The following is a 144,179-nucleotide window of genomic DNA, read 5'->3' on the forward strand; positions in this document are numbered from 1 at the left end:
TTCACCATATTTTGGAGGAAACACAATTCAACCTGAAATACTGACCAAATTAAAAAAAAAATCGTTATTTTTCCCTGGTGTCTGGGGCACTAGCAACTTCTCTGTGTGGGGAAGGCCTCTTACTGGCGGCCTCGGAGGGCAGGCGGGGGGCGCAGGGACCGTGGTGGGGTCTGAATAGTGCGGTAATGCCTTATGGTGCCTTTTTCTGAGTCTTCATTCCTGCGCCCCACTTTGTGTCCTCTCCTGCCCACCTTGGCCCCCGGTCCTTCAACTCTTAGTCCCAGACATGCATGTTTAGTTTAACAAATCAATCAAATGCTTTTTAAAAAATGGACTTATTTTAATGAAAAATGAAAAGGTTTTTTTTAAAAGAATCAATCAGAACATGCATTGCTGGCCTCTTGCACTGGGCTTCATGGTCCCTTCTCCCCAGGTGCTGCCGCCACAGCCACAAAGGATGCCCCCTTTTGACTGTGGCACGAGGGCCACCTCCCTCTGGAGATCGTGCCTCGCACAGCTGAAGTCTCTTGGTGACATCAGATGTGGCACAAAATTAAATGCCCTCTCCTCTGAAATCTTATTTTAAAATTCCGGGTCGCCTAAATTTTCTTGCCTATGATTATCAGCAGGGGCGGGGAGGGAGGAGAGTAGGGGGGCGGGCAAAGGAAATTTTAGCGGGCAGAGCAAGCGCAGTGGGACATCTACCAGACCCACCTCTTACCTCTGGCCCGACCCTCCTGGTTCAAAATCTCATGCGGGTTCAGTCTTCCTGAACACGTATATATTGACCTGAGTATAGGGTCAATCTGGATGCCCGGAGTCAGCTACTTTTTAGTTCTGCTGCCAGAAAATGCATTTTTTTTTCTTCAGCACAAGTGACAACGGTGGCCTCTCATTTTGTGAGAACAATTCACTCTGGACAATGTTAATGAAACGACCTGAGTTTACCCTAGTGGATTGAAGGGCTGCGTTCATTCCTGTACGCTTTGGCTGCAGTGCCCCCTAGTGGATACTTCTATGTCATACAAGGTTCTAAGAATGTATTTTAAGGAAATCCTTGTTTTCTAAAGTGGGTCCATATTTTGTTTTTTGGGTTTTTTTCCCCAACTAAAGATCACTGTGATACATGACCAAATTGCGTATAGATATAGTCCTCTGATTTTCTACATGAAATTATCTATACATCCCCTCTTCCTCCTCTCAGGAAGGAGGGGAGAGGGAAGGAGGGAGAAGTAATAAAACAAGGGGAGGGGAGGGAAGGTATGGACACATCCCCTCCTTCTCCTCTCAGAAAGGAGAGGAGAGGGGAGGAGAGAGAGAGGTAATAAAATAGGCACAGAAAGAAATTACCCTGAGGGCTTTTGAACTGTGGTTGGTAACATGGTGTATGTATCTAGAAAATGAAAATGCTAAAAATGCAAATATTGTGAAGCTTTATTTTTTTTTTAAGATTTTACTTATTTATTTGACAGAGATAGAGACAGCCAGTGAGAGAGGGAACACAGCAAAGGGAGTGGGAGATGAAGAAGCAGGCTCCTAGCAGAGCCCGATGTGGGGCTCGATCCCAGGACTCTGGGATCACGCCCTGAGCCGAAGGCAGACGCTTAATGACTGAGCCACCGGCCCCTATAGTGAAGCTTTAAAACAGATTATTGTGACTAAACATTTTTAAAAGCTGGATAGGAGTATAGATTCCCTCAGTGTGAGTCTGACATCTATTTTCTGTGACAAGTGGTTGGGGAGGAAACAAGAGGTCCCCAGATAAAGGCCACTTTCTTACCGCTTTGCATAAAGATGTTGTGCCTGTGACTTTGTCCCCAGTTAATTCAGCCAAGACCAGGATGTCCACATGTTCTCTCTCATTCTGGTCCATAAGCAGGGTAGAGCTGAAGGCCCTGGCCTCACTTCCTTGCTCTGTGGCTTCCAGGAGACCGCAGGGTGGCCAAGTCAGGGGATGCCTGAGACACAGATCTGGAGAGTTCTCAAGGCTTCTCCGAAGTCATTGTAAAGCTCTTGCAGAGATTGCCCGATTTTTAGATCTCACAAACAAGCCACAAAGTGGGGAACATTTCTAATGGAGGATTAAGAAAAGATGGCTCATTGCAAAAGAAGTTTCCAGGTAATGGCATCAAAAATACAGTCATTAAAAATTAAATAACAATTTCCATCAGTTCCTAAAGAAAAAAAAAATTGAATACAAAAGACAAGACATTAGAAGCACATATCTTCTCAGGAAAAATGTGTTTTATATCTGTGTGTATATATGTGTATGAGCCCACGCACATACACACACACACACACACACACACACACACGCACAGTTCCTTCCCTTTCTTTCATTTTACCGAGGAACAAGGAACAGCTTGTCCTGACCTGGCAGTTACATGCGGACTAGCACTTGGGGACGGTGTGAGTACTGGGCCCCTGACAGCTGACACTCCTGGTGTATTTGCACCTCTGCCGTTACTTCTTTGGAATTAGGACTCAGGGTCCATTGTTGTGTAAGGAGAGACTAACTCTGAGGGAAAGCCTACCCTCTAGGGTTCCAGCACTTGCTTCCTGTTGGCCTCGGCTTGCTGTGGAGGGCACGTGAGAATGTCAGACCTCAGACAGTCTTGGGGACCACAGGACCTAAACACGCTGCCGAGTTAATCCTCTCAGTTCCGTGCAGAACCACGCGTGAGTCACCGCAGACAGATGGAAATGTGCAGGAAGGATTCCAGAACATCCCGGGACATTGCATTCCAATGCTCAGGAATGCTCACTCTCAGAAAGAAAAGTCACAGACCCTTAGAGTCAGCAATATAGAGCCAGAACAGGCCTAAAATCCTATAGTTGAATTTGCCCATATCACAAAGTCACTGATTCGCCTGAAAGAGGCCAAGGACATGGAGAGATTCACCCATTGTCTTTGGAGAGCTGACACTACCCCATCTGCTCCACACAGCCCAACACTGTAGCCTTGAACATAGACACGCCTCTCAAATGCGGGGTGGGCCGGGCTGGGGTCTCCTGACACATAATGTCACACCTGAGACATTGCCGACCCCCTGAGATACACCCTTAAGCTGCTAGAACCCCTGTGAGCTGAAGAAAAGCCAACATCAGAGACCTTTCTTGAGAGACTTCCTGCCTTCTGCTGGGCCAGGAGCTGTTTCTTTAGGTTTCAGGCTTTGTCTTGTCCACGTTCAAACTTTTTTTTTTTAAAGATTTTATTTATTTATGTGACAGAAAGACAGCCAGTGAGAGAGGGAACACAAGCAGGGGCAGTGGGAGAGGAAGAAGCAGGCTCCCAGCGGAGGAGCCTGATGTGGGACTCGATCCCGGAACGCCGGGATCAGGCCCTGAGCCGAAGGCAGACGCTTAACGACTGTGCTACCCAGGCGCCCCCATGTTCAAACTTTTTATCCCTTCTTTACTAAGGCCTTATTTTACAAATATTTAATTGTTTGATTTTTTTTTCCCAATTTAGTTCCTTTTTCACATGTGTTATTCCAAATGGGTTACAACATCCTAATGCCCAATGGACACTGAACATTTACACAATTTATGTGTTCTCCTATTTTGTGCATTTTTTAGAGTTTGCTGATTTGAGAGAGAGAGAGAGAGAACATTCGTGTACAAGTGCGGGGGGGAGGGGCAGAGGGAGAGGGAGAAGCAGACTCCCCGCTGAGCAGGGAACCCAACTCAGGGCTGGATCCCAGGACCCTGAGATCATGACCTGAGCTGAAGGCAGACATTTACCGACTGAGCCCCCCAGGCGCCCCGTTTTGTGTATTTTGAGAGCCTAGACACCACACTGCTCGTATTTTTACTTGCTGTTTGCCTCGTTTTGTCTTCCTAATCTTTGAATTCGTGCTATACTTCAACCATTTCATTCAATTTGTTGGGTTTTGATGGTGTCCCTGTAGTGAGCTGAATGATGGCCTCCCTAAAAGATGCGTCCATATCTGCATGTTCCCTTATTTGGAAAGGGAATGTTGTGGACATACATGAAGTGATGGATTTTGAGATGGGGAGCTCATCTTGAATTAGTCCAGTGAGTTCTAAATTCAATGACAAGGGTCCTTATAACAAACACACACGGGAGAGATGCCAGAAAAGAGGACAGCTACCAGAGACTGCAAGAGGCAAGAAATGGATTCTTTCCTAGAGTTTCCAGGGAGTGCAGCCATACTGACGCCTTGGTTTTGAACCTCTGGCCTCCAGAACTGGGAAAGAAGAAATATTTGTTGTTTTAAGCCATGAGATTTATGGTCATCTGTTAAGGGAGACACCAATATTCTAAGAATTTGCTTGACACATTTCCTATATGGTGCTAGGCAGCCATTACTCCCACATTTAATGTGTAATTTCCCAACTGTCAATGTCTTACTCCCCCTCTGAGGTCACAGATCCCAGCCATTTTGTGTATTCTACTCATTGCATTTTATTTGTCCATTTATGGCCTGTGTCTAGAATTGGAAGCTTCTATTTCTCTACTAGTCAACAGAAAATAAAGGAATTTATTTCTAATTCACACATTTTGAAGCAAAAGCTTGGAAAACTTACAGAATTGAACGGGTTTGACATCTCAAAAGAAAATATGAATCATGTGAAGGTGTTTTAGAGTAATTACACTACACTCTAGTAGCAGTAAGTGTGTGGTTTGGAGCTAGGCTCTGGGGTCGGACTCCAGCTTTAGCAATTAATTGTGGGCAAGTTATATATCTTCTCTGGGCCTCGATTTCCTCATCTGCAAAATGGGTCTAATAGTTGTACCAGTTTTTGATGAGCATGAAGTGAGGTAAAAGTTCTTAGAACAACACCAGGAACATTTTCAGCACCTTGGAAGTGTTAAATATTGTTCATGCGTTTATGCTTTAAACATCTAATTAGTCTGAAAGCACCTTAAAAATAGGAAGGGACCAAGTAGAGAGGTTATTAAGTTATTAATAACCTTAAATTATTCCCTTGGGGTAAGAGCATTAAGAAAGTGTTCGTAGGGGGGCACCTGGGTGGCTTAGTCGTTAAGCATCTGCCTTTGGCCTAGGGCGTGATCCCAGGACCCTGGGATTGAGCCCCGCATTGGGCTCCCTGCTCTGCTGCAAGCCTGCTTCTTCCTCTCCCACTCCCCCTGCTTGTGTTCCCTCTCTCACTGGCTGTCTATCTCTCTATCAAATACATAAATAAAATCTTAAAAAAAAAAGAAAGAAAGTGTTCGTAGGGACATAACAACCCTGTGTGACCCTGAAATAGGGTTTTGAGCAGAATTACATCTACTCCGCTAGGACCGAACAAGGAACAATATATTCGTAAAGCTAGCATCAGTTATTGTGTCGTATGCTTTTGATGGTGACATTCAGCAGGCAACGTAATGACAAATGCCCTCTCATATGAAACCAGCCAGTCTGTCTCTTGTCTTGATCCTTTGTAGTATCTCTCAAGTTTATTCCATCATTTCAGTTCAAGGGCTAGGAGATTAATCTCAGTTAGCTCACTATTGCGTTATGCCTACGCTATCATAAATATTCATGGCAGCCCTTCCCAGATGACTAAGTCTTTTCCCTCCAGCAGAATTTTGAGCACAATATCCTGAAGTCCTGAAACAACAGTGGGCTCGGAGCCCTTTTGAAACTGCACACAATCAGTGGGAAAAAATTAACGTGCCATATAAATAATATGCAAATACTATTACGCTACCCCTATGTGTGTGATAAAATACACAACCATAGAAAACTTAAGAAGATGAGTTTAGGGGCGCCTGGGTGACTCGGTCAGTTAGGTGCCCAACTCTTGATTTCAGCTCTGCTGCTCATTCTACAGTTCTTGAGTTGCCACTGTAGACATGATCTAGCGAATTTCTGCTCTGGGATACCGCAGGGTGTTCTGATAGTCTTCTCTTGTCTTTCCCTCCTCCTTCCCATCCTTGCATTTTCTAATATGTCACAGTTTGCTGTTTCATTATTAGTTAGCATTTACGATATTATGGCCATGTAAATATGGCTTACCACTGAGGCAGCTAGAGTAGATGCGTTCATTTCTTTTTACAAACTTGTTTTTCCTGAAGTTGCCACATTTTCTCATTTGTTTTGTTGCCTCTGAAACTATATTTTTTTTTTATTTTTTAAGATCTATTCATCCATTTGAGAGAGAGGGAGAGAGAGATCAATCTTGAGTAGGAGGGAGAGAGAATCTCAAGAAGATTCTGTGCTCAGCGTGGAGCCAGACATAGGGCTTGATTCCAGGACTCCAAGACCCAAGCCAAACCCAAGAGTTGGACACTCAACTGATTACACCAGCTGGGTGCCCCTGAAACTATATTTGTTTTATTTCCAAATGCTCTGAAAGTGCTACCAAGGGTCTGTCGCTATTATCTTCCAAATTCTCAAATGCATCATATAATGTTTCCATTCAGGTTTTGCTGGGAGACCTTCTTCCCATAGATTTTGTTCACTTGGTCTAATCTGGCTGGGTCAGCCGATGTCTGAATCCACAGCACCGTTGTTTTCCTGTGACTTCCCCTTGAGACTGTCCTGTGCTGGACACCCTTCTTTTTGGATTCCATGTCCCACTCTTCCTTAGTTTTAACCTTCATTCTGATGGGGTCCTTAAAAGTCTGAAGATGACTGTACTACCCTTATTTTTTGGTGGATAGATTGGCTGGGTATAAAATCATAGATGGAGAATAATTTTCCTTTAGTAATTTTAAAGTTTTATGTTCTCATTTCCAGTATTTTCATTCTGATTCCTGATTCCATTTGTTGGTTTCCTCTCTGGAAGTTTCTAGCATCTTCTCTTTATCTCCCGGGTTCTGATATTTCAAGGTTGTGTGTTTGTTGTGATCTTTTTATTCATTGTGGTAGGCATTCAGTGTGCCCTTTTAATTTGGAGATTTGTGATTCTCAGTTCTGGGGAACTGTCATTGATAATTTCTTCCTTTCTGATCTCTTTTTGGAATTTCAGAAAAGTTCGACCTCTTGTTTTGAACCTCTATCTTTCCTTTTCTTTCTTATTTTCTATAGCTTGATATTTTTGTTTTACTTTCTAGGATCTGTTCCATATTATATTCTAACCTTCTGTTGAAGGTATACGTTGGTTATCATATTTTTAATTCCCAAGAAATCTCTCTTGCTTTTGATGCTTGTTTCATGTCTACCTTCCTGTTCTTATTTTATGACTAAACTCTCTTCCCCGATAGCTCTGAGGGTATACACAGCAAACACATCCATTCCTGCATCACCTCTATGTCCTCTGGAGTCCTCCCTTCCAGTCTCCAAACCGTGTTGCAAGTTTTCTTAAATACCTAATGATCCTTGGTTGTCCTTTTATAATTAAGACCAAGATACTTGAGAGCAATTTGCAATCGGTATGTGTATGGACAAAACTGTGGACAAGTGGGCTTTAAAATAGATGCCAAACTAAATTTTTGGCTAGGGGGCCCACTGACCTTTTCATTAGGGATCCAGCTCCCCAGAGAAGGTTCTGATCTCTTGTTCGGGGCAGGATTTTCCTGGCTGTGACAGCCTTCTGGCCTCAGGTTCTTGGAGGTGTGCTGGGCAATCTACATCATTAAGCTGGCTTTCAGTGAATTCCCCTCTTTTCAGGTCTGTGCCTCACACTTTGTACTTATCAGTAACAATGAGACTGGCACCTCTTGAGATCAGTTTCTTTAGGGCACATTTCCAGTCAAGGGTGGGGGCCAGGGAACATGGAGGTGGTTGTCTCTATTGAGTGATTGGGAGGAAACCTGGGGGTGCATTCATCTACATAGAAATGTTCAACTAATCTCCTGCACTGCCCTCTACTTTGGGTGTCTCCCATCTCCAAGTGTTGGACCTTGGAAGGTTCTGTAGGGAAAACTGGCTTTCAAAACTTCCCGGGAAAGAATTAAAACAAAGCATTCTTTGTTATTAAAGGGGCCAATCACAGAAGTATTGCTGTGAATTGTCTGATGGGGTGGAATTTGTGATGCTTGATCTGGGTTGAAAGAATCAGTGGGAACCGCAGGGCGGGATCTGCATCACTCAGGAAGTTGGCTGCTAACTGGCAACTATCCAAAGCTGTTTTAAGAACATTAAGTTGTCGGGGTGCCTGGATGGTAGTTGGTTAAGCGTCTGCCTTCGGCTTGGCTCATGACCCTAAAGTCCCTGGGATCATGCCCTGCATTGGGCTCCCTGCTTGGTGGGGAGTCTGTTCCTCCCTCTCCCTCTGCTGCTCTCCCTGCTTGTGCTTTCTCTCTCTCTCTCAAATAAATACAATCTTAAAAAAAAAAAAAAGAACACTAAGTTTTCACTATTATGAAAGGAAATATGTATTCTTTGGAACATTAGAATGCATTCTTGCAGAAATATTAAGGGGATATAAAAAATAATTCTAATTTGGCACTAAATAAGCTTTGCTTTGTTACTCTGACCCAAGACGTGTAGGGGAGTGTGCCCTTTCCTTTTCTTGATGCCAGGAACTCACTATTATAAGTGAAGAGCACGAAGTTATTTAATGGAATTGAATTTAAAAATTAGAATACTTTAGCTTCAGTAACTTCTTTCATTGTTTGTATTTAGCAGTCAAAGAAATGTGTACCTTTGGAATAATAGAGGCTGCAAAGATAGAGCAGGGGTGTCAGGGAAATTACCACTAATTGTTCAATAAATATTCTTGAGTATGTGTGTCCCATGGATGGCAATTAATCATCTGTATATTTCGTTCCTCTCCATGTAGAAGATATCTTAGCTTCTTTATTGGACTCTAAATCTCATCTTAAGCTTCTCAATGATGCCAACATCTTATAATGCCAATTAGATGAAGCCTAAATGTGTTTTATCATGAATATGGCAGGTAAACTGAATGAATGAGTGAATGAATGAATAATGATCGATGATATTAATAACTTAATATTTTTCATTGCTTAATATGTACCATACATGGGACTAAGTATTTTATAGGTATTAGTTCACTTATTCTGTGACTGACACAGGTATTCTCAGTCAACTTAGACTACATAAGTTATGCCACAGTAAGAAAGAGTCCCCAGATCTCAGGGACCGATGACAATACACACTTATTTCCCACCCACACAGCATGTCCATCATGAGTCTGCGTAATAGGGATCCAGAAAGTGCAGCAGCATCTGGGAGAAAACAGGTGAAGGGGGAGGAGAGATGGTGAACGGTGAGCTAGTTCTTAAAACTGGTCAGAAGCGACACATGTCCTTTCTCCCTTTAATTCAAAGGCCAAAGCAAGTCGCATGGTCACTCCTGTGACTTAATGGGTCAGGTTGATTTTATTCTATTTCATGAAGGGGCATCTCAAATCTCGCAGCTAGTCTGATACCAGTGGGTGGGGAAGTACAGTCCTTTACCAGGGAGGGCAGCAAATAGTTTGAATAATACCATCTACCATAGACAAAACTAAACCAGCAAAACCAACCAAAAACACAGTATCAAGGCCCTAATTTATGCAGAAGTGTTAGAATCAAACCCCTCTGTATCCCACTTTTCCTTTTTTTTTCAATTTAATTAATGTATTTATTTGAGAAAGAGAGAGAAGATGAGCATGCAAGCATGAGCAGGGAAGTGGGGGTGCAGAGAGGCAGAGGGAGAAGGAGACTCCCTGCTGAGCAGGGAGCCCAACCCGGGGCTCAATCCCAGGACCCTGGGATCATGACCTGAGCTGAAGGCAGACACTTAACCGACTGACCCACCCAGGCGCCCCATCCCACTTTTCTTAAAGAAAAATAACTAATTTTCATTTGTATGATGGTATAGTTGGAAAAGAAATATAAAATGGTAAGATATCACTATGAGTAATATCACCAAGTGATTTCTTTACATTAGGGCCAATCTAATGTTAATTGTACAAATAAAACTCAGGGTCTAAAATTTAGATTTCAGACAGCTTCGGTGGTCTCAAAGAGGATCCCACTTCACTTAGGGGATTCTCTAGTGTTTTACATTCATTGTGCGACTCCAACTTGCCAAATGTGAGAAGTAACAGAGAGGCAGTAGGTGTTATTGTTTTAAGGGGAATAGGGGAAATAATTTCACATCGCCAGAAGCACATCTTAAAACCCTTGGGGACTTAGCCAGTCTTTGCATTTTATTTCCTTTCTCATAGTTGATCACGTCTTGTCTGTCACAAGAAAAGTAAGCACATACACATCCCAATGCTATCATTTGTTTTCTAGTTTATTAAAATATTCGTTAAAAAGTCACCACTTCTCTGGTTTTAGCATTTATTATGCACTAAAAATTTGCCCAGTAGGTGACACTGCGTTTTCTTGAACGAGTCTGCCACCTTGTGGTTATTTGGAAAATCCGACTTGGCCCAACGAGCTCTGTGCGGTACGTTCCCTTCAACCAGTAATTTTGAGCCCCTGACGTGAACCAAACACCGTTCTAGGTACTGACCTTACAACAGCGAATGAAATGGACAAGATCCTCGCCCCCCTGGAGCTTGCGTGTTATGGCAGAAGGACTTCGGAAATGTGGTCGACCTTTGTAACTTGTAAACCTAATATCCTACCTACACGTGTGCTCATCTTCCCCATCTGTTCTCTGTCAGCGATACATCCCGGCGGCTATAAGGCCAGCTCTCCCCTTTGCTGTTCTCTGGGTCCAAACACCTCTGTGTTCTCGAGGACTCGGGGACTTTGCATCCATTATAACCCCCTCGTTCTCCAACATTCTCAAAGGCTGCCTCCCCCTCGCTGTATGCGTCAATACGTACACATGCTCAGTGGCTTCCAATTTAAAAGGTCTTTCCTTCATCCCAAGTTCCCTCTGGCCAAAGCTATGTTTCTCTGCTTCCCATCACAACAAAGCGTCTCAAAAGTTGTGTTTTATCTCTCGGGCCCACAAGAACCTTGTCTGCCTTGTTCGTTGCTGAATTCCCAGTACTCGGGAACTGTTTATTTAGTAGGTGCTTGGTAAATATGTTTAATTTGTGTATGAATTCATATTGCAGTAATGGCGAGGCCCACCCTGCCCGCGTCTGTGGGTGATCTGACTTGTAAAACAGAAGCAGGACGGGCATTATGTTGCTGGGAATCCTGCTTAGCCCATGGGAAGGTTCTTCAACCCTAGGGCTTCCCAACTTGTAAAATAAGGATTGCACTATCTTGGAAGTGACAGTTACATGACAGCCTTGTGGTGAGATCTAACTGGTAGTGGTATTGAGTGTAATACTATAAATAATGTTCAGGCCGTGGGAAAAATTCCGTGAGTAATTGATATTGATTTATTAGTGATGTCCGCCCTGCCTTGGGGGGGAGGCACTGGCTGTACATTCTTGGGCAACTTGGTTCCTTCCAGCTCCAAATGTGAAGAGTGATTTACAAAGACAGAATCTTGGGGGTGCCTGGGTGGCTCAGTTAGTTGAGCATTGAACTCTTGATTTCGGCTTAGGTCATGATCTCGGGGTCCTGGGATCCAGCCCCGTGTCGGGCTTCGTGCTGGACGTGGAGCCTGCTTGAGAGTCTCTCTCCCTCTGCCCCATCCTCTCTCTCTCTTCCTCTAATAACAAAAAATTTAAAAAAATTATAAAAGAAGACAGAACCTCAGCACATTGCTGCATTTTAGATTTAAACTAGAGTAAAACCTTTGAACAGTTCTCAACATTTAATTATAGAGTAAGAATTAAACTCAGACTCAAAATTACAAACTGCAATCCCTAGGAGTGAATCTAAGATAAATGGACATGGATTTGCACCTATTTTATTTAAGCGGAGTTCATCTGCTATCCTGTATCATGAAGGAAACGTTTTTTTATTGTGTTATATTTAAAAACATTACTTTCGAAAAATGTTCTGCTCTAAGTCTGACATTTATTATGCTTAATATTTTATTTCCATTCGAATGTGTTATCTTTCCTTCTCTTCTGGATGGCTGACTTCATTTGCTTTCTTTTCTCCCATTTTGCTTCCCGGCAAGGAGGTAATTCCAGACTAGACTGGCAAATATGTCAAGCTATATTTCAATTACTGGGACAATAAATGTGCAGTTAATGAGATTAAAATACAATAAGCCTCAGAAGTGAGTGTAAGCCCCTTTTAATGGAAATCAGGATTAAATGCAAATTTTCATCACCTTACGTGTCAGTCATAAGTGTTTTGAGTCAATGAAAAAACATCTGAATGGATTTGAAGACTTTGAAGAATGTAGAATTTATCATAGTGAAAGAAGAAACTGATTTGAGAATAGAGACTAGTCACATGACATTCTGTATATAGCATGTTAATATCGCAGAGCTCCTTTCTGTTGCTTGTGTTTGTTGCTTCAGAATAGTTTTTAAGTCAAGTAAAAGAATGCATATGAAAATTTTGAATTTGTGAAAGGAAGCTTCAACTTACTTTATTATACTCTGGGGGTGAACTTTGCAGGGATGGGCAAATTGCAGCCCCTGTGTCAAAACTGACCTTCCACAGGTTTTGTAAATAAAGCTTTCTTGGAACAAAGCCATGTCCATTTGTTTTCAAATTGTCTTTGGCTGCTTTCCCACCAACGTGGCGGGGTTCGGCAGTGGCAGCAGAACTCTCGTGGCTTGCAAAACCCGAAAGAGTCACTGTTTGGCCCTTTCAGAAAGAAGTATGTGAACTCCTGCCCTAGACTGTAAGCGTCTCCATTATACTGCGTATTTCCAAAGGCAGGGACTCTGTGTGTAAACTTCGTTTTTAATTTCTCTAAAAAAAGATCCGTACCTTTGGGGTGATCAGTTAATAACAACTTGAAGAAATAAGGTATAAAATATAGATTTATGCAGGGCGTTGTACTTTAAAATTTTTATAGCATAGTGGCACATGCTTAGGGCAAGCCTATTTTTCTCTGCCCTTGGAGAAAGGTTGTGTTCTCGGCTCCTGTGCCCTCCCTTGGGATCTGCCGCACTCCTCACCCCGGGAGGGAGCCCTTCACAGCTGGACCGCAGGCCTGTCACCTTCCACCCTAGATCTCCTCCTAGTGTTTCCCTGGGGCCACTTAAGGCAGCTGAGTCCATCCAGCTGGCTGATGGGGAGCCACTGCTCCCAAAAATCTTCCAGGTTGCCCCCTTCCGTCCTCAGTGCTTCTGGCCTCTGGACCTTCCAGCTGGCAATGTGCAGGCCCTCGAGCAGATTTTAAGGAGCTGCCAACAAGATGTGGGGTGTGTCCACCACCAGACTCCCATGGGACCCCTTTCAGGCAGCAGTTGGAGAGCCCTTTGGTTGGGTCAAAATACAAGCTAAGTTTAAAAAAGCAAGGTGAAACCTTAGAATACAAATATTTCGTGTTACTTTCCCGTCACTATCATCCTGGAGACGTCCATTTAGCGCTGCCATGTTGGTTTAACGTTCATACCAAAATGCAGAAGCAGCGAAAGAGAGGGATGAAGAACTCCCTCGTGGCTATCCCCAAATCCCCTAGGACCTCTCGGCTCCCCAGGTTGGAAACCTAGGCATGAGACTCAAAGGGAGAGGCTGCAGCAGAGTGGGGGAGAGGGGTGGGTGTGTTTCCAGTAGGTCTTTCCCCCGCCCCCCAACCCCCCCAACACCCCCCCAACCCTCCCCCCAGCCGCTGTGGATAGTCTGCATGGACCAAGGACAGGCTTCCTGCTTCTTCCCTCCACCCTCCACCCACACGGACAATCTCACTACAGTCTCCGGCACAAAGTCGCCTGGCTGAACCACATTATTAATTAATTAATTATTTTTAGAGTGAGAGAAAGCATGGCGGCAAGGAGCAGAGGGAGAGGGAGAAAGAGAAGCCTAAGCAGACTCCCTGCTGTGTGTGGAGCCTCCAGGAGCTCTCAATTGTGAAGTATTTTTATGAGAAGGTAAAAATAATGGGGTTCAGGGGTGCCTTGTTAGCGCAGTCATTTAAACGTCTGACTTTTGATTTCGGCTCAGGTCCTGATCTCTGGGTCATGGGATTGAGCCGGATATCGGGCTCCACGTGAAGCGGGGAGTCTGCTTAGGATTCGCTCTTTCCCTCTCCCTCTGCCCCCCTACCCCCACATGCTCTCTCTCTCCCCCTAAAAATAAATTAATTAATAAAAAATACTTTATAATTATAATATTGCATTTACAGAATTATTTTTTGAGAGAGAGAGCACCCACGCATGGGGGGGGCAGTGGGAGAGAATCTCAAGCAGGCTCCACACCCAGGGCAGAGCCTAACGTGGGGCTCGATCCTACCCCAAGACCGTGACCTGAGCCGAAATCGAGAGTCGGACACTTAACTGACTGAGCCACTCAGGCACCCCCAGAATTCAGAATTATAATATGAATTATAAAATCCAGAGTTTTCATCTTCAGAATCGTGATATGACAGCTTGTGGAGCTTGCAGGTTGATGTCCTAGATGGCCACATGAGAAAATTTCTGTATCTCCAGTAAAAATCATTATTGAAAAATGGTCCTTTATGTAATTCACTCTTCTCTACATAAAGGGCTACGTCGATACATTCCTCTGAAAGTCGATTGCTTGGAAGATTTGTCCCTCTGGACACATTGCAAACATTTCCTTTATTAGACGACAGCTACTAGTCCGTACTATCTTGACTTTCTTTTCTTGGCTGCCAGGAAGCTTAGAGCGAAGTTTCTTGTGCAAACATGGAGGGATACTGTGTGCTACAGGTTTACGGGGCCTCCTGCTCTCCCTAACTGACTCCTCCTATTTTACTCCTTCCTTAATGGCTCTGCGGATGGTGCTATAACATCAGCTTCTTTAAGACACGTTTTTCTGGGTGTGTTTCATGAAGTGGCTGAGGGATGTAAATAAATTTTCTCGTATAATCCTCAGACCAACCCATTGAAGTTGGAAATATTTCCACTTTCCAGATGAAAAGACTGAGAAGAAAAGAGAAGAAGATCTGTGCTCAAACTCATAAAGCCAGAAGGCAGAGGCAGTTAGGACTTGGTACCGTTAGTATCTAAAAATCAAGCTGGTGTGCACAGCCCCTAAGATGTGCTGTCTCTCCTAGTCCTATTCCTGCCAAGTTCAATAGAGGTCAAAGAGAACTAGTCTGTAAGAATGAAATCAACTTTCCCATTGAAAAGTGATTAAAGCGATGTATAGAAGGCTTTTAACAACAGAATTGATAATAACCCTTTCAGAGGAGACAGACTGTTACATCAGATGAAACCCATACAGTGAATCAACATTGGAAAAAAAGTCTCATCCTGTCCCTAATTGAATATATGCAACTTAAAAACATTTTGCACCTGTGAAAGGTCGTAAACTGTACTGGGGTTGGATCTCTGGGGAAATAAATTCTCTTTGTTTCTTTTGGTTGCCTTGAGTTTGTTTCATCTTACTAGAGGACAAAAACCATAAAAATCAGCAGAACAGTGATTGATGGATCCCCTTTCTAGAAACTTAAAACCGAGAAAGTATTTCAAAAGATGAGAACTATGTGTTGAAAGTTGTCACAGCAGCATTATCAGGAGTAAAAAACAAAAAGGAAGATAATTGGCCTCCAATAGAAGATAAAATGCCTAAGTGATTTCCAATCAGCAGCAATGCTATATAATAGGAGATCATTCAGATACACAGAGGTACGGAAAGCAGAGTTTCGGGTGATTACGGGGCCATCAACGCCAAAAGTAAGTTCATATACGGATGGCACAGTAAGGGCTCACTCTAGGCTAACATCTTGTTCCTGCAATCAATTCAAAAGCTGGGGAGGGGCGTTCTTGCCTGAGAGGTAGACTGGGGTGGGGTCCCCCAGAGACCTGGTCCAGCCGCCGAAAAGGGGAGTGTCAGGGCTATAGCCAAATTCTTCATTAAATCAAACCACTAATTTAAAGGTGAAGAAGCAGAAAGATACAAGAAGTACAAGTATGGTGTTAAAAAAACAGAGCAGGAAAGCTGATGAGAAGGCAGTCTCCAAGTGGTGATTTCTTAGCCCAGCACAGGTCTCCTGAGCAACGTACAAAATTATATATTCCGAGTCCCAAAATAATGAAGGGTCACTGCCAAAATATTCACTTAACGTAGAACCATATAACATGATGTTAGAAAGCTGAGCAACCCTCCACCCACCTCTGAAAGGACACCAGCTCTCAGTGGGAGCCACTGGTAACAGTTTGGGCTAAAACCCCATAGAATTTCCCCACATATTTCTTGACAGGGTAATGGCGCAATACCACACGTACTGCTCAGCAACTTGCTTTAGTACTTTAGAAGTAGTTTTTGACATCTTTCCTTGTGTTTGATTTTGATCAAATGAATATTTTAATTACAATGAAACTGTTTTCTTTTTTGTTCCGAGTCCTTTTGTAACCCTGATGCTTTAAGACAGGGACCATGATGCTTTGTGTCAAGTAGCCTGGCTTGGAAATCATTCTTTCTGACATTGAGTTGACCTTGTCTGAGTAGGAGATTCCTGGGCTTGAGACACAAGAGGGTCGTGGCATCTATTTGGGGTTTTAGGGAGTCTATCCAAAAAGCAGAGTCGGGTAGATACATTGGACTTTGGACGGTATTTGCACTTGGACAAGTAGGCGAAGCAGCATCGTTTACTCAATTTAAAACCAAAAATGTGCGTCCTCTGCATTCTGTTTGGCAACTTGCTTTTGCACTTAGCAGTTTCTTTTGGAGTTAAAGTAAAAATATTTTAATTACCTGTAGGGGCTGATCTGGGAGTATAGGCAGGTAGTAACAAGGAACGAGCTAGACCTCAGGCTCGTGCTATTTAACACTAGAACCTCTTCCGTCTCAAAAGTAGAGCCATGTGGATAATTGTTCTACAACATTCTTTATGCCGTTTAAAAGTAACTTGTTCTTTGAAGGTTTTAACAGGCGATTATGGGGGGAAGGGCAGCCAAAGAATTAAGGACTGTTTTCCTAAGACTGAGGTCCCTCCCCTTTAATACCCTGCCCTCTGCCCCCTGTCTGTAGAAACAGTGAGCACCATCTAGAAAAAGCCCTTGTATGTGAGTGAGGCAAACATCCTTTGTCATTGGTTTGATGTACTGATGTATAGAAAATGCTGGTGAGTAGAAAAGTATTTGGGGACTGATGGGATGGAGGAGGGGCAGAAATTACAGTGTACAAAAGGGAGAAGGGAGTTGGGAATGGGAACTTTTCAGGTGGAGTATGAGATTTTTTTTTTTTCTTTTTTATCTGACTTTTATCCTGGGCAAAAATGTTCCTAACCTGGTCCAAGGCCAGCTTGCTCCTTCCAATTCAAGTCCCATGCTTTGTAGTAAATACATGTTTGCTCGGGTTTTCCAGCTAACGTTTTACAGGACATAAAGGGGAGGCTGAAACTGGGAAGCCAGGTTAAGTCGCGTTCTTCCAGTTCCTCAGCATGTAGTAACAGAGACTGGAATTCAAAATCCCCGATGTTCATCTTTGGCACTGTTCTCGAAGCGACTGCCCAGATTTGTGTTACAGTCAGTGAACGTGGTCAGTGACGGGCTCGGGTGCATGGTGGGCCCCAGCTCCAAGGAAAATCTCTGTTCAATTTCGTGCCTCCACACCCACGGCCTGCTAGACACCCTGACCCACAGCAAGGGCAGGCCCCCTTGCAGTCTGTGCTCTTAAAACAAATCTTTTCCAACTTCATGCTCTTTTAAACCAAGGTTTCTCCACCTTGTCATTTTAGATGGGGTAATTGCGGGTTGTGGGGCTGTTATGGGTGGACTACAGGATGTTAGCAGTAATGCTGATTCGTACCCATTAGATGCCAGGAGCACTTTCGCCCTTGCACCCTCTTCCCCCAGATGCCTCTAGACAGGTCAGCTGTGCTCTGGGAAGCAAAAGAGCGCCCGCTGGAGAACCACTGATTGAAACAAAGCAAGTCCTTGCATCGCTTGGATATGTGAATGGTGAGGTTGTGATCACGGGAGGGTGGGGGAGGGTAAGAAGGGAGAAAGATGAAATACGTGGACAGATTTGAATATTTTCCTTTGATTAAAAATCATAAATATATTTCAGGGGAACAGAAGCTGTACACTTTCGTATGTGATATTGGCTGTCTGGCCTTTATAAAGCCGCCAATTTGTAGGTCAGCTCTTTGAACGTTTACAGCGGTTCGGTTATCCGCCCAGTACTTACGTATAGAGCTGAACTGATCCAATTCTCTGTGTGGGTCTCCGAGTGTTTGCGTTACCGCAGTGGCCTTGAACGGGGGAGCAGGACGGAAAGATGTTGAGCAAAAGTGGCTGGCGTAACACAGGTGACACTATGTCACCATTCTTCTGATTCACTCATGTTGGTCTCTATCTTTTATTTGGGGTCTTAATCCTTTTTACTATTTAGGAGAAAAGGAAGGGGAAGTGAGGAAGATGTCAGGCCTGGGTGGCTGATATGGGAGGGACAGAGAGAGGAGTGGTGGGCAAGGTTTGGAGGTGAGATGAGGTCTACACCCTAATCTATCGTGGATGCTTCAATTGATGCATTCAGTAACAATTGGGAAAGCTGAACATACACTGAAGTTCTTGGAAACTGACTAGTAAATGTAGGTGACAATGTGTCCATTATATTGCAAGCAAGTCCTTGGCAAATCTGTGAGGAAAAATCGGTAGTCTCTGAATAATTTATCTTTTTGATGAGCATTTTCATAATGCACGTTATGCTTCACTGAAGCAAATATGCAGGCAATTGAAAATGACAACAGAATTCATTTTAAACCCAGGCAGAGCAGCTTTGTTTATTAAAAATATATTCATTCCATTTGGAGAGTACAGCAGTTTTTATTTTCATGAATGTAATGTTGACAGGTAATTAAATTTGTCGTAAATTGCACCTTAAACGTATGCATCCAAGTCCATTAGTTTATAATCTAAGCAGCTAGTGATGACCACAATAGTTAATGTTAACAATTTTTTAAACTCCAGAGCTTCAAACGCTTATTCATAAATTCCCTAAGTGTGTGTCCTTAAAAATTTTTCAAGAGCATGCACCTTATAAATGTAAGATGTCAGAAGAACGATTAAAAATCAGACTAAACACATCACCATCTTGGACTTTATGTAATAATGGATTGAGATGTAACATTTGGGTCACCATTTGATACATGTCTACAAATTCTGGGATTAAAAGCACTATCAGCCAGTTACATCATTGCTTCGTTAAGGAAGAATTCCTAAAAAAATCCTTTAAAAGGACAACTAAATCTGTTGGGAGACAAAACTGATAAGACACAGTGTCATTGGCGTAAGCTCTGGCCTCCCATTTCTATGGTAACCTGTGCTCTGTTTTCCAATCACACCTTTGAAAGCCTTGCTTTCTCCATCGTGAACATTTGCCCAGAAACACTGAAGGTAACAAACATTTCTTTCTGTATTGTCTTTTTCTTGGAAAAATTGGACAAGGGAAAATAGAAAGAAGTTAACATCAGGGGCTTCTCACGCAAACACAATAGGAACATATATTTACTCATTTTCAGATGACTGACATGTCTGAAGGATCACAGAGCTAAAAACTGACTTTTAATGAAATAACTACTCAGATGTCCTAACAAATACATTCAGTAACTGTCTTGAGCTTTAATAAAATTGCAAATGCTCATTTGATTTGATAAAGTAAAAACGTAGAGGCTTGCTCAAGATGACTTAAAATTTTATAGCTCAGCAGTTTTCAACCTGGAGTGATTTTTGCCTCCCAGGGGACATTCGGCAATGTCTGGAGACATTTTTGGTTGTTCCAACTGGTGTTATGTTAGTGGTGGTAGAGTGTGTGTGTGTGTGTGTGTGTGTGTGTGTATGTGTATGAGTGCACCCGTGTGTATACTCACTACTGGTAACTAGTGGGTGAGGCTAAGCATCCAACGAAGCGCAGGACCGTACCCCTTCCTCCCCTCTCCCACCCAAAATAAAAAATTACCAGGCCCAAATAGGAGGTTGAGAAACCTGGCATATAGCCTCACAGATGCTGTTCTGGAATGAGGGACATATACTGAACATATGAAATTATTGAGCATAAATGGTCAAATATATAAAATGCTTTGGAGGCAACCCTCGTTGTAATTTTCTTCCCTGTTCTTGTACTATATTTATTTCTTTGCTATTTCATTTAAATGGCAAACAAAAGAAAAGAAACAAAAAAATGAAAAAAAAAAACTACATAGAAACAAAATCACCATTTTTTTTCTTATCCCCTTTTGGTTAAAATGTAAACATTGCCAGCTTGCAAATGTTTAATTTGTTGTTGTCAGGTATGAACTGTAAATACCCGTTCAGTCCGGCAGGCTGGTGTTTCCCCTGCATAACTTCTAGCAAAGTATAGCATTGGGTTGACATTGTCACCCTGCTTAATTTAAATGTAGTTAAGTTCTGGTAAGTTTTTTTCTGTTGATTGAAAATGGACTTACCTTTCCTCAGTTGAATGCGGACGCACTTGCCTTTGGATACCTCCCTTTTAAATACGGTGGCATTTCGTCACCTCGATTTTGGAGGACAACCGTACCCCCAAATCCACGCACAGGTCAGAAGGGCAGATCCACCTTGATGCCACTCCATCATTTGCTGGGATGTTGGCAAACAGGACAGCAGTTCCAGCACCGCCAGAGGGCGCCAAAATGCCGCAAATAAAAGTTCCAAAGGTTCCGCTGCTTGCGGGAAGGTGAAACGGGCTTTTGTCTAATGAAAGAGCTGCCGTTGTAAGCGTTGTCATGCTGTTATTTTTTGCGTTTGCTTCTTGCCAACAGATAAGCAAGGTGGGCATACGACCCCACCCTGGCGGTTATTTTATGTCCCGGTGTTAAACTGGCAGTGCCTCAAGCCACCGGACACGTCGTAGTTGGCCACGGCTTTGACCTGTGCGCTCCTAGGCACAACTGGAAGGGTTGCCTTGGCTAAGCCAGTCTTCCTGGGAACGGGTTACCTCTTTTAAAGCACGGACATAAAACACCGACGGTTCCTTTCCTCGGGCTCTTGTCTTTCTCCTTCCTCTCCCAAATCCCGAGAGCATTCTTGCAGGGTCCGGGACGGCGCCCACCCCACTAAGGTGGACCTCGGCGGTCGCGCTAATCCCAAGCCTCAGACCTCGGGGCTCAGCGCAGCGTGCGAAGGAGCCGCCTGCCCACCTCGTCTGGTCCGCTGGGCGCCGCCCAGACTTGCCTGCAGTTAGCAGCCACCCTCAACCCCGAGGACATCTGTCTTGATGGGCTGAGGGGAACCACCAGGTCACCCTCGACCTCACCGCGCGTCCAGGTATCGGAATCTCAGGCGGACGTCGCGCGCGAGCGGGTTTGGGGTGCTGAGAAGGGTAGCAGGGGCGTCATTCATCACCTCGAGGCAGCCCCTTAAGACTGAGCAAGACCGAGCACTTCCTATCCAACCATTCCAAAGGGGGGGGGGGTTGAGAAAGAGAGAGAGGGAGAGAGAAGACAGAAGTGTCCACAGACAGCCCTGGAGCGGCGGGGGAGGGGAGGCGGTGCGGGGCTGGGGGGGGGGCGCGGGAAAGGACGGGGGGGGAGGGGAGGGGAGGGGAGGTGGGGAGGGATTGCAAAGCCCGCGTGGTGGGCAGATGAGGACAGGCAGGAGGGACGGGGGGAAGGAGGGGAGGGGAAGGGGAACGGGGGGACCACCGGGACGCAGGGAGGGGATCGGGATGGAGGGGAGTTGAAGGGAGGCGGGCGGGGCCCTGGATGGAGGGAAAGGGAGGGGAGGGAGGCGGGCGGGGTACGCGGGAGGAGGGAGGCTGGGCGGGCGGACGCGCCGGGGGAGGGCGCTGGGCAGGAAGGGGAGGGGGAGCGCGAGCGCGAGAAATGCAGAGGCTGCAGCGGCGGCGGCGGCGGCAGTAGCGGCAGCGGCGACGGCGGCGGCGGCAGCGCTCCAACTCGCTCCTCGCTCCGGGCTCCGCCGTCGAGCCGGGGAGAGAGCCTCCGCCTGCGGCCAGGCACCGGCCGGACGACGCCCGCGACCCGGGCCCCTCGGCGGCACCGCGCTCACCCAGGGGCGGCACAGGCACCCAGAGCCGGTAAGGAGGCGCGCCCCGGCGGCCCCGCCGCCCCCGCGGACCCGGGGCGCCGGCAGCCCGGGGGCCTCCGTGCGCCCCCCGCCCCACCTCGAGGCCCTTTGTTCTCTCCTCGCCGCGGCCGGGGGCGTGGGGCGCTGCGGGCCTGATTAGACGGCGCCCAACTGGGGACCCTCCGCGAGGTTCCCGTCGCACTTCGGGGATTCGGGGTGATGGGGGGGCCCGAGGTGGGTGTCTTCAGCCTCTCACAGGGTGGGAAGGATGTGGGGGTGGCGAGTCTGAAAAACGGAGTTGGGCGGTGGGTAGCGGGAGGGAAGCTTCTCGTTAAGGAGGAAATTGTCGAATGCGAAACCCTTTAAAACGCACTGAGTCCCGAAGAGACGGTTTTGTGGGGCTGAGGGAGCGTATCTGTCATCGGAACCATTCGCAGCCCGGAAGAAAGCGCTTGGGGCGCGGGGCGCAGCAGCAGAAGATGGAGGGTGGGGGTGGGGTGGGGCGGGGAGTAAGGGGGAGAAAGAATACGGGGATGTGGTGTGATCAGAAGGAAGGAGGTGCCTTTTTGGCTTCACAAATGGGGTTCCTTGACCCGGGGGACTCCTGAATCTTGGCCTGCGGGGGCCAAGGAATGCGAGGTTCACATGATGCCTCCTGAAGCACATCTGAGCGGATCAAAGCCACAGCCTCGGACGTAGCTGCATGGCCTTCCCACTAACCTGTGGGCTATCTCTGAGCATTTTATTTTTTCGAGGCTTGGGTTCGGAGACGCGCTGGGCGCCTCCACCCTCGCGGCCGCCGGGAGAGTGTGAGCTTGAACCTGACAGCGCGCCGTCCCCAACGGCCCAGCCCCGCTGTGAGCGAAGGTTTGGGGTTTAGCAGGTTTTGCCGAAAGCGCTAACGGTGAAACCCGACGCCTGGTTCCTGTCTCCCTCCCCACGCCCTCCCCCCGCCCCCGAAAAATAAAAATTGCGGAATCCCTGGATCCGTTCGCACGCACAACGCGCGCGGCTACAAACCGCATTCTTTTCATGAATATTCATCGAACGCTCGGCTGGGCTCCTTATCTGCTTCCCCAGAGGCATTTCCGCCTCGAAACGAACTCCGTGGACAGCCTTTGCCTGTAATTTTCACCCTGCCGAAATCAGCACCGCGCTCACGGGTGCAGTTTTGAGTACCGTGAACAGGGTTGACACACCTCGGTCTCCCGCGAGGCCACTGGCACATGTATGGCGGGTTAAAACCAAACGGTAGCATCGAGGTGGTCGTTTTGCTGTAGGGGTGTGGATCAACCTCCCCGGGATTACCGCCAGGGCTAACAGATCCTCAGTACTGCGGGCAAAATGAATGAATCGGCACTGTAATTACCTATTCCTTTGTCTTGGCCTCGCGCATGCGCCGGAGAGCAGGGTGTGGAGGGTCCCGGCAGCCCCATCTGATCTCTCCATCACTCACCCACCCACTCCCTTCCGAAGCCGAGGAACAAAGGCGTGTGCCCTAAATGTTGCGTGAAATCCTTGGACACAAATGACAGTTTTTTCCCCCCTTCGTGTGTGTGTTTCTTCTTTTCCAGGTTATCTGTCTTTTGCTTTCTTAGTGATTTCAGTTGACGAAAAATAAGATTATCCTTGGTGTTGAGAGCAAACAGGATTAAATATTTTTCGTGACCGAACACTATTTTCCTTTCTAGTACTGTCCATTGTTCTTTTTTTCTGTAGCATATTGCACCGCAGTGATGGTGGCCCTCGATTTGCATCAATTAACCATTTGACAGATTTTCCCTTCTGGTCCTTTGATTAAGGGACGTTGGTTTCAAAAACTGACAGTGGCTATCTGCCCCTAGTGTCGCTACTTGGGAGAAATTAAGACATTTTGGCGTTTATAGGAACAAGATGGCCTACAAATCCCGGAGCAGAGAAAATGGTTACCTTGTCAGACTCCTAACCCTGTCTGTTTTTCTCTTGATTCCTGCCTCATTGTTTCACTAGGGATCCCAAAGGCCAGCCCCATGGAGATGGAAATCACTGATAGGGAAGGAAGGAGGAAGAAGGCATCCTGGGCTGCTGGGGTGAAGATGTGACTGGATTAATAATGCTTCCCTTCTTTTGGGGGGGGGGCACTAACAGAAGCCATGATACATAAACCTTTGATGGTCGATTTTCTTCAAAATGGTGTATTATCCAGGTTATGGCCATTTAGATTTCTCTTTGGCTTTTTGGGCTACTTCATTCTACCATCCAAAAGGTGACATGAATGTAAAATAGCTAAAAACCGTATTTTTGCAATGACCTGTTAAGAATTTATGTTTAAGTATTCTCGGTACACCCTGGTAGGGCAACATGTAGCAGGCAAGTGGAAGTTACCTCTTTTGTTCCTTGTAATAAAAGGATATTGATATTGATCAGATTTAATATATCAGGGCCTATACTTGAGTGGGTAGCTGGCTGATACCCTCTCTGTTCCTTAGTATTGAGCGGCTTATTATGGTTTTGAGGGCTATCTGCAGGTTTTTTTTTTTTTTTTTCATTTTTTTTCCCCTTTAGGTTATGTTTCTGAGGGAGGAACGAGTTGGAATGTAGATGGATTTTGATAGCAAATATATGCCATTATGCCCCAAATTCAGTGAGTCATAGGTTTTTAAGCGAGATAATTTTTAAACGGAATTTGAAAAAATCATCAGTTACCTTTTCTTTCACCCAGCTGGTTTTTTGGCAGTCCTTAGCAGGTGGGGAAGGGAGCTAATGGGCCTTTTGACAAAATGCGCCAACAATAAGCATATCGCCAGTGGCATTTTTGTCTTTAACTGGTGCTCATGCTTGCATTATGACGAGCAGAAGAGCATCTTCTCTCCTGACGGACCGCCCTAATCTGAATGGCCAATGGCAGAGCTCTAAGGGCTTTGGCTCTCTGTCCTTGGAGGCATTTGCGTCATCTTACTGGATTTACAGAACACATCATATTATGGTCATTTATAGATGAGATGTGTTCTGCCTCTTCAGTTTTTGTGGGGTTTTTTTGTTTTTAAACAAAGTCACCATAACAACTTAAAAACTGTTTTTCATTCCATGGTTAAGATAATTAAGGTATGGAAAACTCACGTTTGGGGGAGATTTGGTCACTGTAAAATGAATGTGTGTGTGTTACACACAATAACTTTGTAGCAAAATCCAAACATTTTTTAAGGTGCCATGTAAATACACATGGCTATATACATTACACACACACGCGTATATACACGTTATGTATACATACACAGGCAATACAATAAAAATCTTATTAATGATATGAAGCTAAACTCGTTGGTGGAGAGTTTTATATGGTTATTGATTATTTTATAGTGCTTCATATTGGTCTTTGGAAAATGATGAATTTTTGGTCCTTCTAAATACGTATGTGAATTGGGGGAGCCTGGCTAGTACCCTAAGCAGCTCATTTCCAATTTCTAGCAGGTGTAAAACAAACGGTTGCCTTGACATCTTAAATTAAGATGTTCATTTAGAGACTTAAAAACTACGTGAAGGGCCAGTGAACTTCAGAAGCTGTAATAAACAACGCTTAAAAAATAAAGGACTTACCAAATCGTTCTGTCTTATTTTTCTGATCTCTTCTAAAATTTTGTTTTGAAAAAAATCCAAAAAAGGCCTGTCACCTATCGTGTGTCAGAAGCAGTTGCTCTTGGTGTCTGATTCTGTGGAAAGAAGCGCTCCGATTTGTGTGGGCCTGTAGCTTACACGGAGTTATACCTACTCATTTTACACCTTCTTTATCAAAGGTCGACGTCTTAATGCCCGTTTTAGCTGGTGAACTGGAAGCCAGGTAACTGCTGAGGAGAAACGGAGGCTGTAGACAAGTTGTTCTTGGGGAAATGGTGCAGCAGCTAGCATTTCATGAGGTTTTCTCAGCCCACCCAATCCTTTCCATTTATTCCAGTTTCTTAAGACTTCAGATAACCCAATACAACATGAGCTTTACTCTTTGGCATAATTATGGTGGATGCATAATCAGGAAATAGCTTTGAGGTTGTGAATAGCACAGAATTTTTTTTCTTTCTTTCTTTTTTTTTTAAGAGGAAATACTCCGTGTGTTCTGGGGAGTCTCCCTAAGGCACAGTGGAAAGTAACTGGGTTTGAAAAATCTCTAGACACTGTCTAATTACACTGTGGGCAAATTACTTCAAGCCTCTCTGAATTTCACTTTCTTCCATTGTAAAGTTGGGGTAATAATTCTTACTTTCTCGTGATAATAAGGACCACACATATGGCTAAAATGTGCATAAGTACAATGGCTAGTTCTCGGAGGCTTCTTGACCTCTCAGTTTGCATTTTCAACACAGTCGTGTGATTGACATCCCTAACTAATTTCCGTACGTTGAGCTGTATTTTGGTCCCATGCTGATTAATCAGGACCTGTGGGTTTCAGTGTATTCAGTTAGAAATTGGATATTTCAATTTCAGAGATGCTCAAATATCATAATTGCTAACTACTGTCCTCATACACATACATGTTTGAAATTTAATGAGACACTGTATGGGAATTTGCCCCAAAGTGGATTGAAGGAAGCCAGGGTAGTCACCCTCATTGAATTTCCCATGGCTGTTTACATAACCCAAGAGATGGCATTTACATTCTTTTGAGAAAATATAGGGGTAGTCCTAAAGCCACAGATGCTCCCAGCCTGCCCAAGGAAGGTTTCTGTTAAATGCTGTTCCTCCCATTGCTATTAAGACAGATATCTAGGTAAGTGCCCAGGGAACCACATGGAGGGTAAAAGATGACTGTATAGAATCCAGTTCTTACCAGGATATAGTTCAATTGTAATTTCCAGAAGACACAAGCCTTAGCAACACGGATTAAACAGCATTCTCTTTTTCCCTCTGGAAGTCAGAAATGGGGTGACATGGATACAGAGAGTCCTATAGTGGATTTTCCACAAAAACAGGGAGAGCAGAGAGTTTTTTGACTAGCTGAGGCCATTGGTGAGGGGAGGTTGGAAGTGAGCAGGTTTCAAAGTCTAGGAATAAATTCCTGAAAGCTTTGGAGATTTAGAAATAGAAACCATCTGCATGCACACCAGGGGCCCAGGGCATAAGAAAACATTTCAAGATAATATAGAAAAACGGCGTTTAGTGGGGAAGGCAAAGCATTTGCACAATATTTCCTCATCCCTTAAACATTTTATGAACTTGTTTTTGAATTGATTATTTTTTCTTCATTTTAGAAAGGACTGGGTTTCGTTGGTTTGTTGCTTAAACTTCTCTTTGAAATATATACTTCAGCCATTCTTTGTACACGGTGTAGGGAGTATAATTTTTAGAAAAGCATGATTTGGAGGGCTAGGTGTGGTAGAGTTGGACTTTGGAGCCAGCTCCACTGGGTTGTTCAGTAGCTGTGTGGCCTTTGGCAAATTGCTTACCTTCTCTGTGCCTCAATACTCATCTATAAAATGGGGGTTACGTTATAATAGAGTTTTTGTAAGGGTCCAGGGAAATCGTCAAACACTTAGGACACTCACATATTCTGCATGTTTGTAAGGCACATTCACCATAAAGTGGTGAGAGAACCAGCTTTCCTCTATGTGTATAGCTATTCACATGCTTGTTTTAAAGAGGTTGTCATCGAAAAATAGGTCTGTGGTTGGTACCTTGGACAGAAGTTGGTAGAACGTAGAAGTATTACATGGTTTAGGAAAACCCACCATGTGTAGCCATGATACCTTGAATATGTTGCCAGGGCACTTGTCCTAGTTTCAGAAGTCCAGAGTGTGTCGATTAATACAGCCCCAGCCTCCATATTGAACTGATATTAAAGTGGAAGAAAAAAAAAAAGTGAAAGTCCTGGCAACTTCAGAGACCTTCAGAAAAAGGCTTACTGTTTTGATAAGGTTGAGATCTGGGCAAAACTGTATGACCTGGGCAATAGACATAATTCATTCAGATTCCTGAAAGTAGGAAGTTTTTGTGTATCCTGAATCAAGATGCATTCGTTTGCATTTGATTAGTACTAAGATTGATATAAACCAGTCTTGATATTTAAAATTCCAAGGACACATGGTATACACTTGCCCACATCCCCACCATCCCATGCCAAGAGTAAAACCTGTATTATTCAGGAATCTAAAGGTATTGTCACCTGTTCACAAAATTTTTGGAATTATACCCACGGAGACCTTAGTCACCCTGGCTTCTTAAAAGTGGAAAGGAAGTCCTTGGAGTTTCAGATATTTAGGTTTGAGGGATCCTGGAATCAATTTGAACCTTTCAGGCATTTAATTCCGGAATCTGCCCAAGTGATTTTCATCTGACCTTCTGGACAGTGAGTTTTGCTGTTAGGTGAAGGTAAAGTCATTTTCATTTTGGTTAAATCATTTTGTTTCCCTTTGTTTAAAAGATTTTATTTATGAGAAAGTGAGGGGGATAATGGGGGGGACAGAGGGAGAGGGAGAAGCAGGCTCCCTGCTGAACGGAGAACCCAGTGTGGGGCTCCATCCCAGGACCCCGGGATCATGACCTGAGCCAGAGGCAGGCGCTTAACCGACTGAGCCACCCAGGTGTCCTAGTTAAGTCATTTTCTAAATAGTTTTTTTAAACAACTTTTTGAATCTTAGGGATTTAGGAGGGAAATTATATTTTACTGTATCTGTCAGGTATTCACCGTAGGAAAGGTTTTAGATATGGATGTTGTATCTTTTAAAAATTTTCCTCTATGAAAACTTGTTTCTTTGTTGTTGTTTAATCTGGAGACGTTAAAGGGTGAGATTGGACTGTTGATTCTGGTATGTCATGTGCTCTAATTGAATTTTATCCCCTCAAACAAATTCTAAAATGCATTTTACCCAGGAATAAATGAAAAATGGAGGTTTTGATAATGTACATAAGATTGTGGAGCTGATAGAAAGTCCTAGAATTCAAATCCACGTCTGATGGCCCTGTTCTGCTCTCCAGTGCTACACTGTACTTTTCCATAAGCCTTGGCCATTTTATGTCAGATGGACGTGGGATAAAGTGGGTGATCTTCTAACATTAGCATCTTCACTCTTCATTTAGAGAGAGTTGTCCTAAGTTCTTCAATGAAAGATTACTTACAAATTACCTATCTCGAAGAGATACAATGCAGAAGAAATATTTAGTCAGTAAATACTTTAAGTCATCTATAGATTAGAAGTGCTTCTTGTGGTGGTGAACATGAGCAAGTATCCTTAAGTCATCCTTTTCTTGGATGATGGTGACGACGACGACGACGATGGCTGCACCGAGTAAGACGGATGTGGCTTTGGTTGGCCCCTTCGCTTTGCTCGTTACACTTCACAAGTGGAAATAAGCACTCAGATGCCTTACCTGTGATTCTGCCTCTGAGATTCTACTTGACCCCCTTCCTGCTATGTACCTAGGGTGCCCGATGAGAGAAACAAGCTGAGTCCTAACTTTGTGAACCTGTTTTCATTCTGCCTCCGTGCAGGATTCATTTACAGAAAATGGGTGGCTTTTGTTAAATACCATCCTAACTACAGCCTCAGCCTTTTGTAAATCCTTGTGTCATCCTCACAGAACGATTGAAAGCTCATGACCTAAACACTTACTTTGGAGCTCAGAAGGACCTTAGAAAAGTTAGTGGCTTACTCAAAGTCTCATGAGCTGGTTGGTGGCCGAGTGGAAAGCCAGGTTATTTCCCAATAAAGCCTCACTCCTCCTGCCCCTCCCGTCTGTGGAATTGAGTCAAACTCTTACTCAATGTCTGCAACTGAAATTCCTGCCATTCTTTTACCCTGGTACCATTTTTTGAAAATCCAGCGCTGATCCTCTGTGTCTCTCCCTGCCGCCCTCTCTCACCACCTCTGCAGCAACAATGTCTTCTGTCTTTGATGGACCCACTGGTGCACCCTGTCTGCAGATAGAACTAAATTTTGGCGTCAGTATCTTTGTTTTCCTCCTAAAATGAACCGTGGTGCAGGCTTGGGGGGCTGCAGAGGGAGGGTACACAGTTGGGAAGAAAGGCAGTTGGCTTTAGACTAATTTGGGGTGCTGTAAAGTGAGTGCGACAGTCCAGCATTGTGCCCTAGGAAAGCTCAAGGAGTCTCTTGGAAGGTCCAGGGAGCAGTGTTGTGGAAAAAGGGGGGACACCAGCTTTTATGCCGATTGCTAGCGTTAACTGGCTTATTGGTTTGACAGCTGCCTAAAACACGAGGTTTAATCGTTTTTCTTCAGAATTGCCATTTATAGTATTTGGGCCGACTTAGAGGATTTAAATCCTTGGGCTGCAAGTTTCTAAAGTAGCCGTGAAAATATGGCACTGATGTACTTACGTTGTTAAAACACTTTGTAAAGCTTAGTAGCCAGGTATTTGAAACTTACTTTAGCAAGGTAAATTGTGTGCATTCCCACTTGGAGAAACTGATAAGTTTACTTCAAGTTTACTTCTGATCAGAGACAATGTTAATTTTAAGTTTAAAATGATCTATTTAGACATTTCAGTAAGCGGAGAATTAACTTTGATGCATTTGTGGTCTTTCCAGGGAAACCTGTAATACATAAGTGACTTCACAGGTTTTATAATGGTTTTAATTACTACAGTTTTGTAGGTCGGAAATATATTCCTAAAATAAATCTAAGTGAAGACTTCTTTTTCAAGTTTATGAAGAAACAGACGTTAGAGAGCAGCCTCTGGTGGTTGAGCTTTCTAAATTTCAAGTGTCCTGGATTGCCTGGCAAACCGATTTTGAACAGACCCACCTCGTTTACCTGTTGACAGCTGTTCAGAACACCATTACCACATAGACTAATACAATAGCAAGTTATAACACCATCTAACTGGGGAAACACTGTATCGAAAGAGAAAACAACGCAACGGTCTAGTAACCGTAAGAACATCCCTGTTACTTCAGGATATAGAGAAGAGAGGTCTTCTTGGGTCTTTGTAGAGAACTGTCTTAGCTTCTCTGAGCTTGTCTCGAAAACAGTAGGGGCTGGAGGAATATTTGCCGTCTTTGACCTTTACAGATGTTCTCAGCTGTTTCAATACAGAAGAGCGGCATCCGTATTTGCCTTGGGCATATTTGAGATGATTGTGGAAAAGGCAAATCTAGAGAAATCAGTGATCTATAGGTGGGAAGATGGGAGATGCCTTTCTGCCCTCCTTTATCCTGCATTTCATCAAGAAGATAGGGTGAGGTTACGTGACCACTTGGGCGTTTACTAAAGACATTCATATGGTTAAATAAGGTGGTCTGGAATCTTCTCTGAATGACTCATTTTCCTAAGGAAAAAAGAATCACAACAGTTGGTGAGGACAATAGCTCCTGGGGCTTTTCATGATCACCCAACCTCAGCGACAAGGAGGTTTGTTACAGCACTCAGATTTCCGTAGTAGCCCTGGTGATCTTTTGTCAAGACCTCAAGCCTTGAATTCCCAGGGCTCACCCAACTGGACTTTGGAAACCTGGTTCTAGAATTTCCAGTGCTTGGCTTTCAGACAAATAGTAACAGGTGTTTGTAACAATGTTCTCCACAAGGTTGTTAATAGAAGATTAATAATGGTTTCCCAGGTATGTGTTTCTTCATGTGACAACTATCCAAATGTTACTCTTCTCCCTCCTCCAATCCAATGGTTGACTAATGATTGAAAAGCCTCATTGACGGTTTCATTGGCGCAAGAGACAGAAACATTAATAGCTCACTCCATTCCCCTCTACCCTTTCTGTTCGAACTGGTTTTGTTTCCACCATCCAGAGAGTTTAGCTTTTTTTTTTTTTAAAGATTTTATTTATTTATTTGACAGAGATAGAGGCAGCCAGTGAGAGAGGGAACACAAGCAGGGGGAGTGGGAAAGGAAGAAGTAGGCTCCCAGCAGAGGAGCCTGATGTGGGGCTCGATCCCACAACGCCGGGATCACGCCCTGAGCCGAAGGCAGACGCTTAAGCGCCGTGCCACCCAGGCGCCCCCAGAGAGTTTAGCTTTATTTCATCTGCACTAAAGTCTCTTGGGTGGGTGGCCATCCTAGGAGACCCCAGCTGACCACAATGCAGAGACGTAACTGCACAAGGGAATTAAAATACATGATTTCACTAAGGTGAGAGTGGTAGTTTTAAATGGAATAAACTCAGTGGGAAGGAGTTCTCGTAGTATTTCTAAGATCTCACCTTTAACTTTCTGTGAACTCTGAGTGCAGGGAATGTAACAAAAAGTGAATTTTTGTAAGACTGAATCGAAATGTCCATGGCTTCACATTGCTCCCGCTCCCCCAGAGAACCCTGTTCATGAGCCCTTCCTACTTATAAAATACCACTTCGCTGTACTTGGAACTTGAGTGCTGTCGATACTAACACAGTCTTTGTATCGTTGCCTCCAGCAACAAGTACTACTACACTAAGGAGAACAGGTAGTGGTTAGAAGGAGCCGTTGGCAAATTAGGACAGATGAACTCCTGTTCCCCTTTAACTTGCCTTCTCTAAGCCAAGAGTTCCTACTTGCAGGTCTCCTTCCTGTATCGATCCCCATGGGCTAGGCATTCTACCAAAGGAGAATCTTTTGTTACTACTTTCTATAGTGAGGTAGCCAAGAATCTCAGATAAAGGGCAGAGAAGTCCAGAATGATGTAATACTGCAAAAAATGTGACTGCTGTCTCTAAGGGGAGTGAGAAAAAAACCCAAAAAACAAAAAACTGAAGCCAGTTTTGAGTTGGGCCTGATTCCTGTTGCAAGAGGGTGTAACATGGGGGGAGATAGATCTGAAAACCCCACCCCACCCAACCCAAACCCTTAGGGCATTTAGGCAGTTGTTAGTGGTAGCACGTCATGTGGCTGACCCAGCAGGCCCTGGCATGTTAGCAATAGTTTGGACGGTTTACCTGGTAGAGAAATCATCTAACTGCTTAGACAAATGTGTCGGAATGCTAAAACGCACTGTGGTGAGTGTGAGGTCTCATTGGCATTTCCATTTAAATCTGATTCTGAAAATATATTGAACGAGCTCCCTACCTGATTAAGCGGTCCAATCTTGGGTGGGGGGCGGCATTTGTGCAATGGTATTACTTGTTAAATATTGAGGTTTGTAAAATGCTTCTGAAAAGGAGGAACGGGCTGTACCTGGAAGTTTTTGTTTGGTAATTTTGCAGCCATGTTTCTGGACGGAGAGAGGGGAAACACCATTCCTTTCTGTTTCTAGGAGTGTCTGGACTCCCCCTTGTGTGGGCAGGATTTCTGGTAAGTACAGAAAGTAAGCAAAACTACACTGTTCTAGGTTCACGTCAGTGACCTCTTGTCAGTGAGCCCCACTGCTCCCTCCTCCTAGTGTTTGTGTGACAGGAGGAAGGGAAGAGGCAGGAGAGGTGGGGAAACAAACATGTAGTAATGGAAACTGTAGAAGACACCAATGCTTTGTTCCTGTCTTGGTCTTCTCGGGCTGCCATTACACAATACCACAGACTGTGGCTTAAACAACAGAAATTGCTTTTCTCATAGTTGATGGAGGCTAGAAGTACATGATCAAGGAGTTGGCATATTTGGTTTCTTCCGAAGTCTTTCTCCTTGGCTTGCAGGTGGCCGCCATCTTGCTGGGTCCTCCTGCACTTGTGTGCCCACATCCATCCCTCTTGTCTCTTCCTACTCTCTCTAAGCACACCAGTCCTACTGGGTGAAGGGCCACCCTGATGGCCTCATTTTAGCTTAATCACCCCTTTAGAAGCCCAGTCTCTAAATACATTCACATTTTGAGGTAGTGGGGCTTCCACGAATGAATTCTGTAGGAACACAGCTCAACATGTAACAACTCATGCTTGATATTAAGAAAGGTGGTTTATAGTGAGGAACATTCGAAAGTCCTGTGCAGAAGGCTGCTTCACTCATCCTTGCCCTCGATAGGAGAGTGAAGAGAATCAGCAGTACTTGAGCCCCTGGCTTGGTTCTCACCAACCCATGTGGGGCACACATAAGGGTCTCCATTTGACATGAGATGCAGAGAAGTTAATTTCCCCAGGATTCATGTCACTAGAAAATGTCAAGCCTGGTGTAAGATTCAAAGTCGTGCTTCTGTGGCTTCATTGTACTGAGGATGGCAAAGGGTATAGGCAGGTACGGTCCCCTGTTGTTGTGCGCATGGTGGACGCGGTTACATGCCAGAGGCCTTGGAATCCTCAACACGGTGCCCTAAGCAGTTGCCACTGGTAAGCATTAACGTGTGGTGAGACCTGCTTTCCGCTCTAGCCTTAGATGGTGGTTCTTTGCGTCTGCCTGAAGGCTATCCCATTTGGATATCCACACACTCAAATATGACAAGAGAGCGAACAAAGGAAGTGAGAAAGATTGATTTAGTGAGGGCAGTGTAAAGAGCTAGCCCTAGTCTTGAGTAAAGGAAGATGGAGTTATTGGGGGAAGGCCCTCTGGAAAAAGCTCCTACCAATGGTGACGATGGCAGAGAGACCTTATTGTAGACGAAAGAGTTGAACAGATGCATGGCCTAATTTAAAATCATCCGTAGGATCCAGGCTTATTTGTAGGGATTCACTACCCAACGCCCTTACCATGGAGCGGGTTGTAGTGGATGGAGAGGGTGGAAGACAGGCCTTATACAAAGGCAGGTGTGGGAGGAGTGGGTAGAACTGTGAGGAAAGGTTTACCCTACAGTGGGACACCAGGGGGTGGAAAGTAAGAAGTGTCAGGAATCATATGAAGTCCTGATGACTGCTAAAATCAAGGCTAATAAATTTTGGGTCTTTCCAAACAATAAAACAAGTAGTGATACTTACGGGATTTTTTGAGGGGCATTCTTAACAAATGTGGATGTGGGTATATCTTAGCATAAAACTTTGGAGAGACTCTCTAAAAAAGCAGTTTGCAATGTTTGAGGGTGCCCTCTGGAGTGATTCAACCATTGCTGTTTCAAGTTTCAGGTCACGTCATGTTGTGTTAACTACAGCAATAAAAATATTACCTCATTAATCCACCACGAAATCAAATATAACAATTCAATTTTACTAAACCAGATAAACCACAGGCCCTAAAATAATTGAAAGTTGGTACTATTTAGTATCTTTTATAAAAGCTTGTAAGTGGTAGATTACTTTCTGCATAAAATGTGCTGTAAGTAATAGAATTTTTAATTTTAACTCTTTAATTTATGCAACGTCTATTTTCAAGCTGATATCCGTGGTCCTCAGTTAGCACTCGCTCTTGGTCAATTCTTTTTCCTCTCATTCCTGAAAACTGGGCTCTTCCTGGTGACAAAGCTGGATAAGTCTACCTTGTCATTGTCTCTGTATGTTCAGTGACCTCTACTCTAAGCCATGAACCTCGTGGAAGCTTCTGTCCCTCTCCTTGATTACTGCTGTCATACTCTTCTATATCTGAGCATGGCATCCCTCTGCCTAAGACTTTATATCATGACTTTCTGGTCCACTTAGAATAAAATACAAAAATCCTTGCTGATCTGCAAGTCCCTGCACATTCATCTTCCAGTTTCCTCTTCAAACTCCGTCATCTTTCTCTCTCATCCACCCTGCGTTCTCCAGCCATGCCTGGGTTCTCTCCATGCTGCATGAAGTCTCTTGCCTACTATTCCTTCTGCCTGGAATATTCTTTCTCCCACTGTCCAAGTACTCTTCACTTACATGCTGCTTTTTCAGAGATGCCTTTCCTGCCTCTCCCCACACCTCTTGTAGCACTTGGCATTTTTATTCTTGCGTTGATTAATACTGATGTGATTATTTAATGTCTCCATTCCTCTGGATGAAAGGACCAGAAGGCAGAACTGTCTTGGTTTTGTTGACCCCTAACAGTGCTCTATGACAGTTCTGATGCGTGCCAAGCACTCCATGTTTGTGCAGTGTACAAGGTTGCCTACCGTACATTCTAGTTCTTCTGAAAATCACCTTTGGCAGCTGAAAGGGCTCCCCTTTATGGACACTAAATTTCACCCCATCTGTTGTGCTTACTAGGAAGATGACTATCTGATGAACTCCAATTAGTGTAATTATTCTGTTTCCAGGCAGTAACTTTAGTAGTAATTGTTCTAAAGCCCTGAGACATTACAAATAATTAGTACTAATGGCTTATGCATCTAAGCTCCCTCCCTAGGTAGGGTCTCCAAGGGAGAACGAAACTGTGTATTATTTGTAGGAAACAAACACTGTTACACTATGGAATCTTTTCAGAAGTAAACCACAGCGAGTGAAAGCTGGGGCTGATTATAGGTACGTTCCTCCTCTTTTCCTCCAAGTTACTGGATATCATGGGTTTGCGCTGGGTCACTGAGCAACTTAACCAGTGCATGACCTAACACCGTCGTGAAGTTGGGCATGTTAGGCCCGCAGATGGCGTATGGTGTTAAATCTTTACACATTAGTTAGTTATAACAAAGTAAAGATGACTTTAGCCCTGGTTCTGTGCTGTAACTGCTTACTCTTAACTTGTGCATTCCTCCAAGCCGGAAGCCGGCTTCATTCATCATTGGATGTCAGTTTCTAGCTCAGAACCTGTGGTCACGGAAAGGGCTGAAGGCACAGAAGAGCATGTAAGGCCTATGTCAGAACATTGTTACTTGTTTTGCCTTCCAGGAACCAGCTGGTAATGAACCTTTAGCAAACACCATAGTGTTTCCTTTAGGGGGTGGGGGGCACACAATTAAGAAAGCATTTTGATTCCCCCCTTCCTTCCTCGTTTTCATACACCTCTCGATGGCCAGCATTCAACTGTCATTGTCTCCTCCCTGAGTGTCAGTGCCTTAGTTTGAACTAAGGTGATATGCGGTAAACACTCTCCTGTCAACTCTGAGATCTCTCACAGATCTGTGTCTCGTCTCCTAAAGTCGAGTCTTATTGATGGAATTCTTATTAAAAATGTTTGTAGGTTTTTACCTTGATATAGGGTGGATTTCCAAATCAGACTGTGTTTAAGAAATAAAAATGCAGGGTTTCAGTAAACCTGCCTCTGACAATGACAATTTATTCATTCTAAAAGGTTTCTAGATATTTCATTTGCAAAATTTTTATTGTAATAGGTTTCTTTTTTACATCTTAAAAGTATGGTTATAGTAGAGATGATCACAGTCTTCATTGCCTGTATTGGTGAGCTGAGTTGGGGTGTGAGACCATCTACATGATTTATACCCTAAACACTTACTACTTATACTGTTAAATCAGTACTTCATCTTTAAGTGGGCTCATTGGAAATGAATTCAGTTTATGGATTAGCTAGCTGCACCTGTGACCTCCTTCCCCTGATGCCCCTCAGCTCAGCACACAGAAGGGCACTTCTGTGTCCATCGAAAGGAGCTAGCCGTCAGGAAAAGGGAGAGTGCCACTATAGGTGGTCTAATCCATAAGGTCAAGCCAGTTTGATTTAAATTGGGTAGTAGAATAGAAAGGACAGTGATAACTCTGTGCAGTTCCTTTTTTATCTTAGGCACTGTTTAGTCTCCCTAACTTCATGCTCTGTTTGGAAGCCTTGGCCCCGTTGTAGGTCAGGTACTCAGAAGATGTAATTAGCTGGAATGCGGTGGAATCGATGTTTGAGCAGGAATTTACAACACAAACTGGCTGACGGATACGCCTTTTGATGTGTATTTCCAAGCAGTTTACTACATGATATTTTCCCTCCTTTATTTTTCCTTAAACCCTCTGATGTGATGCATCGAGGAAGCCCGAGCTCTGTTGCTGTAGGTGTCTCGATTTGGTCATCTCTGAACTGCGGGGAGTTCACGTGGGCCTCCATCTTTGTGAGCACACACTTCCCCTCCCCTCTGCAGTTTTGAAGATTATTCTGTTTCTGCTTAATAAACATGGTACGGTGTGGATGCACATGATACACTCACACATTTGCAGCCCTGAGTTAAAAACAAAAAAACAAAAAAACATACAGTTAAAAGATACAAATATTACTTTTGTGATGAATGTATCCTTTTTAAAGATCAGAGTGGAGACCAAGCTTTTTAAAAGCAGTTCCAATGAGCAACCAATGTGGGATTTTTCTACTCTGTTAAATGCAACGTGGGAAAATACAAACCACATTAAGCTATTGCAGAATTAATGTTTGTTTATTGAATGAGCTGGGAGATGCAAAGACCGGTTTCCTTCCTTTAAGGAGCTTAGAGTTGGGGAAAGCAAACAAGCACACCAGTAATTACAATGAGACAAGTGTTGTTCTCTAGATATGTGGGATAGAGACACCGGCCAGAAGATAGCCACTACATTAGCTGCTTGGATCAATGATTGCTTCTGTCTTTTCTCTGTTCTACTGTATGTGGTTGACCCCCTTCTTTCACTTGACTAAGCCATGTGAGATATTCCAAGTTCAGTTGGCAATTATGGAAAGAGTTTTATGTGAATATCACTTTTGAGAATATGGAATTCAGGATTGATTTTGTTTCGTATAAAGGCCTGAATTACCAGATAGAAAAGACATTTATGTATCTTACATTTCCATCAAAAACAAAGTGTTTAAGGATTGGAAATGGAAGGAAGAGCCTTCCAAAAATAGTAATTAAAACACAGTAAGGAATATACTTTGTATCTCTACCCTATGGTGCGTGAAGGACCTCTTGGGGAAATGTCCCCCGCAGGTGCCCGTCCTGCCAGCATAACCGCACTGATGGTACTCAGGGTACTCGGCTGGGGGGATTGAGGGAGGAATTGCTATTGCTCCCATCTTCAGGATGCCAAGAAAAGCTCACGGTGGTTTGCAGGATCCTTCAAATCTTTATTCTAGGGAAGCTGACTTCTTGAATCAGAGGTGTAAGTGGTGTTTGTCCTTGATTCCAGAGAGAGATGTAATCCCTAAGAACACAAATTGGGGGTGCAAGGAAGCGACTCTGAAATTACACATGACATACAATGACAAGGGGTATCTCTGTTCAAAGAAAACATTTTATTGAGATAAAGTCTGCTTTGGAAAATGTTAATGCTGAAACTTCTTCGTGAATTGGGTAAGTTTGCAGGGCTAAGGTGGACCAGAGATCATTTTTCCCTTAATATTTTGTTACAGGGTTCTATTTCCCTCCAGACGTAGTCCCTTTTGCCCTAAAGTGCTGGTTTCTCTGGACTCCTAAATTGCAAATAGTTTACTGAAGTAACCGAGACTCTCGAACATGATTTTTTTTTTTTTTTTTAATCTCAACAAAGTTAGGGCAAGGTTGGTAGCCAGTCTCTTATCATGCCTCTAGCCTTCAGCTTCCAGTCTGATTTGTTCTGCCTGCCATCTGTAATGGCTGATTGACAGATGATTATTTCTCACCGGAACCCTGTCTGCCTAACTGTGGTTTTCCTAGAACTTAAGGCAGTAGGTGGCCCAGAGTAATTCCTCAACGTGAATCAGTGTATTAATCCTTGAGATTATTCTGCCTTTCAGGGAGAAAAGCAAAAATGACTTCTTTTTTTTTTTTTTTAAAGATTTTATTTATTTATTTGGCAGAGAGAGACAGCCAGTGAGAGAGGGAACACAAGCAGGGGGAGTGGGAGAGGAAGAAGCAGGCTCATAGCGGAGGATCCTGATGTGGGCCTCGATCCCAGAACTCCGGCATCACGCCCTGAGCCGAAGGCAGACGCTTAACGACTGTGCTGTCCAGGCACCCCGCAAAAATGACTTCTTAACTATAGGTGTTAAACCCGTGTGTACATTGGTGATGATCTTGGGCACATCATTCAGAGGGCTAGTTGCCCGGCTGGTAAATAGGACATCAAGTGTTCCCCTTGTGTTGACGTTCTGTCCTAAATAATTAAATGGCTGCTGAATATATTCTGAAAGTATGTCTTATGGGTTTAGTTTTCATGTCATTGTTTTTTTTTTTAAACCCAAATATTTTTATAATAGGAATTAAAGATTTATATGAAATCCTCAGAGATTCTGGTATCTAGAGGCTGAGTAGTTCAAATATGATTAATGCACACTTTTAATTAGGTCCATATTTTAAGAAAAATTGTTAACAAGCAGTCTTGATATAAATAGATCACAATTCTGTGTATCAAAAAAGCTGGCGTGTTGCTGTGTAATTCCCCTGAAATTTTCAAAAGCTGGAATTTTTCTGTAGAACTTGAAAGCTTATTAGTGGAATCTCCCAGCTCATACTGCAGTAAAACACCCAAGGATTCTTCATGAAAGTGTGGAAACAAAGATGGAAAGACTGATAGGGTTATCTGATTAGGGACGGGAAGAACCTTCCTTTGAGCTCATCTGGAATGCTTTTCTGAATTAAAACACAGACTATAGTCCTTAACCTTAGTGACTTGGATCCTTTTCATTTTGGAGAAGGAAAACTGTCAAAGTCTGTGGTTGAACTTGCAGGCATTACAGGTATGGACCCATGGGAATGAGGTATTTCAACGAGGATTCTGTCACCTGACTCTTGCTGGGTGTTCCCTGATGTTACTTTCTAATATCAGAGTACTCCTGTCCCCAAACCCAGTGCAACACAATGTGTGTGTGTGTGTGTGTGTGTGTGAAGAGGCTGTATAGTTATGTAAATGATCTTTGGGGGGATCATTGTCTTTTCAGCTTGGCACTTCAGTTAACACTTTGTTTGGTTTTTGACTTGAAATATTTTGTGAATTACACTCATTCTATTGTCTAGGTGCCTTTCTGTTTTCTCTTTATTGAAATTGCCTTTTTTTTTTTTTTAAGAGCAGCATTGGAGTTTTCCTTTTCCTTAAAATCTCAACAGATTCATTTGGTTCTCACCATTTCAGAAAAAATGGTCCCTGTTTTCAACCAACTCAATTTACATAGCTGGCTTTCCGAGTTTTTATTGAAACCAAAATAAAACTTCAAAGAAACCATGGAAGCTTGAGCCTCCCGTCTCTCCCTTTCAACTAACACCTACCAGTGTTTATCTTGGGAATAATTTGATGTTTATTTGCTGAACCGTGTAGTTAAGTGTTAATGGAGATGAATGCGAAGCTTCAGAATGGTGTGAAGAAACCTTTAATACTCTGTGTTACGCATTTGATGCTCTGTGGTCAGGGGTTTCTGTGGAACCCATGAAAGCGAGGAGGAAAAAATGCTTGCTTGGCCCCTACATGGTCTTGACCGAATGTGCTGGAGGGCAGCCACATCCCTTTCTCATTGGACCGTGGCTCACCTTTTCCTCTTCATCCCTTGCCATCTCTCTCACTGCCTCCCGCCATCTCCAGTTCGTCATCCTATTTTCTAGCACCGGGAACTGTTCGTAATTTCTGGTAAATATCTGAAGTGTGACATAAGCGATATTGCTATTTAAACATGACTCATCATGATTGCATTTAAATATTGTTGTGACAGTGACTTTTCAAAGAATACGTGGAAATTTCTGTTTGAGTGTAAACTGTTAATCACCTGCTTTCTGTTCAACTTTGGTAATCTCCGGTAGACTTTTAAGTATCTTTCCACTCAAATGAGGGGTGTCCAGTTCTGATAAATGCCTAGGAAAGGAGGACTGGTTTAGTGGTTGCTCATTTACCCAAACAGGAAGCCAGTGGAGGTGGCTTCATCCAATGGGATATGTAAACCGGCTGTCAGATAAAACCACATGGCACCTTCTTACCTGGATAATCCGTCAACACGCGACTAAATATTGCACATGGCCTTTAGCTCTTTCTGGAAGAAGATAAGGCATATATGAAAAGTCCTCTCATTCCCTTTGTTTTTTCTTGATAAACCATTTTTTGAAGCCACCCAATTCAGGGTCTGAAAACATAGGCCAGTGCTGGTACTTGTAACAGAAGGCCGTGTATTTGGTGATAATTGTTGCCCTCACACTCATCCTGGGATGGAAGCCTCAGTGTCCTGAGGATGTGTTGAGATAGCCCAGGTTATCGATCCAGATTACAGTTTTATTTATCTCCCTTCCAAGGCCTGGCAAAGCAAGGCTGATTCTCATTAGGGCCCAGCTAGGATTTCACGTATGTGTGGCATGTTTGCATCTCATAATGCCCTCTTATGGTTGAAAATCCAGGCTTCAGTTAGTGAGGCAAAACTCTTCTAGTCTGGATTCCCCCCAAATCTGTGAATATGTTCTTATTCGGAATCCTGTTTACTGCCGACGACTGTGGTGGTGGCGGAGTCTTTGGAAATGTCACTCCATGGTGTGGTGGCGTTCGCCTTTCCTCTTTCCGCCTGTGCCCCTGTAGTTGAACTCTTAATGGAGATGTAACTGCAAAGACTACTAAATAAAAAGCCTGGATTGTCGTGATTTCCACTCTAAGCTGACAGCGTAAAACCATCCTTACCACGGAAGACAAAGCTCTGCAGAGATTCATTTTTTTTTAAATGATTATTTTACAACATTTTATAACCTTTTAATTGCAATATAACAAAATAAAACCTTTTGGTCTGCTGAACACGGGCTTACCATGCGCCGTGTGGGCAGTGTTCCAGGCTTTACAGAGACTGACGTTCTAAGGGAGAGCATCGTGACGAGGTGGGTACTGTTGTTAGCCCATTGTACAGATGAAGCGAGTTGGACACAGAGAAATGAGCGATTACATAGCCAGTGGGACTTAGCCCTTTTCGGTCCATGTTCTATGCTACTAGCACTCCCAGTCAATAGAAAAACTTACTTTGTTGCTTCTAATTTGGGTGATTTTTATTCTACTTCTTTAAATAAGTCCCGTGCGTGAGCTGCCTCTGTTGGAAATGAACTGGATTCCAAAGCTCGCATAGATCTGTCCCCAGACTGGAGCAGAGCCAATGCCCGTGGCCATCCTCGTGTTTGTGAGCCCCTGAGGGCCCCTGGTGTCCCAGACACCCCTTCCCCTCGTCCCTTGGCCTGGGTGATGAAGGATTGTGATAGATCCACCTGGACTTAATCCTCGGTTCACACCTTACTAACATCTACGTTGGCTTCGGCCAACGCCTCCAACCTGAGCTTCAGTTACTTTTGTGTCTGATTTGGCATGAAAGAGGTCTAATTGCAGTTGTTGCAGGGATTAGCCAGGCCGGGAGCACCCCCAGAAGAAGGGGTCATTCCTTTCCCTGCTCCAGTCTAGATCTTTGTTTCCTTAGAGCATTTGTGACAAATCGTCATTATTCTGCTTGTGAATTTGTCTTCCGTATTCATGGACTGTGTCTTACTGTGTGATTGTATTGTGGGTGAACTTGTTTGATTTGGGTGTGACTCTTAACTATCTCCCTTATTAGCCTGTAGTGTTCCACACTTGCGCTCTGCCACCAGCCCCCCGTGTTCTGTGCACGGTTCAATTTCCAGCATCCTGTACCTTGTATGTCTTCAATGAATATTTGGCTACTGCCAACAGAAAACAAAGCAAGAGAGCTCTTGCCAGAATGTTCATCAGGCACAATTTCTCCAGGGCGGGATGTGCTGGGTACTATGTGAAATCAGGTGAAGTTAATTCTTTGCAAACAGATGCTTACACTGTAAACTGTAAAACAGGGTCCAAGATTTCTAATATTTTAGGTTCTCAAATAGTAGAAGGTAAGTTTCTATTCTATGGGAATCTACATATTAAATATTCCCAGTATATATCTTCCTGATAAGAATGTGTGTATTACACATTCCCAGAGGAGAGTTTGGTCCAGCATTGTGTGTGTATGTGTAACGAGTAATTTAATTCATGCCGGTGAAATCGGATGTAGGCTTGTGAGTGATCTGCTTTAACTTCAGACGTAGTTGTCACTTGTTTGCTTTGTGTATACAGGTAAAAATTGTACTGAACCTTAAACATGAATAAAATGTAAGAGTGGTATCCAGTATCGGGAAAACACATTCTGGCTTAGGAGTACGTTATCTGTGAATATCTGGGGACCTGTGTTGTAGTTAGTGACACCTGCGAAGCTGGGGTCTGACACTGAGTTCTGGGGGTCGCCTCTTCAACCCCCATTTTAGGGAAGAGGGAGCTCATGATAGAGGGCTCTGAGTTACCCACACATACACTACTGTTGTCTGTACTGTCAGATCCTAAAGTGATACTTTAGCCTAAGTAGGACTTGATAGAAGTATATCATTGAATATATATTTGCATCGATGTGCATTGAAGATACTATAATCACAGTTTTTACAAAGACAGTTAAATGTCAGTGTTGAAATAAGACATTTTCCCAAGTAGTGGCTTTCAAATAAATTACACATTGTTTTCATATTTAATATTTTAATTAAAATTATTTTCAAATTAAATTAGAATTTTTTAAAAAATTATTTTTTGCTCTATCATTTTGAAGATGGAGGGGATTTTATCATTGTTGATGCTATTTTTGTCTCCGTGGAGCTATTCCATTAACACTGTTTGGTTTCACTGTTACATTCTAATTGTTAATAGACATTGTATTAGTGCTAAATCTAAATACCTAATATATGATATTTTGTGTATAAATCTGTACAAATCTATAAATACCACTGTGCCTCTAATTAATTCTATTTCTTTTGTAAACATTCTCACCTCAGCGATTTAATATATGAAATTCTGAGATTAATGATAAATAAGTTGTATAATTTTTAGGCTTTTAGAAATTACTGGTCTCTGCATAGAAAGTTACATAATTTTTTTTTCCCCTCTAGGCAGAGTATCTCCATAACTATTAGAAAAATAGAAAACTTGCTGGGGTGAGAAAAGACAAAAATAGAGAAAGGGGTAAGGGAGGGAAGAAAAAAAAAGGAGAGAAGGACGGAATTGATCATAGGGAATAAATTCACTGTGTGGAATAGTTCCCCTGGCATCGGGATGGATTCTTTGGAAGCATCGGGATTCAGAATGATGTGCGTGTGATGTTTCTGCTTGTGTTTGCTTTCGTAGGGTCAAAACATAAAACTGGGGAATGTAGTGAATTATTGATAAGTTGAATAGTATCAGTGAAACGTGTGGACAGAGGGGAAAAGACTCAAGACGACTCTAGAAAGGGATAGATGTTTTCTAGCTAGAATTCTTGGAGACAGCTTCAAATTAGAGCCCCATCACACTCAAAAGTGGAGGATGGGACACCTGGGTGGCTCAGTCGGTTAAGCATCCGACTCTTGATTTCCGCTCAGGTCATGACCTCAGGGTCCTGGGATCCAGCCTGTGTTGGGCTCCACACTCCGTGGGGAGTCTGCTTGAAATTCTCTCGCTTCCTCTCCCTCTGCCCCTTCTCCTGTTCTCTCTTTCTTTCTCTCTCAACTAAACACGTAAATCTTAAAAAAAAAAAAAAAAAGTATTTGGAAGAGGTATTTCAGCCAGAAATAATTACCACAACTTGCCCCAGCTTTGAGGATGGGCTTTGCCTCTTCAGAGGACAGTCTCAACTGTATTTGACAAGAACAGAACCCTTCCCGTAAAAGACCTTTGGGAATGTAGAAAGTCTCAATCACAGTGGCCACGACAACCCTGAAAACTAGGTCGAAAACTGAGCCCCCATAATGGCCAGTGGGGAGACAGTGGGACTGGTATTTCATCCAAGTGTGGATACTAACAGAGCAGCACCAAGGTCCCGAGTCTGTAGCTCTCCGGTGCAGAGCGTTGTTACACGGGCAGGGGAGAAAAACCCGAGCCAAGGGCTGACCTACATGCAAGTTGGTGAGCTTGAAGGGATTTTTAGATTTAGAATGGGGTTCTGGTTCTTATTTCAACCATTGTTATTTAATTTGAATTCCTTAAAGCACAACTTATTATTGGAGAAATGGTACTATGCTTTGGGTCAACTCACATTTCTGTAACTAGACAGTCGTGTGAGGGTTTTTGTAACTTAGAGGAATCTGAAAGAGGGGCCTCCTTCCCTAATTGCCCATTTCCACAATTTGCTTTACAAGCCCTTCCATAAGAGACCTTTCTCAAAATTGCATTTTTGCTCCCCCCGAGTCTCTGGGGCTCTGAACTCTGGCTGTAACCGTTGCAGAGAAGCACCCCAGCTTCTGTCAGTCATCTTGCCTCACATGATAAAAGCCATTTCAATTTCTAAGTGTTGGGTTCTTACTTGGATTGACGGTCGTAACATGGATCTGAGAGGCTTCTGATCCGGGGCCCCACAGACTGAGGAGGGCTCCCCAGGTCCTCTAAAGGATGTGGATTCTGACTTCATACATTACAACTAAGTTAGAGTGATGTTTTCACGTAGTACAGGGGACTGAAAAGCAGAAACGTTCCTGTGTCTCGCTCAAATGTGGAAGAAATAGTTGAATACCAGACTGCCCAATGGATGGGTGTGCATATACTCTGACCTGCAAGTTGTGACTCTTACCTGGAATACTCCTTCAAAAGGTGTGCATGCCTGGGAGTCAACTTTGATGTGGCCTGTAAAGTTCCTGGCCCGGCACTGAAGCTGGCCTTTGATGGAAGAACTCCTCATTTAATTTTAAGAAATTGTACCTCTTTCAGTAAAAGACAGTGGCTAGAATTACGTGCGTGAGAATGGCTGTCTAAATCCTCTGGCACTTCCTATGTCCCAGATTTTTAACTTAAAGGAATTGGTAGACTTTGTGTTATGAGAATCAGGGGATAAATGTAGTGCAGAGGATTTGACAAATATTTAGCATTTTTGTGGTCTCTTTAACAGTGCCCCACTGTTTCCTGGGGGAACAGGCATTAGGGATCAGAGAAACTGTGAATCCCAGCATCTGGGCCACCATGGGGCTGTCTTGGCCACAGGCTGGCTGGTACCCCCAGGGTCATGAGTCTTCCTTTATCTTGTTCTCAGTTACTTAGGATTGTTTCGGTTCAGACAGGTCTGAGATATTCCAGACCTGGGATAGTGAACAGATGGTTTTGTGCTATTCAATATTCTGGTAAATATGGGGCGCCTGGCTGGCTCAGTCGGCAGAGCATGTGACTCTTGATCTTGGGGTCATGTGTTCAAGCCCCAATTGGGTGTTGAGCTCACTAAACAAAATACGTATATGTATAAAAATAAAAAATATTCTGGTAAACAGATTTTAGATGGTTGCCTGTAGTCCTGTTGCTGGAATTCTCCCTCAGCTGTAAAGGCAGCAGTCTCTCTGGCCTATACTACATTTAGCCACGGTTCTTAAACTGATGTGACGGAAAGACCACGTTCCTACCTAATGTTTGTTACCTGGAGAAAGTGACCAATAGCTGTGCCTATCAGAGCAGCCTCTTTTGGGACCTTCCTCTGCCGATTTGAAGCCAAAACAATTAGCCATGCTTTTTAAAATAAAAGGTTATTTTTTCTCACGTGCTATTGCTGTGCGTGGTGGATAAGGCTACAAAATTTTGAACTTCCGTGCCTGTGTGGCATTAATTCTGTGGGGGGGACTGTGCTCTGTGCAGTGGCGGGGGGCGGGGGGGTCGTTTCAGCAGAATCATGTAAAAATAATTGTAGCTCGAGTTGGGCATGACTCTGGGGAATGGTGGTGTTTTGTAATCATTACCATAAGGACAATGCAGTGTGTCTTCTGTGACGGAACACTCTCATTGCATACATTTGAGGATTCGTAAAACCAAGTTCAGACACTGACCAAGTTCAGTCACCGAGGTGTTCTTGCAAGCTCAGAAGCGAGGAGACAGTGTGTTCCCCTGCAGGATGCGAGTTGCTTTCGGCCCAGAGGGTAGCACGGTGTCCTAAAGCAAGCATGTTTTTGGTTGCCCCCATTAAACAAGGGCGCCCTGGATGGCGCCCTACCATCTGGATTGCAGTGGTGTTTTCTTACAGCTTTTAAAGTGCTTTTCCATATTGTTGCTGCTCGATTACCTTTATTCGAGTCCCATACCCCATTCCACAGGCTCTAGTGTCTTGTAATTATGGAGGTCTTATACCACATATTAAACTTTAAAAGGCTGACATATCAAATTAAACGTATTTTGCATTAATGATAAATCTATATGTGTTGATTTGTAGAAGCTTGATGGCATCACTCTTACTGTAAACATTTGTCTCAGCCCTTCAGGCAGCTGAGTGGCTTAAACAGTAAACACTCTAAGTTCACTCAGCTTTGAGGCGGGGAAGGCCAGGATCGAGGCACCGATGGATTTCGGGGTCTGGTAGGAGCGCTCTTCCTGGTTGATTGAGGACTGGGTTCTTGCCCTCTGCTCTCGTGGTGGAGGGGCCGGGTGGTCTCTGGGGCCTGCCTGTCTGAGAAGAGCACTGATCCCATTCATCAGGGCTTCCCCCCAAGTGACCTAACACCCACCTCCCAGAGGCGCTCCCTCCAAATACCATCACATCGGGGATTAGGTTTCAACATGAGTTTGGGGGGCGGGGGAGGCAGAAGCATTCAATCTGTAGCCACACTTAAGGACGTATTCATTAAAGTCTGGAGGTCTTCTTTTTATATTTTGGAGGCTCTGTTTAGGCTCTGTTTTATTTCTTCGAGATCTCAAAACTTTCAGACTTTACAGGACCCTTGAGTGCTGACACCCTTGCCCCATACCTGCAGGGCCCCATGATGCGGGAAAGTTCCCTGTTGCTGGGCTGGCTTTGCCTCACCTCTCAGTGGGTGGGTCTGACCTGTGCGAGCCGCGGTGTCAGGTGTCAGAGTCGCAAAGCCTTGTTTTTCAGCCAGAAGAAAATTCAAAAGTAAGAAGGCATCTGCTCCTCTCTTGCTGGGTGCGTGCGTGCCGCACGTCAGAGTTTTATGACTCCTTGGGTTGCAAAGTTCAGGGTCTTCTCTTCCCTCCTGAGCTGTGGGGCTAGCAAAAGTCTAGACAGACGTGATTCACTGACATGGGGTTTGAAAGCCAAATTCAGTTACCACTTCCAGAGACCGTTTCAAGCCTGTTCAACCAGTGGTAAGGCAGTTCCCAACATCTTTTTTTTTTTTTCTTTTTTTTTTTAAACCCTACTTAAAATCACTGGTGACACGTGGCTTCTTTACCTTTTCAAGCCTTCGGTGTAGACTCTTCATGTTTTCTATAAATGGCTCTTTTTTTCACATACTAACATTTCCGTATCTTTGCCTGCTTTGTCCTTTCCTAGTTCATTAATTTTTCTTAAACCCACAATCTGATCTCTCTCTCTCTCTTTTTTTGACCATTCGTAAGGCTTCTCATTTGACTGTGTTTTGAGGCTTCCATTTTGCTTTGACTTACTGTTAAGATTCTAGTTAGTGCTCTTTGGTGCATCCGTACGAAAATACGCCACCGTCAATTTGATGTTTGTTCCACTTGACTGAAACGTCACTTATTCTTCATAAAAACTGCATTTTATAGAAAAGGGATTCTTTGATGAATGTGTCTGTTTTGTGACCTTAGCTGCATTGACTTTACAGTAAGTATTAAAAATCAACCTAATTTTTGTTACTGTTTATTTTTCACAGCATCAGTAATATTTTATGTGGTGAATTCATTGAGCAGATTTGGTATTTTCAGGTGATACCGTATTTTGACCACTAATTGTTGAGAAATGTATGTGTTTGAGAGATGGTCATGGTGGGCAGGGAGTCCTATGAATGCTTTTATTGCCAAATGTGTTGAGATATTTTAACCTGAATTTCTGGTGTTTAAAGAGTGGCTTTGAGAAATTTAACTCTGGTAGAATTAGATTTTTTTTTGCATAGATAGAGCAGAAAATTTAAAATTATAATGGCTTAAATGACAGAGAAGTTTAATTCTCTCTTTTACATAAAATTCCAAAATGGGTATCAGGGCTGAGGTAGCAGTTCAGTGGTGTTTTCAAGATACCAGGCTCCTGTCTCTTAGCTTTCATTCTCCATGTTGATTTCTGCCCTCATGGTTCAAAATGGCTGCTGGAATGCTGAGCTCTCTTTTTTTCAGACGTACCTATAGCACTTTAGGTCATATTTTGTGTGCCAGCACTTGAGAGTGGAGTTACGAACTTATTTTAAGTAGAAGGAGGACACAAGCAATTGGATACCTCGGTGGTGGAGATTGGTTCCCAAAACCCCCATTGTCTGCTTGGGCAGTGGGGCAGATGGTGGTTCTACTCTCCTGGATGGGGAACACAGGAAAAGGAGTAGGTTCAGGTAGGTGGGAAAGGTGGTGATGGGGAAACCTTGAGTTTGAGGTACCCAAGGGATGTCCATGTTGGGTCAGTGGTATACCACAGCATGGCCGAGTCTGCAGCTCAGGAAAGTACAGTGGGTAAGTATCGACGCAAGAAAAAGGAACCCCCAGCATCCCAGAAGGCTCTTGAAACTGCAAGTGGGTGAATCTCAGGAAAAGCGAGACAACTGAATTGATGAGAACCAAGGGTGATGCCTCCGTCAACCTTTGAAGGAAGTCATGGACGGAAGAGAGACGCTTAGGTTGAGGCTTGAAGATGAGAAAGGTCTGTGGAAAATTAGAGGGAAGCAATAGCTGTGTTTTCTCTTTTTCTTTCTTTCTTTTTTTTTTTTTAGAGGGGCAGGGAGGGACGGAGGGAGAGAGGGAATCTTAAGCAGGTTCCATACCCAGCTTGGAGCCCAACTTGGTCTCAATCTCACAACCCTGAGATCACGACCCTGGGCCGAAATCAGACGCTTAACCGAATGAGCCACCCAAGGGCCCCAATGGCTGTGGGCTTTTTTGGGTTTTTTTTGGTTTTTTAGCTTCACTTTCACCATTGGACTGTTTGATATTACGGAAGCATCACAAAGACAAGCATTTTAACTTCAAAGAAGGCTAGGTGTGAAGGGCACCACAAGACCACACTGTCTGCTGAAGAAGAGCACTGAAGTCTTTGTTGTCTCATTTAATTATTAATAGATCCTCTCTCAGTAAATCTTCTCTCATGTAAAGGTATTATTATCCCCATTTTATGCATATGAAAAACAGGCTTACGAGGTTAGAGGTTAGGCAGCTGTCTCTTTGCCATGCAGAGGAAAGGGATGGAACAGGGGTTTGGAATCCAAGCGCATTTATGGGTTCTGGTCGGGATTTTTGTCTTCGGTACCATGCATGCCTCCTGAGAGGTTCAGTGACCTGTCGGGAGTTTTTGACCTGGTAAGTGCTGTATTGATACTACAACCTAAGTTTATTTGCTCTCAAGTGGTCAGAGTAAGTGATGAGAATTCAAAAAAAAAAAAAAAGAAAGAGAAGAAAAAGATGACCACTGTCTTGTTTCCCAAACCGAAAACATTCCCACGTGATCATCTTCTTTAAAGATAATGTTATTGCAAACCAGAAAGAGCCTGATTGATCTTCGCAGCATCTTTCAGACCTGAATCACACCCTCATCCGATAATAGGAACTGAGTCACTGGTCAAGTGTGTTCTTCTAAGACTAGACCCAGATCTGCAAACTTCCTCAAGGGACCAGATAGTAAATGTTTTAGGCTTTGCCAGCCATGCAGTGGCTGTCATGACTACTGGACCCGGCTTGCGTGGGATGAAAGCAGCTGCAGTGTGCAAATGAACGGGCATGGCTGTGTTCTAATTCAGCTTTATTTCCAACAACAAGCAGGTGACCCAGTTTGCCGACCCCTGCCCTAGAAAAATGCTAAATTCTACCATTTCTGCTTTGAATCCTGCAAGTAAAATCATTTTTTTTTAATTGAAATGTAGTAATTTTTTTTTAAAGATTTTATTTATTTAGTTGACAGAGACAGCCAGCGAGAGAGGGAACACAAGCAGGGGGAGTGGGAGAGGAAGAAGCAGGCTCATAGCAGAGGAGCCTGATGTGGGGCTCGATCCCATAACACCGGGATCACGCCCTGAGCTGAAGGCAGACGCTTAACGACTGCGCCACCCAGGCACCCCTGAATCCTGCAAGTAAAATCATTTGACAAAATTGTGGAAATAGCGAATTATTCTTTCTTATTTCCAGAGCTCAAAAAATATTTAAGCTAGTTTTGTTTTTAAAATTGACTTTATCTCTGTAATGATCTTTTATACGAGTCCCTATCTTACTTGCTATTTTATTTTCTCCTGGGTAGTCTTTATAGAATTCTGAGTTACCAAGGTCCTTCCAAATCGCTCAAAATAATCTGTGTCTTTCAAGTCAACCCCTAAGTCATGGAGAGCCTTCATCACCCAGCTGAGACTTTTGAGTTGCTCTGATCGCCATCAGTCTGCACCGTGACACCTGTTGTGTTAAACACTGGAAAGAGGAGGCTGGGAAGCTCACAGTATTGGCAGATTTTCATGCCTTTTATTCTCCAACGATAAGCAAACCACTAGTGCATTCAGGAAGCTTCCAGGAACAGAAAAATCCTTCAACAGTAGTTTATCTGGTGTTTTGGTTTGTGTTATGCTATCTTAGAAGAGCATCGTAAAGTGCGATTTGCATGTTGGCAGTTTTTACAGTATGTTCCAGTTGCAAATCTTTAATTTGTACCATAGTTGAGAGTTTTTAGTAATTTGAACTAGACTAGAGTTTTAAGGGAAATATCTTTTTCTCATAAAAGAACAAACTGTGAGGACATTAGCATTTTGTATGCAGATCAGTGCAGACTATGACAAAGGAGCATAATTAATTTGTAAAGAATCATAAGCTGATGATAAGCTATTCTTTTTAGCTGTTAGTTCTCATTTATTTGAAATAGAGAAAGCAAATTTTTGCTAAAATAATTGTAGTTCACCTTTTGTGTTCTTTGAAAGTGCCCTGTCCCTCCCTGGCAGGCTGCATGCGTTGCAGTAATACAGGATGGTATCTTTTGTCTTTTCTTTAAGATTTTATTTATTTATTTTGAGAGAGAGAGGACACAAGTGAGCTGGGGGAGGGGCAGAGGGAGAGAGTCTTAAACAGACTCCACAGTGAGCGCGGAGCCATACGTGGGGCTCGATCCCAGGGCCCTGAGATCATGGCCTGAGCTGAAAGCAAGAGTTGGACACTTAACCGACTGAGCCGCCCAGGCGCCCCCATAACAGGATGGCACCTTTAGCGCGTGGACCCTCCAGTGGCCTTGAGTGCTAGTATCTGTGTGACCTTTGGCTCTCTTCATGACTTACAGGGAATATAATATTTTCTCCTTGTGCAAAAGGTCTCTTGAAGTTTGAGTGACTGAAGGAGCTGGAAGACTGGGTGTGGGGAATCCTAAGAGTCTATGATAATCATGCATGACAGTCAAGTTTTGCTAATTTTAAATTAGAAGACTCCACTATGCCTGGCTTAGAGGATGGTTCGGATTTTAGCGTAGTCTGCTTTCAGAGCTACATTACGAGTGGAATAAATCTGTGTGATTAAGTAAAATGGAGTAATTCCCATAAAAACTGTTCAATTTCCAATGAACCTATACTCAGTCAAGATAGTCAAGAACTCAGTGGGGCGCCTGGGTAGCGCAGTTGTTGGGCGTCTGCCTTCGGCTCAGGGCGTGATCCCAGCATTCTGGGATCGAGCCCCGCATCAGGCTCCTCCGCTGGGAGCCTGCTTCTTCCTCTCCCACTCCCCCGCTTGTGTTCCCTCTCTGGCTGGCTGTCTCTGTCAAATAAATAAATAAAAAATCTTTAAAAAAAAAGAAAAAAGATAGTCAAGAACTCAGTGACGGTTTTGAAGAACTACATTTATTTCTCGGATTTTAATTTGATGAAGAATTGCAAATCCCACATTTCAGTTGTCACAAATTATGAGTCGTGTGATCTAGAATAATGAATTTTTACTATACATCATGCTTGGCACTGATTCCTAAGACATTTTAGGCTTACATTAGGTAAGAGGTCCAGTGTAAAGGTGGAGAGAATAAATCTTAAAGCACCATTTCTGCGGGATATCTTTATTTGGTATATGCCAGCTTGGCCAGCCTGTTTTAGTTAACACTAAAAAGAGTAACAATGTTCTGACAACTGATCTTTATTGTAACGGGTGCTCCCTCTTTTATGGATAGTCTCAGTTCATTTTAATTCACGCTTTGTGTCTTTTCAGCCTTTGAACTGAATGAAGGTATAGCTTTCATTTTTCTTTATTTTCCATGATAATTTATTCTCACCATTTATGTATGTATGTATGTATGTATGTATGTATGTATTTGGACCCATTGTTCCAAACATGCAAATAGTTTTGGACCTGTGCATTTTTTTCTCTGTTGGTATTTGATGTCTCAAATGTCTCAAATTTTGGAGATGACGTAGCTCAGTCCCTCTGTTTTATGGAAGAATGTTATAGGTCCGGAGATGCTTGGGACAAAGTGTCTAGTCACCAGGGGTAGGGAATCACTGTCCTAAGGAAGATTCTCTTTCCCTTTGATTCAACTTAATCTATTTTAGGTCTCATGTTCATGACATAGTAAAATAATCTGCCCACTTAATACTATAATAAGTTTGCTAGGATTTTCTCCATTGAAACAGACTCATGAGTCATAGTTGAGTATTATCTTCCAAGCTTTTCTTCTATATTCTCTTATATCTAAGAGTCCTGTGGAGTCCATGGTACTGTGCCAGTCTAAGGCTGCTTTGTGTTTGGAAATCTCTTACCCCACACTGATGTCTAGTGTCAATCAGGAAATGTTGCAATTTGGAACCCACTACTCTGGAAGGTGTTACGGGGTAGGAAGTTGTGGGAATGCAAGGCAGGGATGAATAGTGGACGTCTCAGAACTTCTGAGGCTGCGTTTTGCCAGCTTGCACGTCAGATTTTGTCACCTTAAATACATCTTCTCTGTCACTTCTGCCTTCTGTTTTAAATGGACAACATGTTTGTCTTTGACTTTCTTCCTAAGACAGTGCACCTCTCCTCAAACACATCTGTCAACACTCAGGATTGCTTAAGACTCACCCTGTCACCGGCGTATTCCATTTAGCAATGTCCTCCAGACCGGAGTGGGTTTATAGACCGGGAACTCCAGACACCTCACATAGGAGACATGGGTTGAGGGCATAGGATGGGATCCTTCTCTGTTCATCAGAAGGGGTGTGTACCTGATTGAGTGAATCCTCAGGTGTCTGGTATTACTGACTGCCCCCCCTTGGCTTTGGCACCCCACCTTGGCCGCTCCCACCTCGTTCCACATCTCAGACAGTGCACAAAACATCTGGAAGGCATCCCTAGGAGAGCCCAGACAGCCTCTTCAGGAAAGCTTTAGGCCACTGCCTGTGCATTTTCTGCTCTAACTCTCGCCAAATAATTGACTTTTTATTTTAGCGTACTTGTTAAAATTGTTGAAGCCCACTGTCAGAATCCGGCCCCCAGGCTAGCATTTATTTGCCTCTAACCACTTGAAGAGGCTTAGTTTCCTGCCGTGTAGACCAGCAAGACGTCTGGGAGCTCAGAGTCAGCCTAGGCCTGTGCCCGATGTTTGTCGCGGTTCTGAAAGAAATGTGTAAGTGGATTTGAGTGCTCAGTACAGTCTCATTCAATACACAGTTATTGCACATTTGTACAAAGGTCTAAAAATGATAGACCTAAGGGATACGATGATGGTCACTTACATCAGAAATGAAATAATGAAGCCTTGGGGAATTGACAAATGGTTTAATGTAAGCATCTAGGAGTGGCTATCAATAGGAAATGGAGTCTGGGAGCGAACTGTGAAGAGAGAATTCTTGAGAGATCTTCGGTCCTAAAAAGGTGATTTTATTAAAGCTTGGGGACAGGCCCCGTGGGCAGAAAGAGCTGCACTGGTGTTGTAAGGAGTGACTGATTGTATACTTGCAAGTCGGAGGGGTTCAGGAATAGCACAAGTCTCTAAGGAACAGGTTTCCAGGACCTTGAGGGGTCACGTACTACTGTCTAGTAAAACCTTAGTCACGAGACCTTCAGATGTGTGGAAGATGTGAGCCATGTGTGTGGACGATGGTTGCGAACATGGATCTTGTGCACGTGGCGGGGGAGATGAAGTTTCCGCAGGGATTTTCATACGCTGAAGGAGACTTACAGGATCCTGAAGGTCGAGCTCACGTCAAGCTGAGGTTGCCTTTTGTGGAGGTGCTTGAGTTCCTAGAGCAAGGTCACTCTGCCTGTCCCAAGCCCTTATCAAGGGGCTGTAAATTGTAAGGAACTTTCATTTTTTTCTATATTTCTTTTACCTTTTCTCCATGTCAGCCATAGTGAAAATCAAACCCAAGTTGAACACACGTTGTTTAAAGCTTCAAGTTCACAAAATCGTGCAATTGATGGTGTTAGTTCCTTTTTGAAGGAGAGTGATTGGGGTGAGTTTTTCGTGGCTTGAACACTCCAGAAGGGACTCTTCTGAGTCACTGAAGAGGCGCTTGGTTTTACATTCGCATGTTGGGATGGTATTTAGCATTTGGTCAGCAGGCGAGTCCCGACGTGCTCTTGGTGTGGCTTGGAATGCAATGCCTCGTTTCCTAGTGGCTCCCTAATTCCAAGAAAACTGCTCGTGGATTTGGACAATCTATTTTCTTGACTTGCTTTTTTCTAAGCCTGTGGGGGAAAAATAGAGAAATGGCTGACTTCTTGCTTGAATTTTATGCTATTCAGGAAGGATATCTGGTAATTCTTTTACTTTGTGTTTGAATGTATTATTTTATAGCTGTAGATGGAAAATAAAATATTCTTAGGAAAAAGGCTTATTGATATTTCCATTTTAAAACTATTACTGAACTCCAAACAGGTGAAATGGGCAAAATAGAGTATTGTACATGGCCCTTTTCCACAACCTCTCAATCTACCTAAAAGCAAGTAAGTTGGAAATATAGTTTGGAAAACAACTTTAAAGCACATTTTAAGACATTTTGATATTTTTTCTGGAACATTTTCCCATATATACTGGACTCACTTAGTCACTTGGTGTTCCTAGTTGGCATTCATCTTTTCTTAACATGAGGCATCTTTTCTTAACATGAGGCATCTGTTCTTATCATTGTAAGATTTTGCACTTTTAGTAACATTTACTTGCTCTTAAAATCTACAGATTATATAATGAGTATTGCAGGCTTTAATCTAGGATTTAAATGTTAAGGAAAATGATTATTTTGATCATAATTGAATCATCTCCATCCGTTTGCCTGTTTTGAATACAGTACTTGATCCACCTCTGTTTTACTTAATCTTGACATTCAAGGTTACCTGTTAACAGGGCCGAGAAATGGTTTTAGGCACAAAAATGTAACCCAGTAAATGTTAACGATCTAATTGGTTTTATCAGCCGATTCATGAATCAGGCAGCATCATCCCATCTGGCAAGTAGAGGGGAGTCCAAGGAATTGTACAAAATGAAGATTTTTTTTTTAAAGATTTTATTTATTTATTTGACAGAGAGAGACAGCCAGCGAGAGAGGGAACACAGCAGGGGAGTGGGAGAGGAAGAAGCAGGCTCCCAGCGGAGGAGCCTGATGTGGGGCTCGATCCCATAACGCCGGGATCACGCCCTGAGCCGAAGGCAGACGCTTAACCGCTGTGCCACCCAGGCGCCCCCAAAATGAAGATTTTTATAGGAAGGAGGTGGGCCAGAAAGTTATTAGCAAAAGAAAAGAAAGGATTGTTTCAGGCAAGGTCACCTTCCCTTAGTTGGGGGGAGAGCAGGGGCTCCTGTCACGTGGATTACTTCATCTTCTTTTGGGGCCTGGAGAGAGCCCATGTGACAGATTACCTCATTGGTGCTGATCAGAACATTCCAGGTTGCTAGGGGAGGTTGAAACTGCAGTTAGCTTAGGTGTTCAGCCTTGGTTTGGTGACTTGGCCTAGCATAAGTGACTCCACTTGGGACCTGTGGTTTTCTTTTTAACAAGGTAAAGGAAGATAAATGAAAATTTTCTGAACACCTACTGTGTGTTGTGAGCCAAACTGTATTCTGTCCTGCAAATACTCCCTTTAATGCTATGAACAACCTCCCCCCATCCCCTTTTTCATCTTTCATGGGGGAGACTGAGTTTGCAGAGGCTAACTTTCCTGCCCAAGTTCAAAGAACTGAACTTGGCCTGCTGACCCCATTGCCCATGGGCTTTCTCCCACAGAGTATATCGATCAGGGCTCGAGACTCATGGGCAAGCCATCAAAGTCCGTTTGAAGTAAAAGAGGAAAACCTGTTTTCTAATGACATAAAACGGATGCTTCTGAAAACAGTCTTGTCTCAGAAGGAGGGCTGCAAACCTTGAGCCACAGTTGAAGCCTGAGTTATGTAAGAAGGGAGTTTACGGAGCCCTCTGGCTACTGTAGTGTGTTCCCCCACCTGTGACGGAAGTTGCTGGAGTAACAGAGGTTCCCCTAAGGCGTGGTGTCGGCCTGGGGGCTTCCCTGCAGCTGGTAAAACCCACTCTTGGGTCAGGAGCCTCGCTCTTCCCTGCAGGCTGCTTGTGGGCTGCCCCTTCTGTGGCTAAAACAGTGGCACCGATTAGGGTAGCGGTGGGGGAGGGGGGATAGGGAGGGTGGCCGAGGAGGTGGGGGCAGTTGGCTGCTGGGGAAGTTTCTGGGTGGGAGATTAAGTCCTGATCTTTCTAGTGTATTCGTGATTCTGATAGCAAAGAGAACTCCGATAAAATAGCTCAGTAGTTGATGAGATTTCCTTGGGGCTGACACCACCCTGTTCTGTCCACCCTTACCTCTAGGTGAGACCCAGCTAGGTGTCCTTAATCACGAAGGTCTTCGGGATTTTCATGTTTCAGTTTCTACGGATCATGCAAGAGCCTTTGCTGACTCAGTGTCACTGCGACTCCACCTGTCTGTGCGGCTCCGCGAGTGGCCTCTGATCCATTGGCTTCAGCTTTACCAGGTCAACTTGTGAAAAAAATTGGTTCTGTGGAGATAAAAGACCTAGGGGACATAGACAGCTTGGGGTGGATTGAGAAATTTCGAGAGATACATTGCCATCTGTAAGGGGCGGGGAGGCTGCGTTACAAAGGACATGAAATGTTACACGGTGTTGTTTAAACTCAACATTGCAGTGGCCTCTTGAAAATAGACCCAGAGTCTACTGTTCACCTGTGAATTTAATACGTTCTTTCTTAATTCAGCAAAGGTTTACTATACCCTAATTCATTTTGTGCTAAGCCTAACACCAAGACAGAAAGCAAATTCTTTGTTTAAAAAATCAAGGACGTGTATAGAATATTTTAGAATGGTTTTCATTGAAAATGACTAAAATACGAAATAGCTTCAGGACTGGAAATACTACATTCACTGTTGGTGCCCGAACCAGAAGATCCATTACAATGTCAATATGTGGCACTTTTACGTGGTCATAAGAAGTGTGAACCAGCCCTTTATGATTGGAGATAGAATATACCAGAAATAAAACTGTGGTTATTCCCTGGGTTGGTGGACCTCCTCCCTTCTCCTTGGCTACCAGTCTTTGTCCCCTGCGCTACGTTGAGCGAGTCTGTTATGGCTCCAAGCCCAGGATGGTCTGTCTCGTTCACCAAGAAGCTGCAAAAATATCTCGACTTCTAGAAGGGTTGGTTTGTTTGTTTTTCCCCTGTGCTTTATTTAGTTCTGTCTTAAGAGTCTTAAATTAGTTGCAGTGATAGGACATATTAGTTTCCCGGGTCTGTGCATGGGAGGAGTGGTTCAGGAGTTGGTTCGCTTGCATTTCCTGAGTTGGTTGTGGTTCACTTACTAGGTTTATTGATTAAAAGAGCAGGTGATCCGATGAAGTCAAATGTTAGGATGCTGGAAATAGGGCTTTTGAAAGGACCACTCGGTAAGTGCACATGAATAATGATAGAAACCCACAGCGGACTCAGAAAGCATATTTAACCATTGACAAGAATGAATAATGCATGTTTTCTGATAGTGTTTGCTGCATGTGGCAGGATGTTTTAAACAGGAGGAAAAAAACCCCTCTGCCTAAGGTCTGCATTTGGTCAACCTTATATTCAAAGACAAGCTTAGCTGTCATCTGTTATATTTACAGCACCGTCATCAGTTGGGTTTTATGGTTAAACTTTGTAGAATCAGTAGGGGTTATACTTTGAAACACTGGTTTCTACAGTATGCATGTAGCAACCCAGAGATACCTGGTCAGTAGTCCTGCAGTTATTTGTGTCCTACTGCCGTAGCGTGTGCCGTCACGGATGATCTCTCGACCTTGGCCATGCCTCATTTAATGGGATGGACAGTCCAGTTATAATTTAGCATACTTATTGCTACGGCTGAGGGAAAGCTGAGTTTATAGAACTGAATTTACACTCATGGTTCTTTCATTTTATAAGTTTATAATTTGAAAATTGCATGTTTCAGTGTGTAGTAAGTCTGCAATATTTATGGAATACCCGTCGTGAAACAAAATCTTTGTTCTGGGGTTTTCAGATGCACGTGGAATACATTTGAAGAGAGGCTTTTAGGTCGGTGCTTAAGTAAGGCGAGGTCTGTTTTACTGCTGAAACTCCCTACACAACACAGCAGAATGTAAAAGAGCTAAGCAAGGTTGCTGCTGCTAGATCACCAGAGATGGATGGCTTATTGACGATCCAAGGCCAGACCGCAGGTTCCGGAAAGAATGAGCGTAGTAAAGTAGTTCTTAAGAATTGATGTCCTTTTATACTTACAGGGAGAATTAGCGGCTGGAGACCAACTGCGCGGTCCCTTATCTCAAGCCCTTTTATAATGCAGCAAGCCTATTTGCTTTAGTTCTGCGGCTCAAATCATTTCCCAGTAAGACCTTTCCAGGGTTAGTGGTCACGGTGTTCATCCCTTAGCATTTTAGTTGATGAAATGTCTGTCCTTTTCCTCCTCACGCTTGAGAAATCCTGGATGTTGTAATAGAAAGAAGCTAAGCGATAAGATAAATGACTAGACAAATAGAGACCTAAAATGCTAAAAGATAAACAAGTATTTCAGAAGTTTGCGCTTAAACATTTACTATAGAGAGTTCTTATTGAGATCTCAGCGGATCTTTGTTCCGGAATCAGTCAGAGTTGACCATATTCACTTGAAAGACGGTGATGTGGATGCCGAGTCTGGGTACGCTGTTGGACTTGGATCTGCCCTCACTCCTTTCTCTCCCCCCCCATCTGTATAGTAAGTTAGCTTTACCAAACTTGATTTTACTTTGAGTCTTCCAGAACCTTGAACTATCAGTGATTTCTCCTTCTTGTTTCTACTTTACCTTCTTTCCTTACTCTTTGTCTCTTCCCATCTCCCCATATGTATTTGCAGTCTTCCCGATCCTTGTAAACTCTGTCTTGGCAAAATTGCAAGCTCTGGTCTTGACTTTTGCCTTTACTTTAGCAACGCTCTTTCATGTTGACCATTGTGGATGGTCTCTGGCTCCTCTGACACTGACTGAGCCCTTCCTGAGAGACCTATGTCCTCACCCCTCCACCTGAGTCACTCCAGGGTCAGCAGCTGATAACTCGTCACCAGATCGAATTGCACAATTTCTGCCCTTATCTCTCTTAACCTTTTTACAGCAGCATAGAAAACCCAGGCGGCTTCTTAGAATCCTCTCTTCCTTTGCTTTCTGAGACATACGCTTTTCCTTCTTTTCTCACTCCTTTTAAGAGCTCGTTTTCCACTTTCTGCCATGTAAATACTAACATTCTATTAGACAACCTTTATAGATTTATATTCCATCGTCCCTCCCTCCAGGTAAATACATCCTCCCTTATCTGCTAAATCTTAGCAGGGTTTTCTTACGATCTCAGCTGGACCTTCCTGTTTTTCACACACGTACTTTCTACTTTCCCATCTTCATCTACAGACAGCGTAGCCGTCTTTCAAGGCGGTTGTCGTGGTGGCTGAGGCCTCAGGTAAGAGCCAGCCAGCGAGCTTGGGTTCAACCCTGTGCCCAAGGCCAGTAATCACATAATCATCCTAGGTGAGCTGTTTACCTGTAACCTGCCTTGTTTCCTCAGGGTAAAGTGGTGGTAGTAGTAATTGCTTCCTCCTCGGATTGATGAGACAGTGAATGAGTTCATATACGTAAAAATGAAATAGTAAGAGTCCTGGGCAGAGTAAGTACTGTGTGTATAAGTACTTAGGATATTTCTCCCATCTCAGACCCCATCTTCTCTATAAAACTTTCCTGATGCCCTGACTCCAACTAAAGATTAGCTCTTTGGGGAAAACTATTGTTTTTTGCTCTTCTTAGGACACTTCACTTCCTCTTCTTTTAATTGTGCCTGTCTGTCTTCTCTCTCCTGCCAGGCTAGAGAGGGCATTTTGTTCCCTGGTCCCTGTGCATGGCGTCTTATTCTGATACATACTTCAGAAAACTTCTTTCTCCATTAAAATCAAGTCTGCTTTTCTAGAATAATTTCTGAACATGTGAAGTTCTTGAGGCCACTCTGCATGTTGGATTTTTTTTTTTTAAGATTTTATTTTTAAGTGACCTCTGCACCCAGTGTGGGGCTAGAACTCACAACCCTGAGCTCGAGAGTTGCACGCTGCACCTGCTGAGCCAGCTAGGTGCCCCTACCTGTGGGATTTTTGATGAGAGATCTCCAAAGAGAACTTCAGGGTGCTTTTGTCGGGCTAGTCTGTACTTCGTAAAGGAGAATAATGGAGAGGTCACTTGTGGTTCATTTTCTTTCAGATCAGAGACCTTTCTGATTCTGTAGATCCCACTCTTAATCAACTCTTTGGGAAATTTGGGTTGTAGAAGTATGAGTGTGTCTGTACTTTTTTTCCAGGTATTTCTTTTTTTTATATACATTTTTATAGTACACTTTCACAATGCTTCTTATTATAACAAGGGAATAAATTGTCTTAAATGTCTTAGAAACTTGGCCATAGGTACGGTTCCCTCTCCCCAAATACATTCCCATCCTCTCCATGGTGGTGATGTGACAATTGCTGAATAGAAGCTTTGACTGAATCAGACACTCAGAACAATAATTCCAACAAGGGAAATGATCACCGCATTGATGAAACCTTGCAGCAAATCACCGTGACCAAGCACACTCTGGTAGGAATACCAAAAACACACGGAGGCTACAGGATCTTTATTTCATCAGTTCTCTTTCAGACTAAAAGTTGTGACTATTTAAAAAGAAAAGGAGCAGTCATTTGCTGATGTTAGAAATTGTTGGACATAACCAAATGCTTTCTTTCCTCCCTTCTTATTGAATATAGTTTTTGAATTTGTGTTTCTTAATTCTTTGTTTAAATTTTCTTAAAAGGTCATTCACCACCCCCACCCCCACCCCTTTTCTCTTACCCTAATGTTTGCTTCAGCAGGGTTCAGCCAATAGCTTGGATTTTTTTGTGGCCAGAGTCATTATAAACCCAGTTGGTCTGGTGAAGAGTTTGTCTGCAAATGCAATTCACAAGTCAGTTCTGACTTTGTAAGTTACTTTAAAAAAAAATCAATAATGGATTGCTTTATTTATAAACCCGTTGAAGCTTTGCAGCCCTGGATTCACAAGTGCTTGTTCAAGGATACAGTTCATATGCTCTGGCCATACATCTAACTTTGTTAGGAAACTTTGATTCATTCTCAGCATCCCTGTGAAGTAGATACATTTTCTTCTGATGATAACATGGAAACGAAATCAACAAGAGACTGTCTGGTATTGATCACCTCATGAAGCGGCAGACAGACCGGGAATAACACTCCAGGCTCTGACGCTACTGTGGCGTGTTCATGTTCTTTTGCTCTGTAGGTGGAGTCATCGTCTTCATTGTCATCTGTTTGCCGTCATCCTTAAAAACTCCTTTTCTCCTCGTTCTAGGTGAAATGGTTAGTTAATCCAGATTTGCATTTTCAAAATCAAAACTTGGCAATGGATAGGACCTTTGTATGATTCAAGCTGTCCTACATAGGAGGTGCCTAGATATTATTAGTGCAGAGAAAGAAGACATAAATAGGAATAGCGTGAGAAGTTGTAAATAGAGTAACTTTTGGATCATATGGGAGAAATTCTATATTAGTCATATTTTTTTTTGTTTGGTTTTATATACCAGTTAAGTATACCAGTGATTTTCATTGTCACAGAATTGTGTTGTTGTTCACTGACAGAGTAACAAAAATGTGAAAATATGCTAACAAGAAATGGAACTGGGTGGTATCATGGAGGATGTAGCAATTGTAGAAAGAATATAGTGCATGTAATCCCCCATGGTTTCGAGGTAGTTGATGCCTGGAAACTGTGTCAGTATGCAAGGTTGCATTTTCTGAAGAGGGGCAGTGCTGTAATTGGGGCTTGCATTTTTGTTCCAACGACTGGGCAACACTAATGGATATAACCAACACAGTGCTACTGAAATAAAGATTCAGCAATCACAAGTGGTGATTCTCTTCATATCAAAACATCTAAAATTCAGTACATTCAGTACATGGGCTAAGATAAATGTTAACATTTAACTACCAATAATTTTGCTTGCCACCAAGATGCAGACAGATTCTTGAAAGCTGTTGGGAGGGCGTGGGAAATGAGCAAAAATGGGTGAAGGGGAGTAGGGGGATACAGGCTTCCAGTTACGGGATGAGCAAGTCTCGGGGATGGAAGGTACAGCATCGGGAATACAGTCAGTGGTATCGTTGATTGCGTTGTGTGGTGACAAAAGGCAGCTGTACTTGGGGTGAGCCCAGTGTAACGTATGGACTTGTCGAATCACTATGTTGTACACCTGAAACTAATGTACCATTGTGTATCAACTACGATGAAAAAAAATCATCTGGGAACTGCGAGGCATAAAAAAAAATGTGTTTCAATTTAAAAATTTTTTAAAAATCCAGCAAAGTAGAAATGAAGTAACCCCCACTACATAGAGGAAGAAAGCGAAGCTTGGGAGAGAGGAATTCATCAGGTAACACACAGGTGGAGTAGAAGCACATTCCTCGGTGCTACCCTGAAGGCACGCAGATGCTACGACCTTCTCTCCGTTTCTTATCACTGAAGTCTGTTTTGACGGCAGTGGGACGATGGGGGTGAGAAGAGTGTTCTGGAAAAAGAAAAAAAAAAGACAAGCGAGTTATTAGGATGACCCAGGCCTCTGGAGGGACTCTGCTGGGGTGGCTGGTGGGCATGTTACTTACTTAGACTTGCCTCAAAGGACTGAAATCTTAAAGCTGGTCATGACAAGGCTATGGTTTCTTCTATTCAGAACTCCTTTTGATCCAGCATTTCTCCTTTACCTTTCACCTGCACCCAACCAGACTATTTAGTAAGTGTTTCATTTCAGGGACTAAAGACAGGAAAGCGTAAATGATAGCTCCCAGAAACCCCACATTTCACCGGGAAGCCATAGGAACAACTCCATCATGGCTAAAATAGTGATCGATGCTCTCCAGGGAAGTGGGGCTGTGCCTTCCCATGTTTTAAAATACTGGCAGTTTTCTTGGCTGAAATCGAAGGCATTTGGGGTGAAGCCATGTGTTTTCACTTGGTAGCAGCCGTGTCGGATTTGAGAACCTCAGTTCTGGAAGAGGGGGACCTGTCTTCTCTCTATGGGGGCTACTGAGCACTCGGACAGCTGGGTCAGTGTTAGTGTCCTATGAAACAGTATAATCTTGCTTTAGAAAGAAGGCAAGTCCTCACACTGAGCAGTGTTCCTGAAGGATTTGCAAACACTGTTGCTATCAACTAATTCCGGATGAGACAGTGGGGATGATGGCAAGGGGTCCACTCAGCACAGCAATCGGCATCTGCCGGACTGGGCTGCCTTCTGAGCCCAGAGAACAGAGAAACTATTTTAATGGGCTTCCTGATTCACTCTCATTCTTATGTGCCCTGAAGATACCCTGCTAGAGAAGCTTGCAGAAGAGAATATTTGGCTTTAGTTTTCATAAGTTAAAAATGCAGATAGAGATTGGATCTGGTGGAGGAGTAGATTTTCAGAAGCATTATACGGAAGGTGGAGAGAGACTTGATTCAAAATGAAAAATGTACTCTCCTGCCTGTGTCATTCGCTCTCACTCTTGCTCTCTCATTTATGTGAAGGTAATGAATCTTTGACCTCACTGTGTTTAAAGTCACCATGACCTCATGCTGATATTCCCAAAGCGAAGTTGGCATTTAATACCTATAACTGGCCTGAACTCTTTTCCAACTTACAGATTCCAAACAAAATCTTCTAAAATGTTGCTTTCTGATAGCTTTGTAAAAATGGTGATATGTCCTAGTTTTGTCTTATGTAGCTTTTCCGTGACAGTAAATGTAGAAATGAATTATCCCTTGATTAAAAAAAAAAGCTATTCGTGAGAGATATCTTAGATAAAATTGTTTAATAAATTTCTGAATATATAAGAGAATCTAGAGAAGTTACGGACCTTTATAAACAAATTCAATTTTTCCCCCTTGGAACGGATGTTCCTTATTTCTGTGCTCAATTAAAGACAAAACAAAAATGGTTCTACCCACAGTACGTGGTATAAATGATTGGTGACAGTAGTGCTTATGTGTTAAGTTCTTCAGATTTCTCAAAGGAAAAGGGAACGAGTCTTCCGTGAAAACCTTCAACTTTGACAAAATTTAGACTCTTTTTAATGGTGCTGGACAATCTTAATATTTATTCTGTCTCAGGAATTAAATCCACCTTTTCTTATAAAATTGAAGATACTTTCTTTTTTTTTTTTTTTCCCATGAGAAGATTGACTTAGGCATAAGCAAAATTGCCCTGTATATTTTAGATACCTCTTGCCAGCTCTTGGGTATGAAGGAGTTTGTGGTTAGGAGCTTGAGAATTTTAGCACTTACTGAAGGAGAAGTGAATCTAATCACTGCTTAGATGATTTGTCTCACCCGTAGCAAGTGGGTGAAAGCTGGTTTCTGGCAGACAAAATAGACTGTCAGGAGCCACACATGACTAAGCGCTTAGTGTTAGTGTCCTATGAAACAGTATAATCTTGCTTTAGAAGGAAGGCAAGTCCTCACACTGAGCAGTGTTCCTGAAGGATTTGCAAACACTGTTGCTATCAACTAATTCCAGATGAGACAGTGGGGATGATGGCGAGAAAATAATTTCCACATTGTGCAGTTTTATTTATGTTTTACACATGCTTTTTAAAAAATATTTATTTATTTATTTCAGAGAGAGAGCGGGGGGGAAGGGCAGAGAGTCTTCAGCAGACTCTTTACTGAGCGTGGAGCCCTACACGGGGCTCCATCTTACCACCCGGAGATCATGACCTGAGCCGAAATCAAGAGTGGGATTCTTAACTGCATGACCCAGGAGCCCGTACAAATGCGTCTTATATACAGGAAACAGATTGCTTATTTAGTCTTAGATTACTGAATTTATGTATATAATATAATTAAGTAAGCTCCACACCCATCGTGGGACTTGAACTCACAACCCTGAGATCAGGAGTCACGTGCTCTACTGACTGAGCCAGCCGGATGCCCCTGAATTTGCATGTTTAAATGGTTCTTATATGATACAGGATGGGACAAGGGAATGGTTTTAATTTGGTTTCTCAGGCTTGGTAATCGTTTTATGTCACTATCTTTCTATTTAAGTCACTGACTTTTTTTTTTTTTTTTTTTTTTTTTTTTTGAGTGTTAGGTGGATATTACTGTTCTAGCCAATTGGACCTAAGAATTCTTCCCGTATGGGTTTTCTCAATATTTCTACACAACACTGAACTGTATGTCATGTGACCTTGAGGGGCTTGTGATGGATCCTCTATAGATTGACTTAAATTCTATTGAAAAGATAGTTTTCAGATATCCTCAGCGTTGCATAAAAGGGAGGATGGCTAACATTTGATCGTTTTTAGAAAATGCTCCTTCTTAGAGTTGGCATAGGGCAAATCTTGGCAAGCAGGAGCTCCAGTGGTTGGTAGATGACCCATCAAACGTAGGTGAAGGGAAGCAACTGAGTATCTTCTGTAAACACAACACTACAAAATAGTTCTGCACGAGCAAAGCCAAAGAAACGTAGCTTTCCTGACCGTTAATGTCTTCATCTGACATGTTCTCAGTGTTAAGTTCCATTCCCACTCATTACTTACAGAGCCAATACATTCTGAAGACATTTCCTAACTGTAAGTGAAGGGGCGCCTGGGTGGCTCAGTCGGTTAAGCGTCCAACTCTTGATTTTGGGTCGGGTCATGACCTCAGTGTTGTGGGCTTTGAGCCCTGCATCGGGCTCCTTGCTCAGGGGGAAGTCTGCTGGAGAGTCTCTCTCCCTCCCTCCCCCTCCTCCCCCTGTTCTCTCTCTCTTTGTGAAATAAATAAATCTTTAAAAAAAATAAATGGAATTGAAAACATCAGAGAATATTTTTTGATAAATATTGAGATGTTTTATAAATTTTTACTTATAATTTTTAACAAGCTTCACATATGTTGACATTATTGTACATTTATCATACGTTATATGTACAAAGAAATCCAATTATAGCAGTAAACCAACTGATTGTCAGTTTAATCTGCAGGGTGCAAGATGGTGTAAGTTTTTATGGTAATTAGCAGGAATATAGAATTTTGTTGATTGTCTTCGTCTGTTCCAGCTGCTAAGAGAGTACCGTAGACCGGTGGCTTCTAAACAACAGAAATTTATTTCTCACCGTTCTGGAGGTGGGGAGTCAAAGATCGGGCAGTAGCATGGTCAGGCCCTTATCCGGGTTGCAAAGTGCCAACTTCTTGCTGTGTCCTTACCATTATGAAAGGGGCTAGGGAGATCTGCGGGGTCTCTTTTATGAGGGCACCAATCCCATTCATGAAGGCTCCACCCTCCTGACCGAGGCACTTCCCAAAGGTCCCACCTCCTAATACCATCACCTTGGGGATTAGTTTTGAACTTACAAATTTTGGGAGGACACATTCAGACCATAATATTGATCATAACACATTTTTCACACACATAGCATTTTGTTAGTGTCACAGGCATTCATAAAACACACAAACATACACACGCACACTCCCCCACCCCTCCCACCCCTGAGAATGAACTTTAAATATCTTCATTTTACTGAGTAGGAAATTCGAGACCCAGAGGGGAAGGTGATTTGCTCAGAGTCTTAAGCAAATTATTTACAGCTGGGACCAGCACTCAGCGTGCTTGCCATTTTTAGCAAACTCCATACTGAGTGCTAGGTGGTTTGTTTTTGACACGTCTTAAAGAATTCATAATGTATTTAACTTTTTTCTAAGTGACATTTTGTCCTCTGCTTTTATTTTCTCAAAATGAGAGACTAAATTTTAATTCAGGAGGCTATGCTGATGATGCATTGGTTTGTTTTAAGGTAAGAAAATTTCAAGAGCAGATGAGGAAAGTTTTGGATGAGCTGATCACATCAGAGTTTGCAAGAATTGTTGTTTAATGAAATTCCGGATTGGATTCAGCTTGTACAGAGGTGATTTCGACCCCCGTGTATCCTGGCAGTGTGTGTACAAAATAAATATGACTTAGATGATTTTCAGTGGCTAAGAAACATCTTCCATGTTCCTTGACAGGCTTCCTAGAGTGGAAGTAAAAAAGAATTGGAAGGACTCTGTATTAGAGTGTGTTGATTACAGCATAACCTTTCAAATGATTTCTTGCCTTTAATCCCCCAAAGAAATTCTTTATATAAAATTTCAGTGCTCAAGAGTCAGTCGTTTTTTTAGGTTTGCTATAGTGGTGATACACAGGATCACGTTGTTTTCCTTTATCGATACATACAGTATCCAACTTCGTAGCTGAACATTAGCTTGTAAATAGGATTTTGTTTCATAAGAAAAAAAGTATTTGGGGCGCCTGGGTGGCTCAGTCGGGTAAGCGTCTGCTTTCCATTCAGGTCATGATCCCAGGACCCTGGGATCGAGCCCTCTCTTTCTTGCTTCTCCTTCTCCCTCCCCCTCCTGCTTGTGTTCTCTCTTTCTCACTCTCTCTCTCTCTCTCTCTTTCTCTCTCAAATAAATAAAATAATAAAAAAAAAAGTACTTGTCAGCTTTAAGGCTCAACAAAATATTTGCTCTGGAGAAAGAATTAAAACCTAATTTTTGGGTCATTTACTATTTCATTCACGTACTTAACTTCTGAGGCCACAACCCGTACCTTGCTTACCTAGCTAGGGAGTTCTTTTATGTGCCTTCTGTGTCTGCAGATGTTAGAGAAGCACACCTTTGGAATTCTCATGAAAGTTCATGAATACACACTATCATTTATTAGGGAAAGTCATTAGCTGCCAGGAAACCAAGGAAGGTTGTGTCAGAAGTGAGTGTGCAGTGTGAGCTGTCAGCAAGGGCTGTGAGGTCAGTGTCGGAGGTGGTGGGTGTGGGTGAGGGCTCTGAGGTCCCTGACAGGTGAGGCCAAGGGAACCATTAGAGAATACACCACCGTCGGTCCTTCCCCTAACCTTTCAGGGCCTCCCTTTTGGCTTCCCACTTCCTATCCCGGGTTGCTTTGATCAGCAAACAGTGCTAGAGTGACCCTTTCTCTCCTCTCTTCACCAAAAAGCAGGACTTTAATTCTTCTGGAATATTTGTTTATAGCCCAGTGGGATTAATTAACTAGAGAGAGGTTTGGTTTGATAAGATTGGGGGAATAAGAACAGGACGTCTGTGGGAGATTCAAACACTAAGGACCTTCAAAGTAGTAAAAGTATTGGTATTTTATAAAAGAAAAAAATTCCTCTGCAGAAAGTTGAAGAAAAGGTGGGGGGGGGGGGTGGGAGGCATTTGACGGTGTTACCTTCCCTTCTAAATTGATGTTTAAAAGCTTACTGGCTGAGATAAGGCGTAGATCAAGTTTCTCTCCTTTCACGGATTTCATAGGCAGTAAGTTAGTTTTAACTGTAGAATTTGGGTTCTGTCTTCATCCTGATGACTGAAATGGGTTTTCCCTTGTTACCTTGGAACAAATGAAGAGGCGGCAGGAAGATGAACTATTTCTTCCATGGTTGCTCTAGTATTGGCTCAAAGTTGGAGGAAGTAGACTTGGTGACTAGTCTGAAGTAGACTCATGTACTTTTAGCAGCATGGTGACAGGACGGTGACAACGTGCAAATGCACCAACTTCTTTTCCACGTACACCCAGTCAGTAGGAGCAAGCTTGAAACATACATACCAAAAATCTTCTTGATGACTTTTAAAAATATTTTAAAATATTCTTTTAATTACAGCACTTCTCAGGCCTGATGATGGAGCTTCTGTGTTTCGAGCCCATGGTCTACCATTCTCTTGGGGTTTACAAGCACAGAACTAGCTAAGAGCTGCACGATTAAATGATGAGGAAAGGGATTAACATTTATTGCAGGCCCTGAAATGTCAAACTTTGTCCTGATGCCTCGCATTAAATTCTCTTAAGGTTGACACTTTTTACCATACGAGAAATGAAAGGACAATGAGGTTAAGTAACTTGCCCAAGGATTCAGGACAGGTGCACTGGGGAGATGGGATTCATAGCAACATCTTATGAGTCAGCCATGATGCAACATGCAAACACTACATGAAATAATTCTTGTCCAGAATTCTGCAGATTACACCAGTGAAGTTCTCTCTCTCTTGTTGTTGACTGTTACTTTCTATGCCAATATGAAGCCATAAGTCTATAGTTTGGCTCTTGTGACATCAAATTCTATTGTAATTTTAAAGGACAGCTCTGGAGTTTGCTTTTCTTTGACATGTTTTAACTAAGAGATCAACTTAAGTGTTTGGTTATTGTATCAACACGTGGAGCTTCCTTCAGTCCATCGGTGTGGGTCTGCGCTTGTAATGGCTAGTGCGTGTCCCAGATACGCAGAAATGCAAAGGTAGTCTTAGCCTTCCCTGTAGCTCAGATTTAGGGTTAAGTGACTTCCAAGGTGGATTATTTGTTGCTGGGTGGTTGGGTTTTTTTTTAACTGTTTTTTTTTTTTTTTTTAACCTAGATGTTTCAACTTAAAACTTTCTACACCAACTAATTTCTTTCAAAATTAGAAGTAGTAGATATGAGAGGAATGATTAAAATATATGCCCATCGCTGTCCTTATTTCTTAAGGATACTGATAAAAGCTCCACTGACAAATGGGGCCATGAAAAATTTAGGGGCAGAGAGTACCTGAAGCTGTGAATTTCATCATTATCTTGACAACATCTCGAGTTCTGAGTCACCCCACATCTGTCTGCACCAACCTTGTGACCCAGGCTGAGTAACATTCCTGTGATGAGCTCTGTCCATTTACCAGCTTGTTCATGATGTTCCCTTTGACCTCCTGGATGGTGCCTTCTGGCCTTACTAAATTTTGTTGGATTTGGCCTTTTGCTTATCGTATTGCCCCATGAACTCAGATAATTAGAAATTGCATATGGGTAAAGGGAGGATGCTAATGGTATATTTACTACCTTATGGTACTGTTGAGATAATTGAAAAAAATAATTTAGTAATGTGTTGAGGATTAGGAGTGTGCTTAACACTCAGGAAACCATTAATAGATGTTAAGTTGTAATTTTAATTTACCCCTGCATGTACGCAAGGTTTTCACTCATATTATCTTGGGAAAAACCACACTACCCTGCTTTTCCAGAATTCTAGTGGATTCTATAAGCCTTCCTCGGATACCGTACCATAATTTACACAAGAAAATTAGCAAAAAGCAGGGGGTGGTTATTAACTTTGTGTTTGAAAAACAAATAGAGATAGAGACTTTCTTACTTACAACTTGATGACGTATATTCATTTCCTACCCAGAAATGAATCGCAGCTGGGCTTAAAGAATAGAAAGTGGCCCTAACTGTGTTTCAGAAAACCAGTTTTAGTAACACAGATTTTAGGTTTGTAAACCAACATGACTTTAAGCCTCTGGGGATAGCTATATAGAATTTCATCCTGTGCATGTCAGAAAGGCACTCCTATGTTCAGAATGCACACTGCATTTACACTTTGTCTTCTGTTCTGTAATTTCTAAGTTGGTGTATGGGTTTCTATTATAGAATTGGAGAAATATACAAAGAGCAGAGCTGTCAGATTTTCTGTCTCTTAGCTCTAACCTGATGTACTGAAATATATCTCGAAATATCAGAGCTGAAATTATTTTGACATTCCTGCACACTGGCTAATTAAGAACTCAGTTATAAACTGTATTTAAAACACTGGTCCAATTTATTTCTTTATATTTTCATCTGTTGCTTTGTGATTGCTTACGAGATTAAAATGTATTTAATTGTATTTTGCCATATATTTGCCCCCACTTCTGAGGGAGAAATAACCAAAAATTAAGTCAGATAGAACCCATTGGGTGTCTGAGGTGGTTTATGACCAAAAACCATTCTTTTTTTTTAAAGGAGATATGTCAGATAAATTCTTTCAGAACATAATAAAGGCCTTCCTTCAGCCTAGGAACGTTATTTTAGTCATCTTTCAGCTTACTGCTTTTGTCCTCCTCCAGCATTAAAGGCATTCCAGACAGGAAATTCACATGCAGGGTGGAAATTAGCAGATAGAGACAAATTTTGACTGAAGAATAGCGCTCTCCTACCTAACACCCAGCTTTTCAATAAGATACATGTAGATTATTTCACTCTCAAGAATTATGGTTCCAAGAAGTGTAAGGAATAAAATTGTCTGTTGTAAATGGATGACCAAAAAAAAAAAAAAAAAAAAAAAAAGGTGACTGGTCAACAAGAACTTTATAACTCAACCCAAGAGTCATCCTTCACCAGTACTTCATAACCTCCACTGGGGCCCAGGGCAAGGTTCGCTTTCTACTGGACTTTTCTTAGTTGTGGGGACTGAAGAATATTGGCATTGGATCCCTTCCATGCTTTATCAGGGTAAAGCGACCGATTTTCCTCTAAAGAGCAATAGTGTCGATGGGTTCCCACTGATATATGATGGCATCAACATGCACTTGAAAATAAAAATACTATAGTTCTGGCAGTGGTTCTAGACTGAATTTATTATTTATAATTTTATACTTATTTATTTATTAGGATTCACTTTTTGTACCAGAGGAGAAAAATTAAAGATTCAAATACAACTGTAGTTTCTGATGATAGAATCAAAGGCCTCTAAGAAGTTGGGGACTTCACCTGGAGTAAAAAAAAGTCTGTTAATGACCTTGAATCAGTATGAATTCTAATCAGTAATCGATCATGAGGGACATTTTTATATTGCTATAGAGTATTGAAGCCAAAAACATCTCAAAAAGCAATAAATACAACTCTGACATAACAAGCTAAGTGTAACTAGAGATGTTATCTATGCTTTTCATTTCTTGGGTGATAGTTTTCCTTTAACTGGTCCTGCTTAATAGGGAGATGGGTCAGATACGGCTTGCCTTTGGTCTTTGAAGATATGTGAATAATGGAGTGTCAAAGGAGTTTGTAGTTTGAGATTATTTTCTAGAAATCTGTGATTTGTACTTATCAACAGCTGTGCCATTTCTCTGGAAAGTGTTTTAAGATAGCGAAGCCTTTTACTAGCTCTACTACAGATCTAAAATGGCTGCCTCTGCCATTTTGTACACGAGTGCTCACTACTTCGTGTCTGAGCTGTTCATCAGAAAGCACATAAGAAACAACTACTGCTCCACTTCTCTTTACCACTGACAAGCTTAGTATTTAATCATTGATTCTTTGATCTCAGTATTGTTTCTGCACCTTGCTGCAGCTAGACACTGTATAATTGAGCTCTTTATTTTTTATGAGGCACTTTTTAAGAATTTTTTTGATTATGGCAGAATACAGGTAACCCCAGCTTTAGCTTGGTAACCATTTTAAAGCGTCCCCTTCGGTAGCATGCTGAACTCCACTTTGTAAACGGGAGCCTCTTTTAGTTTTCATACTTAGAAGCGTGGCCGTCCATTCTGGCTGCGAAAAGAAGCTACCATAGACGGAGTGGCTTTATAAATAGAAGTTTCTTTCTCACAGTTCTGCAGGCTGGGAAGTCCCAGGTGTAGGTGCCGGCAGATGAGGTGTCTGGGGACAGGTGGTGGGCGGTCTTCTGCCTGCGCCTCACTTGGGGACGAGCGCCGGAACGACGCGGGGTCCCTTCTAGTACCATCCATGACGGCGCCACCTTCCTGGCCTCATCGCCTTCCAGAGGCCCCACCACCTTCCGGAGGCCCCACCCCCTAATGCCGTCACCTTGGGGGGGTAGGATTTCAGCTTGTGAATGGGGGGGGGGGCACAGACATTCCCTCCCGGAGCCACAAGTAACTCCTTTTTGTGTTGTGTCCCGTTGTGCTCTGTTACAGAACTCCAAGATGGGAGGCAAGCTGAGCAAGAAGAAGAAGGGGTACAATGTGAATGATGAGAAGGCCAAGGACAAAGACAAGAAGGCCGAAGGAGCCGGGACCGAAGAGGAAGGAACCCCGAAGGAGAACGAGACCCAGGCGGCCGCCGAGACCACCGAGGTGAAGGAGGGCAAGGAGGAGAAGCCCGACAAGGATGGCCCCGACGCGGCGGCCGGCAAGCCCGAAGACAAGGAAGGCGACAAAGACACGGCGGCGGCCAAGGAAGACGCCCCGAAGGCGGAGCCCGAGCAGACGGAGGGGGCGGCCGAGGGCAAGGCCGAGCCCCCGAAGGCCGAGCCCGAGCCGGCGGCCGGCGACGCCCCCCAGGCTGCGGAGCCCGAGGCGCCCGCGGAGGCCAAGGCGGATGACAAGGGCCCGGAGGCCGGGGAACCCACAAAGACTGAGGCTCCCGCAGCTCCTGCCGCGCAGGAGACGAAAAGCGACGGGGCCCCGGCTTCAGACTCAAAACCCAGCAGCACCGAGGCTGCCCCATCGTCCAAGGAGAGCCCGGCAGCCACGGAAGCACCCAGTTCCACGGCCAAGGCCCCGGCCCCCGCAGCCCCCGCAGACGACGCTGCCGAGGCGCCCGCGGCCAGCGCCGAGCAAACCGTAGCGGTCAAAGAGTAACACGGACAGCCTCTGGAACCCGAGTCCCGCTTACACCGCCTGTCTCTCTCTCTGTGTCTCTCTCTCTCTCTCTGTCTCTCTCTCTCCTCTACTAACTCGTTTCAAATTGGAAGTAATGATATGTATTGCCCAAGGAAAAAATAAAAAATAAAAAAATAAAAAAGGATGTTGTCCCATCGAGGGAGGGAGGGGGTGGGGAGAATCCAAATAGTATTTTTGTGGGGAAATATCTAATATACCTTCAGTCAACTTTACCAATCAGTCCTGGATTTTAAAGATCAATGTCTGAAAGTACAGTACATCTTTTGTACCTGAGCTGCCGTCAACATGCACTCCGCCGCTAAGATCCGAGTATCTTGTCTTCTGCAAGGGGGTTGGGAGTGATGCGTGTGATTCTGCCCGCGGGGCCTATGCCAAGGCAATCAGATCTTTATGAGAGCAGTATTTTCTGTGTTTTCTTTTTAATTTACAGCTTTTCTTATTTTGATATTTTTTTAATGTTGTGGATGAATGCCAACTTTCAGACAGCCCACTTAGCCTGTCCACGTGTATCTCGATGCCAATACTCCATTCTTCCTCCCCAGGTATTTTTGGGAGTAACAAACATTCTCTCATCCTACTTAGCCTCCCTAGATTTCTCATGACGAGTTAATGCATGTCCGTGGTTGGGTGCACCTGTAGTTCTGTTTATTGGTCAGTGGAAATGAAAAAAAAAAAAAAAAAGTCTGCGTTCATTGCAGTTCCGGTTTCTCTTCCATTCTGTGTCACAGACACCAACACACCACTCATTGGAAAATGGAAAAAATAAAAAAATAAAAAACAAAAAAAATGTACAATGGATGCATTGAAATTATATGTAATTGTATAAATGGTGCAACAGTAATAAAGTTAAACAATTAAAAAGAAGTCATGAAGACTCTTGGTTTTCTTTTACCACCCCTTCCTCCTTGGTAATTCCCTCGACAGAGAACAGAATGCTCTGTTGGACACGTTCCTGGTAATAATTGGATCGAAGTGTAAAGCAGTGTGCTCACATTTTTGCGAACATTATCTGTTTTAAACAATTAGCTGGTGGATCAGTGTCAGTCCATTATCTTGGAGAGGCCAAGCCGAAAACCGACTGTGGCTATGGATATGCACCCTCTAAAAATGGGTGTTACTAACTTACCTAGAACAAATATTTTGAATAAAACAAGAGGAAGTACGTGGAGTTGATCTTGAAGGCTGGGAAAGAGAATTAGAGGATCTTGTAGAAATGTCCTATGTATGTGCGTTGTGAGACCACTGATGATCATATTGTTTTATCCCTTTGTTCATCATACTCATGCAAAGCCTGGAAAGGGAACCCAAGGGCTATGAGGAGGCAGTGAGGACAGCACTGTGAGAACAAGCCCGAAACTGGACTTCATGGTGACTGGATTCCTGTCCTGGTTTTGCCACTAATGACTCGTATGGCTTTTAAGTCACTTAACCTCCCAGCCTCCCTGCTGAAGACTTTATGATCTCTAAGGAAAGACCTCTTTCACTTTGGAAATATTCAGTAGTTTGTGTATATGCCTGGTGATAATTTTATAGGACGGATAGATACTCACCAACAGATGTGACTTCACCTCCATTCCTTGGTTTCTCCCCCAGAGCGCTCTCAAATTCCGTGTATTCTGTAGCTGGGGAAGAGCTGGGAGAACCCGTATAAGCAGTGGCTTTTACTGAGTGTGCACATCGATCTGTAACATAAAAGAAATTGTCTCTTGGATCTCTTAGTTATTTGGATCTTTTCCAATTGCATTTCTAGAAACTAAATCTCAAATGTAAAGCCCTTAACAAGGAACTCAACCCTAGACACAAAACGTTTTCTCATGATCGAATCAGCTAAATGACAAGATTTTGCAGGAGAGTGGGATTAGGGGGTAATTAATCAGTAACAAATACAGTTTCACACTCTAACATGGAAAATTTTCTGTAGAACTGTGAGGGGTCGGTACTCTGGAATTAATTCCCAAAGAGAGATTAGGGATACAGTGGATGCAAATGAACCTGGTCATGTTCCTATGGGTTGAAGAACTTGTCTCCGGTTACCCTCTGGGTGGTGGTCAGTGTAGTGTCTACCACACCTAAGATGTTGCCAGTGGGTAATGCTGGAAGAAGAAACGGTGAAACTGAGTATTGGGCAGATATTACACCTGTTGGGCTTCATTCCATCGCCTTTTAGCGCTTTTGGTTCTTGCTTCTATAGTGAAATGAATTTGAATTCTTAATGCTTGAAAGCACAGCATACAAGAAATATGTAAACACCTTAACCACCAAGCACCTGTTTTAGGTAAGGAAAATGGTGGAGGAATGTCCAGGTTGTTCACAATGTGTCCTGGCAGATAATAAAACAACCTGGGGGCAGGCTGCGGGTGGTGGTGGGGAATGAACAGATTCAGGGAACCATGGAGGACATTTATATGGTTACTAATATTAAATGCCGTGCATTTCTTACAGATAAATGTGATTGGTGGAAGTAATACGTTATACATTCACTGTCTTTTCATCCCCTTCTTTTAGTTAAAAAAATTCACTAGGTTTTTTGGTGATTAGAACAATCAAATCAGGGATGCCTGGCTGACTCAGAAGAGCATGCAACTCTCTCGACCTCAGGGTTGTGAGTTCAAGCCCCACACTGGGTGTAGAGATTACTTAAAACTAAAATCTTAAAAAACCAATCAAATCAGCCTCCTGGATTAGTATTTGTTACTATAAATCACTGTTCAGGAATAAATTAAAGAGACATTGTTTTCTCCATTGACTTACACTTAGATGTATTGGGTAGCATCTAGGGGAATTAAAATCTGAGCCAACTATGCATTTTTTTCTCTTTTCTAACTGTTCGAATAGTGTGCAAGCAATTAAAGACAGTCATAAATTTTGTCACCAAAATATTTAAATCAGACTTTTAACCTAACTGGTTCATGACATTCAATTTTACCATGCTTAAGAAAACTTAAGATGTAGCTTCAGCAGAAAAGGTTGTACGTGTGGGAGTAATTGGCTCAGCCAGGAAGGGAACAATTGGGCAATCCATGCTAATTTTGGATTAACCTAGATTGTATGCACCTCTCGAACAATCTAAACTGAAGAGAATGCAATACACAGGCTGTGCTTAACAGGCAAGGCAGCACTGTTCGGAACTCACCGCCTATTTGACCGCTAACTCACACGAGCACAGCATCTATGAAGAATGGAGGGTTCCAGGGTCTAGTACTTGTTGGGGACCTAATGTGCATACTGTAGGAGGAAGCACAGGAATCAAAATGAACTTGTCTGGGGTTACCAGCTTTGTCCCTCCACCTTGAAGTTCCTGTCTGATGGCTGACACTGCCTCTGCATGATGGAAATGGACCCAAATCCCAAGAGCTGGGGTGCACAGGCAGCCCAGGGTAGCCCTCCCTGGCCTCAACCTAGGAGACCATCTGCAGTCTGGCCCTGTCCGTTGAGGTCACACAGGGCCACGATCCAGGAACACAGTTCACCACACTTGGAGAGTCTTTCAGTGGGGTCAAGACCCAAAGTTGAGTGTACAGTAGAGAACTGGTGGCCAATTCTGGTGCTGACAAGATCTAGACATTCTTTAGCTGCCCGAGTTGGGTAAATTGGTAAGTGCCAGCAGCTACACCCAGTTTGTTTTCATAAGGCATCCTGAATCCTTAATTTTCACTCAATGAAACACCATGATGTACTGAAACACACTACCTTCATTGAAACATACACAACAGATCAATGTCCGCTGCCAGGAACTGGGGTCGGGACTCCCATCCTAGGCTGCTCCTTTACAGATAGAAGGCTATGTGACACTGCTGGTTTCAGTCAAGTTTCATTTATGAGGAAGAACCTACTGTTTATGAAATTTACTATTTTGGTGATCATCTTGTCTCAAAAGCGATGAGATTAATTCTCATTCTTTTTATTGTTATTTTTAACTAATTTCCTCACTATTGAAAATTGGATGCTCGGAAGGTAATGTTAAGAATATGCCAAATAACACTATCACTGACAGTTGTGAGATTAATCAGATGAGCTTTTACGTGGATCCTCATAAAAGGGGGCAAGACTTGCCTCGTCTTAGCTGACAACTGCTTTTGGTCTGCCAAGTAGTAAATATTTTAAACATTTAGTTCAGGGACTGCTATTATTTTATTTTTAAAATTAAATTTAATTTTTAATTTATTTTTTATTATTTTATTTTATTGTTATTATTACTTTTTTTTTTACCCTCTCTGCTCCTGGAAAAGTGAAAAGGGCAATGTAGGGAGTTTTTCATGAAGATATATGTCTTTGGTTTAAAAAAAAAAACTATGCCTTATCCTGAGCCTATATGTTTTGTGCCTTTTTTTTTTTTTTTTTTAAGATTTTATTTATTTGCAAGTGTGTGAGAGAGCACAAGCAGGGGGAGTGGCAGAGGGACAGGGAGAAGCAGGCTCCCGCGGAGCAGGGAGCCCAAAAGTGGGGCTCATCCCAGGACCCTGGGCTCATGACCTGAGCCGAAAGCAGACACTTAACCGACTGAGCCACCTAGGCCCCCCTGTTTCATGCCTTTTTAATGATATAAAGATTTTTATTAATGTATGAAATCTCGACGTCCCAGAAACCACTGTTTTGGAACATTTCTCTGAGTCGTTCTCAGTCTTCATTTTATTAAGAGCAATTTTCTTTCTGAAACTGTGTTCTTCTATCCACATACAGACTTAAGTAAAAAGAGAATATCTTCTTGGAAAAGAACTGTGATCTTTAAGAAAACTCATAGTGTAACTGTATACACTGAAACGAAAAATCAGATAATATCATATATCTCTAGCTCATGTACCTTTGACCTTCATATTTTTTCAGGTCCAAATATAACATGTGTTCTTCATTTTTTTTTTTTCCTTTGAGGGTGGTTTTATGTTTCTCCTGAGTTTCTCTCTGAGTCCACAAAGTTCACTATTAAAATCACTCATTTATAAATTAATTGGCCTCATATAATGTATCCATTTCTTTTGTTTTAGCTCCCTCAGGCCAATGTGTTAAATTGTCAAATGGCAAAACGATGAAGCAATGTGCACGGATTTAGAATCAGTTAGGGAGTGTCATGTTTGTTTTCTTCACATATGTTTTTGCTTAGATAGCCCAAGATTTAAGAGAGTAGGAGTAGAGGCGCCCTCAAGAAAAATGCTGTTTGGGGGACTTCTCATCTTAAATACGATTTTACATCTATTTCCTAATTCTGAGGCAGAGTTTCAGGTAATGAAAGCAAAGCCTGGTAGGCTATAGGCTTCCCTGAAGCCGTGGGTGTAGAAACGTACACTAAAACTTTAAAAGAAATCTATTTCTTAAAACTTACATTATATATTCTGATAAATTAAAAAATATATATATTTAAGACTGAGTTCCAGTCACAAGTAAGAAAGGCTCATTCCTGGCAACCTCACAATCTTTTGGCTTTTTAAGCTACGAATGTATTGAAGTAGAAAATACCTTGGAAGGGGCACCAAAGACTTGCCTCATAATAGAATAAATTAATCCTTAATGTGGCTTGGGTTGTACTTAAGGGACACACAACCAGAAAGCCAGGCCCGTCACGTTGTTACTTAAAGGAAAACACACCTTTTTTTTCCCTTTGAGGAAGATACATTCGCTTGTAATAAACTTTTGTTAACAAAGGAATGGGGAAGAAAAATGAAAAACACAAAACAAAAACAAAAAAAAAACCCCAAACCTTCCAGCTCCTAAAATAGTGCGATCATTAATGCAAAGGAAAGACCACATTTCAGTACTTTACCGACAGAAACAGCCCTGTTTTGACACCTGCCCTGAAAAGAAGGGGATGGCGTGTCTGATTACAGTGGTCTTTTACGCAGGCTTGGGGCATTTGATCTGACAGGTGAACCCCGTTAAGAGAACTGATGGAAGGTCCTAGAGCAGCAGTGACCAGTTTTCATCCTCCTGTCTCAGCTCAGAAGGCTAAGAATAGAGCTGCCTCTCAGCCGGAACCACCCACTGCCGCGCACCCAAGTCTGACTAGTATGCAAATTCCCCAGAGGGTTCTTTTTCTTTCTTTCTTGTTTTTTTTTTTTTTTTTTTGGCCCAGTATAATGGAGACTATATTTTGCTGGCTACCTATTCAGTGACCTTCTCTTGCAGCGGCTGAAATCGCCTTGACATTCAGAGCAAATTCTACCTTTTCAAAATAAAACACACATGTAAAAGCAACAAAACCCAAAATAACACAATTCAGAGACAAGCTAATTAGAATACATCAAAAAAAAGCTGCTTACATTTCTGATGCTAGTCAGAACCTCATTATAACTTTTTGTCTTTTGTTTCCTCTCCTCCTTACTGTTTCCTCTGCATTTTGTCTTTCCTGTCAAGTTTTCTCTCTCTCTTTTTTTTTTGTCAGCTAATTAAATTCTAAAGCGTTAAGGTCGCCACTTCCCTCCCCCTCCTTCCCTCCCTCTTTCCTTCCTTACTTCCCTCCCTTGACATAAATGCTTACACCGGCCAGAAGTATATAAATGACATACATCTTAAATGTGTAGTTTCGTTGTTGTTGTTGTTGTTGTGGAATTATAGTTGATACACATTGTTATGTTAGTTTCCGGTGTTCTGTGAAGTGATTTGACAAGTTTGGACGCTATGCGGGGCTCACCAAGAGTGTAGCCACCATCTGTCACCGTACAAGGATCTTACACCACCATTGACTGTATTCTCTTTGCTGTACCTTTTCTTCCTGTGACTTATTCATTCCCAAACTGGAGGCCTGTGTCTCTTACTCCCCCTCACCCAGATTACCCCTCTCCCCCTTCTTTTTTTTTTTTTTTTTTTTCTAATAATGATTTTTTATTATATTATGTTAGTCACCATACAGTACATCCCCGGTTTTCGATGTAAGGCTCGATGATTCATTAGTTGCGTATAACACCCAGTGTACCATGCAATACGTGCCCTCCTTACTACCCATCACCGGTCTATCCCATTCCCCCACCCCCTCCCCTCTGTAGCCCTCAGTTTGTTTCTCATAGTCCATAGTCTCTCATGTTTCATTCCCCCTTCTGATTACCCCCCCTTTCTTTATCCCTTTCTTCCCCTACTGATCATTCTAGTTCTTATGTTCCATAGATGAGAGAAATCATATGATAGTTGTCTTTCTCTGCTTGACTTATTTCACTAAGCATTATCTCCTCCAGTGCCGTCCATGTTGTAGCAAATGTTGAGAACTCATTCTTTCTGATTGCTGAGTAATATTCCATTGTATATATGGACCACAACTTCTTAATCCAGTCATCTGTTGTAGGGCATCTCGGCTCCTTCCACGATTTAGCTATTGTGGACATTGCTGCTATGAACATTGGGGTGCATATGGCCCTTCTCTTCACTACGTCTGTATCTTTGGGGTAAACACCCAGTAGTGCAATGGCTGGATCATAGGGTAGCTCGATTTTTAACTTTTTAAGGGACCTCCACACGGTTTTCCAGAGTGGCTGTACCAACTTGCATTCCCACCAACAATGTAGGAGGGATCCCCTTTCTCCACATCCTCTCCAACAATTGTTGTTTCTTGCCTTGTCTATTTTTGCCATTCTAACTGGCGTAAGGTGGTATCTCAGTGTGGTTTTGATTTGAATTTCCTTGATGGCTAATGATTTTGAACATTTTTTCATGTGTCTGTTAGCCATTTGTATGTCTTCATTGGAAAAGTGTCTGTTCATATCTTCTGCCCATTTTTTGATTTGTTTATTTGTTTCTCGTGTATTGAGTTTGAGAAGTTCTTTGTAGATCTTGGATACCAGTCCTTTATCTGTAGTGTCATTTGCAAATATATTCTCCCATTCCGTGGGCTGCCTCTTAGTTTTTCTGACTGTTTCCTTGGATGTGCAGAAACTTTTAATCTTGATGAAGTCCCATAAATTCATTTTATCTTTTGTTTCTCTTGCCTTTGCCCCTCTCCCCCTTCTATGACACGTGTAGTTCTTCTTCTTTTTTTTTTTTTAAAGACTTTATTTATTTATTTGACAGAGAGAGAGACAGCCAGCGAGAGAGGGAACACAAGCAGGGGGAGTGGGAGAGGAAGAAGCAGGCTCATAGCGGAGGAGCCTGACGTGGGGCTCGATCCCATAACGCCGGGATCACGCCCTGAGCTGAAGGCAGATGCTTAACGACTGCGCCACCCAGGCGCCCCTCGTGTAGTTCTTAAATACTCTTTAAGTGCCCTGTTCTTTTTGACTTTGCATAACCCTTATTATTCATTTGTTTAGAAGTTTGCTTGAAACTTACCTGTCCTTTACTCACCTCTCTCCCCCGATTTGTCTGAAACAGGGAGATTAGGAGGATATCTTCAGGATACAAGGTAATTTGAAATACTTTTTGATGTAGGATGCTTATCAGAAGAGCATCTTGAATGTCTCCCCACAAGGTGCTCTGTCCCAGAAGGCAGGGCAGTGATTCCTAGATGCCGAACAGCCTGGTGACATAAAATCTTCTTGGACATTGAGATAAAAACTTTCCAGGCCCCTAGCCGTGACTTTGATTCCGTAGTTCTTATGGAAGGTGGAGGGATAGGAAGAGCTTTGTAAAGCCCCTCTTTGGGGATGCACTTTGATAGTGTAACTTCCACAAGATTGCCAAGACATCAGGTTAAAATCTGGGTTTTGTGGCTTATACTCTCATCTTAAGTAAATTCCTTAACATCCTGAGGCTCACTTACCTCCTTAGAAAAAAAGGGAATAATAACAACAGTAGAGTTGCTGTGAATATTTTCAGTACGACCTAGGAGTAACCAGCTCATGATATCCACTCCATGAACCACAGCAGAGTTTCCGTGCCTTAAAAACGCTAGGATCATAAGCTCTGGCCTGATTGTCTACTTAAATTATACAGGAAAAATATAATGAGAAGACATTTCTTGATGTTTCCCTAGAAATACAAATGCAATACCCATGGAATCGACACCCAAGTTGTCCTAGAGAAGACAGCCTCATTTGTAGGAAAATAATAAAACACGTATATGATGTATGGAAACCATCTGAGGGGGGCATCAGAATTCAAGATGTTTTCCTGAGAATATTCAAATTATATTTCAGAGATAGCTAAGGTGTGAATCAAGGAGAGAGAACAAATTGCCTCAGTAAATGGCAGATGAAGTCCTTGGCGTAGGCGGCTCTGTGACTTGGGGACAGATTTAACTTTTTGGAGCCTCAGAATGCTCATCTGAGAAGCAGAGAACATTCCTGTCTCAGGGGCTGGTGGTGAGAAATGAAGGTCATGTTTAGCACAGTGCCTAGTACCTAAATGCTCATTAAATGGATGCGCTACTGTGACGTGCGTTTCCTTCTGGAACGAGTGACAGGGAAGATTGGGGCAATTTCATCCTTCCCCTCACCCTGATTTTTATGATCAATTTCTCATTTAAAGCAAAATCATATTTTACAGGTTAAGTCTGGCGTGGTCTTTATTCGTTCTGTGTGTATCACGTGTCACGTGCCCAGTGTTTTCAGTTGAAGCAAAGACATGGAAAGGGTGCTCCAAGAAGAGTGTTGAGGGTAAAAAGGAGTTTGCTGGCTATGATGGTGTGGTTCCAGGGCATGTCGAGGCAGAGGGTGGAAGGTGGGGAGAAAAGCGAGCTAAGTCTGGGGCAAGGAAGCAGAATGCATTATGGGAGTGAGGGAGACGCAGCAAGGGGGAGCCCATGATAGCTGACAGTTGGGTGTCTGGCTGATGACTGCAGATGAGAGATGAAGATTAGGTTATATCGTTCCCTTTGAGGCCAGTGAGTTCTGACCCTAATGGCCGTTGGTTTTGTTTCATAAGACCTGGCGTGAGGTCCTTCCAAGCAATGGGTCGGGAGGTGATTAATTCCGCTCCTGAATTGCTCTGGGTGGTGACTTCTTGGAAGTAGATGCTACCCGAATGAGTAGAAAGGAGGAAGTCCCTAATTTTGTCTAAGATATCCATTACTTTGACTCAGTAGACCTTACAGGCTGGACCTCAAATAAAGCCCAGGTGGGTGAACCTGCTTTGCAGCTGGACCAAGCACATTGTTCCGATCACCTGAAATCTCTCTGGAGGCTTCCTGTGACTTTACGCTTCTTGACTCTCCCTCTCTCACAAACTGCATTTAGAAGATGCTGGCAGATTCCCTGCTTTGAAGCCTTTGTCTGAGACTTTAGGAGCTCAGGGACCTTGGGCACGTTACTTAACCTTTTAGTGCTTCATCCTCCTTAGCTGTAAAATGGCAATAACAATACCACCTAACCAAGCTCAAATCACACAATGGATCTAAAGCACAGGACCTGGAACCTAGCAAGGGACTAAAGAAAATATGCAGTGTTGTCTCTTCCTGTTTCTTCAAATGTCTCCTAAACTCCAGCCTTACTAGACTTCTTCAAATTCACCTGTTATCGCTGCTCTGTCCTTGAACGTGCCTGGACTTCTTTTCCTTCACAATCCTCGCCTCTGTGTGTTTCTTGCCTTCATCACCCCCAACACCCAGTGTCTAGGTGTCTCCTCATTCTGACTCAAGAAGACCGGATGTAACAACCCCTGAGGTCCCTTCGTCACCAGCAGACAGCTCCCTCCCAGCCAACATCAACCTACATTACATTGACTCACAGGCATGTGATTCTTCCCCACTAGGCTGAGTGATTTGAGGGTGGGGACATTCCTTCTCATTTCCTTATCTCTAATACTTTGAATGCTGCCTCACACTTAGTTAAGTATTTTAAAAATATTTGATGAGATGTAAATGATTTATATAATATGACCTCTATGTCCTCTCCCAGACTTATTTGCCTTTTAAAATGAGATAAAAAATTTTAAGTAAAAATGATTCCCAATTGTTCAGTTTCAGATAAATGGTCGGGCAGAGGGGAAATAGTTATTTGGGGAAGAGTGGGGTGACTGGGCGGGCAGGACAGTATTATTAGTGCAGATCATCCTAGAATCAGTGGAACTGTGTCATGCTTGGCCATTTTTGACTCTCTCAATTAATATGGCCAATCCTGTATTTGGTAGCAACATAATCCATTATCTTATTAATGAATTAAAAATGTAAATCATATTTGGAAAAGAAGGAATGTGAGTGCTTGTCCTAATTCAAATATTATAAATGAAAAACATCTGTGACTCACAGATTGAAGCCAAGCATTATTGTTTTATGGAGACGTTGAATGAAATGGCATCACTAAGCTTCGTAGGTCTGAATAGATTCCAGTGGATCTCCAATGTTCTTCACGTGGGATTGGGTAGTCATTGAATAGATGTCCTTACAGCGATCTTGCTGAAAATAGTGTTATTCAATTTAAATTTGGATAAAACAAAAGCAATAAGCGAGGCCTTTATTTTGCTTAATATTCTTTGGACAAAGTAGCATTTACTGTTGAGTTCTTCATGAGTTCTTAGAAATTTGACATCTGTTCCAAAGTCTGAGTCTCAGCCTTTTTCTGAAGGTCCCATAGGAAGTTCAATGGGCTGCTCTAGCCTGATTAGAAGAGCTGGTATTTTCTTACCTAATTCTCTAAGTCTCTAACGACCAACTAATAATCATTAAATAGCTTTATCATTTTTAAAACAAGGAAATAGGAGTTTACATACCAAGTCTATAATCAATCCATTAAAGTTCTTAGGTAACTAGAGAGTAAGTTTATTCTGGCAAAGTCCCTATAGAAAGTAACATAAATGTTATCGTCTCTCTGTATGATATGCATGGTGATTTGGTAAACTTCCAGCGTAAATACACAGGATTCTCTTATAGATTTTCTTTTTTTGAGCCATGGTATTTTTTTTTTCCTAATGGGAAAAAAATGTGTTCATAATTTCCATCAGTTATAGCATGCACTAGGATGCTTTGCCTACACACGTACCTATATCTGCATTGTATTCCGGTAATTAGAAAAAAATCCTTACTATTCTTCGTTTTCGCAAATCATACAAAAAGACGTTTCACCTATGTTGCACTTTAAAAAAATACTGTTATTACACTCAAGCTTGTTCAGTGATCAAATTTTTGATACAATGAAAACAATCTGTATAAAACTGTAAAGTACATGGATTTTTCTAATTAACAAAACACTCACATTGGTAGTTTCTTCATGTAAACTGGCATCTGGTTTTAAGGAGAAATTCTGCCTAGTCATGTTACTTAGCTTGGTTGATGTTGTTTTATAATCTCGGTCTTCAAGGAAATAACTGGATCTATCAGTGGTCTATAACTTTGATGAAATCTTGGTTACTTTTTTTGAAGGCCACCATTTTGTTGGCTCCCCAACCATCTATATTCCATAGCTGAGATTCCCTCATACGAGGTCCTCCTGATGCTCGAATCAAATTCTTAAAATTTTTTCTCTCTCTCTATTCTCTAAAGCAAGAGCAAATTCATACTTGTGAGAGATTGCATACAAGCCACCACAACTTTCAAAAGCAAGAAGAGGCCAAAATACTGCTGATGATCCAGATGGTTCTGTTGAGTTCAGCGTAAAAGTATTTTGAATTTTGCCTCCATTTTTGTATCTTAGACTGTGGCTCTGCATTGTTCCTTGAGACGGTTTGAGTTTATGGAGGAGTTAGAAGAGAGTCTTGTGTGATCTCTGAGGACTTGGGAAGCCCAAGGTCCTCAGGTCAGAGTAGTATATGGGACAGATGCCTGAAAACTGATAGGGCCCAGAAATGAGCATGCCAACTGGGAACTAGCAAATCAAATGAGGAAGAAGCTGATAACCCAGCTGAGCACTCAGTCAGTAGGCAAGGTCAAAAATCAAAGATCTTTGTGATTTATGTAGCAAAACACCCAACCATATATGCATTTACCATAGGTGTTTAAGCTCTTCACTTCTCCCCAGAGCTTCCAGGGCTTTTCCTGAACATGTGGGAACACGTGCACGCCTGCTGTGTGCACCATTCCTCACCCCACTTGTATTTCTGATAATAGGTCTGTCGAGTATAAGGGAACTTTCACCTTTTTGAAATGGTAGAGGTGGAGGAAAGAGCTAGGAAGAAGTGTCTTAGCATATTTACCTTCACTAGTTAACAAGCATATTTAAAGATAACCCATAGCAACTATGATGGAGAATTTTCTACCTAAGAAATGTTATTTTCTCAATTTTCATTATTGGACACACTGAAAAGAGAAATGTACTAGTATATATCTCAGGGCATTTCCCAAACCTAATATGCATCTCAGTCACCTGGAGCTCTTGTTAAATTGCAGATTTTGATTCAGTGGGTCTGTCTGGACTGGGGCAAAGGCGCTGCATTTCTAAAAAGCTTCCAAGAGCTGTCCATGCTGCTGGCCCTTGCTCCACACATTGAGTAGTAAGGTCTTAGGGGACTTCAAGTCATTAATATTATTCTGTAGAGGGTCTATTTCTGAAAGTATAAGTCATAGCCATGTATCTAATTTCTTCCTGTCTGGTACTTAAAAAAAAATATTTCTAGGCTTTGTGCTTTGCTGTTTACATCAGAATGATTGCTAGGCTTACATCATGATATGCTGAATGATACATCATGATATGCTGAATGATATTGCTTCACTTCCACATTAAGATTCATCTTTGCCTCCAGTATAGAGGGCTGTTTCTTGACCTCAGTCCCCTCAGGGGACTTAGGAAGCCTTAGCTCAACATTGAGGTTAATAAAAGTTCTGTGGCCTTGCTTCTGAGGCCCAGTCCCCCCTTGACTCCCCTTAGGGTAGAGGATCAGCAGCGTACCCCAGAACCTATGCCCTCATAAACCTACGCTTCTCCAGAATTGAGGCCCCACCTGGATCTTGTCAGTCCGAGTCCTGGTGTTAAGCTCATTGCCGGTGGTGGGATCTCAGCCAGCAGCCAACATAGGCTTCCTAAAAATATAGGCTTCTACAGAGGCTGTCTGTAGAACCTCTGAATTTTGCTGGCTATCTAGATTTCCTGCCTCTTGTACCTATACGGAGGATCGTGTTATCATTATTCCATACTATACATCCTAACACTGGACTACTTGTCTAGACTGGTTGAAATTTACCAAATTCTCTGTATACTAGGTTTCGTTGCCATACGTGGCTCTATCTTTAGCAAGAATCTAGGCATTCCTCATATTAAGGGTCCGGCCTATTTCTGGGCGCACTTCCTCCAGACTAATATTTCCACCACAATACATCTGAGTCTACCTGGCAAAGTCCTGAGATGAGATGTGGGTACCAGGGAGGTGGATGATCCTGAAGTTTCTAATTATTTGGTGATGGTTTACCCAATAGAAGAACGATGTCCTGAAATTTTGAGACAAAGGTGTTATAGAAAGTTTTGGGGAAGACTTCTTTGCCTAATCTCTGGACAGAACCTCAGACCCAGGAGCCACGGTTTTCTTGTTATCATGAGGAATAAAGTTTACTGTCCTCACACACTGTTACATTCCTAGACATGACTGTAGAGTATATATGTTTGATCACCTACTATGTTAATTCTCAGGGAAACGCATTCTTTTATGAAATAGAGATTTAATCTTGGTACTATCATTGTGAATTGACAGCTAATCCTACAAAAAATAAAAAATAGAAATTATAGATATTTTTTATCTCTTAAGAAGGCTGCTCTTTGTTAGACTTAAGAAGATTGGAGACCGATCAGGATGCATATGTATGTAACAAATACATACGTATGCATACACACATGTACATATATTAAAAATGTCTCTAATCAAAGTTTTCTTTCAGTTGCTCACATAGAAACTTCATAATTTTGCATATTCATATAACACCTGGACCTGTTGACTTAATGTTCTTTTCTAATCAGCTTACTGATTTATTTCTACTGAGACATAGTTATTTAAAAAGGAAACTTTATTTCACTATCTAGATGGAAAACCATTCTAACTTGCCATAAACTGGAGATACCAGAAGACAGTAGACACTTACATTCTAGACTGCAGTGTGGGCTCCCGCTGGCTCGGGATGAGAGGTGCACTGGCTCAAGAAAGATCAGTAAGTGTTAGTTAGAATGGAATAAAGATCTAACACCTAAGCTGAGATCTTTAACCTGCCTTTAATCTGGATTGAAGAACACTGTAGAGGCAACAACCATGTGATTCCTGTTGTTTCCCGGAAGCACCTAACACCATCTTGCCAATTTCCAGGGCAGAGTTTACACTGCATGGAAAACAATGACCAAACCAAATCAACAATAAGCTATGTCTGTGCTCAACGGACGTGCCTGGGGTTGTGCTATTTTGAACATCATTTCTTTTGTACCGAAGCTGCCAGTGCTCTCAGTTGAAAAGTGAAAGATGAATCCAGGCGCACACCATCCTCTTTTAAATAATATCAAAGCGCTCCTTTAACTGGCTTTGTCATCAACTTACTGCTCCTCGACCCAGAAATAGTGCTTAAGAAGAAACACACCATTCGATACGTCTCTGTATAGATTCTGCCCTTGAGATGTCTTTCCTAGTGTTTGCTAGGAGCCGTCTCCAGCCTACTCTGCAAATCATCTACTGTTGCAGTTTCAAGGCCCTAACTTCTTCACTTTATCTCATCTCTCCTCCATTTCCCTCCATACTTGTCCATCTGTGGTGTAAGGCTTAAAATTAAAGCCCAGTATTATGTGTTGCCTCCACATCTAGGGGAAACAGGGAGTGTCTTGAACGGCCAAAGAGCACGTTTCCCTCCCCTCTCTGCTCTCTTGGGCAGAGCGCCCTAGCCAGTCCTTATCATGGAGATCTGCACTTGTTCTGCTTATCTCTGAGTGGCAGGCTTCTGTTCCCTGCCAGTCCTTCGATTTATTCAAACAAGCTCATCACATCCTCTTGGGAGGGGAGAGCCACCTCACCCCCTTGTAACTACAAAGCCAGGCTCCTGCAGCCTCTGCTTCTTCACTCTGCTCCCAAGTGCCACCCCTACGCACCCTGCAGGGGCGGTGTCCTCCTTCCCTAGGCTGTGTGTATGTGCGACTACGAAACCACTGTTGCAGTCATCTGGTCCATGTTGTGCATCGTGTGTTTGGCCACCTGCATAACTCTTGGGTGGGAAGTCCTCCCTTACCAGGTGGTGGTGATTGAAACACCACCTATGACCTGCCGCTGCTGCCACAGCATCCCATCATCCCCCGCACCCTTGGCTACAGCATAACTGGGTTGGAAGAAATCAAGTTGAAGACACATTTACATTAAACTGTCAATATGTGACCATTTCCACACAGTTTCTGGGGATGCAGTTTGACTCTGTGTAATCAGTGGGTGGGAGAGAGACTTTTGGGAAGTGGACATCCTTATTGAAGGGAGGACTGTCATCTTTGCCTGATGGTAAGACTTGTCCTAATACTCAGCTCACGTGCTTGTATAGCAGAGGAGGAAAACTTGCCTGAATATAAAATATAAAGTCATGGACATAAGACCAGAAGTGTTTTAAAGAAAGGTACAACTTGCATACCATATCTAACACTTCAAAGTCCTTACAAAAAGCCATATCATTAGGTGGAAAGAAAAGATCTATTTCTCTTGCTCATGAAAGCAGGGGGTATAGGAGTGAATAACAGACTGGGGGGTTTCACTTGGTGGGTTTCAGGTGCAGATCTGATTCTAACTGCTGAGTATCCTGGCCGAGTTACTTACCCTTGAGCTCATCTGTAAAATGGGGGTGAGGATAGCATCTACCCCAGGACGTTCCTGTGGGGATGAATGGGATTAATAGTGCCAGGTCCTTGGTAAGCGCTGCTTACATTTTTGTTTGTTTTTTTTACTATATAGAAATCTCTGTCTCAAATGGATGTTTGACAGCATCCACATGTTTGTATATGGCTGACTTTCTGTGGATTTATGGCTAGTGTCTTAGTTTAAATCTGCCTTAAAGCCTTACGTGTTCTTGATTGAATTGCCATTTTATTTGAAAGTAATTTTTTCTCCTGTCTGAATTACTGCGAGGGCGAAGCCATGAGTCCTGAGGATAAACATGCTCGCGCATTCTCCTCAAGCAGCTGACTCCATGAATACAAAGTCAGAAATACATTCTGACTGAATAATCTGGATTTTTCCACTGTAATGCCGAACTTACTTCTGCATTCGTATCTGTGTTCAAGATGGCTGGATTTTGCAAAAATCTGACTTTCAGAATAAGAAAATAATTACTCAATCATTGCCTTGAGGAATTGTGCCTCGGTCATCATAAGTTATATTCAGTTTTTACTAGAAAAAAACCATAATTTAAAACAAAAGTCTGTTTTTCATTTTGGGAATGTGGCCGGAGTTCCATGCCCTGTTGCCTAGTTAATCAGACCTCTAAAAGGGCAACATTCCTAGAGACATACTAACGTGGTTTGGGAGGGGCCATTATTTATAGATAATGAGTTCAGATAGGGGTGAGGTTGATATATGCTACATTTACTGGAGATCAAAGAAGAAAAGAAAAATTGGACTGAGACATTGCAGATTCAGACTTGAACTTTAGATCAATTTTATATGTAGGCAAACAGGTGACATATTGGGGCAGCGCGTCTCCATACGTATGTTTGCAGGTGTATAGGTGTGCATAAGCTGGTGGAAAAGGAACACACCGAAGAAATGGGCAATAATCGTGAAACATCAGTGATCACATGAAAGGGTTGATTGACATCAGTGCAGGAGAGGAAGTGACGTTGTTACCATCACTTTCTGCTCTCCTGAGATCATCGAGTATAAGAATTATTGCTATATTAACGGTAATTTCTGGAAGGACCAGTTTACATTTTTTCCATAAAACCAGAGTAGAACTAAGAATGGAAATAAGATTGGACCTTCTGAAGTTGTTTTTATGATAAATTTTCTAGCTATTGAGAAAAATATATTTATCTTGGATCACTCATAAACTGAGGGAAACATCCTTGATAAATAGATATCTGGAGTTAAAATCATAAACAGTTAAAAACTGAAATACTTTGGTGGCCACGCTTATGCACATTTCCAGCAGTAAAAATTCACTTTTTGTTTGGAAGAAATACATTCTTTTCTTTTAACCAATAAAATATTGTAAGTATGTTTTGTGCAAACCTAATGGTATGATTTGTGGACGTATTAGTACTATCACATTCCTCTTCTCCAGAGCAGGGGGGTCAGGCTTTAGGGAAACTCATGAAATGTGAATCCAGAAAGAAGCCAAAGAAAACCATGAGCAGAAATCAAGGAAAATTCCTGTTATGAAGCCCACCAGGCATTGCTCTCCAGAATTTCTCAGTTCCTCACTTAGACAATAGTTTGTCAATAAGGCGGTGAATGAGGAAGATGGTGAACAGATTATGCAGTAATGGTTGTGTGTAGAGAGAGGGACCGAAAAGCCATAAAAGCAGACAAGAAGTATTGTAGCCTGAGTCCATCGAGCATGGGGCAAACGGTTCTTGGGAACTCCTCTTCTTTTCCCTCTTCTTCTCTTCTTCTTTAAAATATAAGCTTAGTTATCATCACAAGAAAAAAATTGCACAACTATGGTGACGGATCTTAACTAGACTTACCGTGGTGATCATTTCACAATATGTACAAATATCGAATCATTATGTCGTACACCTGGAAGTAATAGAATGCTGCCTGTCAGTTACCCCTCGATAAAGAAGTAAAGAAATTATAGTGAAGTGACAAAGGCAGAAGAATTACGAGTGCATGTAAGGAACCCCTGCCAACATTTCTCAAGAACACTTGAAAGCGTCCTGCACTACGGTGCACAGTAAAATATCGGGTGTGCATAACGACGACCAAATCCCAGAGTAAAGCTTAAATTATGCTCAATGCCATTCATGGGTCAGTTTCTTTTCATTTTATGCCCCAATACATGTTGTTCTCCTTGGTTACGCTGTTATGAGGAGCGCCTACCTCTCCTCTTTTGTTTCTTCTTCTTGTCTACAGACGTCAGGGCAAAGCTCCAACCAGTATTTGAAATTAAGCGGAACATTCTGGTGTCATAGTCATTGTAAAATTATGTGCTTACACGATGTAGGTGTATGGCGTACAGAACCTTTGACTCTCATCCTCACTCCCCTCCCATCATAGCTGCTCTGTCCCTCACCTTTCTTTGCTCCCTAGCACTGCTTTGTCCTCCAGCTCGGAGATTACAAACTCAGGAGTGGTGAGCCCAGAGGTTGCAAATGCAGGGGTCTAGGGAGCCATGGAGGGCCGAGTGGGGACTGTGGCAAATTGTTCTATGGTTCGCTGCTCCTCAGCTCCCGTAGATGGTTGTTGTGAGTGAGTGCAGGCTCAGAGTTTCCAGAATTTTTTCTCAAAAGAAGCCCTCATTTTGGATTTTTATGGGAGATTTCTGAACTTTTATATGTCAGTTAATGTAATATTTAAAAATGTGTAGGACAAATTTAAGTTTGTGGGACAAACCTCGTCCACTGATTCGAGTCTATCACGTCAGCCTTATCTATTTTTGAATTTCACTCCATCTCTGAGTCTCCCCTATGCCTGGCCTGCGTCTAATAACATATGTGTTAAGGACAAAGATGTGTATGAAGACACCACTTCAAGCTAGAGTACAATAGTAATGTTGAGTAATAATATAGTATATAATATAATGTAATAGCAATAGTATATTAAAATAATATAAGTCTAGACAGCGATATATTTCCCAAATGGATTATATATACTCTTTGGTTATAAATGGCATGTTAGGGGAAAGGAAGTTTGTATATAATTTATTCTTAAAACCCTGAATTCATAATAGAACAAAAGAAAGCTCTAGTTAATTTTCTTCAGTGGTCGTAAACCTCTCTAAACTATTAAGATGTGGCCTGGGGCAAATTTAGGATGGTAGGAATAGAATTCGGATTAAGTAAAATGTAATTATGATCATGTCTATAGTACAACAAACACACTTTCATCAAATTATGGGTATAGGGAAGTCAGAACGGATTGTATCAGTCATGAGAAACTTATTGATATTTTTATTTTTCTATCAAGTTTCCTTTTTAAAAAAGATTTTATTTATTTATTTAAGAGAGAGAGAAGAGGGAGAGACCACAAAACGGGGGAAAGGGGCAGAGGGAGAGGGAGAAGCAGTTTCCCCACTGAGTGGGAAGCCCGATGCCAGGCTCAATCCCAGGACCCTGAGATCATGACCTGAGCTGAAGTCAGATGTTTAACCGACTGAGCCCCCCAGGCGCCCCTCTATCAACAGTTTCTGTTGGTAAATATGAATCTGTCAGTCTCTTACATGAACCCCTTGGCCAAGTTCTTGCCTTCGAGAAACACTGGAATAGTCACATAATCACCTTGCTACTAATAGTGTCCTTTGACTCCTCTGACATTTCCCTCAAGATCCCCAAATTCAGCCTTGGGTAATGCAATTCTCAGGCTGATATTACTTTCGGATCTTTTATCAGCTTCAAGTTGCCTTTGTGGCACAAGCATTCTGCCAAATCTCGTTTCACTACACAGATTGAGGGGAGAAGAGGGAACCCAAACACCTCATTCCTTAGATGTCCACCCCCACGTGATCCTGAGGACTCTCATCACGTCCATGATCGTGGTCATCAGAGAGTCCCACTGCGTGGTACCTAGCCAGTGTCATCCCCAGGGAAGCCCTTGCTCACTGCAGACAGAGCTTCATGACATCTCCTTGGACCCCTTTCAGCCTCAAATCTTCACATCTACACCAGCCTTGCAGCTGTGGGTATTTCAAGGAAGCCACCATTGCTCTGCGGCGAATTTGCTGAGATCTTGGCTGAGTGGCCAGTTGGTAGCTTGATCCACTGCCTCGCTGTCCCCATTGGCACTGCCCCTTCTCAAATACCAAGGTCCAGCTTCTGAGACCCCCACTTCTGCGGCCCCCACTTCTGCTGCCGCCCCCGGGTTTCTGCTGAAAGCTGTTGTACATTTACTTTTCTCTGCTTAGTCTTTTTGTTTTTTTTTTTAAAGATTTTATTTATTTATTTGACATAGAGACAGCCAGCGAGAGAGGGAACACAAGCAGGGGGAGTGGGAGAGGAAGAAGCAAGCTCCCAGCGGAGGCGCCTGATGCGGGGCTCGATGCCAGAACGCTGGGATCACACCCTGAACCGAAGGCAGACGCTTCATGATTGCGCTACCCAGGCACCCCTCTCTGCTTAGTCTTGAAACTCGGAGCTTTTTGTCTGCAGCTCGGTCTTTTTGCTGAGAAACCTTCTTTTTTGTGTTATTGCTCTGTGGAGCTACTTGGAGTCAACTGCTCCCTGGAAGAACATACTCTGTTTGGGATCCTTCCATGTAGAAGTTCTATGTAGAAGGCTTCTCATCCTGGAGACAAAGCCCAAACTCTTACAGACAGCCTCTCCCAGAGGACTACAGGGAGATGCTCAGAGCCCTGTTCCCTTGCTGCGTTCGACGGTGGGGCAGAAGAGTGCCTGTGGATTCCAGTCAAGCGTAGCTGAGACAGTACAAACTTTCCTCCCTTGATTGAGACATCTTCACTCCTGGGGACATCTGAGACAACACAAACTTTCCTCCTTTGGTTGAGATGTCCTCACCCCTGGGGACATGGGTCGATACTGTGCTGACTGACATGCATCACACTGATTTGACACTTAACAGTATGTCTTGGAAATCAGGCCTTATCAGAGCATGTCAAACTATCTCACGCTTTCAGCAAATACCTGGTGTAATGGATTTAATCATTCCCCTCTTGATGAACTTTTTGATCACAGACACTGCTGCAGCAGCATAAATGAAAAACGACTCTTTCTTATAAAATTATTGGTCTTTTTTTCCCCTCCAGAATAACCTTTTCAATACTTGCAAATAAAGGATTACAATACTTCAGATAGTTTTGGCAATACTGGTAACCACTTGTTCCTTGAGTTTTCAAGGCCCAGGAAGGGAAATTTATTGACCCTCTTTGCTCAGCAACTAGCAGGAATTGCGCCCGCTACTCATCGACAGATTTATTTAGCATCACAACACCAAATGCCAGGTGCCAGAGATACAAATCCTTGCTCTTGAAGACCTTCTGGTTGGAAGGTGTAAATTGCAGCATGCCCCCCCCCCCCATTCAGTGTATCAGAGACCTCATATTTGTCTGCATGGTATTCTTTACTGAGTCAAAGGCAACAAATTTTCAAGTTTGGGAAATACTTTTCCCGTAGAAAAATTTTGCTTATAAAGGTATTTATTTTGTTTGGAGTCTGGTCTATGCTGTGGTGATAACTCAGTTGGGTCGCTGGGCTCGGAGAGAGTGAAGGCCTGTTGTTGTATTTCTTTTTCAACATTTGTGGAGAATTTTTGAAAGCTTCCTGCCTGTAATCTGATACATGGAGAAGATGGACAACTACACAGAGGCTAAAACCAGAATTTGATCCTGTAAGTGAAGGAGCCCGAAGTGCAAATATAGGAACAGGATCTTGTTTCTTGTGAAGAGAACTGTTTTATTTGCTTAAGGAAGACACGTCTTTCTTAAAGCTGTCGCTTCCACGAGGCCATCAAATTGGCATTGGCTAGGAACTGCAAATGGCAGGTAGTCTAGTTGTTAAAATTCTTTCATCAGTATGATTACTATTGTAATCCATGAGGGAACCTTCAGTTGAAATTTTAAAAGAGAAGGCGTAATTGATGTTAGAAATTGAAATATGGTCTTCATTAAGCAGTGATGTGTACAACTCACAACCATTTTGACTGAATTGACCAGATTCAGTAAGTACAAATACAGGATATGTCTTGCAACCTTTAGTGAGGTACATAGGGTAGGATAAAATAAGCTTAATATAATGCGGAAGTAGAGTGATGCCAGTGGTATACTCTTTGAAGTCACAAAACAAGTCCCAGAAAGAGTAGGAGTATCTCCCAGTATCCTAAATTCTAGCTCAGAGCAAATCCAAAATCCTAACACTTCAAAGGATCATTAAGTGATTATTTGAGCAGATATTTGGCTCTAGATATAAATGAAATTTTTATTGTCACAATTCATGTAAATGGTGTTGACTCTGGGTGGCAAACAAGCTTGGATCAGACCTGCTTGATATTGCTTTAGGCAATGATGTCAGCAGTTGCGTGTTAAATAAATAAATTAGAGATTTAGCGAATGCCAAGTCACACAAGCAGAAACACAACCATCTCTTTCCATTTGGCTTTCACCATGCAGCTTCTGTAACTTCAGGGCCAAACCCAGAGCAGGTCCACCGGCAAATCTGGAGACTAATGAATATTTTATAGGATGGCAGATAAAGTACATGAATGCTGAGAAAAGTTCCAGCCGACTTCTCTAGTCACTGGGATGTGTCTGAGGTGAATGAAGAGTTGTAGGGGCAAGCTTGAAAGCTTGATTCTCCACAAGGGGGTCTTCTCCCCCACTCACCCCTACCCAGATTTAGTCCCCCACTCACCCCTGCCCAGGCTGGAACAATTCTCTATGAAGTCTGCAATCAGCTGTGTGATGTTTAGCATTGCGTTCTTTTAATTATTATTATTCTTGATAATAACAACTGCTATTTATTAAGGGCATCTTAGGTGCCAGGCACTCACCTAGGGGGTTAAAATATATTTGGTCTTTCATCGCTGTGGAGTCATTTTAAACATTTATCAAAATTTTGAACATGACTTTTTAACAAATTCAGAAATAGATTAAGAAGGGAGATGAAAAAGAATAAATTTGAAAACAGGTCCTCAAACACTTGTACACCAATTTTGTGGAAGCATTGGTCATGATAGTCAAAGGTGGGAACAGCCCGATGGTGATCTATGAATGAACCCATCAACTGTGGTTTATAAAAAATGGGATATTTTTCAGGCATAAAAGGAAGTGCTGGGAATGAATACTGCTACAACGTGGATGAATTTTGGAAACATTATGCTAGGGGAAAGAAGTCCAAAATAAAAGGGTTTACACACTGTATGATTCCATTTATATGACATACCCAGAATAGATACATTTATGGAAGCAAACAGCAGATTGGTGGTTACCAGGCGCTGGTGGAAATGGAGAGTGACCGTTACCAGATACGGGGGCCCTCCTGGGGAGAAGACAACGTTTTAGAGATGGAGGAGGTGGCAGCACAGCATTGAGAAGGTACTAAATACCACTCAAGTGTATGCATGTAATAGCGCATTCTATGTTATGTGAATTTCATCTCAGTAATACTAATTTAAAAAGACTAAACCTAGGACCAAACCAAAGGGATCTAATTTTCTATAACCCCACACTTACCCTTTTTCATTCCCAGCTTGAAGCATTTCTGACAGGCCTGGTGGAAAGGAGCAAGCAGCTGGGTTGGTCTCACTTACTCCAGGTCTAGGTTCAAAAGTCACCCTTCGTTAGAAAGTCCCTTCCAGTCCGTTGGTAACAGTGCCCGGACTCACCCTTTGTTTTTATGACACTTTTCACCAGCTGACATATGTATTTGTTAATTTTTCTGCTTCTCTTCCCAATTAAAGAGAATTTCTATGAAAGCAGGAGTTTTATTATTTTTATTCACCATTGTACCTAAAACAGTGCCTGGTAGGGGCAGGGGCCCAATACATATTTGGTGAATGAACAAACACACTATCGAGTCCTAATTTTCTTTACCATTAATCATCACGGTACCCCAAGAGAATAACATTCGTGGGGGAAGGGTAGGTGTCATTTATCTTTTCTTCCACATTTAGGACAATGCCTAGAGCAGAGATGATGTGCACTGAATAGTGTTGGGACTAAACTAAAGACAGTCCAATTGGCAAGATGAGACATAGGTAAACGTGAAGTTAAGTGACGATGCGGAAAAACCATGATATTATAGTGGAGGAAAGAGTCATCTGGGAGTCATTAGATTTGGTTTCTGATTCTGGCTCTTTTCCTCCTCTCAGGAGACGATTTCAATCTCTCTAGGCTTCAATTTTCTCATTACAAAATTTAGAAGGTGGGACCAGATGGACTTTCTGACCCATCCTAAGCTTTAATTATAATGCACATACGTGTAGCAAAGGAAAAGAGTGCTCTGCATTTAACTAAATGGAAAATCTCCCAGGACGGGAAAGATATCCGGTTAGCTTCCCTCCCCCACCAACAGGTCTAAAGAATAAGAAGGCTGAAGAAAATCTCTTCCAAACGTGAAATTTTGTTGCTTAGTATAATTTTGTGAAATGTAGGCGTGAATGAGTTCTATGATATATTCTAAGCCTTTTGAGACAACAACATTTATTTGAAAAAGTGGTGAATTTACGCAGTTTGACTTACTAATGTAAACTCTTCACGTGAATATAACACTGCATTAAAAAAAATTCTAAAGTTTGATAGGATTTTAAATGAATCTTTAAGCCTACCTAGCAGTGAAAGATCTGATTGCAGTGATTTCCAATTAGCGTTCTGAAGTTACCCCCAAATTTCTCATGTTTTAGTAATATGAAAGGTATTTGTGGGGCACCTGGGTGGCTCAGTCTTCGTTAAGCGCCTGCCTTCGGCTCAGGGCGTGATCCCAGCATTCTGGGATGGAGCCCCATGTCAGGCTCTTCTGCTGGGAGCCTGCTTCTTCCTCTCCCACTCCCCCTGCTTGTGTTCCCTCTCTCGCTGGCTGTGTCTCTGTCAAATAAATAAATAAAATCTTTAAAAAAAAAAAAAACAAAGGTATTTGCAAGCTCTAGATAAATGCAAACAAGGAATTGAAGCCCAAGCAAAAATTCTGTTCTCTCTGCCTGGGGCAGTTGACTTCGAACAATAATAGCAATATCTTACAAACAAAAATCGGGGTTCAGCTGACTCCTTGAAGAAACTAGTTGACTTCAAGACACTTAACATGTTTGCTGGATTCTTTGAGATTCAACAGTGGGGACTTGACAGATCTCTCTCTATTTTTTTTTTTTTTTTGTGGGGGGAAGGGCCAGAGGGAGAGGGAGAGAGAGACTCTCAAGCAAGCTCCCCACTGAGGGCGCAGCCCAAGGAAGGGATGGATCTCAGGACCTGAGATCATGACCTGAGCTGAAACCAAGAGTGGGACACTTAACTGACTGAGCTACCCAGGTGCCCCTTGGCAGGTGTCTCTTATGCGGACTTCTAGTATAAGAGCAGAGAAGGGAGCTATCAGAACCAAGAAACAAAACACAACACTCTTTTAGAGCAAATTCTCAACTAGGGCAGTGCTACAGAGACATTTATGAAAGGCAGGATAAAAATCCATTTAATGATTTTTCCTTCAGAGCACTATGAAAAAGAAATAATCTTGCCAAATGAAAGTAATTTAAATTCAATTCAACAAACATTTATCGAGTACATACTCTGGGACACATACCGTCTTTCAGTGAAAACAAAAATGGGGGTGAATTTTAAAAAATCTGAAGGTCTTCATATAAATGTGACCAATATATGACTAATTTCTTACTCTTAATTCTTTCTCCTTTTAGGGGGCTTTTCTGCCTCATTGTCTCATAGAAGGTAATTTCCTTTCCTTTTCCTGTATTCCTTGAATATGCATGATTATTTTTCACCATACTCTAATTTTTTCTTATGGTTTGTTTCATACTATTTATAATTATATATAATATATTATACTATATATTATATTATATGTAATTATATGTAATACATATATATGTAATGTATTATATATAATTATATGTCTAACTTTAAGTATGTATATATATTTTCATATATGTATACATATATATGTAATGTATTATATAAAATTATATGTCTAACTTTAAGTATGTATATATATTTTCATATATGTAATACATATATATGTAATGTATTATATATAATTATATGTCTAACTTTAAGTATGTATATATATTTTCCCTCTCTTGCCAGGACTAGAATTTCTTCCCACTCCCTCCCATCCCCCACATGCATGGACTCTGGCTGAATATTTGATCTGGTTCTTTACTTTGATCAAATAAGCAGCACTGGGTTATAATTCTTGCAACGATTGTTCCATTGTGCAACTTAGTTAAATTCTCTAGGCCTCACTTTTCCTTTTCACAAAATTTATAGGCAATAAAATATGGAAAAATAGCCTCTTGGATTTATTGCTGGAAGCCTTGGTTGAGCTGTACCTCACAGATGTCAGAAGAAGGATGGCAATATGGCACAGATGGCTGATAGGTGGCCGCCTATTAAGTCCCTGTATTAGCATAAAGTAAATGTTAATTTAGTTGCACAGACATGCAAGATGTCACTGAAGCATTGTACTAGAGGTCTTGGATTAATGATAAAATCTGAGATGGGCTAAGATGAAATATTTAACTAAGAAGATTTTGCATACTACCGAGTAGTAAAGACGATAAAGATACCAGCTTGCTGGGTTGAATGTACCCTAACAATCAACTGATGGACTAGTCCAGAAGACTCCGCCACATCCATTGGAATGTTGACAGAGACCATACCTGCTACCAGAAATGGAATTAGAGACCGGACCATACCTATAAGGACGAGGTTGGTATCCAGTGTTTTGTCATCTATGTGACTTCTGAAATGAAATTGCCAGAAACATCACCAAAGATCCTAGAGTGGTAAAGAGTGTCACCCGAGTGACACCAAGCAGAAATCAGGGTGGTTTCGAAGATGGGGGATTGCAAGACAACTCCCCCAATCCTCCCCAAAGCAAGACATACCGACCTTCCTCGAGTCATGTTTGTTCTAATCACGCTCTTTGAGAAGCTTGTAGGCGCAAAGGCAGGACAATCCCTCACAAACAGCTGTTGCAGATCAGCTGAGGTGAAGGATCAGACGCCGAACGGTGACCAGCAAGCCTGCAGGTTCACACTGGCGTTTGAAGGCAGCGCGCGCACCCGCACTGGTGTGAGACAGAGTAGGGGGATTCCTCAGGAAAGGCGTCAGGTTACCTCTGAGTGAAACCAGTTCCCAGGAGAACTTTTAATCCTCTCACCTGGGAGATTTGGTTGCTTGTGTAGCTTATAGCTACAGAGTTTGTGCCAACTCTCCTATTAGATGAAGTCTTTTCAACTCCGCCAGGTGATTTTGATGATATTCGAGTTTGGAAATCAATGCTCTAAGTCAAAAGTCTGCAAACTGTGGTCCTTGCACAGGCCAAGTTTGGTGTTGCCTGATATTGTACGTCTGGGAGCAAAGAATGGTTTTTATATTTTTAAATGGTTAGAAAATGTGAGTACTATTTTGTGACATGTAGAAAAGATCTAAAGTTCAAGTTCTCCAAGTGAGAAATGCATATGGTCAGGCTCATCCCAGTCCTTTGGGATCAGAAACTCCAGAGTAGGGTCCAAGGATCTGTGTTTGAACTCATGGCGCCCCGTCCTATGGTGTGTTTGATTAAAAGCTCACGAGCATCATCTGTACAAAAGGAGCCCCGCATGTGCTATTTCATGCTTCTGTGCTAATGCAAATGTATGCGGAAGGACATGCTATTCATTTATGTTTATACAATGCAAGCGGTTCTTTTTTTTTTTTTCCCCCCAGAAGGGGAGAGACAGAGCAGAGGGGGAGGGGCAGAGGGCGAGAGAGAGAATCTTTAGCCGGCTCCATGCCCAGTGCGGAGCCCGACGCAGGGCTTGATCTCACAACCCTGAGATCATGACCCAAGCCTAAACTGACTGAGCCACCCAGGAGCCCCAAAGCAAGCTGTTCTTAATGAAATCTTTCCTTGGACTAAGGAAACAGACCTATCTGATCCAAACCATATGAGACCCTGGAAGGTACAATTACTTTTTTCCCAATATTCTAGGCATTCCAATCCAAGTCATCCCCATATATAAGGCAACCAGCAAGCCAAAAGTCCCTTTAAAATAAGTTGGTGTTTTGAGTTCAATTGCACATTAGAACTTTGAGCTGTTTTTGTCTTTTTAAGAGTTTCCATTAATTTGTATGGAAGCTGATAGATGAAAGTTTGAGTGAATGAAACCCTTTATCAGTTTATAAAACACATCCAGTACCAACGAGAATGAACAGGAAACCAAGAATGGAAAGACCAAAGAACGGCAGTTGGCTATTACATTTTTTAGCCAATTCTTCCTTGCAGGTGACTTATAATCTCATTGTCACCACGGGCATCTGTAGAATTAAATGTGTTTGTATAAGTTATTTGTAAGTCAAAGATAAAGGAATGTGACTCTTGGTACTAGTTTAGTTTTGTTTTAAATACAATAGTCGGGTGTAAAAGCAATGTCCTATGGTTGCAGGGCTAGACGGAGGGGAGGACTCGAAGGTGTGCAGGTATGCTTTGGGGGAGGTGCTTGGGAAGGGAGGAGGGTGGAGAATGGAAATGCTCAGAATCACACTTCCCAGAGAGGTTTGTGATATTTTAAATAATCGAGGAGATTCCTTAGCAGTATTTTTGAATTGAGGGAGGGGTCAAATGAAGGGAATACGATATCCGCCAAGTACAGTTTAGTTTTATTTACATGGTTATGCCAGAAGGGATTACAGCTTGCACGATCCCAAGTTACAGTGCTTCCATTCACAATTGTTTTGCTGGACTGGGTGAGGCCCCATACTCTCCGTCACCCCCGATCTCCTTTCTTTTCCGCCAACATTTATGAAGCCTCTACAGTGTGTAAAATGCTGCGTGCTCAGAAGTATGTCCAGTCTATCATTTGTGTAACTCACCTGGAAGAGCTGACATTTCTCAAAGACCTTGGATTTTAGTCTGAATCCGTTTAAAAACATTTTCAAGTTGTTAGATTTGAAAATATTTGCCATACAAAAATAATTGAATCAATTAATATTTTGGCTCAATTCACAAAGTGATCTAGTGTTTTTGGTGCTTCCCCCAAAATATGGTCAGCATAGCCACAGCCTCAGCACCATCTGGGAGCTCGTTAGAAATGCAAATCTGTGGGCCCCATCCCAGACCTCCTGAATCAGAATCTCGGGGTGTGTGTGTGTGTGTGGGGGGGTGGTGGAGGGAGCAATCTGTTTCAGTAAGCCCTCCAGGTGATTTTGAGAAGCCCTGATCTGAGGGAAGTTATGAGACCATGCACTATTGATTTGTTCTAACTAGTGGTTTGAAATTTCAATAATGAGAAAAAAGTATGGTGTATTCAGCAGAATGGGCAAAAAAGGTCAAAATTTTATTTTTCATGAAATTGAAAATATTGCCATATGAGAATCATTTACATAGTCAGGTGGTATGAAGGGAGATGTGAAGAGTTGGGGGGAAAATAAAGCATTGAGAAAGACATTTAATATTTTTTTATGCTAGAAGGCTTTGGATTGAGTTTCTATGTTAATTCAAGTTATCTGTGCCATTTAATTTGAATAGTTGGCTCATAACCAATAATGGCATAGGAGAGATTTTCTCTTTTAATAAAATTGGAATCTAGAGCATACTGGAATAAATAAACTTGCATTTTCATTGTTCACACCAGCACTTCAATATGATCCGTGAAAAAAAAAGAATATTTTGTTTTTGTTTGTTTGTTTTTAATTTCCAAATGCATCCTGGGCTGTTGCTTCTGTAATATAAAATGACAATAAACTACTAGAAAAATGAGATGAAAAAGATGTACAAGAGGCAAGCACCAGATTTTATTGCTACCGTCAACAGACACTGAATTGCTCTAACAAATGATATCTCCAAAAGCTGACTCTCCCTTTCTGAACTGAGCTCATCACGGACTGGTAACAAACAGTTCACAGTGGACACCAGTTTTCCGGCCACGCTTGAAGTAGCCCCTGTTAAACCACCTGTCTAGAGCAAACACCAGTAAACCAACTGCAGGAAAAGACCAGCTGAGTAAACGTCAACAAAACAAGCAACAGCGGAGGTCCTGGAGTCTTGGCTAGAATCTCGGTTGGACCCTTATCCTTGGGCCTCCATGTTCTTACCTAGAAAATGGGGATCATAATAACATTTCCCTCACAGAGTGGTGGAGGGGGCTTTTAGTGGTTGAGGATGTATTTAAAAGGATGCTTTACATGAAAGACTGTAGAATTTAAACTATAGAGGTAGGAAATGAGGACAACGCAGGGAAGGAGGACATTGAAAAGTGGTAGGATCGGTGGACTGTAAATCCTGCTAGTATTGAGTTAGTACAAATGGTCGTGATGGACCGCAGGTTTGTGTCCCCTCCAAATTCATCTGTTGAAGTCCTGAACCCAATGTAATTGTATTTGGAGACGGGGCTTTTAGGAGATAGTTAGGGTTCAGTGAGTTCGTGAGGGTGGGGATCTCATGGCGGGATTAGGGCTTTTTATAAGCAGAGACACCTATGAGGACATAGCAAGGAATCAGCTGTCTGCAAACCAGGAAGAGAGATCTCACCAGAACCCAGCCGTGCTGGTGCCTGATCTTGGACTTCAGTGTCCGGAACTGTGCCAAGTAAATCTCCATTGGTTAAGCCCCCCGTCTATGGTATTTTGTCATGGCAGCCCTGGCTGACTAAGGCAGTCATGCTCATGAATGAGATCCTTGGAATATAGGATTTCTGGTTGGACTGGAGTTAAGAACAATGACAAGATCCTTTGACTTCCATACCATAGAGTGACTGGACGAGTGGGTAGTGTCGGTTCTCTTTAATTCTAAATTGTAATGCTTGAGACTAAATTCAAAGTTCCAATATTAAAGTTTACAGAGTGATGCATACTCAAGTGTTTTTTATGATTTCTATGATGAATCATGAGCAAGTTAAAAGTTGTACCTAGGGGCGCCTGGGGTGGCACAGCGGTTAAGCGTCTGCCTTCGGCTCAGGGCGTGATCCCGGCGTTCTGGGATGGAGCCCCACATCAGGCTCCTCTGCTATGAGCCTGCTTCTTCCTCTCCCACTCCCCCTGCTTGTGTTCCCTCTCTCGCTGGCTGTCTCTATCTCTGTTAAATAAATAAATAAAATTAAAAAAAAAAAAGTTGTACCTAAGTTCTTGACTATCTTCATGTACTTTTTATATGAGACCCAAAGAGATTGCTATCATTTATCCATCCATTCATTCAAGACTATTTCAGTGCTCATGAAAGTGCCAGGCACAGTTCCTGAAACGTGGGATACAGATACACTATCTTTGTCTGTTTGCACAGCTCCGACAAAGTGCCATAGACTGGATGGCTTGTAAACAACAAACAATTATTTTTTACAGTTCTGGGGGCTGGAAGTCTGGCATCAGGGTGCTGGCACGGTCCGGGTCTGATGAGGCCCTCTCCTGGTTTGCAGATTGCTTTCAGCTTACAGACAGGGGTACTGACTTCTCCCACTGTCCTCATGGGGTGGAAGGGGCTGGAGAGCCATTTGGGGGTCCTTTTTTATACGGGTACTAATCCCCCTCATGACCTAATCACCTTCCAACAGCCCCACCTCCTAATACTATCATACTGGGGATGAGGTTTCAACATATGAATTTTGGGGAGACAAACATTCTGTCCATAACACATATTAATCTGTTTTCCTCGCTCTAAAGCAGCTTATATTCTAGGGGTATAGGAGCATGGTGGGTGGTGGCAAGGGGAAGACAGATAATAAACAATATGCGGTCAATTATGTGGTGTGTTAGAGGAAGTCGTGCTGAGAAATAAGGGAGGAGGTCTGGGGGTAGGTGTGTGGAGTGGGCCAGTGTTAATACGTAATGTTAATAGCTGATTGGGGTAAGAGCCTTTGCAGAGAAGATATCTGAACAGATTTGAAATGAAGGAGTTAGTCCTATAGACACCTGAGCGTAGAACTTTCCAGACAGAGATGATTTATTTATTATTATTGAAACTCGATTATGTTCATTTTCAACCTCCAAATTTGTATGTAAAATTTATACAGGCTTTCCCTACGTGACATCAAAGTGGCTATTGCTGACCTATCCTGGCCAACGTGGGCACTTCTTTTTTCCCTTCTCCTTGTTCATCTTGCTTCTAAACTGTGGCTCTGTGTGTGTGTGTGGGGGGGGGGGTGGTCTTGGCAGCTTTGGCATCACCTGGGACTTGTGAGAAGTGCAAATGGTCAGGCTCATCCCAGTCCTTTGGGACCAGAACTCTGTCCTCGGGCCCAAGCAGCCCATTTTGGCGATGCCCAAGTTTGAAAATCCGTGCTTTACGTCAGAAGATCGTAAACTCCAGCCCCTGGGCCAAGTGTGGCCTGCTGCCTGTCATTTTATTGCTGGTGAGCAAAGAAGGGTTTTCCCCATTTGCAAAAGGTTAAGAAATGTGATTACTATTCTGTGACACATAAAAGTGATCTCAAGGTCAAGTTGCAGTGCCTGTCCATAAATACAGTTTTATCCTAACATGGCCACGCCCCTTCCTTTACAGATCGTCTCTGGTTGTTTTCATGCCGCAATGGCAAAGTTGAGTCGTTGTGACAGAGACCAGCGGTTCAGAGAGCCTGTGGATTTACTCTGTGGCCCTTCACAGCAAGGGTGTGCGGGCCCCTGCTCTAAATCCTTTGTTCTTTTATCTCCTGCCTCCGTCTCCACCGCCCTCTCCCAAGAGGTGTCACTGTCACTGACCGTGTCCTACCTGGGCTGGAACTCAGGGTCAAAGAGGATGTTACTCTTCCTTTCAGCATACTGCTGTGCAGAAAAGCAAAGCAACCTCCCTTTCCGTATGCAAACGAGATTTACCGGCCTCTGCTCCGGGAGCGCGTTGCTTGCATCTACTTTGCGTTCACAGTTTTGGTTCAGGGGTGAGGGCGAATATTTTCTTAGCATTTGATTATGGATCTGGTTTTAGCGGAACAGGCCGTGGGGCGGGGGACCAGCCGGCTACCCTGAGCTCTGTCTAGAATGCTCCGGCACGCACGTGGTGTAGATGATCACAAATTGTGGAAATGAATACTTGTGGTTTAGGAACGTGGCAGTTGTCACTCTAGATGAGATTATATGCCTGCCAAGCTGAGACTTTCACTTCCTGAAATAGTTCGTGAGTGACAGAGACGTGCGAGCTGCAAACAGGGAGCATGAATGCCAGGCTGGCTCGGGCCTGTGCAAAATGAGATGGTTCTTTTCCTTCCCCCTGCCCGGCCCCCAGCAGCCTGGCCCCCGGCAGCTTCTTTCCGAGGCGGTGAGCTTGTTTGCTTATTGCTTGCGTAATAACCTCTGAAACCAAAATTAATCTTTCCAATCACTTGCTAATGCCCTGCCGAAGCGCATGGACAGACTACTTACGCGAACGAGTTTTAACAGGAAGAGGGCTATTTCCCTTTGGTTTTAATTTTGCATTAATTTAATCATGGGAGCGTCTGAGAATGACAGCTTTACTTTACTTTTCCCTGGGGAATGTCAGTGACCGCTCCGTTCCTCCCAGGGATCCGGTCTCAGCGGACTTAGTGGCCCGCATCACCGCACTGTTCCATTCTAATAGGGCCAGCTGGGCTTTGATTCGGGGTAGTGAGGCCGACGGTGCGTGTGTATGCACACGTGCCGTCTCGTAAGGAGGGAAGACTGGCTGAGTTCTAGACTCAGCGCTAAAGAGTGGAGGAGGAGCGTCGTGGGCATTTCGGATGGCTGCAAGTACGAAAGGAGGTCTGCATTCCAATAATAATCACGGTTGACCTTAGTAAAAGTTTTATCTTAGACAACCTAGTTCTGTTTCCCCACAAGGAGGAGCTTTCCATAAGCGCCCACTGGGAAGGTGGGAAATTGCCGTCTGGGAAGAGAATAGGACGTCATCAGGGAAAAAGAAGAAGGAAAAGCATGGAGAATTTGGGGAAGACCTCCGAGAAGGAGGTCTTTGTTCTATTTAGACAGATTACTTTCCCTTACTGCTTTTAAGATGAAAAATTTCAAGATACAGAGGAGGTGAAAGAATAGTTTGATAAATACCTATTTACCGATCCAGCTAGATTCAATAAATTGTTAACATCTCATGTTTGCTTTGTCCACTCATTTATTTACCCAACCATCCAACTATCCTGTGCCCCTGTCCCTCGCCCCGTCTCTTTAGCCATCCCATTCCATCCATCCATCCATCCATCCATCCATCCATTGATCTATTTTCAATTTGTCCCTCTTTTGAAAACATTTTAAAATTTTTAAAAAGATTGATTGATTGATTTATTGATTGATTGATTAGAGAGAGTGCAGGGGAAGGGCAGAGGTAGAGAGAAAAGCAGATTCCCTGCTGAGCTCATGGGGCTTGATCCCAGAACCCCAAGATCATGACCCGACCCAAAGGCAGACACTTAACTCACTGAGCCACCCAGGCACCCCATTTTAAAACCTTTTAAAAAGAAGTCACAAATATCATGAGCCTTGACTCATAAATTAGCATGCATTTCTTGAAAATACGGACATTCCCCAGCATATCATTATTATACTTCAAATCATTAATGGTGATTCCTTGATATTGTCAAATATTCATGTTTATTGAGTTTTTATTCCAATCAAAACTTTGAGAACTTGTTTTCCTTTTAAATTTTGCCTCTTTCCTGCTTACATTTTAAAGCTTCTTTTAAGAAATGTCCTTGGGACGCCTGGGTGGCTCAGTGGATTAAACGTATGACTTTGGCTCTGGGTCATGATCTCGGGGTTCTGGGATCTAGCCCCATGTCAGGCTCCCTGCTTAACAGGGGAGTCTGCTTGTCCCTCTCCTCCTCTCCCTGCTCATGCTTTCTTTCTCTCTCAAATAAGTAAATAAAATCTTAAAAAAAAGTCCTCTAAAAATTATTAGTACAGTTATTATTTATATTTTATCTAATAATTCCAATATGTAAAATTTTGTATGTCTGTTTCAGCTGTTTGGTTTTTTTTTTTTTTTTTTTTTTTTTGCTGCTTCTCTTAGGGTGACTGCTCCATTTGCATTTCTTGAATTGTGAACTGGAACTTCCCATTTTCCTTGGAAATTTATTAGTGGAAATTCTTTGAGATTTGGTTTGAACTTGAGATCCTCTGGGGAGCATATATCTTGCTTCTGGGGCAACAAAGCTGAGACTGCTGTATTCCAGCTCTCTGCTGAGATGTTTCTGATCACATGAGCAGTGTATATTTAGACTGAAAACCCAAGTAAGGGCCACACTGTAATTACAAAATCTTAAAGAAGATTTCTGTTTCATTCATACAACATGAACTTTGGGATAGGTATGTAGTTTTTGTTTTGTTTCATTTTGGTTTTGGTTTCCTTTTGTATGTGATGTATTTCTTGGTTCCCTTTGGGGTATAGCTTTAGGTAAAGGGTCTCCTATTAGATTTCAAATTGGCCAACCCTAAACTTTACTGTATCCTCTGAGTTGAGCACAAAACCCTAAGAATGCAGCTCCTTTGGGATTAGCTTGTTTTTCAGAGTTTCCGGGTTTCCCCTGGGTTATCATACTGCCAGCAAGAGGTATTGCATAAATCCTTCACTAAGATTAGAGGAGAGAATATTCAAGAAAGAAAATGGCTGACTTTCCTGTAGGGAAAGACAATTTCAAGGTTTGAGTTTAATTTCTTGTCTTGAAATAGTCTAGAATAATGATGATATACAGACTTGCTTGCCAAGATTTTCTATTTTATTGTAATCAGAAACATGACACAAACATTGACTTCATCTGACCATAAAGCAAATGCTCAATTTTCCTGCCGCAATGGAGGTTATAAATTGTCCAAAACGGGATACTTTGTGCCTTCTAAACCAGGGAGACTACATAATGACCTGATTAATAACCAAAAGATGAAGTTTCTGCTTTTGATCTTTGGAACAGGAAAAGGTTTCTTTAGACCCACAAAGAGTTGATTCCGCAAGGAAGTGAAAGATGAAGGTGACTTTTGTGGTTGTAGACTTTAGGATGGGCTCTATAGGCAACCACAGGTCTGGCATCTATAAGGACTCAGATGAAAGAAGCCAAGGTCTACAATTTGACTGAGTGACCATCACCATTAACCAATCTGAAAATACAAAGATGTTGGAAAGTAAAAGAATAGATCTGGTAGACGATATTATCTTATAATTTTGAATTTTATTATCAGATAGTATAGAAAACATTATCTTTCTTTTTTTTTTCAGTGTGATTCACGAATAAAATCCAAACCTTTGAGTTTTTATGTATGCCAGGAAGAAAATGGAATATTAGGACAGACTTCCTGTTACATTTCCTCCAGAGTAATTCCAAAGTGAGAGTAGGATACATGGATGGGCATTAGCTTTTTTATTTTGAAGATGTAGGGGTTATCGTGTCTCCCTTTGGTCAGTTGGCTCTAGCCTCCATGCATGTAAAGAACATGTAGCTATCGGGCTCCTGAAAGTAACATCACCTTGGTTCTCCCAGAGCAGCTGAAGACAATCATGAGCCACAACACACTCAAGTTCAAATCACTGCATAAGGATTTTATGGGTCTTTTAATTCTTACTTGAGTCCTCCTTACAAAATTCCTCTAATATGGATGGAGAGGAAGTGCCCCTTTCTGAAGTAAGATGATTTTATTTACTACTTAAAAAAAAGAAACAACTGATGACATGTCCTTCAATACTTTCCTGTGCTTCTTTAAGGGTTCTATTGAGAAGCAGTGAAACAGGACAGGAGTGGCACCTACTTTTTGGACTAAAAATGATGGAGCAGCTCCTGGTCTTGGGCCTGTTCCAGCATCTCAGGCCATACATAGAGCCCAGAGAAGCCCAGTAGAGCATTATCTTGTAGATTATTTCTGTGCACTTTAGTTGAACTTGCCCTCTGACCTGGTGTTGGAGAGTTTTTGGCACCAAGATTTATAAACTCCTCTATCACTGTCAACCATGTAGACATTCTTCACTTTCTACTGTTTTCTCTCTTCTCTTCTTGTTGCCACTATCTTGGTCTGGACCCTCAATCCCAGCCTGCGCTGGGCTTTGTATTGTTAGAATTTTAACAAGTTAAAAGACTGCCTCTCACCTCTCCCCACACCTGTCCACCCTGCTTGGGGCAGTCTGTTAATTCTTCCAAAAGCCATACAGTTTAGAATCCCCTGTGCTCAAAAACATTTAATGGCTTCCATGGTGGCTACATAGAGAAAGTCCATACATTGAAATTTTGCTTTAAAGTCCTCTAGGATCTGGCCTTAAATTCTTTGTCCCACTTTATCTGTCTCTTACAACCAATTAGAACCCTCTGTCTTAGTTATATTCATTTATTGTTTGTAGCTCGCTGCAAGTATCACATTGTAAACATCTAAATCAACAGAAATCATTATTTTTGTAATGTGAAACCACAGAGACCGAGGTTAAGGATAAACACCAATGGATGTAGCAAACTTATTTAAAGATTTAATAGCTGTTTTAACTCCAAATATACCTAGCACAATCTTTCTTACTAACTCTTTGGTCACAATAGAGTGATGTGACCAAATACATCTTCCCTAGATACAGAAGTTCACATAGCGTAAGAAGCTTCCTCTTGAGATAAATTCTTTCTTCAATGTTTCTTTCTCTGTCCTTTCCTCTTTGACATTTATTATCAACAATGTCTGCAGGCCCATGTTCCTGAATATTTGCCATCCGCAGAACAGCTGGGTTTATTTTGATGGACGTTCCATTCTTCACCGTGCAAACACAGCATCACTTTGGACATGATTTTCAAATTGGTGAATATTCCGAGGGTTTATTATGCATGGGTGGTCTTATCCATAACAGAATCCCTCTTCGATTTTGGCAGCTTTCCCCGTTCACATGTTTCTTGCTCTGGAATTCATTTTGTTCACTGATTCTAACCCCTAGATCCCTTTGTTCTTAAAAACCTTGTGATAAAATCAATACTTTCGTATTAAAATATTACCTATCTATGTATTTTAGTCTCATTTCAGTTTTACTTTTGGGATATATTGTATGCTCTGCATAATGTGTTATTACATTAGTTCATTTTATTGTTTGTAAAGAAGTGCATGCTTGTATATCGAGGATGAGCACATAGCTTTCATGAGAGGGGAGCATGATATTATGATATTAAAAGTATGATATTATGATATTATGATATGAGCATGATATTATGATATTAAAAGTATGATATTAAAAGTATGATATTAAAAGTATACTTTTGGGATATATTGTATGCTCTGCATAATGTGTTATTACATTAGTTCATTTTATTGTTTGTAAAGAAGTGCATGCTTATATATCGAGGATGAGCACATAGCTTTCATGAGAGGGGAGCATGATATTATGATATTAAAAGTATGATATTATGATATTATGATATTAAAAGTTTAAAAAAGGCCACCTTTTTTAAACCATCAATTTGACATTTCTATATTTCACAACATGCAATAATGTCTTAAAAGCAGCCTTATTGACATATAATTCATATTCCATAAAATTCACTCATTTTGAGTGTACAATCAAATGATTTTTAGCAAATTCACAGAGTAGTGCAACCGTCAGCATAATCCAATTTTGGAACATTTTTATTATGCTAAAAGATCCCTTGTGCTTATTTGCAGTTCCTCTCTCTTCCTACCCCCAATCCCAGGCAAACAGTGATCTTTCTTTCTCTATAGAGTTGTCTTTTCTAGACTTCGCATATAAATGGAATCATCCAATATGTGGCTTCTTTCACTTGGTGTATGTTCCTGAGGCTCATCCATGTTGTGGTATGTATTAAAGCTTCACATTGTAGACGGTATTCCACCATATGGATAGCCCACACGTTGTTTATCCGTTTACCAGTTAACGCTCATTTGGACTGTTTCCACTATTTTGGTCATTATGGATAATAGGAATAATGCTGCTATGGACATTCACGTGGATGCATGTTTTTATTTCTCTTGACAAGAAAATTTCCTAGGAGTGAGTTGCTGGGTCATATGGTAACCCCAGGCTTAACTTTTTAAGAAGCTGTCAAACTGTTTTCCAAGATGGCCGTACCAAGTTACATCCTTTTCCACATCCTCCTCTTTAACACTCGCTGCTGTCTTTTTGATTATAGCCATTCCAGTAGGTGTGGCTAGTATTTCATTGTGGTTTTCATTTGCTTTTCTCTAAGGACTAATAATGAGACTTTTCTCCATGTATACCTTCACTGGTGAAATATTTATTCACATTGTTTGCTGACTATCTTTTTATACCTTCTCCAAAGCAAGAATCCTCCATGGGGATAGGAATTATATGTTCTTCTTTGAACCCCAAATACTTGCCCGATATATGAAAGGGTCGTTCACATATTGGTGTCCCAAATGCCCAAAAGGATGATGACAATTTCATATATTAAATGTAGAAAGAGTTTTGTATTTTATCTCATTGGTTCACAAAACCCAAATGCTTACAGTCGCTATGCTGGTAACATAAACGTGTAACTTGGGGCGACTTCAGGAAAATAGGGAGTGGTGGAGAGGGCAAGCCCTCCTTTAAAAAGACGTCTATGTTCAATACAAATAATCACTGTGCAAGTGAACGAAGTTCATTTATCACTAGATTTGACCCACGGGTAGATGCACACCAGACGCTCCACCACTGAGCCTAATTCTGGAGAAGTCGTCAAGCTACTCAGGGTGTGTTTCCCTCTATGATCCTATGAGGATCTTCTCTGAGAGATTCCACAACCTTCCATTGTCTTCTTTTCTCTGGGCTTTCCGCATCCATTTTGCTGCAGCCAAAGGGATGTTTCTGCATGCAGCCATCCTGACGATGCTGGCACACTTAGAGCCCCTCCCAGACTCCTCTCTACACTTTAGGTCAGCTTGGAATGCTCCAGTGCCACCTGAGAGGGGAACTGATGGGAGCTTCTTTCTCTGCTGCCAACCCCCAGCTCCCATTCTCACCACTAGCTCTTTGGTCCTGTCATTTCCTTGTTCTGTAAGGTCTTCCAGCCCCACTTCCACCTTCAGCTGACCACTCCCACTGATCCCTCTCAGCTCACTCCAATGCAGCCCCTCTAAAACCTTTCAGAGGACCCCATTTTACTCTTGTCAGAGCACATTCCAGATTTTATTGGCATTTCCTTTTTCCTCTTCAATTTCTCTGTTGCTCAAGGACAAGGGTTATGTGGAGTGTAGTTACTGGTGTATTCTCAGTGATCAGAGCTTCGGTTGCATATAAGAACCCAAAAGATAGCATAGCATGCCAAACGAACTGACATACAAGGGGCTCTATAGCGTTACCTTGGGGAAGGACATCTTGGTGAAAAGTCAGTCAGCCTGAGTAGCACGGATGTAATAAAATCCCCATATCCCTGCCCACAAAGTTGATATCCGATTTTCACTCATAGTTCTCTTCTGAGTTTGAAGCTTGGGAGCCATGTAGCATTTTTCTTAGCTTCAGGGTTACTGCACATGCTCAGTGAGATAGTATCTGGAGCCTGAAGATGAGAAACTGGATGGTGTGACTCCATGCTCTGGGGATCTGACAGGTCTTTTCACTCTGATTTATGCCTGTGCCATTTAGTTACCCAGGTCCTTCTTCCAACAGAGTCTTGGGGGGATTGTTAAGTCACTTACCTAACACACCCGTTTCTCTGATACGCAAAGTGATGGTTAACTAATTCATGGACTTAATCCTCACCCAAGGAAACTCAGGGCTGGGAGTGGTGGAGATCCGTACGTGCCAAAAATGTGACTTCATCTTCTCATTTTGAAGGGCTGAAGTCATCTGCAAACCTGTAGGGCGGTATAAATTGGCTTCACTTTGACTTGGAAAAGGAAGTTACGCTTCAGGCTGAAAGTTTTCAAGTGACTTTTAAAACTTGACTTCGGATGATACCTGACATCAGCATGCTATCTTGATGACTTGTCCTAATGTTCCAAGCTTTGAGTGCCTCTGGAAATGAGAACTGATGAGAGAAGTGCCTTTTGTTACACCCATCTTCCCTTGTTCTTGGGCAGGCTCGGACCTCTTTTGTGGAGCTTGCCAGGTAGATTCTCCAAATTCTAGGATGAGTAAAACCCTGCCTCTGATGTTGATCTTTCAGAGCACCTCCTGTGGGACTACTGGCAATACCACAAAGGACGTGACAAATGGAGGAGCCTCTTCTCTTTGGTCTTGGGATTTCCTCAATCTTTGTAACCCCCAAGAGTTAAAAAAAAAAAAAGGCAGTGTGAGTAGAAGGGCTTCTGATTCCTCAGTCTTACTAATTAGCATGGGTTTACTTTAATAATATTTTAACACTTCATATATTTGGCATAGTTGTGGAATGAGAAACTTCCTATTAAGGGGTTATTAAGGGATCTTACCCTGATAAGCATTAAAACGTACACTTAATTATCTTTACAACTAAAGAAACATACTTTTCTACCTTATTAAGCATTTTATAAAAACCACAATGGAATGCCATACTGATTACGTAGGCAAATCATAAGAAACCCCAGATATTGCATGTGACTTAATGCATTTATGTGCCCAGGCCTTCTGCTGAGGTGTCTGGATATAGTGGTTGCTCCTTCACCAAACAGCCCCAGGAAACTGCCTGTTTTTTACTTCCTAAATTCTGGGGGTCTGTTTTTTTTAAAGAGTTTTTAAGTGTCATTCATGTTGTCAAGTTGTGACCTCTCACTTCTTTCTGCTAATATTAGATCTCTTTTAGCTATCCACTTTCCATACCCCTTTCAAATCTGTGCCTTCAGATCTTACAATGGGCTGGACAAGTAGACCAACGAGCTGGTTAAATCTTACATAAGAGTGATTAGGCACAGAGATCCTCTCCTAGGAGTCAAAGAGAGGAAATTTACTAAATGGAATGTGTTATATCTGAGTTGGCTAGTTTTTAAAATTCTAGGCCTTTTTTCTTTTATAGGCAATTTCTCCATGAAAATGATGTGTTCTTTCATTATATCTGAGTGCTCAAAGTAAAGACTACAATTCTAGAATGAATTCAACATTCTGTTGTTTTCAGGCTGTGAAGATGATCATGGAGAGAGAGAGAGAGAGAGAGAGAGAGAGAAGATAAACATTACAGTTTCCTCACAAGCCACAAATCAGTTTTCGTCTTTCAGAAATCTAATTTTTTAGCTCACCCAGAGGTGAGTCAATCACACCGACTGTATTAGTTTCTTACTGGTGCTGTAACAAAGCACCACAAACATAGTGGTTTGGAAAATATGTAACTTTATTAACTTACAGCCTGGAGGTCAAAAGTCCAAAATCAGTCTCACTGGGCTAAAGTCAAGACGTCTGCAGGACCAGCTCTTTCTAGAGCCTCTTGGGGGAGAATCTGTTCCCTTGTCTTTTTCAGCTTTCAGAGGCCGCCTACATGCCTTGGCTCCCGGCCCCTTCCTCCATCTCCAAAGCCCGCCTTGTGGTACCTTCAATCCTCTCTGACCACCTGACCTCTACTTCCATCACCACATCTCAGTCTCCGACCCTGGTCCTCGGGCTCCCTCTTGTACGGACCATCATCATTGCCCCGACCCCTTCAGGTAACCCAGGATAATCTGCCATCTCAAGGCCCTTAATCTAACCACACCCCCAAAGTCTCTTCTGCTGGGTAAGGGAATATTCACAGGTTCTGGGATTAGGACGAGGGTGTTTTTGGTGAGAGGAGGGGAACATACCACACTCTCTAAAGCCACAACAGGCTGCTTTAAAAACTAGAATGGCAATTTATGATTTAGAATTTTAAGATATCTAGTAGGATAACTGGAATTACCTATTACTTCAGACACTCTCTCCTGTGAGGACACTGGTCAAGAGAGGAGACCAAATAGTAGGAGCTTGCTTGGTGAGTGTAGAATTATACCTTGGCCATTGCCAAGAAACTACGGAAGCTTGATAAAATGTCATCGTACTCTATGACTATTTCTACCCAGCTAGGCAGTACTGGCTGTTAGAATTTTTTTTTTTTAAATAGTTCTTGAGTTTGGCACCCTGACAAGCTCAGCCTCACTGGCTCTTCTTTCACTAGATCTCATGGAGTCTAGAACTTGCTGCTATAATTATGTTTTCTAGTGTACAAAAAAATGTGATGAAACCATGTTAAAATTAACTTTAATCTACACCCTAGAGGCAGTTAAAATGCCTTAGTCAGAATCCACATTTTGGGGTGAATACTTAGCCTGTGAAATATCATAACAAGGAACCAATTCTTCAAATCTCTGAAAATCTGGATGCAGGAAATAACTTTTCATTGGTGCAAGGAGTTGTTTTCAAGGTTAAGTGAATCCTTGGCTGGGTCTCTATGCCTTTACTGAATAAGGCACAGGACCCAGCAAGCGCAGTGGGCTGCCATGGTCAGTGTAGAGCTCAAAGTCTAGAGCCATCTTAGGCCTGCACTGTTCTGCTTCAGGGAAGACGCTGACAGCTCACTAGGGCCTGGATGGGACTGTCTGCAAAATATCGTTTTATTGCCCTGAGAGTGAAACTTCCATGTAAGGTGCTTGTCAGAGGGCCCAAGAGCAGGTAAGGGACTTTCCTAAGCTGTAAGAATAGGTCTCCTGACTGTTTGGCTCGCTAGTAAATATTGCTACATTTGTCAGAAATTGGACTACGTCTTGCTTTCTTTGTAATCTACCACCTGGTATTGACTTCGGGAGGAGGATCTTGTGTTTCTGGGTGCAGAAGGATGGGTTAACAGGACTTGGTGTCCCAACGGTAGCGAGCCTCAGCATCATGCAGAGAGCTGGTTAAAACGCAGATGACTGAGCCCCAATCCCTGAGTCCCCAAGGCAGTATAGTCTTAGGGAGGGAGTGGAGAATTTGCATTGTGCTCAGGGTCCCAGGTGCTGCTGCTGGTTGGGAAATGCTCTTTGAGGGCCACTCGGCTAGGTTTTGCTACGACTTAGAACAGCAAGGGTTTATTTCTTGCTCACACCACAGGTCTCCTGTGGGTCTGTTGGAGGCTTCGCTCTGCATCACCCCTGATCTCAGTTTACAATCTAGGCTGATGGTGCATCACTGCTTGCGGTATGTATGTGAAAGAGTCCTGGTAGGCATCACGCTGGTGACGAGAAGTCTTCCAGCAACTCACTGGCTAGACCTGGTCATATGACTCAGCCCACCAAGTGACACCATGAAGCACAATTCTACCTTGTGCCCCGGAGGGGACATCAGAAAGTTGGTAAAATAGCGCTGATGATGAGCACAGCTACTGCCCAGCTTTAACTGGAAGAGCCTGCTAACAGCTGAGCAAAGTGATTTGAATCAGTTCACAGGGCTTGGGAATGATCTAGCAGAGGCCATCATGGCTCAGTTTACCTTGATTATTGTTTCATCCTCTCAAATAGAATTGGAAACTTACTAGCCTCGTTGGTACCATATCTACACGGCATCTCTATCTTGGTTCTTCTTTGGTATGTGGTTGATCCATCTCTTCCCCTTAACTTCCTCCCTTTTTTATTCTTAGGTTCTATTGCAGACATGATCTTTTCTGCCTTTCTCTTACATTTTAAAGATAGGCTTGGCTTCGGACGCCTGCTGCCCTGATGTGTGGTCTACAACCATGTAAGAACAAGGTTTACGAATTTGGTTCATCAGCAATTTTTGCTTTGTGGCCCTTCCTTCCTTCCTTCCTTCCTTCCTTCGCTTTGCAATCAGTTAAACCATCTATGAAATTGCAATGACATAATGCATAACTTAAGCATAAACAAATTTTGGCTCAGAAATTATTTCTCAAAACCTCTTTTTGAGGCATCACTTCAACAAATAGTCCTGCCAAACACTGTCATCTTCCTGAGTCTTAATTTCTGTTGAAGCAGCCAGAGACAATAGTTACATCTTCACCAAAGGACAAACCATAAGGGAGAATGACCGGGTGAGGACTGCGTGTTTTGTATTCTTGGGTTCAATCACTTCAGCTCATCAGGGAAATAAAACTGTCAGCACAACATCTCTGGGCACAGAGGACATGGGTAGGGTATGGGATTCAAAGGATTGCCTAAGGCTAAAGCCGCTGTGTAAGCTTTAATTAACTGGGACAGCCAGGGGCAGGTGCTGTAGAAAGGAACATGATCATTATTAATGTTAATTTTTTATGTGAATGTTGGGAAACTCCTGGATGCATTGTTTCATAATTAATTTTCTTATAAGTTATGAATGTCTTAGGATATCCCCTAAGGGAAAGCTGGAAAGAGCAACTCATTTAATTCAGTTTAGTTTTTAGAGGCCCTTCTTGTAGCCAAATATTTATGATGACAGTTGAGTTTTGCTTTCTTGTGTGGCTTGCTAGAGCCTAGAAAGCTTTGCTTTAAGATGGAAATGGTTAATGATTACTACTAGGCTTTTTCAGAGTGGTTTGAGCTCCTTGGGTGCATTTTTAGGCTGCAGGCTGAAGCAAGAGGAATGGAAATTGCGATTGTGTTGGAGTTTGAATCAGTTATTACAGGAAATACGCAGGTATTTGTCAATCAAATAAATGTTTGCTTTTTGTTGAGGTTATCCTGATAATTAGTTTTGGTTAATTCAAAGTATTTTGCCTTATGCAGAATATTATATATATTCTAATATTTTATTCTCCTAATAGTTGAATTTGTTTGCCTTCCTACTGTTAACACTGATATTTTTATTGTTCCTTACCACAAATCTTTAAACGGGAACAGGTAGGGCAAGCTACCTGTGTTTGCCCCATGGCTTAGAAACCCAGCTGATAAAACCATTTTTAGTTGAACCAGATTTTCAGGTAAGACAGAACTGCTAAAATTCAACAGAAGCCCTGGGCAAGGCTGAAGTCAACCCTGAGGGTGAATGGGATGGGGGAGAGCTCAGTGGGGCAGAGAAGCAAGTTTTCTTTAGAGCACATGACTCCTTTCGTAAAATGAGGACAGTTAAGGAGATATAGGGTATCATAGGATGTTAAGAAGATCAAATGGTATATAATATGCAAATAGCAGCATGAAGAGTAAGTAGTCAACCCTTAGTAGAAGTCGGCTTTTATTTTTTGTGTCTCTCTTCCCTATCCCTTCTTGCACAAATAAATACATAAATAATCAAGCATTTTTGATTGCTCATTGTTGTCTTGCCTTCAGTGGTAAGACATTGCGGGGCCCACAGAGAAACATGAAAGTCTTCTCCGAAAGGATTCAAAGCCATTGGCAAAATGAATCGTAAGTGATGACTTAGAAAATGTAGGACAGAAAGAAGTTGTCATCGGTTCTCAAATAAGTATGGCACAGATGTGCATCAGAGAAACCCAGGAGGGGGAGGAGTGAGTCTGGAGTCAGGTGGTCTGCAAGGAACCAATCATTTGGGTGGGTGCAAAACGTGCTGGTGGAGGTGAAGGCCGGGAGGCGTGTTGGAGTGTGAGGTAGGGAGGGGCAAGAAGACTCAAAGCACAGGGACAAGAAAGTGTGTTTGAGGAACAGTAAGTAACTTCATTTGTTGCCAGGAAAGTACTCTGCTGGTGGAGTATTTACTGGCCCAAAGCTGTGTGAGCGTCCTTGTAGGGTGGACACTTGCTGGCGCAAGTACGATTTTATTAGAACCACTTTGTAAGTGAGATTGAAAGATACGACCACGAACATTTTAGTGGGGAGTGCATATTTGATGCTTCGCTCTGGTCACAATATGGTCATTAATACGATCAACTCATAAATATAATCAAGACAGTATAAATCCACAGGCATACGGTAAATTCTCTAGAGAGCCCCTTCACGCCTTCTCTCACTAGTTCTTAACTAGTACTCCAAGCTGATCAGATATTATACAGTATTTATCTGATATCATATAATAGTTATCCGTTTTGATGGATTGCTCATTCTTGGCACTGGCCATTTTTGGCCCATGGGATGTACTTATTAACCTGGCAATAGAAAATATTCAGTCTTGGATCAATATATAAGTACTTACGTCATATTAAATTTAATTGTCTATCAAAATGTATATACTGTTGTCATAGCTTATCACTTTCGGGGGCTGCTGGTGCTAAAATAGTATAGTACAACTCGAATAATTCATGTGTTCTTTACTTTGCCACTTTTATTGAACTCCTCAAAGTACTTCAAATAATTTTCACCTGTAGTGTGGAATTATTTTATGTGGTTTGATGGTTATAAAAAGCATCTGGAGCAGCATATATAGCCCTCGTGGCAAAGTTGATTGCTTTGTAAGATTCAAATATTTTCTTCATAAAGTAATCAACTAAGCTCACGTCTAAGAGGCAAGTGCTTGAAGACAAATGCTTCTTCTTTTAAGATTGTGTGTGTGTGCGTGTGTGTGTGTGACCATAATCAAGAATTAGAGTAATAACGGGAGGAAGGAAGGAAGGAAGGAAGGAAGGAAGGAAGGAAGGAAGGGAGGAAATAATCCAGTGAAACTATATTTGTGTGCTTCGATGTTCTGGATGCATAGGAATTTTTTTTTTCATTTTGTCAACATTTTATTATGAAAAATTGTAAACATATAGTAAATTTGAAATAATTTTAAGTAACCATCTGTACGCCCACCACCTAGATTGTACCGTTAACATTCTACTGTGCTTATTTTATCAGATATTTATCCACCCCTCTCCCCTGCACGTGCATAGAATTGAATTCTAACTACGTAAGGGGTGACCGAGTCAGCTCCACGTAGTCAGAGCTCCGGTTGTTTGGATGAATGCTCGCTGTGTTCCTGTTTCTACAGCATCCACCATCCCTTCCAAGCAAGACCGATGGGACAGATTAGAAGAGACAGGTCATTTTATCAAAAAATCCTTCTTGAACATGTTCCCAGCATGATTCTGTGGAGCTGTGCAGGCTCGGCTATGTAACAATCATCTGGGGAGCTTGTTAACTGGATTTTCTCCTAGACTTCATTCCCCCAAATTCTTAGTCGATAAATCCAACATGAGGACTTGAAATCTGCATTTCTTTTGAGAAGTCTTTCAAAAGGCAGCACAGGTGATTTTCACATGTGGTTGGATTTGGAAACCATTGACCAAATAACTATATCTTACAGTCTTTGGAGAAAGCAAGACATTTTGGGGGAAAAGTCAATAATACAGTATGTAACCGAACGTTAAATTCTGTGGTTTACATTCTAACTACTAGAGACTTTCAGGGAATGGAAAGACCAGTGTGGGCTAGAAAATTGGTCAAAGCTTCATGGATGACAAGAGGCTTAAGAAAATGAGAGGGAAGTACTGAGGAGATATGGAGTTAGTAAATTTCGGAGGGTGTCAGATGCTAGAGAGGTAGAAAATGTAAATTCCTAAGAACTTTCAAGAATAGTCTTGAAGGTCTATAGCCCCTGTCTTACCAGCAAAGACACACTGATCATAACACACACTAGGGTATTTAGAACCCTTCTCATGGCAAATTACAGATGCTGAATTCATCCATACCTTAGGACAAAAGGGGAATTTTCTGGAAGGCTTGTATAGCTACGAGAAGGCAGGGGTGTGGACGCTGATGGATGCAGGGCCCAAACCCCATTGGGGTTTGCCCTTCTCATTTCTCATTTCAGTTACCCTCTCTGTTGGGCTCATTCACTCAGACTGGCTTCTTCCACATGGTGACCAATCAGCTTCCATCCGTTCCTTTGTCCAACCCTCATCATCAACCCTCAGGCATTGACACTGGGGCGGACACAGGGGTGGATGCCGAAATTACAAAAACAAAAATAAAAAGCAGTTTCCCTGCGAAAGACATGGCAGGGGGCAGGAGGGTTAAGAAGCTCTTTGGCCGGCCTGAGGCAGCCCATCCGTGGACTCGGGCTGTAAGCAGTTCTGTGCCGTAGGAGAGGGCCGCGAGGGCAGGGGCGAGCCTGTAACCTGTGCGAGGCGGGCTAAGCATCATTTCCAAGCTGCTTCAAAATCCTGTTCCCTTTCTAGCCTTTTGTTTGGGGGCGTCTACTCAGTTCTGTCTAGGCTGCCTCTTCACGATGCCAGCTCCTCGCCTCAGAAGCTCTTCCTAGGCTGTGCTCTGAAGAGAACCGGCTTGCTAAAGGCACTGGATCTCGAACAAGTCATCATCGTTTCTGACAGGATCTTTCTTCTGAAAGAAAATGTGAGAAAGCAAGGGGGATAAAAATGTCTTTGTTTTCACGGAAGCATAGTCAGAATGAATAATTAAGACATTGATACTGAATTCAGCAGCATTATCTGAGCTGTTAGTCAAAAGAAGGTGGATGACGGTGTGGGTGTGTTTGTGTTTCCAGACGACAGGTGGAAAAGTTCCCGAGTCTGTTTCTGTTCATGATTCCATCCAACTGGATCATGAGGGCACAACTCTCTTCTGGTTGAGTAAGAGCTGTCTTTTCAAAATGACACACTTCAAACAAGTAAATGGCTACCCAGTCATATGATTTCAGGAAAGAGATAGGATTCTAAGTCCAACGTAACACCCTTAACCCCATGTTCGATATCAAAACGCTTTTGTCATAGAGCCAATGTATTTTCTTCTACCTTTAAAAAAAGAGACAGACACAGATATTTCTGGAAGAGTTACGACACTGATGCAAATTCATGTCAAATGTTAATAAATCGTATCAAACACTTTCCTGAATTTTTTTGTTGGATGAGGTGTGTGCACGTGTGTGTTTGCGTTTTTGTGTAAATTCGGTGAGGGACCTCGAATTCTGCCTAATACACAATTTTGCCTAGAGCTGATTATGATATTAAGTTTTCATTCTACTTCATACCAGATGCAACTCATGTGTTTGAAAGGGAAGTCTGTCTGAAAAACAGTAACATAGAGTCAGACATTGGGGGCTCTCGGAATATTTATGGCTTTGACTATTTTTTTTTTTTAAAGATTTTTATTTATTTATTTGACAGAGATAGAGACAGCCAGCGAGAGAGAACACAAGTAGGGGGAGTGGGAGAGGAAGAAGCAGGCTCATAGAGGAGGAGCCTGACGTGGGGCTCGATCCCGGAACGCCGGGATCACGCCCTGAGCCGAAGGCAGACGCTTTAACCGCTGTGCCACCCAGGCGCCCCTGGCTTTGACTATTTTAACAATTTGCTTGGCTATTGGCATTCTGTGAGGCTAGTTCTCTCAAAACTTAATTCTTTTTAACCAGCTCATATGAGTTAACTTTTTTCTCTCAAATTTCTTGTTGAATAGCAGAGAAAAGTTCAACATTCCTTTCCCAATGTGATATGTTTCACTAGTGTTATCTCCTTCAAATGACAAGTTTGGATGCAATTCAAATCAGATAAGGCCTGTTATTTATTTAAGGCCCTTTAAGAACATGGCCAATTAGAGACTCGAATAATAGGCCCATCACCGAGGTTTCCTAGAAAGGGCTCAGTAATGGGGTTTTAGAGCTCCCATTACAAAGCATGGCGGGTTGCCTGTTTTTTAAGAATGTTTATTTTTGGAAATCTGCGATTCTCTTGTTAGCTTCACACTCCTTTGCTTGTAGGTGTTTCAAAGAAATTTGAGCTCTTGTCAGGCTATTTCTATAAAGCCACCTACTTTTTTTTTCCTCATAGATTGCTTGCAAGAAAGAATTATATTTAAAAATAAGTTTAATGAAACTGTAGTCTGCACAAGTCAACTCACTTCAGATCAAGAGTTCACCAAATTTCTAGCAATGAATTACTTTGTTAATGTGTTCAGCAAATATTAATTGAGGCCTTACTATGAGTGAATACCACTGTCAATGTGATGGATATGTTCTCCACTCTGATTTGACAATACACAAATAGGCAGACTTATAGGAACCCCCCCCCCCCCCAAAATGACCATCATAAAGCAGGCAAATGCCAGGCTGAGAATCACCTTAAGATGAAGGGCTGAGTAGTGACCAGGTCAGCATCTGCCTCAAGGGTGCTAGAGAGAGTCACTTTTGAGAGGGGCCATTTACTCGAGGTCTGTATGACCAGAAGTAGTCAGGCTTGTGAAGACCTAAGGAAGAACATTCGAGGCAGAGAGAAGAGTTGATTCGAAGGCCCCAAGATGGGTGTGGGCTTGGCATGTTGGAGGAAGAGAACACAGGTCTATGTGGCAAAAGCTTATGTGGAGAGGTTCAGAGAAGTGGGCAGCATCCAGATCTTGGACAGTTACGTAGGTCAGGGGAAGAAATTTAGGTTCTAAGTGCAATGAAAAGCCATTGGAGGGTTTTAAGCAGAGGAGTGGCATGGTCTAATCTAATTTTTCTGTAGAAAATGGATTATAGGAAATAAGAATGGAAGTCAGGAAATCAATTATGAGAGAAGCATAGTAATCTAGGCCAGTGGTTTCAATGCAGAGTGCACATGGCCCAGAGAGGGTACAGAATAATCTCTTAGGCTGGAGGAAGAAAATAGTAAGGGCGTGTGTGTGTGCGTGTGTGTGTGTGTATATGTGTATATATATACACACATACATATGTATGTATATGTGTGTATGTGTGCCTTACATATATGCATATGTGACAGTTTTTTCTTTAAAACTTTCTATTTTTATATCTTATAATGCATAATAGGTAAATGCCACCATACGTATATTATTCAGAAATAAATCAACATACATAATGGGTGTGTATGTGTTCAAAAATATTTTCTTGGTACAGGTATGATCCAAAAGTTTGGAAGTCACTGGTCTAGGTGTCAGGCAATGATGACTTGGATTGGGTGGAATAGTGGAAATGCAGAGCAGTAGATGCTTTTGGGTTAAGGTTCAAGGGCAAAAGTAACAAGACCTGGGGAGCCTGGTGGCTCAGTTGGTTGAGCGTCTGGCTCTTGATTTCGGCTCAGGTCATGATCTCAGGGTTCTAAGATCTAGTCCCACGTCAGGCTCTGTGCTCAGCACAGAGTCTGCTTGAGAGTCTTTCTCCCCCTGTCCCCCTCCTTACCGCCACCCCCCCCATGCCCTGCTCGTGTTCTCTCTCTCTCAATCTCTAAAAAAGCAAAACAAAGCAAAACAAAACAAAAAAAAAAAAACCCAAAACCAAAATCAAACAAACAAAAAAAACCCAACAAAAACCACACAAGACCTGTTGAATTGGGTTGTGCTGCGGTGTGGGGCCAGTTATGGCTCAAGACACAGCCCAGCCCTCAGGGAGCCTTGTAGCACTGTATTTTCTTGGCTGGGGACTGGGCATGTAGCAATTTTCAAGTTTTTGTTTACGTGCCACTTTCACACACAATATGGCTCCCATTTCCTCAAGACAAAATAAATATCTCTTCATTTCGGGGCCACCTCTGCACAACATTGGGGGTCACCATTTGCTTTATAATCTCTGGAGTTGTGTTCTATGCAGTTGTGCTCCAGGACAAACAGTTCAGAATTATACATTGAGAAGATGCTTAGTGTGTGTGAGTGTGTGTGTGTGTGTGCGCGCACGAGCGGACACAATATCTTTGCGTCTTTTCTCACAGAGTGACTTTGGTTTAGGCTTGTTCCCCTGCCCACTTCCCAGATGAGGGTCTTTACTTGAGACTATAGAACCAAAGGAATATTTTGAGATTAACCAACCACTTCATGGCTGAGAGCTCGGGTGTCCCGGATGAGAAGAAGACTTCCGGTGGGATCTGGAGCCCAGAACTGAGGCTTTCATTGGTTTTTATGGAGGATGGTTCTAAAAGAGTGAGACCCTGGGGTGTGGGGATTTCCACATGGCATCTGTTTTTGCCTTTGTCAGGCTTGACGGACCATATAATACCCATTCTCCTCTTATTCCGACCCCCCAAATAACTCGCCCACAGGAAAGGCATTTGTGAACTATATTAATCTTATTGAAGAATTTGTCCCCAGAAGATACTTGTCCTTTTCTGTGTCCATTCTGCCTTCAGATTACCTTTCCCTCACACAGCCCTGAATCCGGCTTTACCTCGCTCAGTCTTCTTTATCACACAAACTGTTTCCTTCTTTACCGCATCATGCTAGGGGCTCTTCAAATTATCTTGTGGGCCGACCAGGTCCCTCACGGAGATGGAATCCATGCACCAGCTTCTACAAAGATAAAACTCTTTCTGTGCTGTTATAAGGAGTTTGCAGTCATTGTTACGTGTTACCAGTCATGTTGTTACTTCCGTAAAACAAATTCCAAATGACTGACCAACAAATGAACTGTTGGAATATAATCCGTATTTACATCAGAGACTGTCTTTTTCTTTTAATGCAGGAATGTGGTCTTCGGTGAGTTGCTGAGAGCTCAGCATACTCTATTTATCCTGGGATGAAGAACACAGAATTTTTCCTAAGAAACAGGAAAATGATCTTTTATAATATTACAATGTCTAGGTTCTCACAGAAAACAAAGCCCTAGGTGAACTGTTAAAATAAGTTTTGCTATTCTGAAAAGGAGACTTCCATTACAGTAGGCAGAACCATTTTTAATAGAGGCACAAAGCCATCCCTTAGTTTTTAGTAAAAAGTGTGAGAAAAACTACTCCGCCATTTTGTTGCTGTTGTTTGTCTTGGGAGGAAACTGAGGCTCAGATTCTGTGTTTGGTCTTGAATATTGGAAAAGCAGTAGAGACAAAACCTCTGCACTCCGGCAACTGAAAAACAACCCAGGAAAACTGAATATATACGCACAAAACGACTCAAGATGCTTGACGGTTAGAAGCCACGCAGAAAATTCATCATTTCACCTGAAAAATTCTGCTCGGGTGCAGCCCAATTATAGGAACCACAGCCGGATGTCAGGATTGGAGTTCGAGTAAAAAGATGAAAGCACACGTTGAAAAGATAAGATCTTCAGGTAGGGGGAGGGCACTTATCAGCCTTTCTCCCTGCCTCGTGCATTCTGCAAACTCACAATTCCTGAAAAATCCCCGCCTGTATGAGTTTTCTATCACTGCTATTAAAAAACTACCATAGGGGCGCCTGGGGGGGCTCAGTGGGTTAGGTGTCCAACTTTGATTTGGCTCAGGTCATGATCTCAGGGTCGTGAGATGGAGCCCTGGGACTGTCTCTGTGCAGTGAGGCGTCTGCTTAAGATTCTCTCCCTCTGCGCCTTCCCCGCCCCCATGCGTGCACACTCTCTCTTCTTTCTCAAAAAAACCCCCCAAAAACCCCACAAACTCAGTGGCTTAAAATACACAAATCTATTAACTTCTCGTTCTGGAGATGGGAAATCCAAGCTCAGTCCCTCTGGGGTGAAATCAAGGTGGCAGCAAGCCTGTATTCCTTCTGGAGTCTCTAGACTCAGTTTTGTTGCCTTTTTAACTTTTAGAAGCCGCCTGTATTCTTAGCTGGACGCATCATCCTCTAACTTGAAAGCCAGCAGCACAGAATCTCCAGATCTTTCTCTCTGTCCTCTGCTTCTCTTGTCACATCTCCTTTCTTGCTCTGACCCTCAAACCTTCCTCCTATGTAGATTCTTCTGATTAGATAAGGCCCACCCAGATAGTCTAGGATGATTTTCCCATCTCAGGATATTTTTTTTTTAAGATTTTATTTATTTATGTGACAGAGAGACAGCCAGCGAGAGAGGGAACACAGCAGGGGAGTGGGAGAGGAAGAAGCAGTCTCCCAGTGGAGGAGCCCGATGTGGGACTCGATCCCGGAACGCCGGGATCACGCCCTGAGCTGAAGGCAGACGCTTAACGACTATGCTACCCAGGCGCCCCTCCCAACTCAAGATCTTAGTCACATCTGCAAAGTCCCTTTTGCCATCTCAGGGGACGCATTCTCGGGTTCTGGGGATGAGAGTATGAACATCTTTGAGAGCCATCACTCTTTGTACGGTGTCAGCTTTCAGCTCAGAAGCTGGACTTTTATCCAAAAGCTCACTTTCTACAGTGAGAAGAGTGAGGCACCCACCTCGGGGGACAAATTTAAGGGAGCACCAAAAAAAAAAAAAAATCAGTAACCAAAATAATATTTTAATGAAATATTTTAAAAAATTAAAATTTTGAAAATTGATACCAAAGTTTTAAATAAAGATGGGGTCAGCGTTACAGATTTTTTACTTTTTCCTGCGGTTCCAAAATGGCCCTGCATGAATGACAGTATCCTTTACTTAATTAGCAAAAGCAGGTGATCCAGGCAACAGGAATGAGATGCGCTGGTGCTGGTCTTGGATTTAGAAAGAATAAGCAAAGGAAGCAAGGGTCTGGTAGGTGGTTTTCCTGCTGGCGTGGTTGGGAAGCTGGCGACTGAAGAGAGCAGGGGTGGGAAGAGTGTCTGGCCTCAGAGGTGGGAGCTGCTAGGCCGGGGCCCTGGCTTTGGGAAAATGCTAGTGGCCTTTGGGCCAGGAGATGGTGTAACTTAGATTATGTGCCTGGTTCCATAGCTGAGCTATAAACCTATTCTCTGATTCAGCCGAAGATTCTGGGAGCTACCTATGATCCTTGGCAAATCTCTTTTCTCCTGAAATAGCCAATTTGCTGTTGTTAGCAACTAACAATGCTGAATAATGTAATTTATCACAATAAGGACTACCTAATTTGGTTGCGTGGCCAAGTCAGAGTCTCAGGCATGCACCAACGTTTAAAGAGCAGCATGGCGGTGCCTTCATCAAGGAAATAAAACATGGACACCTCATCTAAAAACCTGATTCTAAAATTCTCCGGAATCTAAAAATAAAATCGTTACAGCTCAGTTCCCTACCTGGATACTTCCCCGGTTCCAAATTAGTAGCTTACTCAGGATTTTATTAGTAATAAAAAGATATTGACTTTTTCTTTGCTCACCGAATAACAGATCAATTCTGTTGGAATCATACGTGAGGTGCTGGAAGGCCCTTTCTGATGTGAGCCTCCTCTCTCTCTCTTTCTGCATTTTATACAGAGGTAGAATGGCTATTCCAGATTTCCAGGCCTTATCTTCCACTTCTTAACTTAGCTGATCTTTCTTTGGCGGGTAAAAGAAGGTATTGCAACATTTTACTTCAAAATTTTCATTGGATACCTCGTTTGTGTAGCTGCATTTTGTTTTTTCTATACTCTTTTTTTGTTAAAAGATTTCTTATCTTTTTGTCCAAATCTATTTAGTTGAATTAACCATATATTAGAATCAACTGCACATTCAGAACATAATGCTTTAATCTGATAAGAGACTGAAGGGCTCTGGTTTACGATGGCTAAGTAGAAGGATCCAGACCTCACCTCCTCTCAGAGGCACGCTGAATCTGTTGCCACATACAGAATCATTTCCTCTGAGGGGACAAACATAGGAAGAGACTCATTACCGATATCACATCATAACTCTGTGTCTCGTGGAAAATAGCAGATAAAAATAAGCAAATGTGGAGATTACCAATCAAGGTGATTGAGGTGAAGTAAGCCGTCAGCTACTTATCCAGAAGTTTGGACAGCATGCTGTGACGTGCTGGCAAGTTTTAGAGCAATGAAATCTAGCTGAGCACAGCTGTCAGGCTCCGGGTGGGGTGTTGTAGGCTGATCTCGAGGGAGGTGAAATCAGAGTTTTCACATGCAAAACAAGGGTCCTCTAGCATTCCTTCCAGGCTGAGTTTTTCATTCCATTATTTCTCCCCAACCCTTGAACCCCAAAATCACTATGGTTGAAGGTGGTGTATGACGGTTTGACAAATAGGACAATATAATCTATGACTGTGCCCATACGTGGAAGATATCCTTTCTTTGATCTCTTTTGAGGGAAACTAATCCCTATTTGTTTACGGGGTACTGACGAAATGCCCAACATTGCCATAGGTATTAGTAGAGATGAAAGAAGAAACTATAAAGCTTGCCTTCTAGGAACTTAAAATTTAATTGGAGAGTGGAAGTTTTTATTTAAGAAAAAATATGGAGTAAGATATGAGATGTATGGAATCAAGTGCAAAACGATGGGATGCAAACTAAGCCTTACCTAATTTAAAGGTTTAGACATTTATTTATTTATTTATTAAAAGATTATTTATTTATTTATTCGACAGAGATAGAGACAGCCAGCGAGAGAGGGAACACAAGCAGGGGGAGGGGGAGAGGAAGAAGCAGGCTCATAGCAGAGGAGCCTGACGTGGGGCTCGATCCCAGGACCCCAGGATCACGCCCTGAGCCGAAGGCAGACGCTTAACGACTGAGGCACCCAGGTGCCCCTAGACATTTATTTAGATAAATGGCGGCCAGAGGGAGCCATTTGAGAGGGCTTTCTTGCGGATTATGATGTAGGCTTCTTTCCCTATTTCACTGAAGAAACTTTAAAAATTAAGAATGAGAATTAAAGAATATGATATGAATTAAATTCATACTTTATGGAGATTATGAATTAAAGAAGGCTAGAACTGATAGCGTAAGAAGTAGGAGGTTATCGACTTGGACTGAGCCCAGAAAATAAAAACTACTTAAGATATTTCCAGCACCCAGGTATTTAATATGGGGAACTAGATTGTCAAATTGTTGGAAAGGCTGGAGGAGCTGAAGAGGGAAGGGTGTTTTCAGAGATGAAGGACTCTAGGGGGCTGCTGTCAGCCCAGCAGCCGCAAGCCCATCCGCCCCAAGCTGCCTGCGGTGGTCTGTTGCTTTGACCTGGCCTGGGTGCCCTGCGGGGACCACACGCGCTGGTAGCTGCTCCCCCCAGAGGAGGAGGAAGGCTTCCTGCTCTTCTCCCTCCCCCCCCATCTCACGTGAACCCTCCTTTGGCAGGACCGCCCCTGGAACCCTGCTGGCAGGGGAATCTGTGAAATGTAGTTTCCAGGCTTCTAGCTCCGGCTAGGAACCACCAGACACTATCTGGCTCATGAGTGGCATGATGCCAGTGCCGTTTTCGAGAGATTTCTCCAGTGGTGGCTGAAGTCTCATGTTCCCGACAATGCTTTTTTCTTTTTTTCTTTTCTCACTCACACGGTCTCCCTTTGGGTTTGGTTTTCCCTTGTCATTTTCTGTCTTATTAACATTATATGCATGTTTTATGGGACTTAGTTTTAGCTCCCTAACTGAGTTTTTAAAGATTGGGAGCACAACTTTATTTATTAACAAAGAATTTGCTGCGGAGGAAACAAAATTCTCTTCGCGGTGCCGATGACAGAGCAGTGAATAAGACATTTATACTCTGTTCTTAAGGAGCTGATAGTCCAGCAGGGGAGGCTGGGGAATAAAGAAATAAATGCATATTTACTATTACTTGGTGACAAAAACTGTGAAGAAAAATAAAGTAGGATAAAGTGATAGAGACAGACAGTGGGGATGGGAGGAGGCTGTTTTTTTTTTAAAAAGATTTTATTTATTTGAGAGAAAGAGAGAGCGAGAGAGAGAGAGCAGGAGGGGGGGAGAGGCAGAGGGAGAAGCAGACTCCCTGCTGAGCAGCGAGCCCAATGCGGGGACTCAGTCCCAGGGCCCTGGGATCGTGACCTGAGCCGAAGGCAGACGCCTAACCGACTGAGCCACCCAGGAAGCCCATGGGAGCAGGCTGTTTTATGGCCAGGGACAGATTTTCTGATAAGGGGCCCTGTGGGCTATGAGAGGGGGAACCACAAGCACACCCAGAGAGGGAGCTTTCCAGGCAGGAACCAGCAAACACAGAATTGAGACAGGAGCTAGCCTGTCATGTTAGAGGAACGGCAAGGAGTTCAGGGAACTGGGGAAGGGAGAGCGCTGGAAGGTGGCAAGAAATGGGATCAGCATGGGGAAGGGAAAGGGAAAAAGATTGCCTAAGACATGTATCTTTTGTATTCCTCCCAGAGTTTGTTTCCTTCTGGGAAGACAACACGTTTAACTCCAGTCTTCAAACCCAACACCCACCTCCTCAAACATGATCTTTTCCCCTTTTGTGGTTTCTTTTTCTTTTTTTTCCCTCTCTGATGTGAGTCTATAGCAACATTTATTTTCCCTTTATTAAATTGCAAGGACCACTTTCCAGAATGAGGTAGATAGATCGGCTCTTCCTGCAGGCAGGTTGCCTTAGCAACAGGACAAATCTTATCCATTTCAGCAAAACCTTATCAATAAAGCAGTCTCACACAAGACTAATGTGCACATCATTAACTGCTGGCTATGCTTTTCCTCCGTTCCTTATCCAGGGCACTTCTCAGATGGCTAATGAGGTGCGTGCAGATGGACTAAATTCCCTCACAGGAGCCGACACTGGGAGAGCCTAACAATAGCACGATCCTTAGCAGTCACCGTGGACGACCCCAAGTTACCATATTGCTTTGGCTTCCTGGTTCCACCACAGCGCATTCAGATCCCCCTCAGGGTAGGCATGTAGGTTCCATGTTGAACACCCGGCTTCTATTTAGACTTACCAGTATCACCTAGAAGTCTCCCACAACAACAAGGCTGTGGCTAGAAGGAGGAAGAGTGTATCCAGTCTTGCCAACTGCAGTCTATGATTGAACGGGTATGTGGGCCCCTGAAGGGGCAAAAGAAAGTAAAAAAAAAAACCCCAAACCAAAAAAAACCCATATATCTCAAACCCTTCAGGTTAAATCTTAAGACACCTGATGCCACTGAGATACATTATATAATTTATGGCAAGAAACAAATAAATAAACCAAGACATTTTGTCACAATAAATTGTATTTCTTGTTTTAAATATTTATGAGAAATATTAGAAGGAAGATTTGCATTAGTTCAGAGAAACTATATATATATATATCCATAAACATACACACATACATGTGTACCTAAATCAATCATTTATCTTCTCTATCTCTCTCTCTATCTCTCTATCATCTATCTATCTATCATCTATCTATCTCTCTATCTCTCTATCATCTATATCTGTCATCATCTGTATCTATCTATTGATTGATTGGTTGATTCACTGATGGGAATGGGCTCACCTGATTGTGGGGGCTGGCAATACCGAAATTGGTAGGGTAGCCTTGCAGTCTGGAAATTCAGGTAAGAGTTGATGTTTTAGTCGTGAGTCTGAATTCCACAGGGCATCAGGCTGGAAGCAGGCAGGCTTTTTGTGTTACAGTTTTAGGAGAATTCTTTCTTTTGATGAAATCTCGGTCTTTGCTTTTAAGGCCTCCAACTGATTGGATGTGACCCATCACTTTATGGAGAGTAGACTGCTTTGCTCAGAGTATATTGATTTAAATGTTAATCACGTCCATAATATCTTCACGGCAACAGTGAGACTGCCGTTTGACCAAACAACCGGGCCCTGGAGCCTTCCACACTGACGTGTAAGATTAACCAACACAAAGCTCAAAACAAGAGATTTGATTTTGACAGCGCTGTTTTCTAAGGGTAATTTCATCTGTAAAAATGTGAGGGAGTAAAAAGGAAGTGAAACTAGGATGTAGAAGAAATATGGCAGTTAGAATAAAAGTGATTTTAATAATTCTAGCAACTTCCTGATCCTTTTCTTTTATTTCCTTAATTATAGAACTTTTATATGGCAAAACCATTAGGGACACATATTCAGTAAGCTGGTGAATCAGAATTTGCTTTATAATTATTTTATATAGTACATCACGTTAAAAAAGAATCTTGTACGTTGACAACAGAAAACAACAACATATCCTGGGTAAAATTAAAATCTGTGTAATTTGAGGCTTTTTCAGCTAAATAATTAATGCCTTTCATTATTGTGGTATGGTTTGATTACAACAAGTAATAATTGGCTTTGATAATAAAAGTGTAGAAAGGACTAATATCAATGAATTAACCCGTGTTGGGTTTTGTCACTACAGGGATGTCTCTCTCTATGGCTGTGTGGTTAGTGCTTAGCTGTATTTATTCAATCTTTTATGATGATCAGTTTCTATCATTAGATGCTCTTCTCTGGCAAAGCAGGACCCATGCTTCCATGTCTTGGTAACGTGATCCCCCATCTGATATAGTCTCTGCTGATACTGGACCTATAATGACATTGTGAACCCATAGTATTGCCACACTGAGATGGTTAGTTTTATGTCCAGGCTACGGGACCCACTTATTTAATCGAATACTGCTGTGAAAGCATTCTGCAGATGTGGTTGGTATCTACAATCAACTGACTTTAAGGGGATTGCCCTTGATAATAGGGAGGGGTCTCATCCAATTATTGAAGGCCTTAAGAGCAAAAACTGACTTTTCTTAGATGAAGAGGAAATTATGCCTCAAGACTGTAACACGAAAATCCTGTCTGAGTTTCCAGCCTGCCACCTGCCCTATGGATTTCAGACTTGCCAGCCTCTACAATCATGTAAGCCAATTCCTTAAAATAAATCTTTCGAAAACCTCATATATACTAAACACACACACACACACACACACACACACACACACACACACATATATTTATACATATATACCACAATGGTTCAGTTTCTCTGGAGAACCCTGAATAATGTGCACACTGATATTGCTTTTGTTTGATTCATTCATGTGCATTGTTGAACTTGGAATGTATCTGTTAAAAATTAGTGTCTATTTGACGTTACTTAGTCTAATGGAAATAAGTCATTTAGACCATGATGTGGACCTATTTGTGCAGACCAAAGAGCTATTTTCCGGGGGATGGCTAATGACTTGTAAAACCTTTTGCAAGTTGGATTGAATGTAGGGTTTATTAAACTAGACAGTATTATCTTTCAAATCTAATTTGTTTGGCTGTGGGACTCAACATTGAAAGTATTAATTGCCAAATATTCCTTAGAGTTGGGTATCTAGTAAAATAAACAGACTAATATAATGGCAATGCCTAAAATCAGGACCAATTGCAAATTACATGGATCTCTCTGCAGATGGAGGCGTCCGCGAACAGGAGGGTTGAGGACATTTGTCATATCAAATGGACGACGCTCAAAACATGTGGTAAGGGTCCCTGCATGGGATTTCAGTGCCTTACGAAAGGATGCCAAAATCTGAGCTTGGTTGAAAAACAAATATCGGCCAAGGGATGTGGCTTTGTTTTCTGAAAAAGGACACTAAGAGAACAGCAGGGATGCTCAGTGGAGAGGGGCAGAGGGAGAAGGAGAGGGAGAAGCAGACTCCCCGCTGAGCAGGGAGCCCAATGTGGGGCTTGATCCCAGAACCCTGGGATTATGACCTGAGCCAAAGGCAGATGCTTAACTGACTGAGCCACCCAGGTTCCACACTGACAAAGGTTTCATAAAAGATAATTTTCTGGGTGTGTGTTAAAACATGTGGTTTTACAAATTATCATGAGTGCCACCAAACCCACAATTTTATTACTCATAAAATGTTCTTCTGCTTTCTTGAGTTAACCAATGAGATCTGGGAAGTCTGACATGGATTATTTATTAGAAGTTGGGCAAGCCGGGTCAAGCAAGTCCAGGCTCAGGGGTGATGGTTTCGGGGGAGTGGAATCAAACATAGTATGGGGGCCCCTCCCTGCCCTTTTGTCAAGACTGGTGACTTTTCATCCGTCCTTCTTCTCCAGTGCTCCCGCTGAAGTTACCCCTCCCATACCTTGCTTCCTGACTTACCACCCTCTGACCAGTTTTTCTTCCTCTATTCTGCTGATTCTCCTTTTTCTCCCCCTCTAGCTTGCTCAAGGGCTTTCTCCTTTACAGAATGCCATTTAAGAGACTCCTAAATGCCTCAGCACCAAAATTAAGTCATTTCAGGGGATAGTTTTTTCATCACTGGGAAAAAAATATATCTTAGTCCTGACTTTTTATATTTTCTCCTATCTCTCCTGCTTGCCCTTTTTGAAGAAGAGGGTTTTTTTTTAATATTTATTTAATTATTTGAGAGAGAGGGGAAGAGAGAGAGAGAGGGAGAGCATGCACGTGTGAGCAGGAGAAGGGGCAGAGGGCAAGAATATTCAAGGAGACTCCCATTGAGCACGGAGTCCTTCTCAGGGCTCTTTCCCAAGACCCATGCTGTCAGAACCCGGGCCGAAACCCAGCGTTGGACGCTCAACTCACTGAGCCACGCAGGTGCCCCAAAAAGAGGGTATTTCTAAATCACAACAGAGCTTGGAATTATGTTGAGAATCCTCCAAAATTAGCCAAAGGAAAGGTTTTTGGTTGGGTTGTGGCTGCCTCGCTCAGAAGGGTCTGGAAGACCACTATCTAATCCTTTGAGAGACAGATGGCAAGGCAAATCCCGCTCAGAAGAGCTTCCTCTAGGATGGAGCCAGGGCCCTGAGCCCAGACTGGCAACCCGTGTGGGGATCCCCCGGGCCTGGCGAGATCCGAAGAGCAGGAAGAGTGGGAGAGATGTGGACCCCCCTGAGCAGAGGCTGAAGGTGTCCGTGAGGAAAGAACAGAAATTCTTTTGCACCTCCTTCAAGTTCACATGTTTGTGAAGAGCGAGCTTTTGTCCTGGGGGAGGAGCGCGCCTCCCTGCGCCTTCGCCCTGGGGACTGCGTCGCATCCTATCGGCTCTGATGTGCTTGAGCTGTGGTTGTGGTTGTTACCATCTCTCCTCTGTCGTTTTACCAAAAGCCTCGGCCTTCGTGTTTCTCGCTGCCTTCCGAGGTATCACTCTGATGTCCGCACGTGTGAAGACTCCAACCTGCCCCAAACTCTGCGTGTCCTTCCCACTTGGGTCTCGTGCTCCTGAGTCTCAAAGACATCATGGTTCTCCCCGTCGGGAGGCTTGACACTTCGGCGGTCTCCTTGGCTCTTCGTCATGTCTGATCACTCGGAGGTGGTCAGCTTCATGTTCTGTAGCTTGTTGGGCTGTGGTTCGTGTCATGTAGCTACACTCCTTTCTGCAGGGACTTGCTGAATGGTCTCTCCAAGCCTTATTTACCTTGTGGGACAGACTTCGAATTGGCTTCTTCTTCTTTCCTCTCTATTCCACAGTGAATATTTTAGCTAGACTTCTTTTCTTAAAAAAAAAAATCCTCTTATCTTGCCATTGCTGTTCAAAAACTCTAAGTTCATATCCCTTCACTTGGTCTCCAGAGCCCTTAGGTCATTCTTCAAGCATGCTTATTTCTCCAGCAGAATGTCTTCACTCACATTAGAATGGTCCTGTGGCCACGGGAACAAAGCCTGCTTCTTCCTGCCTGGCTGTCTTTCTCTTCATCTTTATCTACGTCTGTTAGCAAGGATGGTTTCGGTTCTTGTGGTCCTCTCTCAGTGCTTGGAAGCCCAGCAAGCATCACTTCCTTTGCAATGTCTGGTTCCTGTCACTTCTCGTCTGCTTGGCACACCCTCGTGCTTCCCCTCTGGTGGTCGCTATCGACTGTGGATACTGGGCGTCATGGTAGGCACTGGGCACATGGCGATCGAAGAATGCAGTCTACCTCCTCATGAAAGCAAGGGTCCAAAAGGCCATCTCCGATGACTACACAAACCGGGAAGCAGGGCACCACATTTCCTTGTAGCCACCAAAGAAAGCCCTTCATGCAGCATTAGTGAGCAACGTAGATTTTACCAAAGATTTCCAGGGAGACAGCAGGAGAGGGCCTCAATGACACAGTCAGTAATCACAGTCTATTTTGGTAAGGACTGAAACCAATATCATTTCCTGTGTCTGTGTTAAACAACCCTGGGACCAAGCACATTTTCCTGTCCTTGTGTTACCTGGAGTTAGGTATACTTTTCTGTCTGAATGTGAAACAACACTGATGACAGTTCAACAAAAACAAAACAAGCGAAACAAAACAAAACAAAACAAAACAAAACAAAACAAAACAAAACAAAACACAAGGACAGACATCTTCACTACTCACTCCAGAAAACATTTGCTCCTGGAAGATGAGACTGTGAGTCACCAAGTAGCCCAGTCTCCAGGGCTTTCTTCGGAATCCTCACCTCACTGTCCCCAACAAGCCACAGCTCATATGTTACAAGCCCTGGCCAATCCCCACCAGTTCCCCACCTTGCAGGTCCTGTCTGAAGATGACCTGGGTCTCAAAACACCGTATATACATTTTCCCAACTTCCCCATCTTGAGACACTGCTAAGCACTGTCAAGTATTATTCTGTCAAGTACCATTATTCTAGAAAGTTAATAAATTAAGCTTTGCTTGAGCAACAGGTTTTTCTGGTGGCTTTTTGAGAAATCCATGAGACATTTTTCTCTCTCTCTCAGAGTCCGCCATCTTCCAGGCTTCTAATCCTTCATCATGTGGCTTCTCACTGAGCCTCTGGACCAATTTCCTCCTTCATAGGCAAGGAAATTTAGGTCAGCCTGACTGACAGATCCATAGGCCTTTGGAGGGCCAACCATCAGGTACACTAACCTAAGCATTTACCTGACCAAGTAGGTTTCTCTCTGCAGAAGTTAAATGATTGTTTCCATGATGGTAAATAGCATAACTCTACCTTGAGTCTGGATGGTGTGGAAGCCTCTGTGGAGTTTTTATTCATTTTTTTCATTTCTTTCCTCTCCACCCCTCTCAGGAGGCCAAAACAGCTGCCTAGCAGCTGCTCAAGAAATAGTTCAAAAGTATAGAATCAGCACATGGCAGGAGGAAACATCCAGAACTCTGACTCTGCCACACGTCCTCTCTTCTAAGGACAGGGGAGTTTGTTTTTTGGGTGGGTATAGATTTACAAGAGGATTACCTTGCTCTCCAACCAACTTCTCCCAGCACTATGGTGTGTCAACGTCCCTGATTTCAAAAAGGAAAAAAGAAAAAAAGAGAAGGAAAGACAGAAAGACAAAAGACAGAAAGAAAGAAAGAAAGAAAGAAAGAAAGAAAGAAAGAAAGAAAGAAAGAAAGAAGAAAACAAGGAAATCCAGAAATTTTTTGGGATTAACCAGTGTTTCTGTGAACCTTTTGAAAGCATGGTGGAATTTTTTAGAGCACAAGTGTGCTTTTAAAATTCCCTATAAATATAATTTTTAATGACTACATAACATCCCATTATGGTCACTTTCAGTCATTTTCTTTACTGCTTCCTTATTGACGGACACTTAGGTTGTTGACAATGTTTTGAGATTTTGAACATTCCTAAGAACAAATCCTTGTCTGCATTCCATATTTTTTTTCTCAGGGTGAATTTCTGTTTGTGGAATGACTGGATCCAAAGGTGTGGCTCTTGCAAAGTCTTTCACTAGACATTGTACGTGGGTCTCCCTTTGGAAACGTGAGATGTGCCTTGTGAGAAGTTTGAATGCGTGGCATAGAAAAAATATGCGGAGTTAGTGGTCAGTTTATATAGTGCACACCACGTCCTACTTTTGCTTTTAAACAATATAAGCCGACCCAGTGGATGACAGTCAGGGTCTGTCTGCTTAGGGAGAAAGCTTTACCATTTCAAATGCAAGATTCGGGAAATGCCATACTTCCCCATTTCCCGCCAGAGCTATAGGGACTCTGGGCCTCCTGGAACACATGGAGGCCGAGGTGCTGAGCCCCGTCCTGGTCCCCGATGACCTGTTCATTCCCACTTGGGAGCGTCATCCTCCCTCAGAATTTCTTTCTGTGTGTTCTTTTTGCTAGAACACATTGTACTTTTGAAAGCCAGACCCTCCTTTCTCTTCTTCCCTTACGCCGCGGTGAGTGGTGCATTTTGCTAAATTGTCTAACCAAGCAGAGCAATTAGTGCCCAAGGAGACAGGAGGCTGACTGCCTTGCCGAATGAATGGTTTTCATGGGAACAGTGGTGAACGCACTGGACTCAGCAAGGAAACTTGCCAGTGACCTTGTTTGGTGCTGGCCCTCCTGTCTGGTTTTCTAGAACTTGTTTATATTGCTGATGCTCTAATAAACAGCCCTTTTCATGGGGCAAATCCTTGAAATAGTTTTATTCCCAACATGAGTCCTTATGCCAGTCAGATGCTGGCTGAGTGACTGCTGCTCTCTGGGAAATTAGCTCAGAAATCAGTAAGCCCCTGGTCTTTTACCTCCTGCGTGAGGTTTATTTCCAACCACTCGGTCTTCAGGTTCATCAATTGGCCAAGTGGGTCAGATCCTGTTTTGAGCACTGGGGATAGAATGATGGATGAGACAGACAAGGTCCCATTTCTCATGGAGCTTATATTCTAGTGGGTATAGTCAGACAATAAACAGATAAATAAATACAAAATGTGTCACATGCTGATAAGGAATGCAGAGAATTAGAATAGCCTGCGGCAACGGTGAATTTTTATTCCTCTTTGGATGGTCCAGGAAGGCATATCTGAGCTAAATTCTGAATAATAGCTCAGATTGGCCTGTTTAGAAGAGAGCTGGAACATGTCAGGCCAAGGAAAAAATAAGTATAAATCCCCAAGGCCAGCAAAAGATTGGCGGATTTAACAAACAAGACCAGAAGGAAGGCCGCATGGAAAGGACTTGATGAGTAAGGGGGTGTGGTATGCGATAAGGTTTGATAATTTGTCAGGAGCCAGATCACAGGGGGCCTTGAAAGCCAGAATGAGGTGACAGGGTTTTTTTTTAAATTCTAAGTGTGATAGGAAGCTGATGGAGAATCTTAAGCAAGGAGTGACCCATTGTGATTTATGTTCTTAAAACCCAGTCTGCTGGTTGAGTGTTAACTGTCTTAGGAACAACAGAGGAAGACGCAAGGCTACTCAGGAACCCACTGCACAGGAGATCCAGGAGGGAGATGAGAATGGATTGAGCTAGAAAGGCAGCAGTGAAGGAGAGTAGTGGCAGAATTGGGACCCGCACTTGCACATTTTTTTCTAACAACAGCCAATTCTCCAGTACCAACCGGGTGTCCAACAATTCAGTTCAAATCTACCCAGAGTTAGCACAGACCCTACAGGTTAGAGACTCAGTTCCACAAGACTGCCCTACTTCAGACATCAGGAGCTTATGGGGTCTCTAGGTTCCCTCACTTTTGCCTGGCTGTCTACAACTTTGGGGGTGCCCATGATCTATCCTCTGCTTTGATAATTTGCTGGAAGGACTCAGGGAAATGCTATACTTACTATCAGAGTTACTATAAAGGATACAATGGACAGCTAGGTGGAGAGCTACGTGGTTGAGGTCTGGAAGAGTAGGAAGTATGGGAGCCCCTGTCCCCATGGAATCAGGATGCACCACATTCCTGGCGTATATTCACCAACCCAGAAGCTTCTTTAGCCTCATTGTTGTAGAGTTTTTATGTATCCAAGTTTCCTTGCATTGGAATGATTGATTAAATCGTTGACTGTTGGTGATCGAACTCAATCTCTAGCCCTGCTCCTTTCCCTGGAGGTTGTGAAAGTTCTTATCCTCTAATCAGTGCTTCGTTCCTTCAGGGACCAGTCTCCATCTTGAACTATCTAGGGGCCCTATCAAGAGTTAACTCATCAGCATAAACCCAGGTATGGTTGAAAGGGGCTCATTATGAATATCAAAAGACTCTCTCATTCCTCAGGAGATCCAAGGGTTTTAGGAACTCTACCAGGAAAGGGGACAAAGATCAAATATTTATTTTTTATCATACCCCAGAACTGGAGGATGTTTTATAGACTTGGATGTTGGGAATGGAGAAAAGAAAGTTTGGGAGTATTAGCTAGGGTTCTTTAGAGAAGCAGAACTAATAATCTATCTTCTATCTATCTATCTATCTATCTACCAATCATCTATCATCTATCTAAAAAGAAATGGCTCATGGAATTACAGAGGCTTGGAAGTCCAAAATCTACAATATGGGTTGGCAGGCTCAGGACCCAGTGGAGCCAATACTGCAGTGCCGACACAAAGATAGTCTACTAGAACATTTTCTTTTGTTTGGGGAGACCGCTCTTTTATCCATTCAGGCCTTCAACTAATTGGGTGAGGCCCACCCATGTTATAGAGTTCAATCTACTTTACCTAAAGT

At 42.6% G+C, this 144,179-nt stretch overlaps 1 protein-coding gene across 2 annotated transcripts; it reads left to right on the forward strand.

The window, feature by feature from the left end:
* The first annotated feature begins 21,086 nt into the window (after positions 1-21,086).
* Positions 21,087-76,083, forward strand: BASP1 (brain abundant membrane attached signal protein 1). 2 transcript variants are annotated; one of them, XM_048224360.2, is made up of 2 exons: positions 21,087-21,108; positions 74,512-76,083. In XM_048224360.2, the coding sequence occupies exon 2, from the start codon at positions 74,521-74,523 to the stop codon at positions 75,175-75,177; it is 657 nt and encodes a 218-aa protein (XP_048080317.2). In that variant the 5' UTR covers positions 21,087-21,108; positions 74,512-74,520; the 3' UTR covers positions 75,178-76,083. The 2 variants fall into 2 exon arrangements, with proteins under 2 accessions (XP_048080317.2, XP_026362506.2); XM_026506721.4 differs by lacking the exon at positions 21,087-21,108 and adding an exon at positions 21,671-21,877.
* The last annotated feature ends 68,096 nt before the right edge of the window (positions 76,084-144,179 follow it).

The sequence above is a fragment of the Ursus arctos genome, unplaced genomic scaffold, assembly GCF_023065955.2.
Source record: "Ursus arctos isolate Adak ecotype North America unplaced genomic scaffold, UrsArc2.0 scaffold_15, whole genome shotgun sequence".
Taxonomy (NCBI): Eukaryota; Metazoa; Chordata; class Mammalia; order Carnivora; family Ursidae; genus Ursus; species Ursus arctos.

What these genes read in the sequence shown, in the direction of transcription:
- BASP1 (XM_048224360.2), top strand. Translation starts at nt 74,521, where the DNA reads ATGGGAGGCAAGCTGAGCAAGAAGAAGAAGGGGTACAATGTGAATGAT.